General features: G+C 69.5%; 68 non-coding genes and 1 pseudogene across 68 annotated transcripts; all 69 read right to left on the bottom strand.

The window, feature by feature from the left end:
- Positions 1 to 1,361: 1,361 nt before the first annotated feature.
- Positions 1,362 to 1,480, bottom strand: LOC132595104 (5S ribosomal RNA). Its single transcript, XR_009561261.1, has one exon. It is a non-coding gene; the product is annotated as a 5S ribosomal RNA (ribosomal RNA).
- Positions 1,481 to 4,177: 2,697 nt separating this feature from the next.
- LOC132595103 (5S ribosomal RNA) lies at positions 4,178 to 4,296 on the bottom strand. The gene has a single exon (XR_009561260.1). It is a non-coding gene; the product is annotated as a 5S ribosomal RNA (ribosomal RNA).
- A 932-nt stretch (positions 4,297 to 5,228) lies between these two features.
- On the bottom strand, positions 5,229 to 5,347 carry LOC132595102 (5S ribosomal RNA). Its single transcript, XR_009561259.1, has one exon. It is a non-coding gene; the product is annotated as a 5S ribosomal RNA (ribosomal RNA).
- Positions 5,348 to 8,044: 2,697 nt separating this feature from the next.
- Positions 8,045 to 8,163, bottom strand: LOC132595101 (5S ribosomal RNA). Its single transcript, XR_009561258.1, has one exon. It is a non-coding gene; the product is annotated as a 5S ribosomal RNA (ribosomal RNA).
- A 932-nt stretch (positions 8,164 to 9,095) lies between these two features.
- Positions 9,096 to 9,214, bottom strand: LOC132595180 (5S ribosomal RNA). Its single transcript, XR_009561337.1, has one exon. It is a non-coding gene; the product is annotated as a 5S ribosomal RNA (ribosomal RNA).
- Positions 9,215 to 11,911: 2,697 nt separating this feature from the next.
- Positions 11,912 to 12,030, bottom strand: LOC132595100 (5S ribosomal RNA). The gene has a single exon (XR_009561257.1). It is a non-coding gene; the product is annotated as a 5S ribosomal RNA (ribosomal RNA).
- A 931-nt stretch (positions 12,031 to 12,961) lies between these two features.
- LOC132595099 (5S ribosomal RNA) lies at positions 12,962 to 13,080 on the bottom strand. The gene has a single exon (XR_009561256.1). It is a non-coding gene; the product is annotated as a 5S ribosomal RNA (ribosomal RNA).
- A 932-nt stretch (positions 13,081 to 14,012) lies between these two features.
- Positions 14,013 to 14,131, bottom strand: LOC132595097 (5S ribosomal RNA). The gene has a single exon (XR_009561254.1). It is a non-coding gene; the product is annotated as a 5S ribosomal RNA (ribosomal RNA).
- Positions 14,132 to 16,827: 2,696 nt separating this feature from the next.
- Positions 16,828 to 16,946, bottom strand: LOC132595096 (5S ribosomal RNA). Its single transcript, XR_009561253.1, has one exon. It is a non-coding gene; the product is annotated as a 5S ribosomal RNA (ribosomal RNA).
- Positions 16,947 to 17,877: 931 nt separating this feature from the next.
- On the bottom strand, positions 17,878 to 17,996 carry LOC132595095 (5S ribosomal RNA). The gene has a single exon (XR_009561252.1). It is a non-coding gene; the product is annotated as a 5S ribosomal RNA (ribosomal RNA).
- Positions 17,997 to 20,692: 2,696 nt separating this feature from the next.
- On the bottom strand, positions 20,693 to 20,811 carry LOC132595094 (5S ribosomal RNA). Its single transcript, XR_009561251.1, has one exon. It is a non-coding gene; the product is annotated as a 5S ribosomal RNA (ribosomal RNA).
- A 931-nt stretch (positions 20,812 to 21,742) lies between these two features.
- On the bottom strand, positions 21,743 to 21,861 carry LOC132595093 (5S ribosomal RNA). Its single transcript, XR_009561250.1, has one exon. It is a non-coding gene; the product is annotated as a 5S ribosomal RNA (ribosomal RNA).
- A 2,696-nt stretch (positions 21,862 to 24,557) lies between these two features.
- Positions 24,558 to 24,676, bottom strand: LOC132595223 (5S ribosomal RNA). Its single transcript, XR_009561378.1, has one exon. It is a non-coding gene; the product is annotated as a 5S ribosomal RNA (ribosomal RNA).
- A 931-nt stretch (positions 24,677 to 25,607) lies between these two features.
- LOC132595222 (5S ribosomal RNA) lies at positions 25,608 to 25,726 on the bottom strand. The gene has a single exon (XR_009561377.1). It is a non-coding gene; the product is annotated as a 5S ribosomal RNA (ribosomal RNA).
- A 2,696-nt stretch (positions 25,727 to 28,422) lies between these two features.
- LOC132595221 (5S ribosomal RNA) lies at positions 28,423 to 28,541 on the bottom strand. The gene has a single exon (XR_009561376.1). It is a non-coding gene; the product is annotated as a 5S ribosomal RNA (ribosomal RNA).
- Positions 28,542 to 29,472: 931 nt separating this feature from the next.
- On the bottom strand, positions 29,473 to 29,591 carry LOC132595220 (5S ribosomal RNA). The gene has a single exon (XR_009561375.1). It is a non-coding gene; the product is annotated as a 5S ribosomal RNA (ribosomal RNA).
- Positions 29,592 to 32,287: 2,696 nt separating this feature from the next.
- Positions 32,288 to 32,406, bottom strand: LOC132595219 (5S ribosomal RNA). Its single transcript, XR_009561374.1, has one exon. It is a non-coding gene; the product is annotated as a 5S ribosomal RNA (ribosomal RNA).
- A 932-nt stretch (positions 32,407 to 33,338) lies between these two features.
- Positions 33,339 to 33,457, bottom strand: LOC132595168 (5S ribosomal RNA). The gene has a single exon (XR_009561325.1). It is a non-coding gene; the product is annotated as a 5S ribosomal RNA (ribosomal RNA).
- Positions 33,458 to 36,156: 2,699 nt separating this feature from the next.
- LOC132595217 (5S ribosomal RNA) lies at positions 36,157 to 36,275 on the bottom strand. Its single transcript, XR_009561372.1, has one exon. It is a non-coding gene; the product is annotated as a 5S ribosomal RNA (ribosomal RNA).
- A 932-nt stretch (positions 36,276 to 37,207) lies between these two features.
- Positions 37,208 to 37,326, bottom strand: LOC132595167 (5S ribosomal RNA). Its single transcript, XR_009561324.1, has one exon. It is a non-coding gene; the product is annotated as a 5S ribosomal RNA (ribosomal RNA).
- A 2,697-nt stretch (positions 37,327 to 40,023) lies between these two features.
- LOC132595216 (5S ribosomal RNA) lies at positions 40,024 to 40,142 on the bottom strand. The gene has a single exon (XR_009561371.1). It is a non-coding gene; the product is annotated as a 5S ribosomal RNA (ribosomal RNA).
- Positions 40,143 to 41,075: 933 nt separating this feature from the next.
- On the bottom strand, positions 41,076 to 41,194 carry LOC132595215 (5S ribosomal RNA). The gene has a single exon (XR_009561370.1). It is a non-coding gene; the product is annotated as a 5S ribosomal RNA (ribosomal RNA).
- A 2,696-nt stretch (positions 41,195 to 43,890) lies between these two features.
- LOC132595214 (5S ribosomal RNA) lies at positions 43,891 to 44,009 on the bottom strand. The gene has a single exon (XR_009561369.1). It is a non-coding gene; the product is annotated as a 5S ribosomal RNA (ribosomal RNA).
- A 931-nt stretch (positions 44,010 to 44,940) lies between these two features.
- LOC132595166 (5S ribosomal RNA) lies at positions 44,941 to 45,059 on the bottom strand. Its single transcript, XR_009561323.1, has one exon. It is a non-coding gene; the product is annotated as a 5S ribosomal RNA (ribosomal RNA).
- Positions 45,060 to 47,757: 2,698 nt separating this feature from the next.
- Positions 47,758 to 47,876, bottom strand: LOC132595213 (5S ribosomal RNA). Its single transcript, XR_009561368.1, has one exon. It is a non-coding gene; the product is annotated as a 5S ribosomal RNA (ribosomal RNA).
- Positions 47,877 to 48,808: 932 nt separating this feature from the next.
- LOC132595165 (5S ribosomal RNA) lies at positions 48,809 to 48,927 on the bottom strand. The gene has a single exon (XR_009561322.1). It is a non-coding gene; the product is annotated as a 5S ribosomal RNA (ribosomal RNA).
- Positions 48,928 to 51,625: 2,698 nt separating this feature from the next.
- On the bottom strand, positions 51,626 to 51,744 carry LOC132595212 (5S ribosomal RNA). The gene has a single exon (XR_009561367.1). It is a non-coding gene; the product is annotated as a 5S ribosomal RNA (ribosomal RNA).
- A 931-nt stretch (positions 51,745 to 52,675) lies between these two features.
- Positions 52,676 to 52,794, bottom strand: LOC132595211 (5S ribosomal RNA). Its single transcript, XR_009561366.1, has one exon. It is a non-coding gene; the product is annotated as a 5S ribosomal RNA (ribosomal RNA).
- A 2,697-nt stretch (positions 52,795 to 55,491) lies between these two features.
- On the bottom strand, positions 55,492 to 55,610 carry LOC132595210 (5S ribosomal RNA). The gene has a single exon (XR_009561365.1). It is a non-coding gene; the product is annotated as a 5S ribosomal RNA (ribosomal RNA).
- Positions 55,611 to 56,541: 931 nt separating this feature from the next.
- On the bottom strand, positions 56,542 to 56,660 carry LOC132595209 (5S ribosomal RNA). Its single transcript, XR_009561364.1, has one exon. It is a non-coding gene; the product is annotated as a 5S ribosomal RNA (ribosomal RNA).
- Positions 56,661 to 59,357: 2,697 nt separating this feature from the next.
- LOC132595208 (5S ribosomal RNA) lies at positions 59,358 to 59,476 on the bottom strand. Its single transcript, XR_009561363.1, has one exon. It is a non-coding gene; the product is annotated as a 5S ribosomal RNA (ribosomal RNA).
- A 933-nt stretch (positions 59,477 to 60,409) lies between these two features.
- Positions 60,410 to 60,528, bottom strand: LOC132595206 (5S ribosomal RNA). The gene has a single exon (XR_009561361.1). It is a non-coding gene; the product is annotated as a 5S ribosomal RNA (ribosomal RNA).
- A 2,697-nt stretch (positions 60,529 to 63,225) lies between these two features.
- On the bottom strand, positions 63,226 to 63,344 carry LOC132595205 (5S ribosomal RNA). The gene has a single exon (XR_009561360.1). It is a non-coding gene; the product is annotated as a 5S ribosomal RNA (ribosomal RNA).
- A 933-nt stretch (positions 63,345 to 64,277) lies between these two features.
- On the bottom strand, positions 64,278 to 64,396 carry LOC132595204 (5S ribosomal RNA). Its single transcript, XR_009561359.1, has one exon. It is a non-coding gene; the product is annotated as a 5S ribosomal RNA (ribosomal RNA).
- A 2,697-nt stretch (positions 64,397 to 67,093) lies between these two features.
- LOC132595203 (5S ribosomal RNA) lies at positions 67,094 to 67,212 on the bottom strand. Its single transcript, XR_009561358.1, has one exon. It is a non-coding gene; the product is annotated as a 5S ribosomal RNA (ribosomal RNA).
- A 933-nt stretch (positions 67,213 to 68,145) lies between these two features.
- Positions 68,146 to 68,264, bottom strand: LOC132595202 (5S ribosomal RNA). Its single transcript, XR_009561357.1, has one exon. It is a non-coding gene; the product is annotated as a 5S ribosomal RNA (ribosomal RNA).
- A 931-nt stretch (positions 68,265 to 69,195) lies between these two features.
- Positions 69,196 to 69,314, bottom strand: LOC132595201 (5S ribosomal RNA). The gene has a single exon (XR_009561356.1). It is a non-coding gene; the product is annotated as a 5S ribosomal RNA (ribosomal RNA).
- Positions 69,315 to 70,245: 931 nt separating this feature from the next.
- Positions 70,246 to 70,364, bottom strand: LOC132595200 (5S ribosomal RNA). Its single transcript, XR_009561355.1, has one exon. It is a non-coding gene; the product is annotated as a 5S ribosomal RNA (ribosomal RNA).
- Positions 70,365 to 73,061: 2,697 nt separating this feature from the next.
- On the bottom strand, positions 73,062 to 73,180 carry LOC132595199 (5S ribosomal RNA). Its single transcript, XR_009561354.1, has one exon. It is a non-coding gene; the product is annotated as a 5S ribosomal RNA (ribosomal RNA).
- A 931-nt stretch (positions 73,181 to 74,111) lies between these two features.
- On the bottom strand, positions 74,112 to 74,230 carry LOC132595198 (5S ribosomal RNA). Its single transcript, XR_009561353.1, has one exon. It is a non-coding gene; the product is annotated as a 5S ribosomal RNA (ribosomal RNA).
- A 2,697-nt stretch (positions 74,231 to 76,927) lies between these two features.
- Positions 76,928 to 77,046, bottom strand: LOC132595197 (5S ribosomal RNA). Its single transcript, XR_009561352.1, has one exon. It is a non-coding gene; the product is annotated as a 5S ribosomal RNA (ribosomal RNA).
- Positions 77,047 to 77,977: 931 nt separating this feature from the next.
- LOC132595195 (5S ribosomal RNA) lies at positions 77,978 to 78,096 on the bottom strand. The gene has a single exon (XR_009561350.1). It is a non-coding gene; the product is annotated as a 5S ribosomal RNA (ribosomal RNA).
- A 2,697-nt stretch (positions 78,097 to 80,793) lies between these two features.
- Positions 80,794 to 80,912, bottom strand: LOC132595194 (5S ribosomal RNA). The gene has a single exon (XR_009561349.1). It is a non-coding gene; the product is annotated as a 5S ribosomal RNA (ribosomal RNA).
- A 933-nt stretch (positions 80,913 to 81,845) lies between these two features.
- LOC132595193 (5S ribosomal RNA) lies at positions 81,846 to 81,964 on the bottom strand. Its single transcript, XR_009561348.1, has one exon. It is a non-coding gene; the product is annotated as a 5S ribosomal RNA (ribosomal RNA).
- A 931-nt stretch (positions 81,965 to 82,895) lies between these two features.
- Positions 82,896 to 83,014, bottom strand: LOC132595192 (5S ribosomal RNA). The gene has a single exon (XR_009561347.1). It is a non-coding gene; the product is annotated as a 5S ribosomal RNA (ribosomal RNA).
- A 931-nt stretch (positions 83,015 to 83,945) lies between these two features.
- Positions 83,946 to 84,064, bottom strand: LOC132595191 (5S ribosomal RNA). Its single transcript, XR_009561346.1, has one exon. It is a non-coding gene; the product is annotated as a 5S ribosomal RNA (ribosomal RNA).
- Positions 84,065 to 84,995: 931 nt separating this feature from the next.
- Positions 84,996 to 85,114, bottom strand: LOC132595170 (5S ribosomal RNA). Its single transcript, XR_009561327.1, has one exon. It is a non-coding gene; the product is annotated as a 5S ribosomal RNA (ribosomal RNA).
- A 931-nt stretch (positions 85,115 to 86,045) lies between these two features.
- Positions 86,046 to 86,164, bottom strand: LOC132595190 (5S ribosomal RNA). Its single transcript, XR_009561345.1, has one exon. It is a non-coding gene; the product is annotated as a 5S ribosomal RNA (ribosomal RNA).
- Positions 86,165 to 88,861: 2,697 nt separating this feature from the next.
- On the bottom strand, positions 88,862 to 88,980 carry LOC132595189 (5S ribosomal RNA). The gene has a single exon (XR_009561344.1). It is a non-coding gene; the product is annotated as a 5S ribosomal RNA (ribosomal RNA).
- Positions 88,981 to 89,911: 931 nt separating this feature from the next.
- Positions 89,912 to 90,030, bottom strand: LOC132595188 (5S ribosomal RNA). The gene has a single exon (XR_009561343.1). It is a non-coding gene; the product is annotated as a 5S ribosomal RNA (ribosomal RNA).
- Positions 90,031 to 92,727: 2,697 nt separating this feature from the next.
- On the bottom strand, positions 92,728 to 92,846 carry LOC132595186 (5S ribosomal RNA). Its single transcript, XR_009561342.1, has one exon. It is a non-coding gene; the product is annotated as a 5S ribosomal RNA (ribosomal RNA).
- A 931-nt stretch (positions 92,847 to 93,777) lies between these two features.
- On the bottom strand, positions 93,778 to 93,896 carry LOC132595185 (5S ribosomal RNA). Its single transcript, XR_009561341.1, has one exon. It is a non-coding gene; the product is annotated as a 5S ribosomal RNA (ribosomal RNA).
- A 2,697-nt stretch (positions 93,897 to 96,593) lies between these two features.
- Positions 96,594 to 96,712, bottom strand: LOC132595183 (5S ribosomal RNA). Its single transcript, XR_009561339.1, has one exon. It is a non-coding gene; the product is annotated as a 5S ribosomal RNA (ribosomal RNA).
- Positions 96,713 to 97,645: 933 nt separating this feature from the next.
- On the bottom strand, positions 97,646 to 97,764 carry LOC132595182 (5S ribosomal RNA). The gene has a single exon (XR_009561338.1). It is a non-coding gene; the product is annotated as a 5S ribosomal RNA (ribosomal RNA).
- A 2,697-nt stretch (positions 97,765 to 100,461) lies between these two features.
- Positions 100,462 to 100,580, bottom strand: LOC132595175 (5S ribosomal RNA). The gene has a single exon (XR_009561332.1). It is a non-coding gene; the product is annotated as a 5S ribosomal RNA (ribosomal RNA).
- Positions 100,581 to 101,513: 933 nt separating this feature from the next.
- On the bottom strand, positions 101,514 to 101,632 carry LOC132595164 (5S ribosomal RNA). Its single transcript, XR_009561321.1, has one exon. It is a non-coding gene; the product is annotated as a 5S ribosomal RNA (ribosomal RNA).
- A 2,696-nt stretch (positions 101,633 to 104,328) lies between these two features.
- Positions 104,329 to 104,447, bottom strand: LOC132595153 (5S ribosomal RNA). The gene has a single exon (XR_009561310.1). It is a non-coding gene; the product is annotated as a 5S ribosomal RNA (ribosomal RNA).
- A 2,696-nt stretch (positions 104,448 to 107,143) lies between these two features.
- LOC132595142 (5S ribosomal RNA) lies at positions 107,144 to 107,262 on the bottom strand. The gene has a single exon (XR_009561299.1). It is a non-coding gene; the product is annotated as a 5S ribosomal RNA (ribosomal RNA).
- Positions 107,263 to 108,193: 931 nt separating this feature from the next.
- Positions 108,194 to 108,312, bottom strand: LOC132595131 (5S ribosomal RNA). The gene has a single exon (XR_009561288.1). It is a non-coding gene; the product is annotated as a 5S ribosomal RNA (ribosomal RNA).
- Positions 108,313 to 111,009: 2,697 nt separating this feature from the next.
- LOC132595120 (5S ribosomal RNA) lies at positions 111,010 to 111,128 on the bottom strand. The gene has a single exon (XR_009561277.1). It is a non-coding gene; the product is annotated as a 5S ribosomal RNA (ribosomal RNA).
- Positions 111,129 to 112,059: 931 nt separating this feature from the next.
- Positions 112,060 to 112,178, bottom strand: LOC132595109 (5S ribosomal RNA). Its single transcript, XR_009561266.1, has one exon. It is a non-coding gene; the product is annotated as a 5S ribosomal RNA (ribosomal RNA).
- A 933-nt stretch (positions 112,179 to 113,111) lies between these two features.
- LOC132595169 (5S ribosomal RNA) lies at positions 113,112 to 113,230 on the bottom strand. The gene has a single exon (XR_009561326.1). It is a non-coding gene; the product is annotated as a 5S ribosomal RNA (ribosomal RNA).
- A 931-nt stretch (positions 113,231 to 114,161) lies between these two features.
- On the bottom strand, positions 114,162 to 114,280 carry LOC132595098 (5S ribosomal RNA). Its single transcript, XR_009561255.1, has one exon. It is a non-coding gene; the product is annotated as a 5S ribosomal RNA (ribosomal RNA).
- Positions 114,281 to 116,976: 2,696 nt separating this feature from the next.
- On the bottom strand, positions 116,977 to 117,095 carry LOC132595218 (5S ribosomal RNA). Its single transcript, XR_009561373.1, has one exon. It is a non-coding gene; the product is annotated as a 5S ribosomal RNA (ribosomal RNA).
- A 931-nt stretch (positions 117,096 to 118,026) lies between these two features.
- Positions 118,027 to 118,145, bottom strand: LOC132595207 (5S ribosomal RNA). The gene has a single exon (XR_009561362.1). It is a non-coding gene; the product is annotated as a 5S ribosomal RNA (ribosomal RNA).
- Positions 118,146 to 120,840: 2,695 nt separating this feature from the next.
- Positions 120,841 to 120,959, bottom strand: LOC132595196 (5S ribosomal RNA). The gene has a single exon (XR_009561351.1). It is a non-coding gene; the product is annotated as a 5S ribosomal RNA (ribosomal RNA).
- A 931-nt stretch (positions 120,960 to 121,890) lies between these two features.
- On the bottom strand, positions 121,891 to 122,009 carry LOC132595184 (5S ribosomal RNA). Its single transcript, XR_009561340.1, has one exon. It is a non-coding gene; the product is annotated as a 5S ribosomal RNA (ribosomal RNA).
- A 2,694-nt stretch (positions 122,010 to 124,703) lies between these two features.
- Positions 124,704 to 124,822, bottom strand: LOC132595092 (5S ribosomal RNA). Its single transcript, XR_009561249.1, has one exon. It is a non-coding gene; the product is annotated as a 5S ribosomal RNA (ribosomal RNA).
- A 931-nt stretch (positions 124,823 to 125,753) lies between these two features.
- Positions 125,754 to 125,845, bottom strand: LOC132595181 (5S ribosomal RNA; annotated as a pseudogene; the record flags this gene model as incomplete).

The following is a 125,845-nucleotide window of genomic DNA, read 5'->3' as shown; positions in this document are numbered from 1 at the left end:
GGTCTGTGGCTTGGAAGCGCCACTCCTTCTGCCAGCCTGGGTCCCTGCGCTTGGCTTCCTGCAATAAGAAGCCAGTGTCCCCTTCTTGGCCTGAGGGTCCCTTTGGTTTAGTGGCCACAGTTCTGCCAGCAGGCCCCTCCTGGTCCTATACCATGCACTAAGTACATCTGCAGCTGCAGACTCCAAACCCCTGGTCTCTGGGCACCTCCTCTGTGTCTCAGCTGTCCCTGTCCACAGAGAGCCTCATACAAGAAGTTGCTTCCAAACTGGGAGGTTCCACATCTGGGCAGGTCCAGCTCCAGGCCCAGTGAAGGGCATGAAGAAGGCTGAGGCTCTGGACTCCAGCCAGGCCTTCAGCAGGCCTCTGAGGCCAAGGTCTTCCTAGTCTCAAGAGGGGCCAAGAGACGCAATGTGTCATTTGAACAAGTGAGTCAGCGGGCGGTGAGCGAATGAATGACCGCTCGAGGGGATGTATGCCAGCCACCGGGCCCTGTTTGACTGTCCAGGCTCAGCTTACCTGACCCTGGTTACCAGGGAATGCCACTCTGGGCCCTCCTTTTCATCCCCCTCCCTCACTGTGACCTCACCACCTGCCCCATTATGACCCAGTCTGGCTCCCAGTTAAAACTGGAGGGCAGAGGGCCCAGGCAGTCCTGGGACCAACGGCCATGGGTGAGCGAAACTACTACCGAGCCGAGCCGTTCACTGGCCCCATCCCCAGGAAATGCCAGGAGCAAGGATACTCAATTCTTCTGATCCCGGTCAGCTTCATCTTGCTCAACGTGGGGATCAACATGGTGACTACGGTCAGGGCAGGATCTGTGCAGCGCGGTTGGGGGAGCCCTGGGGTCTTGAAGGGGCTGAGGTGGGAGGGCTGCTGGGGTGTGACCGGGACAAGGGTTGGATTTCAGGGCTCACCCTGCTCCCGGCCTCCCCCCTCCCCTTCTTCCCTCAACTCTGGAGGCATCTGAAGAGATTCTTGCGGGCACTTTTCAATCGTATTTTCCACAAAGGTGAGTGGGCGCCGGCGTGGGTTCAGGGGATGTGGGCCTGTCCCCTTTCTTCTATCCCTGCCTTGATTCTCAGCCCCTCAGGAACCCAGGCCCTGACCCATCTCGCCTTTCCCCACAGACAAGCAAGCCAGCTGTGTAGGCACCCATCGCATGTGCATGCGCTGCTCCGTGGATCCCAAGAACCTGTGCTCAAGAGTTTCTTCCCACTTCTGCCATCGCCCAAGCTTCCTGCTCGGGCAGGTAAACCCACCTTGACTACTGCCTGCAGCGGGGCTCGGCGGGGGCGGAGCCGGCGGCCCCCCCGCCGCGGGCGAGTAAAGGAGAAGGCGGGCGGAGCGGGAGGCAAAAAGCCTACAGCACCCGGTATTCCCAGGCGGTCTCCCATCCAAGTACTAACCAGGCCCGACCCTGCTTAGCTTCCGAGATCAGACGAGATCGGGCGCGTTCAGGGTGGTATGGCCGTAGACGGGGGCGGGGGGCCGCGGGCGGCCTCTTGAGGCCCAGTTTCGCTGGCGCTGGCGCCTTAACGCCAGCCTGGTGGCCGGCCCGCCCCGGCAGGGCCCCCTCGCCCGCCCAGGCAGGGGCAACGGAGGTCTCGGGTATCGGGCGGCGGCGGAGGGTTTGGCGACCACCTCCCAGCCCAGGGCGGCCGTGACCCAGCAAACCCTTCGGCGCTTGGCGCCCCGCCCAAGATCCCGCACGTCGCTCACAGGGACGTGGCCCCGGAGGCTTCAGGGCCCGGGGCCCGCGGTCCCTTGGGCATCGGCCCTGCCCGCCCACGCGGCCCTAGGCGCAGCCCGGCCGCAGCCCGGGCCGGCCCTCCTGCCCGACAGCAGCTGGCCCGAAGCCACCGGGAGCCACCATTGAGTCGCCACGGCCCCTCAGCCCCGGCAAGGCCACCCTTGCCCCCACACCCCCCGCCGAGCTCAGGACCCCGCCCCTGGTGGCCGGCAGGCCCGGGGAAGCGGCCCCTGCCCTCGATCCCGCTCCCGCACCCGGCCGCGCTGACACGCCAGAGGGGCGGGGTGGGGGTGGGGCTTTTGTCGGAGGGAGCTGTGGAGGGACACACCGGCACACAGGTGGCGGCGCCGGGGCTGGGCGCCGGTGGGGGCGGCCAGGTGCAGGTCGAGGGGCTCGCGGGCCGAAAGGACGGCAACTGGGCCCATGGCGGAGTCTGGGTCTGGAGGGCTCTGAGCCTCCATCCGCTCTGGTGCCTCGGGTCTACCGGCCCGACGCCTGGTAGCGCGACACCCCACCGGCCCACAGACGTAGCCTCCCCAGCTGTGCTCACAGCGAGTCCAACCGCAGCCTGCATCCCTCCACGGGACACTTGGATTACTCCCGCGATCCCCACGAGGTGCGGCACCCGGCGGCCGAATGGGCTGAGATCCTGCCCTTGCGGCGCCCTGTGGCCACCTCCGCCTCCCTCACGGTACTGGCCGAGGCCTCGGACCAGCGGGCCCCGGCTCCCAGCTCAGCGCTGCTCCTCCGCCCCTCTCACCTCCTGCCCGACGTCCAGGCTACCGAGCACCCTCCACCCCCGCCCACCTTCATGCCACTCAGCCGGAACCCGGGAGGCAATGCCAACTACCAGGTGTATGACAGTCTGGTGCTGAAGCGGCAACCGCAGGAGGGCCAAGCGCGGGCCAACTCGCTGCTACCTTCCACCTCGGCCTCCAGGCCCTCTCTGCACGGGAGCCAGACTGGGAAAATGAACTTACCAGCAGCAAATGGGGGCAGGGGCAGGGGGCGGCAGGGCATGGAGAGAGGAATAAAGAGCGCCAGAGTCCAGGAAACATTGGTGGTCTGTGGCTTGGAAGCGCCACTCCTTCTGCCAGCCTGGGTCCCTGCGCTTGGCTTCCTGCAATAAGAAGCCAGTGTCCCCTTCTTGGCCTGAGGGTCCCTTTGGTTTAGTGGCCACAGTTCTGCCAGCAGGCCCCTCCTGGTCCTATACCATGCACTAAGTACATCTGCAGCTGCAGACTCCAAACCCCTGGTCTCTGGGCACCTCCTCTGTGTCTCAGCTGTCCCTGTCCACAGAGAGCCTCATACAAGAAGTTGCTTCCAAACTGGGAGGTTCCACATCTGGGCAGGTCCAGCTCCAGGCCCAGTGAAGGGCATGAAGAAGGCTGAGGCTCTGGACTCCAGCCAGGCCTTCAGCAGGCCTCTGAGGCCAAGGTCTTCCTAGTCTCAAGAGGGGCCAAGAGACGCAATGTGTCATTTGAACAAGTGAGTCAGCGGGCGGTGAGCGAATGAATGACCGCTCGAGGGGATGTATGCCGGCCACCGGGCCCTGTTTGACTGTCCAGGCTCAGCTTACCTGACCCTGGTTACCAGGGAATGCCACTCTGGGCCCTCCTTTTCATCCCCCTCCCTCACTGTGACCTCACCACCTGCCCCATTATGACCCAGTCTGGCTCCCAGTTAAAACTGGAGGGCAGAGGGCCCAGGCAGTCCTGGGACCAACGGCCATGGGTGAGCGAAACTACTACCGAGCCGAGCCGTTCACTGGCCCCATCCCCAGGAAATGCCAGGAGCAAGGATACTCAATTCTTCTGATCCCGGTCAGCTTCATCTTGCTCAACGTGGGGATCAACATGGTGACTATGGTCAGGGCAGGATCTGTGCAGCGCGGTTGGGGGAGCCCTGGGGTCTTGAAGGGGCTGAGGTGGGAGGGCTGCTGGGGTGTGACCGGGACAAGGGTTGGATTTCAGGGCTCACCCTGCTCCCGGCCTCCCCCCTCCCCTTCTTGCCTCAACTCTGGAGGCATCTGAAGAGATTCTTGCGGGCACTTTTCAATCGTATTTTCCACAAAGGTGAGTGGGCGCCGGCGTGGGTTCAGGGGATGTGGGCCTGTCCCCTTTCTTCTATCCCTGCCTTGATTCTCAGCCCCTCAGGAACCCAGGCCCTGACCCATCTCGCCTTTCCCCACAGACAAGCAAGCCAGCTGTGTAGGCACCCATCGCATGTGCATGCGCTGCTCCGTGGATCCCAAGAACCTGTGCTCAAGAGTTTCTTCCCACTTCTGCCATCGCCCAAGCTTCCTGCTCGGGCAGGTAAACCCACCTTGACTACTGCCTGCAGCGGGGCTCGGCGGGGGCGGAGCCGGCGGCCCCCCCGCCGCGGGCGAGTAAAGGAGAAGGCGGGCGGAGCGGGAGGCAAAAAGCCTACAGCACCCGGTATTCCCAGGCGGTCTCCCATCCAAGTACTAACCAGGCCCGACCCTGCTTAGCTTCCGAGATCAGACGAGATCGGGCGCGTTCAGGGTGGTATGGCCGTAGACGGGGGCGGGGGGCCGCGGGCGGCCTCTTGAGGCCCAGTTTCGCTGGCGCTGGCGCCTTAACGCCAGCCTGGCGGCCGGCCCGCCCCGGCAGGGCCCCCTCGCCCGCCCAGGCAGGGGCAACGGAGGTCTCGGGTATCGGGCGGCGGCGGAGGGTTTGGCGACCACCTCCCAGCCCAGGGCGGCCGTGACCCAGCAAACCCTTCGGCGCTTGGCGCCCCGCCCAAGATCCCGCACGTCGCTCACAGGGACGTGGCCCCGGAGGCTTCAGGGCCCGGGGCCCGCGGTCCCTTGGGCATCGGCCCTGCCCGCCCACGCGGCCCTAGGCGCAGCCCGGCCGCAGCCCGGGCCGGCCCTCCTGCCCGACAGCAGCTGGCCCGAAGCCACCGGGAGCCACCATTGAGTCGCCACGGCCCCTCAGCCCCGGCAAGGCCACCCTTGCCCCCACACCCCCCGCCGAGCTCAGGACCCCGCCCCTGGTGGCCGGCAGGCCCGGGGAAGCGGCCCCTGCCCTCGATCCCGCTCCCGCACCCGGCCGCGGTGACACGCCAGAGGGGCGGGGTGGGGGGGGGCTTTTGTCGGAGGGAGCTGTGGAGGGACACACCGGCACACAGGTGGCGGCGCCGGGGCTGGGCGCCGGTGGGGGCGGCCAGGTGCAGGTCGAGGGGCTCGCGGGCCGAAAGGACGGCAACTGGGCCCGCGGCGGAGTCTGGGTCCGGGCCAGCCACCCCGGGAGCGTCTGGGGTGCGCCTGCCTTCCAGGGCCGCCTTCTGGCCGCCTGGCCGGCCGGGCCGGCGGGGAGCGACCCCGCCGGCGCGCGCCGTGGTGGGAGGGGCCTGAGGAGGTGGGGCCTGCAGCGGGGCCCGGCGGGGGCGGAGCCGGCGGCCCCCGCCGCGGGCGAGTAAAGGAGAAGGCGGGCGGAGCGGGAGGCAAAAAGCCTACAGCACCCGGTATTCCCAGGCGGTCTCCCATCCAAGTACTAACCAGGCCCGACCCTGCTTAGCTTCCGAGATCAGACGAGATCGGGCGCGTTCAGGGTGGTATGGCCGTAGACGGGGGCGGGGGGCCGCGGGCGGCCTCTTGAGGCCCAGTTTCGCTGGCGCTGGCGCCTTAACGCCAGCCTGGCGGCCGGCCCGCCCCGGCAGGGCCCCCTCGCCCGCCCAGGCAGGGGCAACGGAGGTCTCGGGTATCGGGCGGCGGCGGAGGGTTTGGCGACCACCTCCCAGCCCAGGGCGGCCGTGACCCAGCAAACCCTTCGGCGCTTGGCGCCCCGCCCAAGATCCCGCACGTCGCTCACAGGGACGTGGCCCCGGAGGCTTCAGGGCCCGGGGCCCGCGGTCCCTTGGGCATCGGCCCTGCCCGCCCACGCGGCCCTAGGCGCAGCCCGGCCGCAGCCCGGGCCGGCCCTCCTGCCCGACAGCAGCTGGCCCGAAGCCACCGGGAGCCACCATTGAGTCGCCACGGCCCCTCAGCCCCGGCAAGGCCACCCTTGCCCCCACACCCCCCGCCGAGCTCAGGACCCCGCCCCTGGTGGCCGGCAGGCCCGGGGAAGCGGCCCCTGCCCTCGATCCCGCTCCCGCACCCGGCCGCGCTGACACGCCAGAGGGGCGGGGTGGGGGTGGAGCTTTTGTCGGAGGGAGCTGTGGAGGGACACACCGGCACACAGGTGGCGGCGCCGGGGCTGGGCGCCGGTGGGGGCGGCCAGGTGCAGGTCGAGGGGCTCGCGGGCCGAAAGGACGGCAACTGGGCCCATAGCGGAGTCTGGGTCTGGAGGGCTCTGAGCCTCCATCCGCTCTGGTGCCTCGGGTCTACCGGCCCGACGCCTGGTAGCGCGACACCCCACCGGCCCACAGACGTAGCCTCCCCAGCTGTGCTCACAGCGAGTCCACCCGCAGCCTGCATCCCTCCACGGGACACTTGGATTACTCCCGCGATCCCCACGAGGTGCGGCACCCGGCGGCCGAATGGGCTGAGATCCTGCCCTTGCGGCGCCCTGTGGCCACCTCCGCCTCCCTCACGGTACTGGCCGAGGCCTCGGACCAGCGGGCCCCGGCTCCCAGCTCAGCGCTGCTCCTCCGCCCCTCTCACCTCCTGCCCGACGTCCAGGCTACCGAGCACCCTCCACCCCCGCCCACCTTCATGCCACTCAGCCGGAACCCGGGAGGCAATGCCAACTACCAGGTGTATGACAGTCTGGTGCTGAAGCGGCAACCGCAGGAGGGCCAAGCGCGGGCCAACTCGCTGCTACCTTCCACCTCGGCCTCCAGGCCCTCTCTGCACGGGAGCCAGACTGGGAAAATGAACTTACCAGCAGCAAGTGGGGGCAGGGACAGGGGGCGGCAGGGCATGGAGAGAGGAATAAAGAGCGCCAGAGTCCAGGAAACATTGGTGGTCTGTGGCTTGGAAGCGCCACTCCTTCTGCCAGCCTGGGTCCCTGCGCTTGGCTTCCTGCAATAAGAAGCCAGTGTCCCCTTCTTGGCCTGAGGGTCCCTTTGGTTTAGTGGCCACAGTTCTGCCAGCAGGCCCCTCCTGGTCCTATACCATGCACTGAGTACATCTGCAGCTGCAGACTCCAAACCCCTGGTCTCTGGGCACCTCCTCTGTGTCTCAGCTGTCCCTGTCCACAGAGAGCCTCATACAAGAAGTTGCTTCCAAACTGGGAGGTTCCACATCTGGGCAGGTCCAGCTCCAGGCCCAGTGAAGGGCATGAAGAAGGCTGAGGCTCTGGACTCCAGCCAGGCCTTCAGCAGGCCTCTGAGGCCAAGGTCTTCCTAGTCTCAAGAGGGACCAAGAGACGCAATGTGTCATTTGAACAAGTGAGTCAGCGGGCGGTGAGCGAATGAATGACCGCTCGAGGGGATGTATGCCGGCCACCGGGCCCTGTTTGACTGTCCAGGCTCAGCTTACCTGACCCTGGTTACCAGGGAATGCCACTCTGGGCCCTCCTTTTCATCCCCCTCCCTCACTGTGACCTCACCACCTGCCCCATTATGACCCAGTCTGGCTCCCAGTTAAAACTGGAGGGCAGAGGGCCCAGGCAGTCCTGGGACCAACGGCCATGGGTGAGCGAAACTACTACCGAGCCGAGCCGTTCACTGGCCCCATCCCCAGGAAATGCCAGGAGCAAGGATACTCAATTCTTCTGATCCCGGTCAGCTTCATCTTGCTCAACGTGGGGATCAACATGGTGACTATGGTCAGGGCAGGATCTGTGCAGCGCGGTTGGGGGAGCCCTGGGGTCTTGAAGGGGCTGAGGTGGGAGGGCTGCTGGGGTGTGACCGGGACAAGGGTTGGATTTCAGGGCTCACCCTGCTCCCGGCCTCCCCCCTCCCCTTCTTGCCTCAACTCTGGAGGCATCTGAAGAGATTCTTGCGGGCACTTTTCAATCGTATTTTCCACAAAGGTGAGTGGGCGCCGGCGTGGGTTCAGGGGATGTGGGCCTGTCCCCTTTCTTCTATCCCTGCCTTGATTCTCAGCCCCTCAGGAACCCAGGCCCTGACCCATCTCGCCTTTCCCCACAGACAAGCAAGCCAGCTGTGTAGGCACCCATCGCATGTGCATGCGCTGCTCCGTGGATCCCAAGAACCTGTGCTCAAGAGTTTCTTCCCACTTCTGCCATCGCCCAAGCTTCCTGCTCGGGCAGGTAAACCCACCTTGACTACTGCCTGCAGCGGGGCTCGGCGGGGGCGGAGCCGGCGGCCCCCCCGCCGCGGGCGAGTAAAGGAGAAGGCGGGCGGAGCGGGAGGCAAAAAGCCTACAGCACCCGGTATTCCCAGGCGGTCTCCCATCCAAGTACTAACCAGGCCCGACCCTGCTTAGCTTCCGAGATCAGACGAGATCGGGCGCGTTCAGGGTGGTATGGCCGTAGACGGGGGCGGGGGGCCGCGGGCGGCCTCTTGAGGCCCAGTTTCGCTGGCGCTGGCGCCTTAACGCCAGCCTGGCGGCCGGCCCGCCCCGGCAGGGCCCCCTCGCCCGCCCAGGCAGGGGCAACGGAGGTCTCGGGTATCGGGCGGCGGCGGAGGGTTTGGCGACCACCTCCCAGCCCAGGGCGGCCGTGACCCAGCAAACCCTTCGGCGCTTGGCGCCCCGCCCAAGATCCCGCACGTCGCTCACAGGGACGTGGCCCCGGAGGCTTCAGGGCCCGGGGCCCGCGGTCCCTTGGGCATCGGCCCTGCCCGCCCACGCGGCCCTAGGCGCAGCCCGGCCGCAGCCCGGGCCGGCCCTCCTGCCCGACAGCAGCTGGCCCGAAGCCACCGGGAGCCACCATTGAGTCGCCACGGCCCCTCAGCCCCGGCAAGGCCACCCTTGCCCCCACACCCCCCGCCGAGCTCAGGACCCCGCCCCTGGTGGCCGGCAGGCCCGGGGAAGCGGCCCCTGCCCTCGATCCCGCTCCCGCACCCGGCCGCGGTGACACGCCAGAGGGGCGGGGTGGGGGGGGGCTTTTGTCGGAGGGAGCTGTGGAGGGACACACCGGCACACAGGTGGCGGCGCCGGGGCTGGGCGCCGGTGGGGGCGGCCAGGTGCAGGTCGAGGGGCTCGCGGGCCGAAAGGACGGCAACTGGGCCCGCGGCGGAGTCTGGGTCCGGGCCAGCCACCCCGGGAGCGTCTGGGGTGCGCCTGCCTTCCAGGGCCGCCTTCTGGCCGCCTGGCCGGCCGGGCCGGCGGGGAGCGACCCCGCCGGCGCGCGCCGTGGTGGGAGGGGCCTGAGGAGGTGGGGCCTGCAGCGGGGCCCGGCGGGGGCGGAGCCGGCGGCCCCCGCCGCGGGCGAGTAAAGGAGAAGGCGGGCGGAGCGGGAGGCAAAAAGCCTACAGCACCCGGTATTCCCAGGCGGTCTCCCATCCAAGTACTAACCAGGCCCGACCCTGCTTAGCTTCCGAGATCAGACGAGATTGGGCGCGTTCAGGGTGGTATGGCCGTAGACGGGGGCGGGGGGCCGCGGGCGGCCTCTTGAGGCCCAGTTTCGCTGGCGCTGGCGCCTTAACGCCAGCCTGGCGGCCGGCCCGCCCCGGCAGGGCCCCCTCGCCCGCCCAGGCAGGGGCAACGGAGGTCTCGGGTATCGGGCGGCGGCGGAGGGTTTGGCGACCACCTCCCAGCCCAGGGCGGCCGTGACCCAGCAAACCCTTCGGCGCTTGGCGCCCCGCCCAAGATCCCGCACGTCGCTCACAGGGACGTGGCCCCGGAGGCTTCAGGGCCCGGGGCCCGCGGTCCCTTGGGCATCGGCCCTGCCCGCCCACGCGGCCCTAGGCGCAGCCCGGCCGCAGCCCGGGCCGGCCCTCCTGCCCGACAGCAGCTGGCCCGAAGCCACCGGGAGCCACCATTGAGTCGCCACGGCCCCTCAGCCCCGGCAAGGCCACCCTTGCCCCCACACCCCCCGCCGAGCTCAGGACCCCGCCCCTGGTGGCCGGCAGGCCCGGGGAAGCGGCCCCTGCCCTCGATCCCGCTCCCGCACCCGGCCGCGCTGACACGCCAGAGGGGCGGGGTGGGGGTGGAGCTTTTGTCGGAGGGAGCTGTGGAGGGACACACCGGCACACAGGTGGCGGCGCCGGGGCTGGGCGCCGGTGGGGGCGGCCAGGTGCAGGTCGAGGGGCTCGCGGGCCGAAAGGACGGCAACTGGGCCCATAGCGGAGTCTGGGTCTGGAGGGCTCTGAGCCTCCATCCGCTCTGGTGCCTCGGGTCTACCGGCCCGACGCCTGGTAGCGCGACACCCCACCGGCCCACAGACGTAGCCTCCCCAGCTGTGCTCACAGCGAGTCCACCCGCAGCCTGCATCCCTCCACGGGACACTTGGATTACTCCCGCGATCCCCACGAGGTGCGGCACCCGGCGGCCGAATGGGCTGAGATCCTGCCCTTGCGGCGCCCTGTGGCCACCTCCGCCTCCCTCACGGTACTGGCCGAGGCCTCGGACCAGCGGGCCCCGGCTCCCAGCTCAGCGCTGCTCCTCCGCCCCTCTCACCTCCTGCCCGACGTCCAGGCTACCGAGCACCCTCCACCCCCGCCCACCTTCATGCCACTCAGCCGGAACCCGGGAGGCAATGCCAACTACCAGGTGTATGACAGTCTGGTGCTGAAGCGGCAACCGCAGGAGGGCCAAGCGCGGGCCAACTCGCTGCTACCTTCCACCTCGGCCTCCAGGCCCTCTCTGCACGGGAGCCAGACTGGGAAAATGAACTTACCAGCAGCAAGTGGGGGCAGGGACAGGGGGCGGCAGGGCATGGAGAGAGGAATAAAGAGCGCCAGAGTCCAGGAAACATTGGTGGTCTGTGGCTTGGAAGCGCCACTCCTTCTGCCAGCCTGGGTCCCTGCGCTTGGCTTCCTGCAATAAGAAGCCAGTGTCCCCTTCTTGGCCTGAGGGTCCCTTTGGTTTAGTGGCCACAGTTCTGCCAGCAGGCCCCTCCTGGTCCTATACCATGCACTGAGTACATCTGCAGCTGCAGACTCCAAACCCCTGGTCTCTGGGCACCTCCTCTGTGTCTCAGCTGTCCCTGTCCACAGAGAGCCTCATACAAGAAGTTGCTTCCAAACTGGGAGGTTCCACATCTGGGCAGGTCCAGCTCCAGGCCCAGTGAAGGGCATGAAGAAGGCTGAGGCTCTGGACTCCAGCCAGGCCTTCAGCAGGCCTCTGAGGCCAAGGTCTTCCTAGTCTCAAGAGGGACCAAGAGACGCAATGTGTCATTTGAACAAGTGAGTCAGCGGGCGGTGAGCGAATGAATGACCGCTCGAGGGGATGTATGCCGGCCACCGGGCCCTGTTTGACTGTCCAGGCTCAGCTTACCTGACCCTGGTTACCAGGGAATGCCACTCTGGGCCCTCCTTTTCATCCCCCTCCCTCACTGTGACCTCACCACCTGCCCCATTATGACCCAGTCTGGCTCCCAGTTAAAACTGGAGGGCAGAGGGCCCAGGCAGTCCTGGGACCAACGGCCATGGGTGAGCGAAACTACTACCGAGCCGAGCCGTTCACTGGCCCCATCCCCAGGAAATGCCAGGAGCAAGGATACTCAATTCTTCTGATCCCGGTCAGCTTCATCTTGCTCAACGTGGGGATCAACATGGTGACTATGGTCAGGGCAGGATCTGTGCAGCGCGGTTGGGGGAGCCCTGGGGTCTTGAAGGGGCTGAGGTGGGAGGGCTGCTGGGGTGTGACCGGGACAAGGGTTGGATTTCAGGGCTCACCCTGCTCCCGGCCTCCCCCCTCCCCTTCTTGCCTCAACTCTGGAGGCATCTGAAGAGATTCTTGCGGGCACTTTTCAATCGTATTTTCCACAAAGGTGAGTGGGCGCCGGCGTGGGTTCAGGGGATGTGGGCCTGTCCCCTTTCTTCTATCCCTGCCTTGATTCTCAGCCCCTCAGGAACCCAGGCCCTGACCCATCTCGCCTTTCCCCACAGACAAGCAAGCCAGCTGTGTAGGCACCCATCGCATGTGCATGCGCTGCTCCGTGGATCCCAAGAACCTGTGCTCAAGAGTTTCTTCCCACTTCTGCCATCGCCCAAGCTTCCTGCTCGGGCAGGTAAACCCACCTTGACTACTGCCTGCAGCGGGGCTCGGCGGGGGCGGAGCCGGCGGCCCCCCCGCCGCGGGCGAGTAAAGGAGAAGGCGGGCGGAGCGGGAGGCAAAAAGCCTACAGCACCCGGTATTCCCAGGCGGTCTCCCATCCAAGTACTAACCAGGCCCGACCCTGCTTAGCTTCCGAGATCAGACGAGATCGGGCGCGTTCAGGGTGGTATGGCCGTAGACGGGGGCGGGGGGCCGCGGGCGGCCTCTTGAGGCCCAGTTTCGCTGGCGCTGGCGCCTTAACGCCAGCCTGGCGGCCGGCCCGCCCCGGCAGGGCCCCCTCGCCCGCCCAGGCAGGGGCAACGGAGGTCTCGGGTATCGGGCGGCGGCGGAGGGTTTGGCGACCACCTCCCAGCCCAGGGCGGCCGTGACCCAGCAAACCCTTCGGCGCTTGGCGCCCCGCCCAAGATCCCGCACGTCGCTCACAGGGACGTGGCCCCGGAGGCTTCAGGGCCCGGGGCCCGCGGTCCCTTGGGCATCGGCCCTGCCCGCCCACGCGGCCCTAGGCGCAGCCCGGCCGCAGCCCGGGCCGGCCCTCCTGCCCGACAGCAGCTGGCCCGAAGCCACCGGGAGCCACCATTGAGTCGCCACGGCCCCTCAGCCCCGGCAAGGCCACCCTTGCCCCCACACCCCCCGCCGAGCTCAGGACCCCGCCCCTGGTGGCCGGCAGGCCCGGGGAAGCGGCCCCTGCCCTCGATCCCGCTCCCGCACCCGGCCGCGGTGACACGCCAGAGGGGCGGGGTGGGGGGGGCTTTTGTCGGAGGGAGCTGTGGAGGGACACACCGGCACACAGGTGGCGGCGCCGGGGCTGGGCGCCGGTGGGGGCGGCCAGGTGCAGGTCGAGGGGCTCGCGGGCCGAAAGGACGGCAACTGGGCCCGCGGCGGAGTCTGGGTCCGGGCCAGCCACCCCGGGAGCGTCTGGGGTGCGCCTGCCTTCCAGGGCCGCCTTCTGGCCGCCTGGCCGGCCGGGCCGGCGGGGAGCGACCCCGCCGGCGCGCGCCGTGGTGGGAGGGGCCTGAGGAGGTGGGGCCTGCAGCGGGGCCCGGCGGGGGCGGAGCCGGCGGCCCCCGCCGCGGGCGAGTAAAGGAGAAGGCGGGCGGAGCGGGAGGCAAAAAGCCTACAGCACCCGGTATTCCCAGGCGGTCTCCCATCCAAGTACTAACCAGGCCCGACCCTGCTTAGCTTCCGAGATCAGACGAGATCGGGCGCGTTCAGGGTGGTATGGCCGTAGACGGGGGCGGGGGGCCGCGGGCGGCCTCTTGAGGCCCAGTTTCGCTGGCGCTGGCGCCTTAACGCCAGCCTGGCGGCCGGCCCGCCCCGGCAGGGCCCCCTCGCCCGCCCAGGCAGGGGCAACGGAGGTCTCGGGTATCGGGCGGCGGCGGAGGGTTTGGCGACCACCTCCCAGCCCAGGGCGGCCGTGACCCAGCAAACCCTTCGGCGCTTGGCGCCCCGCCCAAGATCCCGCACGTCGCTCACAGGGACGTGGCCCCGGAGGCTTCAGGGCCCGGGGCCCGCGGTCCCTTGGGCATCGGCCCTGCCCGCCCACGCGGCCCTAGGCGCAGCCCGGCCGCAGCCCGGGCCGGCCCTCCTGCCCGACAGCAGCTGGCCCGAAGCCACTGGGAGCCACCATTGAGTCGCCACGGCCCCTCAGCCCCGGCAAGGCCACCCTTGCCCCCACACCCCCCGCCGAGCTCAGGACCCCGCCCCTGGTGGCCGGCAGGCCCGGGGAAGCGGCCCCTGCCCTCGATCCCGCTCCCGCACCCGGCCGCGGTGACACGCCAGAGGGGCGGGGTGGGGGGGGGCTTTTGTCAGAGGGAGCTGTGGAGGGACACACCGGCACACAGGTGGCGGCGCCGGGGCTGGGCGCCGGTGGGGGCGGCCAGGTGCAGGTCGAGGGGCTCGCGGGCCGAAAGGACGGCAACTGGGCCCGCGGCGGAGTCTGGGTCCGGGCCAGCCACCCCGGGAGCGTCTGGGGTGCGGCTGCCTTCCAGGGCCGCCTTCTGGCCGCCTGGCCGGCCGGGCCGGCGGGGAGCGACCCCGCCGGCGCGCGCCGTGGTGGGAGGGGCCTGAGGAGGTGGGGCCTGCAGCGGGGCCCGGCGGGGGCGGAGCCGGCGGCCCCCGCCGCGGGCGAGTAAAGGAGAAGGCGGGCGGAGCGGGAGGCAAAAAGCCTACAGCACCCGGTATTCCCAGGCGGTCTCCCATCCAAGTACTAACCAGGCCCGACCCTGCTTAGCTTCCGAGATCAGACGAGATCGGGCGCGTTCAGGGTGGTATGGCCGTAGACGGGGGCGGGGGGCCGCGGGCGGCCTCTTGAGGCCCAGTTTCGCTGGCGCTGGCGCCTTAACGCCAGCCTGGCGGCCGGCCCGCCCCGGCAGGGCCCCCTCGCCCGCCCAGGCAGGGGCAACGGAGGTCTCGGGTATCGGGCGGCGGCGGAGGGTTTGGCGACCACCTCCCAGCCCAGGGCGGCCGTGACCCAGCAAACCCTTCGGCGCTTGGCGCCCCGCCCAAGATCCCGCACGTCGCTCACAGGGACGTGGCCCCGGAGGCTTCAGGGCCCGGGGCCCGCGGTCCCTTGGGCATCGGCCCTGCCCGCCCACGCGGCCCTAGGCGCAGCCCGGCCGCAGCCCGGGCCGGCCCTCCTGCCCGACAGCAGCTGGCCCGAAGCCACTGGGAGCCACCATTGAGTCGCCACGGCCCCTCAGCCCCGGCAAGGCCACCCTTGCCCCCACACCCCCCGCCGAGCTCAGGACCCCGCCCCTGGTGGCCGGCAGGCCCGGGGAAGCGGCCCCTGCCCTCGATCCCGCTCCCGCACCCGGCCGCGGTGACACGCCAGAGGGGCGGGGTGGGGGGGGGCTTTTGTCGGAGGGAGCTGTGGAGGGACACACCGGCACACAGGTGGCGGCGCCGGGGCTGGGCGCCGGTGGGGGCGGCCAGGTGCAGGTCGAGGGGCTCGCGGGCCGAAAGGACGGCAACTGGGCCCATGGCGGAGTCTGGGTCTGGAGGGCTCTGAGCCTCCATCCGCTCTGGTGCCTCGGGTCTACCGGCCCGACGCCTGGTAGCGCGACACCCCACCGGCCCACAGACGTAGCCTCCCCAGCTGTGCTCACAGCGAGTCCAACCGCAGCCTGCATCCCTCCACGGGACACTTGGATTACTCCCGCGATCCCCACGAGGTGCGGCACCCGGCGGCCGAATGGGCTGAGATCCTGCCCTTGCGGCGCCCTGTGGCCACCTCCGCCTCCCTCACGGTACTGGCCGAGGCCTCGGACCAGCGGGCCCCGGCTCCCAGCTCAGCCCTGCTCCTCTGCCCCTCTCACCTCCTGCCCGACGTCCAGGCTACCGAGCACCCTCCACCCCCGCCCACCTTCATGCCACTCAGCCGGAACCCGGGAGGCAATGCCAACTACCAGGTGTATGACAGTCTGGTGCTGAAGCGGCAACCGCAGGAGGGCCAAGCGCGGGCCAACTCGCTGCTACCTTCCACCTCGGCCTCCAGGCCCTCTCTGCACGGGAGCCAGACTGGGAAAATGAACTTACCAGCAGCAAGTGGGGGCAGGGACAGGGGGCGGCAGGGCATGGAGAGAGGAATAAAGAGCGCCAGAGTCCAGGAAACATTGGTGGTCTGTGGCTTGGAAGCGCCACTCCTTCTGCCAGCCTGGGTCCCTGCGCTTGGCTTCCTGCAATAAGAAGCCAGTGTCCCCTTCTTGGCCTGAGGGTCCCTTTGGTTTAGTGGCCACAGTTCTGCCAGCAGGCCCCTCCTGGTCCTATACCATGCACTAAGTACATCTGCAGCTGCAGACTCCAAACCCCTGGTCTCTGGGCACCTCCTCTGTGTCTCAGCTGTCCCTGTCCACAGAGAGCCTCATACAAGAAGTTGCTTCCAAACTGGGAGGTTCCACATCTGGGCAGGTCCAGCTCCAGGCCCAGTGAAGGGCATGAAGAAGGCTGAGGCTCTGGACTCCAGCCAGGCCTTCAGCAGGCCTCTGAGGCCAAGGTCTTCCTAGTCTCAAGAGGGACCAAGAGACGCAATGTGTCATTTGAACAAGTGAGTCAGCGGGCGGTGAGCGAATGAATGACCGCTCGAGGGGATGTATGCCGGCCACCGGGCCCTGTTTGACTATCCAGGCTCAGCTTACCTGACCCTGGTTACCAGGGAATGCCACTCTGGGCCCTCCTTTTCATCCCCCTCCCTCACTGTGACCTCACCACCTGCCCCATTATGACCCAGTCTGGCTCCCAGTTAAAACTGGAGGGCAGAGGGCCCAGGCAGTCCTGGGACCAACGGCCATGGGTGAGCGAAACTACTACCGAGCCGAGCCGTTCACTGGCCCCATCCCCAGGAAATGCCAGGAGCAAGGATACTCAATTCTTCTGATTCCGGTCAGCTTCATCTTGCTCAACGTGGGGATCAACATGGTGACTATGGTCAGGGCAGGATCTGTGCAGCGCGGTTGGGGGAGCCCTGGGGTCTTGAAGGGGCTGAGGTGGGAGGGCTGCTGGGGTGTGACCGGGACAAGGGTTGGATTTCAGGGCTCACCCTGCTCCCGGCCTCCCCCCTCCCCTTCTTGCCTCAACTCTGGAGGCATCTGAAGAGATTCTTGCGGGCACTTTTCAATCGTATTTTCCACAAAGGTGAGTGGGCGCCGGCGTGGGTTCAGGGGATGTGGGCCTGTCCCCTTTCTTCTATCCCTGCCTTGATTCTCAGCCCCTCAGGAACCCAGGCCCTGACCCATCTCGCCTTTCCCCACAGACAAGCAAGCCAGCTGTGTAGGCACCCATCGCATGTGCATGCGCTGCTCCGTGGATCCCAAGAACCTGTGCTCAAGAGTTTCTTCCCACTTCTGCCATCGCCCAAGCTTCCTGCTCGGGCAGGTAAACCCACCTTGACTACTGCCTGCAGCGGGGCTCGGCGGGGGCGGAGCCGGCGGCCCCCCCGCCGCGGGCGAGTAAAGGAGAAGGCGGGCGGAGCGGGAGGCAAAAAGCCTACAGCACCCGGTATTCCCAGGCGGTCTCCCATCCAAGTACTAACCAGGCCCGACCCTGCTTAGCTTCCGAGATCAGACGAGATCGGGCGCGTTCAGGGTGGTATGGCCGTAGACGGGGGCGGGGGGCCGCGGGCGGCCTCTTGAGGCCCAGTTTCGCTGGCGCTGGCGCCTTAACGCCAGCCTGGAGGCCGGCCCGCCCCGGCAGGGCCCCCTCGCCCGCCCAGGCAGGGGCAACGGAGGTCTCGGGTATCGGGCGGCGGCGGAGGGTTTGGCGACCACCTCCCAGCCCAGGGCGGCCGTGACCCAGCAAACCCTTCGGCGCTTGGCGCCCCGCCCAAGATCCCGCACGTCGCTCACAGGGACGTGGCCCCGGAGGCTTCAGGGCCCGGGGCCCGCGGTCCCTTGGGCATCGGCCCTGCCCGCCCACGCGGCCCTAGGCGCAGCCCGGCCGCAGCCCGGGCCGGCCCTCCTGCCCGACAGCAGCTGGCCCGAAGCCACTGGGAGCCACCATTGAGTCGCCACGGCCCCTCAGCCCCGGCAAGGCCACCCTTGCCCCCACACCCCCCGCCGAGCTCAGGACCCCGCCCCTGGTGGCCGGCAGGCCCGGGGAAGCGGCCCCTGCCCTCGATCCCGCTCCCGCACCCGGCCGCGGTGACACGCCAGAGGGGCGGGGTGGGGGGGGCTTTTGTCGGAGGGAGCTGTGGAGGGACACACCGGCACACAGGTGGCGGCGCCGGGGCTGGGCGCCGGTGGGGGCGGCCAGGTGCAGGTCGAGGGGCTCGCGGGCCGAAAGGACGGCAACTGGGCCCGCGGCGGAGTCTGGGTCCGGGCCAGCCACCCCGGGAGCGTCTGGGGTGCGCCTGCCTTCCAGGGCCGCCTTCTGGCCGCCTGGCCGGCCGGGCCGGCGGGGAGCGACCCCGCCGGCGCCCGCCGTGGTGGGAGGGGCCTGAGGAGGTGGGGCCTGCAGCGGGGCCCGGCGGGGGCGGAGCCGGCGGCCCCCGCCGCGGGCGAGTAAAGGAGAAGGCGGGCGGAGCGGGAGGCAAAAAGCCTACAGCACCCGGTATTCCCAGGCGGTCTCCCATCCAAGTACTAACCAGGCCCGACCCTGCTTAGCTTCCGAGATCAGACGAGATCGGGCGCGTTCAGGGTGGTATGGCCGTAGACGGGGGCGGGGGGCCGCGGGCGGCCTCTTGAGGCCCAGTTTCGCTGGCGCTGGCGCCTTAACGCCAGCCTGGCGGCCGGCCCGCCCCGGCAGGGCCCCCTCGCCCGCCCAGGCAGGGGCAACGGAGGTCTCGGGTATCGGGCGGCGGCGGAGGGTTTGGCGACCACCTCCCAGCCCAGGGCGGCCGTGACCCAGCAAACCCTTCGGCGCTTGGCGCCCCGCCCAAGATCCCGCACGTCGCTCACAGGGACGTGGCCCCGGAGGCTTCAGGGCCCGGGGCCCGCGGTCCCTTGGGCATCGGCCCTGCCCGCCCACGCGGCCCTAGGCGCAGCCCGGCCGCAGCCCGGGCCGGCCCTCCTGCCCGACAGCAGCTGGCCCGAAGCCACCGGGAGCCACCATTGAGTCGCCACGGCCCCTCAGCCCCGGCAAGGCCACCCTTGCCCCCACACCCCCCGCCGAGCTCAGGACCCCGCCCCTGGTGGCCGGCAGGCCCGGTGAAGCGGCCCCTGCCCTCGATCCCGCTCCCGCACCCGGCCGCGGTGACACGCCAGAGGGGCGGGGTGGGGGGGGGCTTTTGTCGGAGGGAGCTGTGGAGGGACACACCGGCACACAGGTGGCGGCGCCGGGGCTGGGCGCCGGTGGGGGCGGCCAGGTGCAGGTCGAGGGGCTCGCGGGCCGAAAGGACGGCAACTGGGCCCATGGCGGAGTCTGGGTCTGGAGGGCTCTGAGCCTCCATCCGCTCTGGTGCCTCGGGTCTACCGGCCCGACGCCTGGTAGCGCGACACCCCACCGGCCCACAGACGTAGCCTCCCCAGCTGTGCTCACAGCGAGTCCAACCGCAGCCTGCATCCCTCCACGGGACACTTGGATTACTCCCGCGATCCCCACGAGGTGCGGCACCCGGCGGCCGAATGGGCTGAGATCCTGCCCTTGCGGCGCCCTGTGGCCACCTCCGCCTCCCTCACGGTACTGGCCGAGGCCTCGGACCAGCGGGCCCCGGCTCCCAGCTCAGCCCTGCTCCTCTGCCCCTCTCACCTCCTGCCCGACGTCCAGGCTACCGAGCACCCTCCACCCCCGCCCACCTTCATGCCACTCAGCCGGAACCCGGGAGGCAATGCCAACTACCAGGTGTATGACAGTCTGGTGCTGAAGCGGCAACCGCAGGAGGGCCAAGCGCGGGCCAACTCGCTGCTACCTTCCACCTCGGCCTCCAGGCCCTCTCTGCACGGGAGCCAGACTGGGAAAATGAACTTACCAGCAGCAAGTGGGGGCAGGGACAGGGGGCGGCAGGGCATGGAGAGAGGAATAAAGAGCGCCAGAGTCCAGGAAACATTGGTGGTCTGTGGCTTGGAAACGCCACTCCTTCTGCCAGCCTGGGTCCCTGCGCTTGGCTTCCTGCAATAAGAAGCCAGTGTCCCCTTCTTGGCCTGAGGGTCCCTTTGGTTTAGTGGCCACAGTTCTGCCAGCAGGCCCCTCCTGGTCCTATACCATGCACTGAGTACATCTGCAGCTGCAGACTCCAAACCCCTGGTCTCTGGGCACCTCCTCTGTGTCTCAGCTGTCCCTGTCCACAGAGAGCCTCATACAAGAAGTTGCTTCCAAACTGGGAGGTTCCACATCTGGGCAGGTCCAGCTCCAGGCCCAGTGAAGGGCATGAAGAAGGCTGAGGCTCTGGACTCCAGCCAGGCCTTCAGCAGGCCTCTGAGGCCAAGGTCTTCCTAGTCTCAAGAGGGACCAAGAGACGCAATGTGTCATTTGAACAAGTGAGTCAGCGGGCGGTGAGCGAATGAATGACCGCTCGAGGGGATGTATGCCGGCCACCGGGCCCTGTTTGACTGTCCAGGCTCAGCTTACCTGACCCTGGTTACCAGGGAATGCCACTCTGGGCCCTCCTTTTCATCCCCCTCCCTCACTGTGACCTCACCACCTGCCCCATTATGACCCAGTCTGGCTCCCAGTTAAAACTGGAGGGCAGAGGGCCCAGGCAGTCCTGGGACCAACGGCCATGGGTGAGCGAAACTACTACCGAGCCGAGCCGTTCACTGGCCCCATCCCCAGGAAATGCCAGGAGCAAGGATACTCAATTCTTCTGATCCCGGTCAGCTTCATCTTGCTCAACGTGGGGATCAACATGGTGACTATGGTCAGGGCAGGATCTGTGCAGCGCGGTTGGGGGAGCCCTGGGGTCTTGAAGGGGCTGAGGTGGGAGGGCTGCTGGGGTGTGACCGGGACAAGGGTTGGATTTCAGGGCTCACCCTGCTCCCGGCCTCCCCCCTCCCCTTCTTGCCTCAACTCTGGAGGCATCTGAAGAGATTCTTGCGGGCACTTTTCAATCGTATTTTCCACAAAGGTGAGTGGGCGCCGGCGTGGGTTCAGGGGATGTGGGCCTGTCCCCTTTCTTCTATCCCTGCCTTGATTCTCAGCCCCTCAGGAACCCAGGCCCTGACCCATCTCGCCTTTCCCCACAGACAAGCAAGCCAGCTGTGTAGGCACCCATCGCATGTGCATGCGCTGCTCCGTGGATCCCAAGAACCTGTGCTCAAGAGTTTCTTCCCACTTCTGCCATCGCCCAAGCTTCCTGCTCGGGCAGGTAAACCCACCTTGACTACTGCCTGCAGCGGGGCTCGGCGGGGGCGGAGCCGGCGGCCCCCCCGCCGCGGGCGAGTAAAGGAGAAGGCGGGCGGAGCGGGAGGCAAAAAGCCTACAGCACCCGGTATTCCCAGGCGGTCTCCCATCCAAGTACTAACCAGGCCCGACCCTGCTTAGCTTCCGAGATCAGACGAGATCGGGCGCGTTCAGGGTGGTATGGCCGTAGACGGGGGCGGGGGGCCGCGGGCGGCCTCTTGAGGCCCAGTTTCGCTGGCGCTGGCGCCTTAACGCCAGCCTGGAGGCCGGCCCGCCCCGGCAGGGCCCCCTCGCCCGCCCAGGCAGGGGCAACGGAGGTCTCGGGTATCGGGCGGCGGCGGAGGGTTTGGCGACCACCTCCCAGCCCAGGGCGGCCGTGACCCAGCAAACCCTTCGGCGCTTGGCGCCCCGCCCAAGATCCCGCACGTCGCTCACAGGGACGTGGCCCCGGAGGCTTCAGGGCCCGGGGCCCGCGGTCCCTTGGGCATCGGCCCTGCCCGCCCACGCGGCCCTAGGCGCAGCCCGGCCGCAGCCCGGGCCGGCCCTCCTGCCCGACAGCAGCTGGCCCGAAGCCACTGGGAGCCACCATTGAGTCGCCACGGCCCCTCAGCCCCGGCAAGGCCACCCTTGCCCCCACACCCCCCGCCGAGCTCAGGACCCCGCCCCTGGTGGCCGGCAGGCCCGGGGAAGCGGCCCCTGCCCTCGATCCCGCTCCCGCACCCGGCCGCGGTGACACGCCAGAGGGGCGGGGTGGGGGGGGCTTTTGTCGGAGGGAGCTGTGGAGGGACACACCGGCACACAGGTGGCGGCGCCGGGGCTGGGCGCCGGTGGGGGCGGCCAGGTGCAGGTCGAGGGGCTCGCGGGCCGAAAGGACGGCAACTGGGCCCGCGGCGGAGTCTGGGTCCGGGCCAGCCACCCCGGGAGCGTCTGGGGTGCGCCTGCCTTCCAGGGCCGCCTTCTGGCCGCCTGGCCGGCCGGGCCGGCGGGGAGCGACCCCGCCGGCGCCCGCCGTGGTGGGAGGGGCCTGAGGAGGTGGGGCCTGCAGCGGGGCCCGGCGGGGGCGGAGCCGGCGGCCCCCGCCGCGGGCGAGTAAAGGAGAAGGCGGGCGGAGCGGGAGGCAAAAAGCCTACAGCACCCGGTATTCCCAGGCGGTCTCCCATCCAAGTACTAACCAGGCCCGACCCTGCTTAGCTTCCGAGATCAGACGAGATCGGGCGCGTTCAGGGTGGTATGGCCGTAGACGGGGGCGGGGGGCCGCGGGCGGCCTCTTGAGGCCCAGTTTCGCTGGCGCTGGCGCCTTAACGCCAGCCTGGCGGCCGGCCCGCCCCGGCAGGGCCCCCTCGCCCGCCCAGGCAGGGGCAACGGAGGTCTCGGGTATCGGGCGGCGGCGGAGGGTTTGGCGACCACCTCCCAGCCCAGGGCGGCCGTGACCCAGCAAACCCTTCGGCGCTTGGCGCCCCGCCCAAGATCCCGCACGTCGCTCACAGGGACGTGGCCCCGGAGGCTTCAGGGCCCGGGGCCCGCGGTCCCTTGGGCATCGGCCCTGCCCGCCCACGCGGCCCTAGGCGCAGCCCGGCCGCAGCCCGGGCCGGCCCTCCTGCCCGACAGCAGCTGGCCCGAAGCCACCGGGAGCCACCATTGAGTCGCCACGGCCCCTCAGCCCCGGCAAGGCCACCCTTGCCCCCACACCCCCCGCCGAGCTCAGGACCCCGCCCCTGGTGGCCGGCAGGCCCGGTGAAGCGGCCCCTGCCCTCGATCCCGCTCCCGCACCCGGCCGCGGTGACACGCCAGAGGGGCGGGGTGGGGGGGGGCTTTTGTCGGAGGGAGCTGTGGAGGGACACACCGGCACACAGGTGGCGGCGCCGGGGCTGGGCGCCGGTGGGGGCGGCCAGGTGCAGGTCGAGGGGCTCGCGGGCCGAAAGGACGGCAACTGGGCCCATGGCGGAGTCTGGGTCTGGAGGGCTCTGAGCCTCCATCCGCTCTGGTGCCTCGGGTCTACCGGCCCGACGCCTGGTAGCGCGACACCCCACCGGCCCACAGACGTAGCCTCCCCAGCTGTGCTCACAGCGAGTCCAACCGCAGCCTGCATCCCTCCACGGGACACTTGGATTACTCCCGCGATCCCCACGAGGTGCGGCACCCGGCGGCCGAATGGGCTGAGATCCTGCCCTTGCGGCGCCCTGTGGCCACCTCCGCCTCCCTCACGGTACTGGCCGAGGCCTCGGACCAGCGGGCCCCGGCTCCCAGCTCAGCCCTGCTCCTCTGCCCCTCTCACCTCCTGCCCGACGTCCAGGCTACCGAGCACCCTCCACCCCCGCCCACCTTCATGCCACTCAGCCGGAACCCGGGAGGCAATGCCAACTACCAGGTGTATGACAGTCTGGTGCTGAAGCGGCAACCGCAGGAGGGCCAAGCGCGGGCCAACTCGCTGCTACCTTCCACCTCGGCCTCCAGGCCCTCTCTGCACGGGAGCCAGACTGGGAAAATGAACTTACCAGCAGCAAGTGGGGGCAGGGACAGGGGGCGGCAGGGCATGGAGAGAGGAATAAAGAGCGCCAGAGTCCAGGAAACATTGGTGGTCTGTGGCTTGGAAGCGCCACTCCTTCTGCCAGCCTGGGTCCCTGCGCTTGGCTTCCTGCAATAAGAAGCCAGTGTCCCCTTCTTGGCCTGAGGGTCCCTTTGGTTTAGTGGCCACAGTTCTGCCAGCAGGCCCCTCCTGGTCCTATACCATGCACTGAGTACATCTGCAGCTGCAGACTCCAAACCCCTGGTCTCTGGGCACCTCCTCTGTGTCTCAGCTGTCCCTGTCCACAGAGAGCCTCATACAAGAAGTTGCTTCCAAACTGGGAGGTTCCACATCTGGGCAGGTCCAGCTCCAGGCCCAGTGAAGGGCATGAAGAAGGCTGAGGCTCTGGACTCCAGCCAGGCCTTCAGCAGGCCTCTGAGGCCAAGGTCTTCCTAGTCTCAAGAGGGACCAAGAGACGCAATGTGTCATTTGAACAAGTGAGTCAGCGGGCGGTGAGCGAATGAATGACCGCTCGAGGGGATGTATGCCGGCCACCGGGCCCTGTTTGACTATCCAGGCTCAGCTTACCTGACCCTGGTTACCAGGGAATGCCACTCTGGGCCCTCCTTTTCATCCCCCTCCCTCACTGTGACCTCACCACCTGCCCCATTATGACCCAGTCTGGCTCCCAGTTAAAACTGGAGGGCAGAGGGCCCAGGCAGTCCTGGGACCAACGGCCATGGGTGAGCGAAACTACTACCGAGCCGAGCCGTTCACTGGCCCCATCCCCAGGAAATGCCAGGAGCAAGGATACTCAATTCTTCTGATTCCGGTCAGCTTCATCTTGCTCAACGTGGGGATCAACATGGTGACTATGGTCAGGGCAGGATCTGTGCAGCGCGGTTGGGGGAGCCCTGGGGTCTTGAAGGGGCTGAGGTGGGAGGGCTGCTGGGGTGTGACCGGGACAAGGGTTGGATTTCAGGGCTCACCCTGCTCCCGGCCTCCCCCCTCCCCTTCTTGCCTCAACTCTGGAGGCATCTGAAGAGATTCTTGCGGGCACTTTTCAATCGTATTTTCCACAAAGGTGAGTGGGCGCCGGCGTGGGTTCAGGGGATGTGGGCCTGTCCCCTTTCTTCTATCCCTGCCTTGATTCTCAGCCCCTCAGGAACCCAGGCCCTGACCCATCTCGCCTTTCCCCACAGACAAGCAAGCCAGCTGTGTAGGCACCCATCGCATGTGCATGCGCTGCTCCGTGGATCCCAAGAACCTGTGCTCAAGAGTTTCTTCCCACTTCTGCCATCGCCCAAGCTTCCTGCTCGGGCAGGTAAACCCACCTTGACTACTGCCTGCAGCGGGGCTCGGCGGGGGCGGAGCCGGCGGCCCCCCCGCCGCGGGCGAGTAAAGGAGAAGGCGGGCGGAGCGGGAGGCAAAAAGCCTACAGCACCCGGTATTCCCAGGCGGTCTCCCATCCAAGTACTAACCAGGCCCGACCCTGCTTAGCTTCCGAGATCAGACGAGATCGGGCGCGTTCAGGGTGGTATGGCCGTAGACGGGGGCGGGGGGCCGCGGGCGGCCTCTTGAGGCCCAGTTTCGCTGGCGCTGGCGCCTTAACGCCAGCCTGGAGGCCGGCCCGCCCCGGCAGGGCCCCCTCGCCCGCCCAGGCAGGGGCAACGGAGGTCTCGGGTATCGGGCGGCGGCGGAGGGTTTGGCGACCACCTCCCAGCCCAGGGCGGCCGTGACCCAGCAAACCCTTCGGCGCTTGGCGCCCCGCCCAAGATCCCGCACGTCGCTCACAGGGACGTGGCCCCGGAGGCTTCAGGGCCCGGGGCCCGCGGTCCCTTGGGCATCGGCCCTGCCCGCCCACGCGGCCCTAGGCGCAGCCCGGCCGCAGCCCGGGCCGGCCCTCCTGCCCGACAGCAGCTGGCCCGAAGCCACTGGGAGCCACCATTGAGTCGCCACGGCCCCTCAGCCCCGGCAAGGCCACCCTTGCCCCCACACCCCCCGCCGAGCTCAGGACCCCGCCCCTGGTGGCCGGCAGGCCCGGGGAAGCGGCCCCTGCCCTCGATCCCGCTCCCGCACCCGGCCGCGGTGACACGCCAGAGGGGCGGGGTGGGGGGGGCTTTTGTCGGAGGGAGCTGTGGAGGGACACACCGGCACACAGGTGGCGGCGCCGGGGCTGGGCGCCGGTGGGGGCGGCCAGGTGCAGGTCGAGGGGCTCGCGGGCCGAAAGGACGGCAACTGGGCCCGCGGCGGAGTCTGGGTCCGGGCCAGCCACCCCGGGAGCGTCTGGGGTGCGCCTGCCTTCCAGGGCCGCCTTCTGGCCGCCTGGCCGGCCGGGCCGGCGGGGAGCGACCCCGCCGGCGCCCGCCGTGGTGGGAGGGGCCTGAGGAGGTGGGGCCTGCAGCGGGGCCCGGCGGGGGCGGAGCCGGCGGCCCCCGCCGCGGGCGAGTAAAGGAGAAGGCGGGCGGAGCGGGAGGCAAAAAGCCTACAGCACCCGGTATTCCCAGGCGGTCTCCCATCCAAGTACTAACCAGGCCCGACCCTGCTTAGCTTCCGAGATCAGACGAGATCGGGCGCGTTCAGGGTGGTATGGCCGTAGACGGGGGCGGGGGGCCGCGGGCGGCCTCTTGAGGCCCAGTTTCGCTGGCGCTGGCGCCTTAACGCCAGCCTGGCGGCCGGCCCGCCCCGGCAGGGCCCCCTCGCCCGCCCAGGCAGGGGCAACGGAGGTCTCGGGTATCGGGCGGCGGCGGAGGGTTTGGCGACCACCTCCCAGCCCAGGGCGGCCGTGACCCAGCAAACCCTTCGGCGCTTGGCGCCCCGCCCAAGATCCCGCACGTCGCTCACAGGGACGTGGCCCCGGAGGCTTCAGGGCCCGGGGCCCGCGGTCCCTTGGGCATCGGCCCTGCCCGCCCACGCGGCCCTAGGCGCAGCCCGGCCGCAGCCCGGGCCGGCCCTCCTGCCCGACAGCAGCTGGCCCGAAGCCACCGGGAGCCACCATTGAGTCGCCACGGCCCCTCAGCCCCGGCAAGGCCACCCTTGCCCCCACACCCCCCGCCGAGCTCAGGACCCCGCCCCTGGTGGCCGGCAGGCCCGGTGAAGCGGCCCCTGCCCTCGATCCCGCTCCCGCACCCGGCCGCGGTGACACGCCAGAGGGGCGGGGTGGGGGGGGGCTTTTGTCGGAGGGAGCTGTGGAGGGACACACCGGCACACAGGTGGCGGCGCCGGGGCTGGGCGCCGGTGGGGGCGGCCAGGTGCAGGTCGAGGGGCTCGCGGGCCGAAAGGACGGCAACTGGGCCCATGGCGGAGTCTGGGTCTGGAGGGCTCTGAGCCTCCATCCGCTCTGGTGCCTCGGGTCTACCGGCCCGACGCCTGGTAGCGCGACACCCCACCGGCCCACAGACGTAGCCTCCCCAGCTGTGCTCACAGCGAGTCCAACCGCAGCCTGCATCCCTCCACGGGACACTTGGATTACTCCCGCGATCCCCACGAGGTGCGGCACCCGGCGGCCGAATGGGCTGAGATCCTGCCCTTGCGGCGCCCTGTGGCCACCTCCGCCTCCCTCACGGTACTGGCCGAGGCCTCGGACCAGCGGGCCCCGGCTCCCAGCTCAGCCCTGCTCCTCTGCCCCTCTCACCTCCTGCCCGACGTCCAGGCTACCGAGCACCCTCCACCCCCGCCCACCTTCATGCCACTCAGCCGGAACCCGGGAGGCAATGCCAACTACCAGGTGTATGACAGTCTGGTGCTGAAGCGGCAACCGCAGGAGGGCCAAGCGCGGGCCAACTCGCTGCTACCTTCCACCTCGGCCTCCAGGCCCTCTCTGCACGGGAGCCAGACTGGGAAAATGAACTTACCAGCAGCAAGTGGGGGCAGGGACAGGGGGCGGCAGGGCATGGAGAGAGGAATAAAGAGCGCCAGAGTCCAGGAAACATTGGTGGTCTGTGGCTTGGAAACGCCACTCCTTCTGCCAGCCTGGGTCCCTGCGCTTGGCTTCCTGCAATAAGAAGCCAGTGTCCCCTTCTTGGCCTGAGGGTCCCTTTGGTTTAGTGGCCACAGTTCTGCCAGCAGGCCCCTCCTGGTCCTATACCATGCACTGAGTACATCTGCAGCTGCAGACTCCAAACCCCTGGTCTCTGGGCACCTCCTCTGTGTCTCAGCTGTCCCTGTCCACAGAGAGCCTCATACAAGAAGTTGCTTCCAAACTGGGAGGTTCCACATCTGGGCAGGTCCAGCTCCAGGCCCAGTGAAGGGCATGAAGAAGGCTGAGGCTCTGGACTCCAGCCAGGCCTTCAGCAGGCCTCTGAGGCCAAGGTCTTCCTAGTCTCAAGAGGGACCAAGAGACGCAATGTGTCATTTGAACAAGTGAGTCAGCGGGCGGTGAGCGAATGAATGACCGCTCGAGGGGATGTATGCCGGCCACCGGGCCCTGTTTGACTGTCCAGGCTCAGCTTACCTGACCCTGGTTACCAGGGAATGCCACTCTGGGCCCTCCTTTTCATCCCCCTCCCTCACTGTGACCTCACCACCTGCCCCATTATGACCCAGTCTGGCTCCCAGTTAAAACTGGAGGGCAGAGGGCCCAGGCAGTCCTGGGACCAACGGCCATGGGTGAGCGAAACTACTACCGAGCCGAGCCGTTCACTGGCCCCATCCCCAGGAAATGCCAGGAGCAAGGATACTCAATTCTTCTGATCCCGGTCAGCTTCATCTTGCTCAACGTGGGGATCAACATGGTGACTATGGTCAGGGCAGGATCTGTGCAGCGCGGTTGGGGGAGCCCTGGGGTCTTGAAGGGGCTGAGGTGGGAGGGCTGCTGGGGTGTGACCGGGACAAGGGTTGGATTTCAGGGCTCACCCTGCTCCCGGCCTCCCCCCTCCCCTTCTTGCCTCAACTCTGGAGGCATCTGAAGAGATTCTTGCGGGCACTTTTCAATCGTATTTTCCACAAAGGTGAGTGGGCGCCGGCGTGGGTTCAGGGGATGTGGGCCTGTCCCCTTTCTTCTATCCCTGCCTTGATTCTCAGCCCCTCAGGAACCCAGGCCCTGACCCATCTCGCCTTTCCCCACAGACAAGCAAGCCAGCTGTGTAGGCACCCATCGCATGTGCATGCGCTGCTCCGTGGATCCCAAGAACCTGTGCTCAAGAGTTTCTTCCCACTTCTGCCATCGCCCAAGCTTCCTGCTCGGGCAGGTAAACCCACCTTGACTACTGCCTGCAGCGGGGCTCGGCGGGGGCGGAGCCGGCGGCCCCCCCGCCGCGGGCGAGTAAAGGAGAAGGCGGGCGGAGCGGGAGGCAAAAAGCCTACAGCACCCGGTATTCCCAGGCGGTCTCCCATCCAAGTACTAACCAGGCCCGACCCTGCTTAGCTTCCGAGATCAGACGAGATCGGGCGCGTTCAGGGTGGTATGGCCGTAGACGGGGGCGGGGGGCCGCGGGCGGCCTCTTGAGGCCCAGTTTCGCTGGCGCTGGCGCCTTAACGCCAGCCTGGAGGCCGGCCCGCCCCGGCAGGGCCCCCTCGCCCGCCCAGGCAGGGGCAACGGAGGTCTCGGGTATCGGGCGGCGGCGGAGGGTTTGGCGACCACCTCCCAGCCCAGGGCGGCCGTGACCCAGCAAACCCTTCGGCGCTTGGCGCCCCGCCCAAGATCCCGCACGTCGCTCACAGGGACGTGGCCCCGGAGGCTTCAGGGCCCGGGGCCCGCGGTCCCTTGGGCATCGGCCCTGCCCGCCCACGCGGCCCTAGGCGCAGCCCGGCCGCAGCCCGGGCCGGCCCTCCTGCCCGACAGCAGCTGGCCCGAAGCCACTGGGAGCCACCATTGAGTCGCCACGGCCCCTCAGCCCCGGCAAGGCCACCCTTGCCCCCACACCCCCCGCCGAGCTCAGGACCCCGCCCCTGGTGGCCGGCAGGCCCGGGGAAGCGGCCCCTGCCCTCGATCCCGCTCCCGCACCCGGCCGCGGTGACACGCCAGAGGGGCGGGGTGGGGGGGGCTTTTGTCGGAGGGAGCTGTGGAGGGACACACCGGCACACAGGTGGCGGCGCCGGGGCTGGGCGCCGGTGGGGGCGGCCAGGTGCAGGTCGAGGGGCTCGCGGGCCGAAAGGACGGCAACTGGGCCCGCGGCGGAGTCTGGGTCCGGGCCAGCCACCCCGGGAGCGTCTGGGGTGCGCCTGCCTTCCAGGGCCGCCTTCTGGCCGCCTGGCCGGCCGGGCCGGCGGGGAGCGACCCCGCCGGCGCCCGCCGTGGTGGGAGGGGCCTGAGGAGGTGGGGCCTGCAGCGGGGCCCGGCGGGGGCGGAGCCGGCGGCCCCCGCCGCGGGCGAGTAAAGGAGAAGGCGGGCGGAGCGGGAGGCAAAAAGCCTACAGCACCCGGTATTCCCAGGCGGTCTCCCATCCAAGTACTAACCAGGCCCGACCCTGCTTAGCTTCCGAGATCAGACGAGATCGGGCGCGTTCAGGGTGGTATGGCCGTAGACGGGGGCGGGGGGCCGCGGGCGGCCTCTTGAGGCCCAGTTTCGCTGGCGCTGGCGCCTTAACGCCAGCCTGGCGGCCGGCCCGCCCCGGCAGGGCCCCCTCGCCCGCCCAGGCAGGGGCAACGGAGGTCTCGGGTATCGGGCGGCGGCGGAGGGTTTGGCGACCACCTCCCAGCCCAGGGCGGCCGTGACCCAGCAAACCCTTCGGCGCTTGGCGCCCCGCCCAAGATCCCGCACGTCGCTCACAGGGACGTGGCCCCGGAGGCTTCAGGGCCCGGGGCCCGCGGTCCCTTGGGCATCGGCCCTGCCCGCCCACGCGGCCCTAGGCGCAGCCCGGCCGCAGCCCGGGCCGGCCCTCCTGCCCGACAGCAGCTGGCCCGAAGCCACCGGGAGCCACCATTGAGTCGCCACGGCCCCTCAGCCCCGGCAAGGCCACCCTTGCCCCCACACCCCCCGCCGAGCTCAGGACCCCGCCCCTGGTGGCCGGCAGGCCCGGTGAAGCGGCCCCTGCCCTCGATCCCGCTCCCGCACCCGGCCGCGGTGACACGCCAGAGGGGCGGGGTGGGGGGGGGCTTTTGTCGGAGGGAGCTGTGGAGGGACACACCGGCACACAGGTGGCGGCGCCGGGGCTGGGCGCCGGTGGGGGCGGCCAGGTGCAGGTCGAGGGGCTCGCGGGCCGAAAGGACGGCAACTGGGCCCATGGCGGAGTCTGGGTCTGGAGGGCTCTGAGCCTCCATCCGCTCTGGTGCCTCGGGTCTACCGGCCCGACGCCTGGTAGCGCGACACCCCACCGGCCCACAGACGTAGCCTCCCCAGCTGTGCTCACAGCGAGTCCAACCGCAGCCTGCATCCCTCCACGGGACACTTGGATTACTCCCGCGATCCCCACGAGGTGCGGCACCCGGCGGCCGAATGGGCTGAGATCCTGCCCTTGCGGCGCCCTGTGGCCACCTCCGCCTCCCTCACGGTACTGGCCGAGGCCTCGGACCAGCGGGCCCCGGCTCCCAGCTCAGCCCTGCTCCTCTGCCCCTCTCACCTCCTGCCCGACGTCCAGGCTACCGAGCACCCTCCACCCCCGCCCACCTTCATGCCACTCAGCCGGAACCCGGGAGGCAATGCCAACTACCAGGTGTATGACAGTCTGGTGCTGAAGCGGCAACCGCAGGAGGGCCAAGCGCGGGCCAACTCGCTGCTACCTTCCACCTCGGCCTCCAGGCCCTCTCTGCACGGGAGCCAGACTGGGAAAATGAACTTACCAGCAGCAAGTGGGGGCAGGGACAGGGGGCGGCAGGGCATGGAGAGAGGAATAAAGAGCGCCAGAGTCCAGGAAACATTGGTGGTCTGTGGCTTGGAAACGCCACTCCTTCTGCCAGCCTGGGTCCCTGCGCTTGGCTTCCTGCAATAAGAAGCCAGTGTCCCCTTCTTGGCCTGAGGGTCCCTTTGGTTTAGTGGCCACAGTTCTGCCAGCAGGCCCCTCCTGGTCCTATACCATGCACTGAGTACATCTGCAGCTGCAGACTCCAAACCCCTGGTCTCTGGGCACCTCCTCTGTGTCTCAGCTGTCCCTGTCCACAGAGAGCCTCATACAAGAAGTTGCTTCCAAACTGGGAGGTTCCACATCTGGGCAGGTCCAGCTCCAGGCCCAGTGAAGGGCATGAAGAAGGCTGAGGCTCTGGACTCCAGCCAGGCCTTCAGCAGGCCTCTGAGGCCAAGGTCTTCCTAGTCTCAAGAGGGACCAAGAGACGCAATGTGTCATTTGAACAAGTGAGTCAGCGGGCGGTGAGCGAATGAATGACCGCTCGAGGGGATGTATGCCGGCCACCGGGCCCTGTTTGACTGTCCAGGCTCAGCTTACCTGACCCTGGTTACCAGGGAATGCCACTCTGGGCCCTCCTTTTCATCCCCCTCCCTCACTGTGACCTCACCACCTGCCCCATTATGACCCAGTCTGGCTCCCAGTTAAAACTGGAGGGCAGAGGGCCCAGGCAGTCCTGGGACCAACGGCCATGGGTGAGCGAAACTACTACCGAGCCGAGCCGTTCACTGGCCCCATCCCCAGGAAATGCCAGGAGCAAGGATACTCAATTCTTCTGATCCCGGTCAGCTTCATCTTGCTCAACGTGGGGATCAACATGCTGACTATGGTCAGGGCAGGATCTGTGCAGCGCGGTTGGGGGAGCCCTGGGGTCTTGAAGGGGCTGAGGTGGGAGGGCTGCTGGGGTGTGACCGGGACAAGGGTTGGATTTCAGGGCTCACCCTGCTCCCGGCCTCCCCCCTCCCCTTCTTCCCTCAACTCTGGAGGCATCTGAAGAGATTCTTGCGGGCACTTTTCAATCGTATTTTCCACAAAGGTGAGTGGGCGCCGGCGTGGGTTCAGGGGATGTGGGCCTGTCCCCTTTCTTCTATCCCTGCCTTGATTCTCAGCCCCTCAGGAACCCAGGCCCTGACCCATCTCGCCTTTCCCCACAGACAAGCAAGCCAGCTGTGTAGGCACCCATCGCATGTGCATGCGCTGCTCCGTGGATCCCAAGAACCTGTGCTCAAGAGTTTCTTCCCACTTCTGCCATCGCCCAAGCTTCCTGCTCGGGCAGGTAAACCCACCTTGACTACTGCCTGCAGCGGGGCTCGGCGGGGGCGGAGCCGGCGGCCCCCCCGCCGCGGGCGAGTAAAGGAGAAGGCGGGCGGAGCGGGAGGCAAAAAGCCTACAGCACCCGGTATTCCCAGGCGGTCTCCCATCCAAGTACTAACCAGGCCCGACCCTGCTTAGCTTCCGAGATCAGACGAGATCGGGCGCGTTCAGGGTGGTATGGCCGTAGACGGGGGCGGGGGGCCGCGGGCGGCCTCTTGAGGCCCAGTTTCGCTGGCGCTGGCGCCTTAACGCCAGCCTGGCGGCCGGCCCGCCCCGGCAGGGCCCCCTCGCCCGCCCAGGCAGGGGCAACGGAGGTCTCGGGTATCGGGCGGCGGCGGAGGGTTTGGCGACCACCTCCCAGCCCAGGGCGGCCGTGACCCAGCAAACCCTTCGGCGCTTGGCGCCCCGCCCAAGATCCCGCACGTCGCTCACAGGGACGTGGCCCCGGAGGCTTCAGGGCCCGGGGCCCGCGGTCCCTTGGGCATCGGCCCTGCCCGCCCACGCGGCCCTAGGCGCAGCCCGGCCGCAGCCCGGGCCGGCCCTCCTGCCCGACAGCAGCTGGCCCGAAGCCACCGGGAGCCACCATTGAGTCGCCACGGCCCCTCAGCCCCGGCAAGGCCACCCTTGCCCCCACACCCCCCGCCGAGCTCAGGACCCCGCCCCTGGTGGCCGGCAGGCCCGGGGAAGCGGCCCCTGCCCTCGATCCCGCTCCCGCACCCGGCCGCGGTGACACGCCAGAGGGGCGGGGTGGGGGGGGGCTTTTGTCGGAGGGAGCTGTGGAGGGACACACCGGCACACAGGTGGCGGCGCCGGGGCTGGGCGCCGGTGGGGGCGGCCAGGTGCAGGTCGAGGGGCTCGCGGGCCGAAAGGACGGCAACTGGGCCCGCGGCGGAGTCTGGGTCCGGGCCAGCCACCCCGGGAGCGTCTGGGGTGCGCCTGCCTTCCAGGGCCGCCTTCTGGCCGCCTGGCCGGCCGGGCCGGCGGGGAGCGACCCCGCCGGCGCGCGCCGTGGTGGGAGGGGCCTGAGGAGGTGGGGCCTGCAGCGGGGCCCGGCGGGGGCGGAGCCGGCGGCCCCCGCCGCGGGCGAGTAAAGGAGAAGGCGGGCGGAGCGGGAGGCAAAAAGCCTACAGCACCCGGTATTCCCAGGCGGTCTCCCATCCAAGTACTAACCAGGCCCGACCCTGCTTAGCTTCCGAGATCAGACGAGATCGGGCGCGTTCAGGGTGGTATGACCGTAGACGGGGGCAGGGGGCCGCGGGCGGCCTCTTGAGGCCCAGTTTCGCTGGCGCTGGCGCCTTAACGCCAGCCTGGCGGCCGGCCCGCCCCGGCAGGGCCCCCTCGCCCGCCCAGGCAGGGGGAACGGAGGTCTCGGGTATCGGGCGGCGGCGGAGGGTTTGGCGACCACCTCCCAGCCCAGGGCGGCCGTGACCCAGCAAACCCTTCGGCGCTTGGCGCCCCGCCCAAGATCCCGCACGTCGCTCACAGGGACGTGGCCCCGGAGGCTTCAGGGCCCGGGGCCCGCGGTCCCTTGGGCATCGGCCCTGCCCGCCCACGCGGCCCTAGGCGCAGCCCGGCCGCAGCCCGGGCCGGCCCTCCTGCCCGACAGCAGCTGGCCCGAAGCCACTGGGAGCCACCATTGAGTCGCCACGGCCCCTCAGCCCCGGCAAGGCCACCCTTGCCCCCACACCCCCCGCCGAGCTCAGGACCCCGCCCCTGGTGGCCGGCAGGCCCGGGGAAGCGGCCCCTGCCCTCGATCCCGCTCCCGCACCCGGCCGCGGTGACACGCCAGAGGGGCGGGGTGGGGGGGGGGCTTTTGTCGGAGGGAGCTGTGGAGGGACACACCGGCACACAGGTGGCGGCGCCGGGGCTGGGCGCCGGTGGGGGCGGCCAGGTGCAGGTCGAGGGGCTCGCGGGCCGAAAGGACGGCAACTGGGCCCATGGCGGAGTCTGGGGTCTGGAGGGCTCTGAGCCTCCATCCGCTCTGGTGCCTCGGGTCTACCGGCCCGACGCCTGGTAGCGCGACACCCCACCGGCCCACAGACGTAGCCTCCCCAGCTGTGCTCACAGCGAGTCCAACCGCAGCCTGCATCCCTCCACGGGACACTTGGATTACTCCCGCGATCCCCACGAGGTGCGGCACCCGGCGGCCGAATGGGCTGAGATCCTGCCCTTGCGGCGCCCTGTGGCCACCTCCGCCTCCCTCACGGTACTGGCCGAGGCCTCGGACCAGCGGGCCCCGGCTCCCAGCTCAGCGCTGCTCCTCCGCCCCTCTCACCTCCTGCCCGACGTCCAGGCTACCGAGCACCCTCCACCCCCGCCCACCTTCATGCCACTCAGCCGGAACCCGGGAGGCAATGCCAACTACCAGGTGTATGACAGTCTGGTGCTGAAGCGGCAACCGCAGGAGGGCCAAGCGCGGGCCAACTCGCTGCTACCTTCCACCTCGGCCTCCAGGCCCTCTCTGCACGGGAGCCAGACTGGGAAAATGAACTTACCAGCAGCAAGTGGGGGCAGGGGCAGGGGGCGGCAGGGCATGGAGAGAGGAATAAAGAGCGCCAGAGTCCAGGAAACATTGGTGGTCTGTGGCTTGGAAGCGCCACTCCTTCTGCCAGCCTGGGTCCCTGCGCTTGGCTTCCTGCAATAAGAAGCCAGTGTCCCCTTCTTGGCCTGAGGGTCCCTTTGGTTTAGTGGCCACAGTTCTGCCAGCAGGCCCCTCCTGGTCCTATACCATGCACTAAGTACATCTGCAGCTGCAGACTCCAAACCCCTGGTCTCTGGGCACCTCCTCTGTGTCTCAGCTGTCCCTGTCCACAGAGAGCCTCATACAAGAAGTTGCTTCCAAACTGGGAGGTTCCACATCTGGGCAGGTCCAGCTCCAGGCCCAGTGAAGGGCATGAAGAAGGCTGAGGCTCTGGACTCCAGCCAGGCCTTCAGCAGGCCTCTGAGGCCAAGGTCTTCCTAGTCTCAAGAGGGGCCAAGAGACGCAATGTGTCATTTGAACAAGTGAGTCAGCGGGCGGTGAGCGAATGAATGACCGCTCGAGGGGATGTATGCCGGCCACCGGGCCCTGTTTGACTGTCCAGGCTCAGCTTACCTGACCCTGGTTACCAGGGAATGCCACTCTGGGCCCTCCTTTTCATCCCCCTCCCTCACTGTGACCTCACCACCTGCCCCATTATGACCCAGTCTGGCTCCCAGTTAAAACTGGAGGGCAGAGGGCCCAGGCAGTCCTGGGACCAACGGCCATGGGTGAGCGAAACTACTACCGAGCCGAGCCGTTCACTGGCCCCATCCCCAGGAAATGCCAGGAGCAAGGATACTCAATTCTTCTGATCCCGGTCAGCTTCATCTTGCTCAACGTGGGGATCAACATGGTGACTATGGTCAGGGCAGGATCTGTGCAGCGCGGTTGGGGGAGCCCTGGGGTCTTGAAGGGGCTGAGGTGGGAGGGCTGCTGGGGTGTGACCGGGACAAGGGTTGGATTTCAGGGCTCACCCTGCTCCCGGCCTCCCCCCTCCCCTTCTTCCCTCAACTCTGGAGGCATCTGAAGAGATTCTTGCGGGCACTTTTCAATCGTATTTTCCACAAAGGTGAGTGGGCGCCGGCGTGGGTTCAGGGGATGTGGGCCTGTCCCCTTTCTTCTATCCCTGCCTTGATTCTCAGCCCCTCAGGAACCCAGGCCCTGACCCATCTCGCCTTTCCCCACAGACAAGCAAGCCAGCTGTGTAGGCACCCATCGCATGTGCATGCGCTGCTCCGTGGATCCCAAGAACCTGTGCTCAAGAGTTTCTTCCCACTTCTGCCATCGCCCAAGCTTCCTGCTCGGGCAGGTAAACCCACCTTGACTACTGCCTGCAGCGGGGCTCGGCGGGGGCGGAGCCGGCGGCCCCCCCCGCCGCGGGCGAGTAAAGGAGAAGGCGGGCGGAGCGGGAGGCAAAAAGCCTACAGCACCCGGTATTCCCAGGCGGTCTCCCATCCAAGTACTAACCAGGCCCGACCCTGCTTAGCTTCCGAGATCAGACGAGATCGGGCGCGTTCAGGGTGGTATGGCCGTAGACGGGGGCGGGGGGCCGCGGGCGGCCTCTTGAGGCCCAGTTTCGCTGGCGCTGGCGCCTTAACGCCAGCCTGGCGGCCGGCCCGCCCCGGCAGGGCCCCCTCGCCCGCCCAGGCAGGGGCAACGGAGGTCTCGGGTATCGGGCGGCGGCGGAGGGTTTGGCGACCACCTCCCAGCCCAGGGCGGCCGTGACCCAGCAAACCCTTCGGCGCTTGGCGCCCCGCCCAAGATCCCGCACGTCGCTCACAGGGACGTGGCCCCGGAGGCTTCAGGGCCCGGGGCCCGCGGTCCCTTGGGCATCGGCCCTGCCCGCCCACGCGGCCCTAGGCGCAGCCCGGCCGCAGCCCGGGCCGGCCCTCCTGCCCGACAGCAGCTGGCCCGAAGCCACTGGGAGCCACCATTGAGTCGCCACGGCCCCTCAGCCCCGGCAAGGCCACCCTTGCCCCCACACCCCCCGCCGAGCTCAGGACCCCGCCCCTGGTGGCCGGCAGGCCCGGGGAAGCGGCCCCTGCCCTCGATCCCGCTCCCGCACCCGGCCGCGGTGACACGCCAGAGGGGCGGGGTGGGGGGGGGCTTTTGTCGGAGGGAGCTGTGGAGGGACACACCGGCACACAGGTGGCGGCGCCGGGGCTGGGCGCCGGTGGGGGCGGCCAGGTGCAGGTCGAGGGGCTCGCGGGCCGAAAGGACGGCAACTGGGCCCGCGGCGGAGTCTGGGTCCGGGCCAGCCACCCCGGGAGCGTCTGGGGTGCGGCTGCCTTCCAGGGCCGCCTTCTGGCCGCCTGGCCGGCCGGGCCGGCGGGGAGCGACCCCGCCGGCGCGCGCCGTGGTGGGAGGGGCCTGAGGAGGTGGGGCCTGCAGCGGGGCCCGGCGGGGGCGGAGCCGGCGGCCCCCGCCGCGGGCGAGTAAAGGAGAAGGCGGGCGGAGCGGGAGGCAAAAAGCCTACAGCACCCGGTATTCCCAGGCGGTCTCCCATCCAAGTACTAACCAGGCCCGACCCTGCTTAGCTTCCGAGATCAGACGAGATCGGGCGCGTTCAGGGTGGTATGACCGTAGACGGGGGCGGGGGGCCGCGGGCGGCCTCTTGAGGCCCAGTTTCGCTGGCGCTGGCGCCTTAACGCCAGCCTGGCGGCCGGCCCGCCCCGGCAGGGCCCCCTCGCCCGCCCAGGCAGGGGGAACGGAGGTCTCGGGTATCGGGCGGCGGCGGAGGGTTTGGCGACCACCTCCCAGCCCAGGGCGGCCGTGACCCAGCAAACCCTTCGGCGCTTGGCGCCCCGCCCAAGATCCCGCACGTCGCTCACAGGGACGTGGCCCCGGAGGCTTCAGGGCCCGGGGCCCGCGGTCCCTTGGGCATCGGCCCTGCCCGCCCACGCGGCCCTAGGCGCAGCCCGGCCGCAGCCCGGGCCGGCCCTCCTGCCCGACAGCAGCTGGCCCGAAGCCACCGGGAGCCACCATTGAGTCGCCACGGCCCCTCAGCCCCGGCAAGGCCACCCTTGCCCCCACACCCCCCGCCGAGCTCAGGACCCCGCCCCTGGTGGCCGGCAGGCCCGGGGAAGCGGCCCCTGCCCTCGATCCCGCTCCCGCACCCGGCCGCGGTGACACGCCAGAGGGGCGGGGTGGGGGGGGGCTTTTGTCGGAGGGAGCTGTGGAGGGACACACCGGCACACAGGTGGCGGCGCCGGGGCTGGGCGCCGGTGGGGGCGGCCAGGTGCAGGTCGAGGGGCTCGCGGGCCGAAAGGACGGCAACTGGGCCCATGGCGGAGTCTGGGGTCTGGAGGGCTCTGAGCCTCCATCCGCTCTGGTGCCTCGGGTCTACCGGCCCGACGCCTGGTAGCGCGACACCCCACCGGCCCACAGACGTAGCCTCCCCAGCTGTGCTCACAGCGAGTCCAACCGCAGCCTGCATCCCTCCACGGGACACTTGGATTACTCCCGCGATCCCCACGAGGTGCGGCACCCGGCGGCCGAATGGGCTGAGATCCTGCCCTTGCGGCGCCCTGTGGCCACCTCCGCCTCCCTCACGGTACTGGCCGAGGCCTCGGACCAGCGGGCCCCGGCTCCCAGCTCAGCGCTGCTCCTCCGCCCCTCTCACCTCCTGCCCGACGTCCAGGCTACCGAGCACCCTCCACCCCCGCCCACCTTCATGCCACTCAGCCGGAACCCGGGAGGCAATGCCAACTACCAGGTGTATGACAGTCTGGTGCTGAAGCGGCAACCGCAGGAGGGCCAAGCGCGGGCCAACTCGCTGCTACCTTCCACCTCGGCCTCCAGGCCCTCTCTGCACGGGAGCCAGACTGGGAAAATGAACTTACCAGCAGCAAGTGGGGGCAGGGGCAGGGGGCGGCAGGGCATGGAGAGAGGAATAAAGAGCGCCAGAGTCCAGGAAACATTGGTGGTCTGTGGCTTGGAAGCGCCACTCCTTCTGCCAGCCTGGGTCCCTGCGCTTGGCTTCCTGCAATAAGAAGCCAGTGTCCCCTTCTTGGCCTGAGGGTCCCTTTGGTTTAGTGGCCACAGTTCTGCCAGCAGGCCCCTCCTGGTCCTATACCATGCACTAAGTACATCTGCAGCTGCAGACTCCAAACCCCTGGTCTCTGGGCACCTCCTCTGTGTCTCAGCTGTCCCTGTCCACAGAGAGCCTCATACAAGAAGTTGCTTCCAAACTGGGAGGTTCCACATCTGGGCAGGTCCAGCTCCAGGCCCAGTGAAGGGCATGAAGAAGGCTGAGGCTCTGGACTCCAGCCAGGCCTTCAGCAGGCCTCTGAGGCCAAGGTCTTCCTAGTCTCAAGAGGGGCCAAGAGACGCAATGTGTCATTTGAACAAGTGAGTCAGCGGGCGGTGAGCGAATGAATGACCGCTCGAGGGGATGTATGCCGGCCACCGGGCCCTGTTTGACTGTCCAGGCTCAGCTTACCTGACCCTGGTTACCAGGGAATGCCACTCTGGGCCCTCCTTTTCATCCCCCTCCCTCACTGTGACCTCACCACCTGCCCCATTATGACCCAGTCTGGCTCCCAGTTAAAACTGGAGGGCAGAGGGCCCAGGCAGTCCTGGGACCAACGGCCATGGGTGAGCGAAACTACTACCGAGCCGAGCCGTTCACTGGCCCCATCCCCAGGAAATGCCAGGAGCAAGGATACTCAATTCTTCTGATCCCGGTCAGCTTCATCTTGCTCAACGTGGGGATCAACATGCTGACTATGGTCAGGGCAGGATCTGTGCAGCGCGGTTGGGGGAGCCCTGGGGTCTTGAAGGGGCTGAGGTGGGAGGGCTGCTGGGGTGTGACCGGGACAAGGGTTGGATTTCAGGGCTCACCCTGCTCCCGGCCTCCCCCCTCCCCTTCTTCCCTCAACTCTGGAGGCATCTGAAGAGATTCTTGCGGGCACTTTTCAATCGTATTTTCCACAAAGGTGAGTGGGCGCCGGCGTGGGTTCAGGGGATGTGGGCCTGTCCCCTTTCTTCTATCCCTGCCTTGATTCTCAGCCCCTCAGGAACCCAGGCCCTGACCCATCTCGCCTTTCCCCACAGACAAGCAAGCCAGCTGTGTAGGCACCCATCGCATGTGCATGCGCTGCTCCGTGGATCCCAAGAACCTGTGCTCAAGAGTTTCTTCCCACTTCTGCCATCGCCCAAGCTTCCTGCTCGGGCAGGTAAACCCACCTTGACTACTGCCTGCAGCGGGGCTCGGCGGGGGCGGAGCCGGCGGCCCCCCCGCCGCGGGCGAGTAAAGGAGAAGGCGGGCGGAGCGGGAGGCAAAAAGCCTACAGCACCCGGTATTCCCAGGCGGTCTCCCATCCAAGTACTAACCAGGCCCGACCCTGCTTAGCTTCCGAGATCAGACGAGATCGGGCGCGTTCAGGGTGGTATGGCCGTAGACGGGGGCGGGGGGCCGCGGGCGGCCTCTTGAGGCCCAGTTTCGCTGGCGCTGGCGCCTTAACGCCAGCCTGGCGGCCGGCCCGCCCCGGCAGGGCCCCCTCGCCCGCCCAGGCAGGGGCAACGGAGGTCTCGGGTATCGGGCGGCGGCGGAGGGTTTGGCGACCACCTCCCAGCCCAGGGCGGCCGTGACCCAGCAAACCCTTCGGCGCTTGGCGCCCCGCCCAAGATCCCGCACGTCGCTCACAGGGACGTGGCCCCGGAGGCTTCAGGGCCCGGGGCCCGCGGTCCCTTGGGCATCGGCCCTGCCCGCCCACGCGGCCCTAGGCGCAGCCCGGCCGCAGCCCGGGCCGGCCCTCCTGCCCGACAGCAGCTGGCCCGAAGCCACCGGGAGCCACCATTGAGTCGCCACGGCCCCTCAGCCCCGGCAAGGCCACCCTTGCCCCCACACCCCCCGCCGAGCTCAGGACCCCGCCCCTGGTGGCCGGCAGGCCCGGGGAAGCGGCCCCTGCCCTCGATCCCGCTCCCGCACCCGGCCGCGGTGACACGCCAGAGGGGCGGGGCGGGGTGGGGGCTTTTGTCGGAGGGAGCTGTGGAGGGACACACCGGCACACAGGTGGCGGCGCCGGGGCTGGGCGCCGGTGGGGGCGGCCAGGTGCAGGTCGAGGGGCTCGCGGGCCGAAAGGACGGCAACTGGGCCCGCGGCGGAGTCTGGGTCCGGGCCAGCCACCCCGGGAGCGTCTGGGGTGCGCCTGCCTTCCAGGGCCGCCTTCTGGCCGCCTGGCCGGCCGGGCCGGCGGGGAGCGACCCCGCCGGCGCGCGCCGTGGTGGGAGGGGCCTGAGGAGGTGGGGCCTGCAGCGGGGCCCGGCGGGGGCGGAGCCGGCGGCCCCCGCCGCGGGCGAGTAAAGGAGAAGGCGGGCGGAGCGGGAGGCAAAAAGCCTACAGCACCCGGTATTCCCAGGCGGTCTCCCATCCAAGTACTAACCAGGCCCGACCCTGCTTAGCTTCCGAGATCAGACGAGATCGGGCGCGTTCAGGGTGGTATGGCCGTAGACGGGGGCGGGGGGCCGCGGGCGGCCTCTTGAGGCCCAGTTTCGCTGGCGCTGGCGCCTTAACGCCAGCCTGGCGGCCGGCCCGCCCCGGCAGGGCCCCCTCGCCCGCCCAGGCAGGGGCAACGGAGGTCTCGGGTATCGGGCGGCGGCGGAGGGTTTGGCGACCACCTCCCAGCCCAGGGCGGCCGTGACCCAGCAAACCCTTCGGCGCTTGGCGCCCCGCCCAAGATCCCGCACGTCGCTCACAGGGACGTGGCCCCGGAGGCTTCAGGGCCCGGGGCCCGCGGTCCCTTGGGCATCGGCCCTGCCCGCCCACGCGGCCCTAGGCGCAGCCCGGCCGCAGCCCGGGCCGGCCCTCCTGCCCGACAGCAGCTGGCCCGAAGCCACTGGGAGCCACCATTGAGTCGCCACGGCCCCTCAGCCCCGGCAAGGCCACCCTTGCCCCCACACCCCCCGCCGAGCTCAGGACCCCGCCCCTGGTGGCCGGCAGGCCCGGGGAAGCGGCCCCTGCCCTCGATCCCGCTCCCGCACCCGGCCGCGGTGACACGCCAGAGGGGCGGGGTGGGGGGGGGCTTTTGTCGGAGGGAGCTGTGGAGGGACACACCGGCACACAGGTGGCGGCGCCGGGGCTGGGCGCCGGTGGGGGCGGCCAGGTGCAGGTCGAGGGGCTCGCGGGCCGAAAGGACGGCAACTGGGCCCATGGCGGAGTCTGGGTCTGGAGGGCTCTGAGCCTCCATCCGCTCTGGTGCCTCGGGTCTACCGGCCCGACGCCTGGTAGCGCGACACCCCACCGGCCCACAGACGTAGCCTCCCCAGCTGTGCTCACAGCGAGTCCAACCGCAGCCTGCATCCCTCCACGGGACACTTGGATTACTCCCGCGATCCCCACGAGGTGCGGCACCCGGCGGCCGAATGGGCTGAGATCCTGCCCTTGCGGCGCCCTGTGGCCACCTCCGCCTCCCTCACGGTACTGGCCGAGGCCTCGGACCAGCGGGCCCCGGCTCCCAGCTCAGCGCTGCTCCTCCGCCCCTCTCACCTCCTGCCCGACGTCCAGGCTACCGAGCACCCTCCACCCCCGCCCACCTTCATGCCACTCAGCCGGAACCCGGGAGGCAATGCCAACTACCAGGTGTATGACAGTCTGGTGCTGAAGCGGCAACCGCAGGAGGGCCAAGCGCGGGCCAACTCGCTGCTACCTTCCACCTCGGCCTCCAGGCCCTCTCTGCACGGGAGCCAGACTGGGAAAATGAACTTACCAGCAGCAAGTGGGGGCAGGGGCAGGGGGCGGCAGGGCATGGAGAGAGGAATAAAGAGCGCCAGAGTCCAGGAAACATTGGTGGTCTGTGGCTTGGAAGCGCCACTCCTTCTGCCAGCCTGGGTCCCTGCGCTTGGCTTCCTGCAATAAGAAGCCAGTGTCCCCTTCTTGGCCTGAGGGTCCCTTTGGTTTAGTGGCCACAGTTCTGCCAGCAGGCCCCTCCTGGTCCTATACCATGCACTAAGTACATCTGCAGCTGCAGACTCCAAACCCCTGGTCTCTGGGCACCTCCTCTGTGTCTCAGCTGTCCCTGTCCACAGAGAGCCTCATACAAGAAGTTGCTTCCAAACTGGGAGGTTCCACATCTGGGCAGGTCCAGCTCCAGGCCCAGTGAAGGGCATGAAGAAGGCTGAGGCTCTGGACTCCAGCCAGGCCTTCAGCAGGCCTCTGAGGCCAAGGTCTTCCTAGTCTCAAGAGGGGCCAAGAGACGCAATGTGTCATTTGAACAAGTGAGTCAGCGGGCGGTGAGCGAATGAATGACCGCTCGAGGGGATGTATGCCGGCCACCGGGCCCTGTTTGACTGTCCAGGCTCAGCTTACCTGACCCTGGTTACCAGGGAATGCCACTCTGGGCCCTCCTTTTCATCCCCCTCCCTCACTGTGACCTCACCACCTGCCCCATTATGACCCAGTCTGGCTCCCAGTTAAAACTGGAGGGCAGAGGGCCCAGGCAGTCCTGGGACCAACGGCCATGGGTGAGCGAAACTACTACCGAGCCGAGCCGTTCACTGGCCCCATCCCCAGGAAATGCCAGGAGCAAGGATACTCAATTCTTCTGATCCCGGTCAGCTTCATCTTGCTCAACGTGGGGATCAACATGGTGACTATGGTCAGGGCAGGATCTGTGCAGCGCGGTTGGGGGAGCCCTGGGGTCTTGAAGGGGCTGAGGTGGGAGGGCTGCTGGGGTGTGACCGGGACAAGGGTTGGATTTCAGGGCTCACCCTGCTCCCGGCCTCCCCCCTCCCCTTCTTCCCTCAACTCTGGAGGCATCTGAAGAGATTCTTGCGGGCACTTTTCAATCGTATTTTCCACAAAGGTGAGTGGGCGCCGGCGTGGGTTCAGGGGATGTGGGCCTGTCCCCTTTCTTCTATCCCTGCCTTGATTCTCAGCCCCTCAGGAACCCAGGCCCTGACCCATCTCGCCTTTCCCCACAGACAAGCAAGCCAGCTGTGTAGGCACCCACCGCATGTGCATGCGCTGCTCCGTGGATCCCAAGAACCTGTGCTCAAGAGTTTCTTCCCACTTCTGCCATCGCCCAAGCTTCCTGCTCGGGCAGGTAAACCCACCTTGACTACTGCCTGCAGCGGGGCTCGGCGGGGGCGGAGCCGGCGGCCCCCCCGCCGCGGGCGAGTAAAGGAGAAGGCGGGCGGAGCGGGAGGCAAAAAGCCTACAGCACCCGGTATTCCCAGGCGGTCTCCCATCCAAGTACTAACCAGGCCCGACCCTGCTTAGCTTCCGAGATCAGACGAGATCGGGCGCGTTCAGGGTGGTATGGCCGTAGACGGGGGCGGGGGGCCGCGGGCGGCCTCTTGAGGCCCAGTTTCGCTGGCGCTGGCGCCTTAACGCCAGCCTGGCGGCCGGCCCGCCCCGGCAGGGCCCCCTCGCCCGCCCAGGCAGGGGCAACGGAGGTCTCGGGTATCGGGCGGCGGCGGAGGGTTTGGCGACCACCTCCCAGCCCAGGGCGGCCGTGACCCAGCAAACCCTTCGGCGCTTGGCGCCCCGCCCAAGATCCCGCACGTCGCTCACAGGGACGTGGCCCCGGAGGCTTCAGGGCCCGGGGCCCGCGGTCCCTTGGGCATCGGCCCTGCCCGCCCACGCGGCCCTAGGCGCAGCCCGGCCGCAGCCCGGGCCGGCCCTCCTGCCCGACAGCAGCTGGCCCGAAGCCACTGGGAGCCACCATTGAGTCGCCACGGCCCCTCAGCCCCGGCAAGGCCACCCTTGCCCCCACACCCCCCGCCGAGCTCAGGACCCCGCCCCTGGTGGCCGGCAGGCCCGGGGAAGCGGCCCCTGCCCTCGATCCCGCTCCCGCACCTGGCCGCGGTGACACGCCAGAGGGGCGGGGTGGGGGGGGCTTTTGTCGGAGGGAGCTGTGGAGGGACACACCGGCACACAGGTGGCGGCGCCGGGGCTGGGCGCCGGTGGGGGCGGCCAGGTGCAGGTCGAGGGGCTCGCGGGCCGAAAGGACGGCAACTGGGCCCGCGGCGGAGTCTGGGTCCGGGCCAGCCACCCCGGGAGCGTCTGGGGTGCGCCTGCCTTCCAGGGCCGCCTTCTGGCCGCCTGGCCGGCCGGGCCGGCGGGGAGCGACCCCGCCGGCGCGCGCCGTGGTGGGAGGGGCCTGAGGAGGTGGGGCCTGCAGCGGGGCCCGGCGGGGGCGGAGCCGGCGGCCCCCGCCGCGGGCGAGTAAAGGAGAAGGCGGGCGGAGCGGGAGGCAAAAAGCCTACAGCACCCGGTATTCCCAGGCGGTCTCCCATCCAAGTACTAACCAGGCCCGACCCTGCTTAGCTTCCGAGATCAGACGAGATCGGGCGCGTTCAGGGTGGTATGACCGTAGACGGGGGCGGGGGGCCGCGGGCGGCCTCTTGAGGCCCAGTTTCGCTGGCGCTGGCGCCTTAACGCCAGCCTGGCGGCCGGCCCGCCCCGGCAGGGCCCCCTCGCCCGCCCAGGCAGGGGCAACGGAGGTCTCGGGTATCGGGCGGCGGCGGAGGGTTTGGCGACCACCTCCCAGCCCAGGGCGGCCGTGACCCAGCAAACCCTTCGGCGCTTGGCGCCCCGCCCAAGATCCCGCACGTCGCTCACAGGGACGTGGCCCCGGAGGCTTCAGGGCCCGGGGCCCGCGGTCCCTTGGGCATCGGCCCTGCCCGCCCACGCGGCCCTAGGCGCAGCCCGGCCGCAGCCCGGGCCGGCCCTCCTGCCCGACAGCAGCTGGCCCGACGCCACTGGGAGCCACCATTGAGTCGCCACGGCCCCTCAGCCCCGGCAAGGCCACCCTTGCCCCCACACCCCCCGCCGAGCTCAGGACCCCGCCCCTGGTGGCCGGCAGGCCCGGGGAAGCGGCCCCTGCCCTCGATCCCGCTCCCGCACCCGGCCGCGGTGACACGCCAGAGGGGCGGGGTGGGGGGGGGGCTTTTGTCGGAGGGAGCTGTGGAGGGACACACCGGCACACAGGTGGCGGCGCCGGGGCTGGGCGCCGGTGGGGGCGGCCAGGTGCAGGTCGAGGGGCTCGCGGGCCGAAAGGACGGCAACTGGGCCCATGGCGGAGTCTGGGGTCTGGAGGGCTCTGAGCCTCCATCCGCTCTGGTGCCTCGGGTCTACCGGCCCGACGCCTGGTAGCGCGACACCCCACCGGCCCACAGACGTAGCCTCCCCAGCTGTGCTCACAGCGAGTCCAACCGCAGCCTGCATCCCTCCACGGGACACTTGGATTACTCCCGCGATCCCCACGAGGTGCGGCACCCGGCGGCCGAATGGGCTGAGATCCTGCCCTTGCGGCGCCCTGTGGCCACCTCCGCCTCCCTCACGGTACTGGCCGAGGCCTCGGACCAGCGGGCCCCGGCTCCCAGCTCAGCGCTGCTCCTCCGCCCCTCTCACCTCCTGCCCGACGTCCAGGCTACCGAGCACCCTCCACCCCCGCCCACCTTCATGCCACTCAGCCGGAACCCGGGAGGCAATGCCAACTACCAGGTGTATGACAGTCTGGTGCTGAAGCGGCAACCGCAGGAGGGCCAAGCGCGGGCCAACTCGCTGCTACCTTCCACCTCGGCCTCCAGGCCCTCTCTGCACGGGAGCCAGACTGGGAAAATGAACTTACCAGCAGCAAGTGGGGGCAGGGGCAGGGGTCGGCAGGGCATGGAGAGAGGAATAAAGAGCGCCAGAGTCCAGGAAACATTGGTGGTCTGTGGCTTGGAAGCGCCACTCCTTCTGCCAGCCTGGGTCCCTGCGCTTGGCTTCCTGCAATAAGAAGCCAGTGTCCCCTTCTTGGTCTGAGGGTCCCTTTGGTTTAGTGGCCACAGTTCTGCCAGCAGGCCCCTCCTGGTCCTATACCATGCACTAAGTACATCTGCAGCTGCAGACTCCAAACCCCTGGTCTCTGGGCACCTCCTCTGTGTCTCAGCTGTCCCTGTCCACAGAGAGCCTCATACAAGAAGTTGCTTCCAAACTGGGAGGTTCCACATCTGGGCAGGTCCAGCTCCAGGCCCAGTGAAGGGCATGAAGAAGGCTGAGGCTCTGGACTCCAGCCAGGCCTTCAGCAGGCCTCTGAGGCCAAGGTCTTCCTAGTCTCAAGAGGGGCCAAGAGACGCAATGTGTCATTTGAACAAGTGAGTCAGCGGGCGGTGAGCGAATGAATGACCGCTCGAGGGGATGTATGCCGGCCACCGGGCCCTGTTTGACTGTCCAGGCTCAGCTTACCTGACCCTGGTTACCAGGGAATGCCACTCTGGGCCCTCCTTTTCATCCCCCTCCCTCACTGTGACCTCACCACCTGCCCCATTATGACCCAGTCTGGCTCCCAGTTAAAACTGGAGGGCAGAGGGCCCAGGCAGTCCTGGGACCAACGGCCATGGGTGAGCGAAACTACTACCGAGCCGAGCCGTTCACTGGCCCCATCCCCAGGAAATGCCAGGAGCAAGGATACTCAATTCTTCTGATCCCGGTCAGCTTCATCTTGCTCAACGTGGGGATCAACATGGTGACTATGGTCAGGGCAGGATCTGTGCAGCGCGGTTGGGGGAGCCCTGGGGTCTTGAAGGGGCTGAGGTGGGAGGGCTGCTGGGGTGTGACCGGGACAAGGGTTGGATTTCAGGGCTCACCCTGCTCCCGGCCTCCCCCCTCCCCTTCTTCCCTCAACTCTGGAGGCATCTGAAGAGATTCTTGCGGGCACTTTTCAATCGTATTTTCCACAAAGGTGAGTGGGCGCCGGCGTGGGTTCAGGGGATGTGGGCCTGTCCCCTTTCTTCTATCCCTGCCTTGATTCTCAGCCCCTCAGGAACCCAGGCCCTGACCCATCTCGCCTTTCCCCACAGACAAGCAAGCCAGCTGTGTAGGCACCCATCGCATGTGCATGCGCTGCTCCGTGGATCCCAAGAACCTGTGCTCAAGAGTTTCTTCCCACTTCTGCCATCGCCCAAGCTTCCTGCTCGGGCAGGTAAACCCACCTTGACTACTGCCTGCAGTGGGGCTCGGCGGGGGCGGAGCCGGCGGCCCCCCCGCCGCGGGCGAGTAAAGGAGAAGGCGGGCGGAGCGGGAGGCAAAAAGCCTACAGCACCCGGTATTCCCAGGCGGTCTCCCATCCAAGTACTAACCAGGCCCGACCCTGCTTAGCTTCCGAGATCAGACGAGATCGGGCGCGTTCAGGGTGGTATGGCCGTAGACGGGGGCGGGGGGCCGCGGGCGGCCTCTTGAGGCCCAGTTTCGCTGGCGCTGGCGCCTTAACGCCAGCCTGGCGGCCGGCCCGCCCCGGCAGGGCCCCCTCGCCCGCCCAGGCAGGGGCAACGGAGGTCTCGGGTATCGGGCGGCGGCGGAGGGTTTGGCGACCACCTCCCAGCCCAGGGCGGCCATGACCCAGCAAACCCTTCGGCGCTTGGCGCCCCGCCCAAGATCCCGCACGTCGCTCACAGGGACGTGGCCCCGGAGGCTTCAGGGCCCGGGGCCCGCGGTCCCTTGGGCATCGGCCCTGCCCGCCCACGCGGCCCTAGGCGCAGCCCGGCCGCAGCCCGGGCCGGCCCTCCTGCCCGACAGCAGCTGGCCCGAAGCCACCGGGAGCCACCATTGAGTCGCCACGGCCCCTCAGCCCCGGCAAGGCCACCCTTGCCCCCACACCCCCCGCCGAGCTCAGGACCCCGCCCCTGGTGGCCGGCAGGCCCGGGGAAGCGGCCCCTGCCCTCGATCCCGCTCCCGCACCCGGCCGCGGTGACACGCCAGAGGGGCGGGGTGGGGGGGGGCTTTTGTCGGAGGGAGCTGTGGAGGGACACACCGGCACACAGGTGGCGGCGCCGGGGCTGGGCGCCGGTGGGGGCGGCCAGGTGCAGGTCGAGGGGCTCGCGGGCCGAAAGGACGGCAACTGGGCCCGCGGCGGAGTCTGGGTCCGGGCCAGCCACCCCGGGAGCGTCTGGGGTGCGCCTGCCTTCCAGGGCCGCCTTCTGGCCGCCTGGCCGGCCGGGCCGGCGGGGAGCGACCCCGCCGGCGCGCGCCGTGGTGGGAGGGGCCTGAGGAGGTGGGGCCTGCAGCGGGGCCCGGCGGGGGCGGAGCCGGCGGCCCCCGCCGCGGGCGAGTAAAGGAGAAGGCGGGCGGAGCGGGAGGCAAAAAGCCTACAGCACCCGGTATTCCCAGGCGGTCTCCCATCCAAGTACTAACCAGGCCCGACCCTGCTTAGCTTCCGAGATCAGACGAGATCGGGCGCGTTCAGGGTGGTATGACCGTAGACGGGGGCGGGGGGCCGCGGGCGGCCTCTTGAGGCCCAGTTTCGCTGGCGCTGGCGCCTTAACGCCAGCCTGGCGGCCGGCCCGCCCCGGCAGGGCCCCCTCGCCCGCCCAGGCAGGGGGAACGGAGGTCTCGGGTATCGGGCGGCGGCGGAGGGTTTGGCGACCACCTCCCAGCCCAGGGCGGCCGTGACCCAGCAAACCCTTCGGCGCTTGGCGCCCCGCCCAAGATCCCGCACGTCGCTCACAGGGACGTGGCCCCGGAGGCTTCAGGGCCCGGGGCCCGCGGTCCCTTGGGCATCGGCCCTGCCCGCCCACGCGGCCCTAGGCGCAGCCCGGCCGCAGCCCGGGCCGGCCCTCCTGCCCGACAGCAGCTGGCCCGAAGCCACTGGGAGCCACCATTGAGTCGCCACGGCCCCTCAGCCCCGGCAAGGCCACCCTTGCCCCCACACCCCCCGCCGAGCTCAGGACCCCGCCCCTGGTGGCCGGCAGGCCCGGGGAAGCGGCCCCTGCCCTCGATCCCGCTCCCGCACCCGGCCGCGGTGACACGCCAGAGGGGCGGGGTGGGGGGGGGGCTTTTGTCGGAGGGAGCTGTGGAGGGACACACCGGCACACAGGTGGCGGCGCCGGGGCTGGGCGCCGGTGGGGGCGGCCAGGTGCAGGTCGAGGGGCTCGCGGGCCGAAAGGACGGCAACTGGGCCCATGGCGGAGTCTGGGGTCTGGAGGGCTCTGAGCCTCCATCCGCTCTGGTGCCTCGGGTCTACCGGCCCGACGCCTGGTAGCGCGACACCCCACCGGCCCACAGACGTAGCCTCCCCAGCTGTGCTCACAGCGAGTCCAACCGCAGCCTGCATCCCTCCACGGGACACTTGGATTACTCCCGCGATCCCCACGAGGTGCGGCACCCGGCGGCCGAATGGGCTGAGATCCTGCCCTTGCGGCGCCCTGTGGCCACCTCCGCCTCCCTCACGGTACTGGCTGAGGCCTCGGACCAGCGGGCCCCGGCTCCCAGCTCAGCGCTGCTCCTCCGCCCCTCTCACCTCCTGCCCGACGTCCAGGCTACCGAGCACCCTCCACCCCCGCCCACCTTCATGCCACTCAGCCGGAACCCGGGAGGCAATGCCAACTACCAGGTGTATGACAGTCTGGTGCTGAAGCGGCAACCGCAGGAGGGCCAAGCGCGGGCCAACTCGCTGCTACCTTCCACCTCGGCCTCCAGGCCCTCTCTGCACGGGAGCCAGACTGGGAAAATGAACTTACCAGCAGCAAGTGGGGGCAGGGGCAGGGGGCGGCAGGGCATGGAGAGAGGAATAAAGAGCGCCAGAGTCCAGGAAACATTGGTGGTCTGTGGCTTGGAAGCGCCACTCCTTCTGCCAGCCTGGGTCCCTGCGCTTGGCTTCCTGCAATAAGAAGCCAGTGTCCCCTTCTTGGCCTGAGGGTCCCTTTGGTTTAGTGGCCACAGTTCTGCCAGCAGGCCCTTCCTGGTCCTATACCATGCACTAAGTACATCTGCAGCTGCAGACTCCAAACCCCTGGTCTCTGGGCACCTCCTCTGTGTCTCAGCTGTCCCTGTCCACAGAGAGCCTCATACAAGAAGTTGCTTCCAAACTGGGAGGTTCCACATCTGGGCAGGTCCAGCTCCAGGCCCAGTGAAGGGCATGAAGAAGGCTGAGGCTCTGGACTCCAGCCAGGCCTTCAGCAGGCCTCTGAGGCCAAGGTCTTCCTAGTCTCAAGAGGGGCCAAGAGACGCAATGTGTCATTTGAACAAGTGAGTCAGCGGGCGGTGAGCGAATGAATGACCGCTCGAGGGGATGTATGCCGGCCACCGGGCCCTGTTTGACTGTCCAGGCTCAGCTTACCTGACCCTGGTTACCAGGGAATGCCACTCTGGGCCCTCCTTTTCATCCCCCTCCCTCACTGTGACCTCACCACCTGCCCCATTATGACCCAGTCTGGCTCCCAGTTAAAACTGGAGGGCAGAGGGCCCAGGCAGTCCTGGGACCAACGGCCATGGGTGAGCGAAACTACTACCGAGCCGAGCCGTTCACTGGCCCCATCCCCAGGAAATGCCAGGAGCAAGGATACTCAATTCTTCTGATCCCAGTCAGCTTCATCTTGCTCAACGTGGGGATCAACATGCTGACTATGGTCAGGGCAGGATCTGTGCAGCGCGGTTGGGGGAGCCCTGGGGTCTTGAAGGGGCTGAGGTGGGAGGGCTGCTGGGGTGTGACCGGGACAAGGGTTGGATTTCAGGGCTCACCCTGCTCCCGGCCTCCCCCCTCCCCTTCTTCCCTCAACTCTGGAGGCATCTGAAGAGATTCTTGCGGGCACTTTTCAATCGTATTTTCCACAAAGGTGAGTGGGCGCCGGCGTGGGTTCAGGGGATGTGGGCCTGTCCCCTTTCTTCTATCCCTGCCTTGATTCTCAGCCCCTCAGGAACCCAGGCCCTGACCCATCTCGCCTTTCCCCACAGACAAGCAAGCCAGCTGTGTAGGCACCCATCGCATGTGCATGCGCTGCTCCGTGGATCCCAAGAACCTGTGCTCAAGAGTTTCTTCCCACTTCTGCCATCGCCCAAGCTTCCTGCTCGGGCAGGTAAACCCACCTTGACTACTGCCTGCAGCGGGGCTCGGCGGGGGCGGAGCCGGCGGCCCCCCCGCCGCGGGCGAGTAAAGGAGAAGGCGGGCGGAGCGGGAGGCAAAAAGCCTACAGCACCCGGTATTCCCAGGCGGTCTCCCATCCAAGTACTAACCAGGCCCGACCCTGCTTAGCTTCCGAGATCAGACGAGATCGGGCGCGTTCAGGGTGGTATGGCCGTAGACGGGGGCGGGGGGCCGCGGGCGGCCTCTTGAGGCCCAGTTTCGCTGGCGCTGGCGCCTTAACGCCAGCCTGGCGGCCGGCCCGCCCCGGCAGGGCCCCCTCGCCCGCCCAGGCAGGGGCAACGGAGGTCTCGGGTATCGGGCGGCGGCGGAGGGTTTGGCGACCACCTCCCAGCCCAGGGCGGCCGTGACCCAGCAAACCCTTCGGCGCTTGGCGCCCCGCCCAAGATCCCGCACGTCGCTCACAGGGACGTGGCCCCGGAGGCTTCAGGGCCCGGGGCCCGCGGTCCCTTGGGCATCGGCCCTGCCCGCCCACGCGGCCCTAGGCGCAGCCCGGCCGCAGCCCGGGCCGGCCCTCCTGCCCGACAGCAGCTGGCCCGAAGCCACCGGGAGCCACCATTGAGTCGCCACGGCCCCTCAGCCCCGGCAAGGCCACCCTTGCCCCCACACCCCCCGCCGAGCTCAGGACCCCGCCCCTGGTGGCCGGCAGGCCCGGGGAAGCGGCCCCTGCCCTCGATCCCGCTCCCGCACCCGGCCGCGGTGACACGCCAGAGGGGCGGGGTGGGGGGGGCTTTTGTCGGAGGGAGCTGTGGAGGGACACACCGGCACACAGGTGGCGGCGCCGGGGCTGGGCGCCGGTGGGGGCGGCCAGGTGCAGGTCGAGGGGCTCGCGGGCCGAAAGGACGGCAACTGGGCCCGCGGCGGAGTCTGGGTCCGGGACAGCCACCCCGGGAGCGTCTGGGGTGCGCCTGCCTTCCAGGGCCGCCTTCTGGCCGCCTGGCCGGCCGGGCCGGCGGGGAGCGACCCCGCCGGCGCGCGCCGTGGTGGGAGGGGCCTGAGGAGGTGGGGCCTGCAGCGGGGCCCGGCGGGGGCGGAGCCGGCGGCCCCCGCCGCGGGCGAGTAAAGGAGAAGGCGGGCGGAGCGGGAGGCAAAAAGCCTACAGCACCCGGTATTCCCAGGCGGTCTCCCATCCAAGTACTAACCAGGCCCGACCCTGCTTAGCTTCCGAGATCAGACGAGATCGGGCGCGTTCAGGGTGGTATGGCCGTAGACGGGGGCGGGGGACCGCGGGCGGCCTCTTGAGGCCCAGTTTCGCTGGCGCTGGCGCCTTAACGCCAGCCTGGCGGCCGGCCCGCCCCGGCAGGGCCCCCTCGCCCGCCCAGGCAGGGGCAACGGAGGTCTCGGGTATCGGGCGGCGGCGGAGGGTTTGGCGACCACCTCCCAGCCCAGGGCGGCCGTGACCCAGCAAACCCTTCGGCGCTTGGCGCCCCGCCCAAGATCCCGCACGTCGCTCACAGGGACGTGGCCCCGGAGGCTTCAGGGCCCGGGGCCCGCGGTCCCTTGGGCATCGGCCCTGCCCGCCCACGCGGCCCTAGGCGCAGCCCGGCCGCAGCCCGGGCCGGCCCTCCTGCCCGACAGCAGCTGGCCCGAAGCCACCGGGAGCCACCATTGAGTCGCCACGGCCCCTCAGCCCCGGCAAGGCCACCCTTGCCCCCACACCCCCCGCCGAGCTCAGGACCCCGCCCCTGGTGGCCGGCAGGCCCGGGGAAGCGGCCCCTGCCCTCGATCCCGCTCCCGCACCCGCCCGCGGTGACACGCCAGAGGGGCGGGGTGGGGGTGGGGCTTTTGTCGGAGGGAGCTGTGGAGGGACACACCGGCACACAGGTGGCGGCGCCGGGGCTGGGCGCCGGTGGGGGCGGCCAGGTGCAGGTCGAGGGGCTCGCGGGCCGAAAGGACGGCAACTGGGCCCATGGCGGAGTCTGGGTCTGGAGGGCTCTGAGCCTCCATCCGCTCTGGTGCCTCGGGTCTACCGGCCCGACGCCTGGTAGCGCGACACCCCACCGGCCCACAGACGTAGCCTCCCCAGCTGTGCTCACAGCGAGTCCAACCGCAGCCTGCATCCCTCCACGGGACACTTGGATTACTCCCGCGATCCCCACGAGGTGCGGCACCCGGCGGCCGAATGGGCTGAGATCCTGCCCTTGCGGCGCCCTGTGGCCACCTCCGCCTCCCTCACGGTACTGGCCGAGGCCTCGGACCAGCGGGCCCCGGCTCCCAGCTCAGCGCTGCTCCTCCGCCCCTCTCACCTCCTGCCCGACGTCCAGGCTACCGAGCACCCTCCACCCCCGCCCACCTTCATGCCACTCAGCCGGAACCCGGGAGGCAATGCCAACTACCAGGTGTATGACAGTCTGGTGCTGAAGCGGCAACCGCAGGAGGGCCAAGCGCGGGCCAACTCGCTGCTACCTTCCACCTCGGCCTCCAGGCCCTCTCTGCACGGGAGCCAGACTGGGAAAATGAACTTACCAGCAGCAAGTGGGGGCAGGGGCAGGGGGCGGCAGGGCATGGAGAGAGGAATAAAGAGCGCCAGAGTCCAGGAAACATTGGTGGTCTGTGGCTTGGAAGCGCCACTCCTTCTGCCAGCCTGGGTCCCTGCGCTTGGCTTCCTGCAATAAGAAGCCAGTGTCCCCTTCTTGGCCTGAGGGTCCCTTTGGTTTAGTGGCCACAGTTCTGCCAGCAGGCCCCTCCTGGTCCTATACCATGCACTAAGTACATCTGCAGCTGCAGACTCCAAACCCCTGGTCTCTGGGCACCTCCTCTGTGTCTCAGCTGTCCCTGTCCACAGAGAGCCTCATACAAGAAGTTGCTTCCAAACTGGGAGGTTCCACATCTGGGCAGGTCCAGCTCCAGGCCCAGTGAAGGGCATGAAGAAGGCTGAGGCTCTGGACTCCAGCCAGGCCTTCAGCAGGCCTCTGAGGCCAAGGTCTTCCTAGTCTCAAGAGGGGCCAAGAGACGCAATGTGTCATTTGAACAAGTGAGTCAGCGGGCGGTGAGCGAATGAATGACCGCTCGAGGGGATGTATGCCGGCCACCGGGCCCTGTTTGACTGTCCAGGCTCAGCTTACCTGACCCTGGTTACCAGGGAATGCCACTCTGGGCCCTCCTTTTCATCCCCCTCCCTCACTGTGACCTCACCACCTGCCCCATTATGACCCAGTCTGGCTCCCAGTTAAAACTGGAGGGCAGAGGGCCCAGGCAGTCCTGGGACCAACGGCCATGGGTGAGCGAAACTACTACCGAGCCGAGCCGTTCACTGGCCCCATCCCCAGGAAATGCCAGGAGCAAGGATACTCAATTCTTCTGATCCCGGTCAGCTTCATCTTGCTCAACGTGGGGATCAACATGCTGACTATGGTCAGGGCAGGATCTGTGCAGCGCGGTTGGGGGAGCCCTGGGGTCTTGAAGGGGCTGAGGTGGGAGGGCTGCTGGGGTGTGACCAGGACAAGGGTTGGATTTCAGGGCTCACCCTGCTCCCGGCCTCCCCCCTCCCCTTCTTCCCTCAACTCTGGAGGCATCTGAAGAGATTCTTGCGGGCACTTTTCAATCGTATTTTCCACAAAGGTGAGTGGGCGCCGGCGTGGGTTCAGGGGATGTGGGCCTGTCCCCTTTCTTCTATCCCTGCCTTGATTCTCAGCCCCTCAGGAACCCAGGCCCTGACCCATCTCGCCTTTCCCCACAGACAAGCAAGCCAGCTGTGTAGGCACCCACCGCATGTGCATGCGCTGCTCCGTGGATCCCAAGAACCTGTGCTCAAGAGTTTCTTCCCACTTCTGCCATCGCCCAAGCTTCCTGCTCGGGCAGGTAAACCCACCTTGACTACTGCCTGCAGCGGGGCTCGGCGGGGGCGGAGCCGGCGGCCCCCCCGCCGCGGGCGAGTAAAGGAGAAGGCGGGCGGAGCGGGAGGCAAAAAGCCTACAGCACCCGGTATTCCCAGGCGGTCTCCCATCCAAGTACTAACCAGGCCCGACCCTGCTTAGCTTCCGAGATCAGACGAGATCGGGCGCGTTCAGGGTGGTATGGCCGTAGACGGGGGCGGGGGGCCGCGGGCGGCCTCTTGAGGCCCAGTTTCGCTGGCGCTGGCGCCTTAACGCCAGCCTGGCGGCCGGCCCGCCCCGGCAGGGCCCCCTCGCCCGCCCAGGCAGGGGCAACGGAGGTCTCGGGTATCGGGCGGCGGCGGAGGGTTTGGCGACCACCTCCCAGCCCAGGGCGGCCGTGACCCAGCAAACCCTTCGGCGCTTGGCGCCCCGCCCAAGATCCCGCACGTCGCTCACAGGGACGTGGCCCCGGAGGCTTCAGGGCCCGGGGCCCGCGGTCCCTTGGGCATCGGCCCTGCCCGCCCACGCGGCCCTAGGCGCAGCCCGGCCGCAGCCCGGGCCGGCCCTCCTGCCCGACAGCAGCTGGCCCGAAGCCACCGGGAGCCACCATTGAGTCGCCACGGCCCCTCAGCCCCGGCAAGGCCACCCTTGCCCCCACACCCCCCGCCGAGCTCAGGACCCCGCCCCTGGTGGCCGGCAGGCCCGGGGAAGCGGCCCCTGCCCTCGATCCCGCTCCCGCACCCGGCCGCGGTGACACGCCAGAGGGGCGGGGTGGGGGGGGCTTTTGTCGGAGGGAGCTGTGGAGGGACACACCGGCACACAGGTGGCGGCGCCGGGGCTGGGCGCCGGTGGGGGCGGCCAGGTGCAGGTCGAGGGGCTCGCGGGCCGAAAGGACGGCAACTGGGCCCGCGGCGGAGTCTGGGTCCGGGACAGCCACCCCGGGAGCGTCTGGGGTGCGCCTGCCTTCCAGGGCCGCCTTCTGGCCGCCTGGCCGGCCGGGCCGGCGGGGAGCGACCCCGCCGGCGCGCGCCGTGGTGGGAGGGGCCTGAGGAGGTGGGGCCTGCAGCGGGGCCCGGCGGGGGCGGAGCCGGCGGCCCCCGCCGCGGGCGAGTAAAGGAGAAGGCGGGCGGAGCGGGAGGCAAAAAGCCTACAGCACCCGGTATTCCCAGGCGGTCTCCCATCCAAGTACTAACCAGGCCCGACCCTGCTTAGCTTCCGAGATCAGACGAGATCGGGCGCGTTCAGGGTGGTATGGCCGTAGACGGGGGCGGGGGACCGCGGGCGGCCTCTTGAGGCCCAGTTTCGCTGGCGCTGGCGCCTTAACGCCAGCCTGGCGGCCGGCCCGCCCCGGCAGGGCCCCCTCGCCCGCCCAGGCAGGGGCAACGGAGGTCTCGGGTATCGGGCGGCGGCGGAGGGTTTGGCGACCACCTCCCAGCCCAGGGCGGCCGTGACCCAGCAAACCCTTCGGCGCTTGGCGCCCCGCCCAAGATCCCGCACGTCGCTCACAGGGACGTGGCCCCGGAGGCTTCAGGGCCCGGGGCCCGCGGTCCCTTGGGCATCGGCCCTGCCCGCCCACGCGGCCCTAGGCGCAGCCCGGCCGCAGCCCGGGCCGGCCCTCCTGCCCGACAGCAGCTGGCCCGAAGCCACCGGGAGCCACCATTGAGTCGCCACGGCCCCTCAGCCCCGGCAAGGCCACCCTTGCCCCCACACCCCCCGCCGAGCTCAGGACCCCGCCCCTGGTGGCCGGCAGGCCCGGGGAAGCGGCCCCTGCCCTCGATCCCGCTCCCGCACCCGCCCGCGGTGACACGCCAGAGGGGCGGGGTGGGGGTGGGGCTTTTGTCGGAGGGAGCTGTGGAGGGACACACCGGCACACAGGTGGCGGCGCCGGGGCTGGGCGCCGGTGGGGGCGGCCAGGTGCAGGTCGAGGGGCTCGCGGGCCGAAAGGACGGCAACTGGGCCCATGGCGGAGTCTGGGTCTGGAGGGCTCTGAGCCTCCATCCGCTCTGGTGCCTCGGGTCTACCGGCCCGACGCCTGGTAGCGCGACACCCCACCGGCCCACAGACGTAGCCTCCCCAGCTGTGCTCACAGCGAGTCCAACCGCAGCCTGCATCCCTCCACGGGACACTTGGATTACTCCCGCGATCCCCACGAGGTGCGGCACCCGGCGGCCGAATGGGCTGAGATCCTGCCCTTGCGGCGCCCTGTGGCCACCTCCGCCTCCCTCACGGTACTGGCCGAGGCCTCGGACCAGCGGGCCCCGGCTCCCAGCTCAGCGCTGCTCCTCCGCCCCTCTCACCTCCTGCCCGACGTCCAGGCTACCGAGCACCCTCCACCCCCGCCCACCTTCATGCCACTCAGCCGGAACCCGGGAGGCAATGCCAACTACCAGGTGTATGACAGTCTGGTGCTGAAGCGGCAACCGCAGGAGGGCCAAGCGCGGGCCAACTCGCTGCTACCTTCCACCTCGGCCTCCAGGCCCTCTCTGCACGGGAGCCAGACTGGGAAAATGAACTTACCAGCAGCAAGTGGGGGCAGGGGCAGGGGGCGGCAGGGCATGGAGAGAGGAATAAAGAGCGCCAGAGTCCAGGAAACATTGGTGGTCTGTGGCTTGGAAGCGCCACTCCTTCTGCCAGCCTGGGTCCCTGCGCTTGGCTTCCTGCAATAAGAAGCCAGTGTCCCCTTCTTGGCCTGAGGGTCCCTTTGGTTTAGTGGCCACAGTTCTGCCAGCAGGCCCCTCCTGGTCCTATACCATGCACTAAGTACATCTGCAGCTGCAGACTCCAAACCCCTGGTCTCTGGGCACCTCCTCTGTGTCTCAGCTGTCCCTGTCCACAGAGAGCCTCATACAAGAAGTTGCTTCCAAACTGGGAGGTTCCACATCTGGGCAGGTCCAGCTCCAGGCCCAGTGAAGGGCATGAAGAAGGCTGAGGCTCTGGACTCCAGCCAGGCCTTCAGCAGGCCTCTGAGGCCAAGGTCTTCCTAGTCTCAAGAGGGGCCAAGAGACGCAATGTGTCATTTGAACAAGTGAGTCAGCGGGCGGTGAGCGAATGAATGACCGCTCGAGGGGATGTATGCCGGCCACCGGGCCCTGTTTGACTGTCCAGGCTCAGCTTACCTGACCCTGGTTACCAGGGAATGCCACTCTGGGCCCTCCTTTTCATCCCCCTCCCTCACTGTGACCTCACCACCTGCCCCATTATGACCCAGTCTGGCTCCCAGTTAAAACTGGAGGGCAGAGGGCCCAGGCAGTCCTGGGACCAACGGCCATGGGTGAGCGAAACTACTACCGAGCCGAGCCGTTCACTGGCCCCATCCCCAGGAAATGCCAGGAGCAAGGATACTCAATTCTTCTGATCCCGGTCAGCTTCATCTTGCTCAACGTGGGGATCAACATGCTGACTATGGTCAGGGCAGGATCTGTGCAGCGCGGTTGGGGGAGCCCTGGGGTCTTGAAGGGGCTGAGGTGGGAGGGCTGCTGGGGTGTGACCAGGACAAGGGTTGGATTTCAGGGCTCACCCTGCTCCCGGCCTCCCCCCTCCCCTTCTTCCCTCAACTCTGGAGGCATCTGAAGAGATTCTTGCGGGCACTTTTCAATCGTATTTTCCACAAAGGTGAGTGGGCGCCGGCGTGGGTTCAGGGGATGTGGGCCTGTCCCCTTTCTTCTATCCCTGCCTTGATTCTCAGCCCCTCAGGAACCCAGGCCCTGACCCATCTCGCCTTTCCCCACAGACAAGCAAGCCAGCTGTGTAGGCACCCACCGCATGTGCATGCGCTGCTCCGTGGATCCCAAGAACCTGTGCTCAAGAGTTTCTTCCCACTTCTGCCATCGCCCAAGCTTCCTGCTCGGGCAGGTAAACCCACCTTGACTACTGCCTGCAGCGGGGCTCGGCGGGGGCGGAGCCGGCGGCCCCCCCGCCGCGGGCGAGTAAAGGAGAAGGCGGGCGGAGCGGGAGGCAAAAAGCCTACAGCACCCGGTATTCCCAGGCGGTCTCCCATCCAAGTACTAACCAGGCCCGACCCTGCTTAGCTTCCGAGATCAGACGAGATCGGGCGCGTTCAGGGTGGTATGGCCGTAGACGGGGGCGGGGGGCCGCGGGCGGCCTCTTGAGGCCCAGTTTCGCTGGCGCTGGCGCCTTAACGCCAGCCTGGCGGCCGGCCCGCCCCGGCAGGGCCCCCTCGCCCGCCCAGGCAGGGGCAACGGAGGTCTCGGGTATCGGGCGGCGGCGGAGGGTTTGGCGACCACCTCCCAGCCCAGGGCGGCCGTGACCCAGCAAACCCTTCGGCGCTTGGCGCCCCGCCCAAGATCCCGCACGTCGCTCACAGGGACGTGGCCCCGGAGGCTTCAGGGCCCGGGGCCCGCGGTCCCTTGGGCATCGGCCCTGCCCGCCCACGCGGCCCTAGGCGCAGCCCGGCCGCAGCCCGGGCCGGCCCTCCTGCCCGACAGCAGCTGGCCCGAAGCCACCGGGAGCCACCATTGAGTCGCCACGGCCCCTCAGCCCCGGCAAGGCCACCCTTGCCCCCACACCCCCCGCCGAGCTCAGGACCCCGCCCCTGGTGGCCGGCAGGCCCGGGGAAGCGGCCCCTGCCCTCGATCCCGCTCCCGCACCCGGCCGCGGTGACACGCCAGAGGGGCGGGGCGGGGGGGGGGCTTTTGTCGGAGGGAGCTGTGGAGGGACACACCGGCACACAGGTGGCGGCGCCGGGGCTGGGCGCCGGTGGGGGCGGCCAGGTGCAGGTCGAGGGGCTCGCGGGCCGAAAGGACGGCAACTGGGCCCGCGGCGGAGTCTGGGTCCGGGCCAGCCACCCCGGGAGCGTCTGGGGTGCGGCTGCCTTCCAGGGCCGCCTTCTGGCCGCCTGGCCGGCCGGGCCGGCGGGGAACGCCCCCGCCGGCGCGCGCCGTGGTGGGAGGGGCCTGAGGAGGTGGGGCCTGCAGCGGGGCCCGGCGGGGGCGGAGCCGGCGGCCCCCGCCGCGGGCGAGTAAAGGAGAAGGCGGGCGGAGCGGGAGGCAAAAAGCCTACAGCACCCGGTATTCCCAGGCGGTCTCCCATCCAAGTACTAACCAGGCCCGACCCTGCTTAGCTTCCGAGATCAGACGAGATCGGGCGCGTTCAGGGTGGTATGGCCGTAGACGGGGGCGGGGGGCCGCGGGCGGCCTCTTGAGGCCCAGTTTCGCTGGCGCTGGCGCCTTAACGCCAGCCTGGCGGCCGGCCCGCCCCGGCAGGGCCCCCTCGCCCGCCCAGGCAGGGGCAACGGAGGTCTCGGGTATCGGGCGGCGGCGGAGGGTTTGGCGACCACCTCCCAGCCCAGGGCGGCCGTGACCCAGCAAACCCTTCGGCGCTTGGCGCCCCGCCCAAGATCCCGCACGTCGCTCACAGGGACGTGGCCCCGGAGGCTTCAGGGCCCGGGGCCCGCGGTCCCTTGGGCATCGGCCCTGCCCGCCCACGCGGCCCTAGGCGCAGCCCGGCCGCAGCCCGGGCCGGCCCTCCTGCCCGACAGCAGCTGGCCCGAAGCCACCGGGAGCCACCATTGAGTCGCCACGGCCCCTCAGCCCCGGCAAGGCCACCCTTGCCCCCACACCCCCCGCCGAGCTCAGGACCCCGCCCCTGGTGGCCGGCAGGCCCGGGGAAGCGGCCCCTGCCCTCGATCCCGCTCCCGCACCCGGCCGCGCTGACACGCCAGAGGGGCGGGGTGGGGGTGGGGCTTTTGTCGGAGGGAGCTGTGGAGGGACACACCGGCACACAGGTGGCGGCGCCGGGGCTGGGCGCCGGTGGGGGCGGCCAGGTGCAGGTCGAGGGGCTCGCGGGCCGAAAGGACGGCAACTGGGCCCATGGCGGAGTCTGGGTCTGGAGGGCTCTGAGCCTCCATCCGCTCTGGTGCCTCGGGTCTACCGGCCCGACGCCTGGTAGCGCGACACCCCACCGGCCCACAGACGTAGCCTCCCCAGCTGTGCTCACAGCGAGTCCAACCGCAGCCTGCATCCCTCCACGGGACACTTGGATTACTCCCGCGATCCCCACGAGGTGCGGCACCCGGCGGCCGAATGGGCTGAGATCCTGCCCTTGCGGCGCCCTGTGGCCACCTCCGCCTCCCTCACGGTACTGGCCGAGGCCTCGGACCAGCGGGCCCCGGCTCCCAGCTCAGCGCTGCTCCTCCGCCCCTCTCACCTCCTGCCCGACGTCCAGGCTACCGAGCACCCTCCACCCCCGCCCACCTTCATGCCACTCAGCCGGAACCCGGGAGGCAATGCCAACTACCAGGTGTATGACAGTCTGGTGCTGAAGCGGCAACCGCAGGAGGGCCAAGCGCGGGCCAACTCGCTGCTACCTTCCACCTCGGCCTCCAGGCCCTCTCTGCACGGGAGCCAGACTGGGAAAATGAACTTACCAGCAGCAAGTGGGGGCAGGGGCAGGGGGCGGCAGGGCATGGAGAGAGGAATAAAGAGCGCCAGAGTCCAGGAAACATTGGTGGTCTGTGGCTTGGAAGCGCCACTCCTTCTGCCAGCCTGGGTCCCTGCGCTTGGCTTCCTGCAATAAGAAGCCAGTGTCCCCTTCTTGGCCTGAGGGTCCCTTTGGTTTAGTGGCCACAGTTCTGCCAGCAGGCCCCTCCTGGTCCTATACCATGCACTAAGTACATCTGCAGCTGCAGACTCCAAACCCCTGGTCTCTGGGCACCTCCTCTGTGTCTCAGCTGTCCCTGTCCACAGAGAGCCTCATACAAGAAGTTGCTTCCAAACTGGGAGGTTCCACATCTGGGCAGGTCCAGCTCCAGGCCCAGTGAAGGGCATGAAGAAGGCTGAGGCTCTGGACTCCAGCCAGGCCTTCAGCAGGCCTCTGAGGCCAAGGTCTTCCTAGTCTCAAGAGGGGCCAAGAGACGCAATGTGTCATTTGAACAAGTGAGTCAGCGGGCGGTGAGCGAATGAATGACCGCTCGAGGGGATGTATGCCGGCCACCGGGCCCTGTTTGACTGTCCAGGCTCAGCTTACCTGACCCTGGTTACCAGGGAATGCCACTCTGGGCCCTCCTTTTCATCCCCCTCCCTCACTGTGACCTCACCACCTGCCCCATTATGACCCAGTCTGGCTCCCAGTTAAAACTGGAGGGCAGAGGGCCCAGGCAGTCCTGGGACCAACGGCCATGGGTGAGCGAAACTACTACCGAGCCGAGCCGTTCACTGGCCCCATCCCCAGGAAATGCCAGGAGCAAGGATACTCAATTCTTCTGATCCCGGTCAGCTTCATCTTGCTCAACGTGGGGATCAACATGCTGACTATGGTCAGGGCAGGATCTGTGCAGCGCGGTTGGGGGAGCCCTGGGGTCTTGAAGGGGCTGAGGTGGGAGGGCTGCTGGGGTGTGACCGGGACAAGGGTTGGATTTCAGGGCTCACCCTGCTCCCGGCCTCCCCCCTCCCCTTCTTCCCTCAACTCTGGAGGCATCTGAAGAGATTCTTGCGGGCACTTTTCAATCGTATTTTCCACAAAGGTGAGTGGGCGCCGGCGTGGGTTCAGGGGATGTGGGCCTGTCCCCTTTCTTCTATCCCTGCCTTGATTCTCAGCCCCTCAGGAACCCAGGCCCTGACCCATCTCGCCTTTCCCCACAGACAAGCAAGCCAGCTGTGTAGGCACCCATCGCATGTGCATGCGCTGCTCCGTGGATCCCAAGAACCTGTGCTCAAGAGTTTCTTCCCACTTCTGCCATCGCCCAAGCTTCCTGCTCGGGCAGGTAAACCCACCTTGACTACTGCCTGCAGCGGGGCTCGGCGGGGGCGGAGCCGGCGGCCCCCCCGCCGCGGGCGAGTAAAGGAGAAGGCGGGCGGAGCGGGAGGCAAAAAGCCTACAGCACCCGGTATTCCCAGGCGGTCTCCCATCCAAGTACTAACCAGGCCCGACCCTGCTTAGCTTCCGAGATCAGACGAGATCGGGCGCGTTCAGGGTGGTATGGCCGTAGACGGGGGCGGGGGGCCGCGGGCGGCCTCTTGAGGCCCAGTTTCGCTGGCGCTGGCGCCTTAACGCCAGCCTGGCGGCCGGCCCGCCCCGGCAGGGCCCCCTCGCCCGCCCAGGCAGGGGCAACGGAGGTCTCGGGTATCGGGCGGCGGCGGAGGGTTTGGCGACCACCTCCCAGCCCAGGGCGGCCGTGACCCAGCAAACCCTTCGGCGCTTGGCGCCCCGCCCAAGATCCCGCACGTCGCTCACAGGGACGTGGCCCCGGAGGCTTCAGGGCCCGGGGCCCGCGGTCCCTTGGGCATCGGCCCTGCCCGCCCACGCGGCCCTAGGCGCAGCCCGGCCGCAGCCCGGGCCGGCCCTCCTGCCCGACAGCAGCTGGCCCGAAGCCACCGGGAGCCACCATTGAGTCGCCACGGCCCCTCAGCCCCGGCAAGGCCACCCTTGCCCCCACACCCCCCGCCGAGCTCAGGACCCCGCCCCTGGTGGCCGGCAGGCCCGGGGAAGCGGCCCCTGCCCTCGATCCCGCTCCCGCACCCGGCCGCGCTGACACGCCAGAGGGGCGGGGTGGGGGTGGGGCTTTTGTCGGAGGGAGCTGTGGAGGGACACACCGGCACACAGGTGGCGGCGCCGGGGCTGGGCGCCGGTGGGGGCGGCCAGGTGCAGGTCGAGGGGCTCGCGGGCCGAAAGGACGGCAACTGGGCCCGCGGCGGAGTCTGGGTCCGGGCCAGCCACCCCGGGAGCGTCTGGGGTGCGCCTGCCTTCCAGGGCCGCCTTCTGGCCGCCTGGCCGGCCGGGCCGGCGGGGAGCGACCCCGCCGGCGCGCGCCGTGGTGGGAGGGGCCTGAGGAGGTGGGGCCTGCAGCGGGGCCCGGCGGGGGCGGAGCCGGCGGCCCCCGCCGCGGGCGAGTAAAGGAGAAGGCGGGCGGAGCGGGAGGCAAAAAGCCTACAGCACCCGGTATTCCCAGGCGGTCTCCCATCCAAGTACTAACCAGGCCCGACCCTGCTTAGCTTCCGAGATCAGACGAGATCGGGCGCGTTCAGGGTGGTATGGCCGTAGACGGGGGCGGGGGGCCGCGGGCGGCCTCTTGAGGCCCAGTTTCGCTGGCGCTGGCGCCTTAACGCCAGCCTGGCGGCCGGCCCGCCCCGGCAGGGCCCCCTCGCCCGCCCAGGCAGGGGCAACGGAGGTCTCGGGTATCGGGCGGCGGCGGAGGGTTTGGCGACCACCTCCCAGCCCAGGGCGGCCGTGACCCAGCAAACCCTTCGGCGCTTGGCGCCCCGCCCAAGATCCCGCACGTCGCTCACAGGGACGTGGCCCCGGAGGCTTCAGGGCCCGGGGCCCGCGGTCCCTTGGGCATCGGCCCTGCCCGCCCACGCGGCCCTAGGCGCAGCCCGGCCGCAGCCCGGGCCGGCCCTCCTGCCCGACAGCAGCTGGCCCGAAGCCACCGGGAGCCACCATTGAGTCGCCACGGCCCCTCAGCCCCGGCAAGGCCACCCTTGCCCCCACACCCCCCGCCGAGCTCAGGACCCCGCCCCTGGTGGCCGGCAGGCCCGGGGAAGCGGCCCCTGCCCTCGATCCCGCTCCCGCACCCGGCCGCGCTGACACGCCAGAGGGGCGGGGTGGGGGTGGGGCTTTTGTCGGAGGGAGCTGTGGAGGGACACACCGGCACACAGGTGGCGGCGCCGGGGCTGGGCGCCGGTGGGGGCGGCCAGGTGCAGGTCGAGGGGCTCGCGGGCCGAAAGGACGGCAACTGGGCCCATGGCGGAGTCTGGGTCTGGAGGGCTCTGAGCCTCCATCCGCTCTGGTGCCTCGGGTCTACCGGCCCGACGCCTGGTAGCGCGACACCCCACCGGCCCACAGACGTAGCCTCCCCAGCTGTGCTCACAGCGAGTCCAACCGCAGCCTGCATCCCTCCACGGGACACTTGGATTACTCCCGCGATCCCCACGAGGTGCGGCACCCGGCGGCCGAATGGGCTGAGATCCTGCCCTTGCGGCGCCCTGTGGCCACCTCCGCCTCCCTCACGGTACTGGCCGAGGCCTCGGACCAGCGGGCCCCGGCTCCCAGCTCAGCGCTGCTCCTCCGCCCCTCTCACCTCCTGCCTGACGTCCAGGCTACCGAGCACCCTCCACCCCCGCCCACCTTCATGCCACTCAGCCGGAACCCGGGAGGCAATGCCAACTACCAGGTGTATGACAGTCTGGTGCTGAAGCGGCAACCGCAGGAGGGCCAAGCGCGGGCCAACTCGCTGCTACCTTCCACCTCGGCCTCCAGGCCCTCTCTGCACGGGAGCCAGACTGGGAAAATGAACTTACCAGCAGCAAGTGGGGGCAGGGGCAGGGGGCGGCAGGGCATGGAGAGAGGAATAAAGAGCGCCAGAGTCCAGGAAACATTGGTGGTCTGTGGCTTGGAAGCGCCACTCCTTCTGCCAGCCTGGGTCCCTGCGCTTGGCTTCCTGCAATAAGAAGCCAGTGTCCCCTTCTTGGCCTGAGGGTCCCTTTGGTTTAGTGGCCACAGTTCTGCCAGCAGGCCCCTCCTGGTCCTATACCATGCACTAAGTACATCTGCAGCTGCAGACTCCAAACCCCTGGTCTCTGGGCACCTCCTCTGTGTCTCAGCTGTCCCTGTCCACAGAGAGCCTCATACAAGAAGTTGCTTCCAAACTGGGAGGTTCCACATCTGGGCAGGTCCAGCTCCAGGCCCAGTGAAGGGCATGAAGAAGGCTGAGGCTCTGGACTCCAGCCAGGCCTTCAGCAGGCCTCTGAGGCCAAGGTCTTCCTAGTCTCAAGAGGGGCCAAGAGACGCAATGTGTCATTTGAACAAGTGAGTCAGCGGGCGGTGAGCGAATGAATGACCGCTCGAGGGGATGTATGCCGGCCACCGGGCCCTGTTTGACTGTCCAGGCTCAGCTTACCTGACCCTGGTTACCAGGGAATGCCACTCTGGGCCCTCCTTTTCATCCCCCTCCCTCACTGTGACCTCACCACCTGCCCCATTATGACCCAGTCTGGCTCCCAGTTAAAACTGGAGGGCAGAGGGCCCAGGCAGTCCTGGGACCAACGGCCATGGGTGAGCGAAACTACTACCGAGCCGAGCCGTTCACTGGCCCCATCCCCAGGAAATGCCAGGAGCAAGGATACTCAATTCTTCTGATCCCGGTCAGCTTCATCTTGCTCAACGTGGGGATCAACATGCTGACTATGGTCAGGGCAGGATCTGTGCAGCGCGGTTGGGGGAGCCCTGGGGTCTTGAAGGGGCTGAGGTGGGAGGGCTGCTGGGGTGTGACCGGGACAAGGGTTGGATTTCAGGGCTCACCCTGCTCCCGGCCTCCCCCCTCCCCTTCTTCCCTCAACTCTGGAGGCATCTGAAGAGATTCTTGCGGGCACTTTTCAATCGTATTTTCCACAAAGGTGAGTGGGCGCCGGCGTGGGTTCAGGGGATGTGGGCCTGTCCCCTTTCTTCTATCCCTGCCTTGATTCTCAGCCCCTCAGGAACCCAGGCCCTGACCCATCTCGCCTTTCCCCACAGACAAGCAAGCCAGCTGTGTAGGCACCCATCGCATGTGCATGCGCTGCTCCGTGGATCCCAAGAACCTGTGCTCAAGAGTTTCTTCCCACTTCTGCCATCGCCCAAGCTTCCTGCTCGGGCAGGTAAACCCACCTTGACTACTGCCTGCAGCGGGGCTCGGCGGGGGCGGAGCCGGCGGCCCCCCCGCCGCGGGCGAGTAAAGGAGAAGGCGGGCGGAGCGGGAGGCAAAAAGCCTACAGCACCCGGTATTCCCAGGCGGTCTCCCATCCAAGTACTAACCAGGCCCGACCCTGCTTAGCTTCCGAGATCAGACGAGATCGGGCGCGTTCAGGGTGGTATGGCCGTAGACGGGGGCGGGGGGCCGCGGGCGGCCTCTTGAGGCCCAGTTTCGCTGGCGCTGGCGCCTTAACGCCAGCCTGGCGGCCGGCCCGCCCCGGCAGGGCCCCCTCGCCCGCCCAGGCAGGGGCAACGGAGGTCTCGGGTATCGGGCGGCGGCGGAGGGTTTGGCGACCACCTCCCAGCCCAGGGCGGCCGTGACCCAGCAAACCCTTCGGCGCTTGGCGCCCCGCCCAAGATCCCGCACGTCGCTCACAGGGACGTGGCCCCGGAGGCTTCAGGGCCCGGGGCCCGCGGTCCCTTGGGCATCGGCCCTGCCCGCCCACGCGGCCCTAGGCGCAGCCCGGCCGCAGCCCGGGCCGGCCCTCCTGCCCGACAGCAGCTGGCCCGAAGCCACCGGGAGCCACCATTGAGTCGCCACGGCCCCTCAGCCCCGGCAAGGCCACCCTTGCCCCCACACCCCCCGCCGAGCTCAGGACCCCGCCCCTGGTGGCCGGCAGGCCCGGGGAAGCGGCCCCTGCCCTCGATCCCGCTCCCGCACCCGGCCGCGCTGACACGCCAGAGGGGCGGGGTGGGGGTGGGGCTTTTGTCGGAGGGAGCTGTGGAGGGACACACCGGCACACAGGTGGCGGCGCCGGGGCTGGGCGCCGGTGGGGGCGGCCAGGTGCAGGTCGAGGGGCTCGCGGGCCGAAAGGACGGCAACTGGGCCCGCGGCGGAGTCTGGGTCCGGGCCAGCCACCCCGGGAGCGTCTGGGGTGCGCCTGCCTTCCAGGGCCGCCTTCTGGCCGCCTGGCCGGCCGGGCCGGCGGGGAGCGACCCCGCCGGCGCGCACCGTGGTGGGAGGGGCCTGAGGAGGTGGGGCCTGCAGCGGGGCCCGGCGGGGGCGGAGCCGGCGGCCCCCGCCGCGGGCGAGTAAAGGAGAAGGCGGGCGGAGCGGGAGGCAAAAAGCCTACAGCACCCGGTATTCCCAGGCGGTCTCCCATCCAAGTACTAACCAGGCCCGACCCTGCTTAGCTTCCGAGATCAGACGAGATCGGGCGCGTTCAGGGTGGTATGGCCGTAGACGGGGGCGGGGGGCCGCGGGCGGCCTCTTGAGGCCCAGTTTCGCTGGCGCTGGCGCCTTAACGCCAGCCTGGCGGCCGGCCCGCCCCGGCAGGGCCCCCTCGCCCGCCCAGGCAGGGGCAACGGAGGTCTCGGGTATCGGGCGGCGGCGGAGGGTTTGGCGACCACCTCCCAGCCCAGGGCGGCCGTGACCCAGCAAACCCTTCGGCGCTTGGCGCCCCGCCCAAGATCCCGCACGTCGCTCACAGGGACGTGGCCCCGGAGGCTTCAGGGCCCGGGGCCCGCGGTCCCTTGGGCATCGGCCCTGCCCGCCCACGCGGCCCTAGGCGCAGCCCGGCCGCAGCCCGGGCCGGCCCTCCTGCCCGACAGCAGCTGGCCCGAAGCCACTGGGAGCCACCATTGAGTCGCCACGGCCCCTCAGCCCCGGCAAGGCCACCCTTGCCCCCACACCCCCCGCCGAGCTCAGGACCCCGCCCCTGGTGGCCGGCAGGCCCGGGGAAGCGGCCCCTGCCCTCGATCCCGCTCCCGCACCCGGCCGCGGTGACACGCCAGAGGGGCGGGGTGGGGGGGGCTTTTGTCGGAGGGAGCTGTGGAGGGACACACCGGCACACAGGTGGCGGCGCCGGGGCTGGGCGCCGGTGGGGGCGGCCAGGTGCAGGTCGAGGGGCTCGCGGGCCGAAAGGACGGCAACTGGGCCCGCGGCGGAGTCTGGGTCCGGGCCAGCCACCCCGGGAGCGTCTGGGGTGCGCCTGCCTTCCAGGGCCGCCTTCTGGCCGCCTGGCCGGCCGGGCCGGCGGGGAGCGACCCCGCCGGCGCGCGCCGTGGTGGGAGGGGCCTGAGGAGGTGGGGCCTGCAGCGGGGCCCGGCGGGGGCGGAGCCGGCGGCCCCCGCCGCGGGCGAGTAAAGGAGAAGGCGGGCGGAGCGGGAGGCAAAAAGCCTACAGCACCCGGTATTCCCAGGCGGTCTCCCATCCAAGTACTAACCAGGCCCGACCCTGCTTAGCTTCCGAGATCAGACGAGATCGGGCGCGTTCAGGGTGGTATGGCCGTAGACGGGGGCGGGGGGCCGCGGGCGGCCTCTTGAGGCCCAGTTTCGCTGGCGCTGGCGCCTTAACGCCAGCCTGGCGGCCGGCCCGCCCCGGCAGGGCCCCCTCGCCCGCCCAGGCAGGGGCAACGGAGGTCTCGGGTATCGGGCGGCGGCGGAGGGTTTGGCGACCACCTCCCAGCCCAGGGCGGCCGTGACCCAGCAAACCCTTCGGCGCTTGGCGCCCCGCCCAAGATCCCGCACGTCGCTCACAGGGACGTGGCCCCGGAGGCTTCAGGGCCCGGGGCCCGCGGTCCCTTGGGCATCGGCCCTGCCCGCCCACGCGGCCCTAGGCGCAGCCCGGCCGCAGCCCGGGCCGGCCCTCCTGCCCGACAGCAGCTGGCCCGAAGCCACCGGGAGCCACCATTGAGTCGCCACGGCCCCTCAGCCCCGGCAAGGCCACCCTTGCCCCCACACCCCCCGCCGAGCTCAGGACCCCGCCCCTGGTGGCCGGCAGGCCCGGGGAAGCGGCCCCTGCCCTCGATCCCGCTCCCGCACCCGGCCGCGGTGACACGCCAGAGGGGCGGGGTGGGGGGGGCTTTTGTCGGAGGGAGCTGTGGAGGGACACACCGGCACACAGGTGGCGGCGCCGGGGCTGGGCGCCGGTGGGGGCGGCCAGGTGCAGGTCGAGGGGCTCGCGGGCCGAAAGGACGGCAACTGGGCCCGCGGCGGAGTCTGGGTCCGGGCCAGCCACCCCGGGAGCGTCTGGGGTGCGCCTGCCTTCCAGGGCCGCCTTCTGGCCGCCTGGCCGGCCGGGCCGGCGGGGAGCGACCCCGCCGGCGCGCGCCGTGGTGGGAGGGGCCTGAGGAGGTGGGGCCTGCAGCGGGGCCCGGCGGGGGCGGAGCCGGCGGCCCCCGCCGCGGGCGAGTAAAGGAGAAGGCGGGCGGAGCGGGAGGCAAAAAGCCTACAGCACCCGGTATTCCCAGGCGGTCTCCCATCCAAGTACTAACCAGGCCCGACCCTGCTTAGCTTCCGAGATCAGACGAGATCGGGCGCGTTCAGGGTGGTATGGCCGTAGACGGGGGCGGGGGGCCGCGGGCGGCCTCTTGAGGCCCAGTTTCGCTGGCGCTGGCGCCTTAACGCCAGCCTGGCGGCCGGCCCGCCCCGGCAGGGCCCCCTCGCCCGCCCAGGCAGGGGCAACGGAGGTCTCGGGTATCGGGCGGCGGCGGAGGGTTTGGCGACCACCTCCCAGCCCAGGGCGGCCGTGACCCAGCAAACCCTTCGGCGCTTGGCGCCCCGCCCAAGATCCCGCACGTCGCTCACAGGGACGTGGCCCCGGAGGCTTCAGGGCCCGGGGCCCGCGGTCCCTTGGGCATCGGCCCTGCCCGCCCACGCGGCCCTAGGCGCAGCCCGGCCGCAGCCCGGGCCGGCCCTCCTGCCCGACAGCAGCTGGCCCGAAGCCACCGGGAGCCACCATTGAGTCGCCACGGCCCCTCAGCCCCGGCAAGGCCACCCTTGCCCCCACACCCCCCGCCGAGCTCAGGACCCCGCCCCTGGTGGCCGGCAGGCCCGGGGAAGCGGCCCCTGCCCTCGATCCCGCTCCCGCACCCGGCCGCGCTGACACGCCAGAGGGGCGGGGTGGGGGTGGGGCTTTTGTCGGAGGGAGCTGTGGAGGGACACACCGGCACACAGGTGGCGGCGCCGGGGCTGGGCGCCGGTGGGGGCGGCCAGGTGCAGGTCGAGGGGCTCGCGGGCCGAAAGGACGGCAACTGGGCCCATGGCGGAGTCTGGGTCTGGAGGGCTCTGAGCCTCCATCCGCTCTGGTGCCTCGGGTCTACCGGCCCGACGCCTGGTAGCGCGACACCCCACCGGCCCACAGACGTAGCCTCCCCAGCTGTGCTCACAGCGAGTCCAACCGCAGCCTGCATCCCTCCACGGGACACTTGGATTACTCCCGCGATCCCCACGAGGTGCGGCACCCGGCGGCCGAATGGGCTGAGATCCTGCCCTTGCGGCGCCCTGTGGCCACCTCCGCCTCCCTCACGGTACTGGCCGAGGCCTCGGACCAGCGGGCCCCGGCTCCCAGCTCAGCGCTGCTCCTCCGCCCCTCTCACCTCCTGCCTGACGTCCAGGCTACCGAGCACCCTCCACCCCCGCCCACCTTCATGCCACTCAGCCGGAACCCGGGAGGCAATGCCAACTACCAGGTGTATGACAGTCTGGTGCTGAAGCGGCAACCGCAGGAGGGCCAAGCGCGGGCCAACTCGCTGCTACCTTCCACCTCGGCCTCCAGGCCCTCTCTGCACGGGAGCCAGACTGGGAAAATGAACTTACCAGCAGCAAGTGGGGGCAGGGGCAGGGGGCGGCAGGGCATGGAGAGAGGAATAAAGAGCGCCAGAGTCCAGGAAACATTGGTGGTCTGTGGCTTGGAAGCGCCACTCCTTCTGCCAGCCTGGGTCCCTGCGCTTGGCTTCCTGCAATAAGAAGCCAGTGTCCCCTTCTTGGCCTGAGGGTCCCTTTGGTTTAGTGGCCACAGTTCTGCCAGCAGGCCCCTCCTGGTCCTATACCATGCACTAAGTACATCTGCAGCTGCAGACTCCAAACCCCTGGTCTCTGGGCACCTCCTCTGTGTCTCAGCTGTCCCTGTCCACAGAGAGCCTCATACAAGAAGTTGCTTCCAAACTGGGAGGTTCCACATCTGGGCAGGTCCAGCTCCAGGCCCAGTGAAGGGCATGAAGAAGGCTGAGGCTCTGGACTCCAGCCAGGCCTTCAGCAGGCCTCTGAGGCCAAGGTCTTCCTAGTCTCAAGAGGGGCCAAGAGACGCAATGTGTCATTTGAACAAGTGAGTCAGCGGGCGGTGAGCGAATGAATGACCGCTCGAGGGGATGTATGCCGGCCACCGGGCCCTGTTTGACTGTCCAGGCTCAGCTTACCTGACCCTGGTTACCAGGGAATGCCACTCTGGGCCCTCCTTTTCATCCCCCTCCCTCACTGTGACCTCACCACCTGCCCCATTATGACCCAGTCTGGCTCCCAGTTAAAACTGGAGGGCAGAGGGCCCAGGCAGTCCTGGGACCAACGGCCATGGGTGAGCGAAACTACTACCGAGCCGAGCCGTTCACTGGCCCCATCCCCAGGAAATGCCAGGAGCAAGGATACTCAATTCTTCTGATCCCGGTCAGCTTCATCTTGCTCAACGTGGGGATCAACATGCTGACTATGGTCAGGGCAGGATCTGTGCAGCGCGGTTGGGGGAGCCCTGGGGTCTTGAAGGGGCTGAGGTGGGAGGGCTGCTGGGGTGTGACCGGGACAAGGGTTGGATTTCAGGGCTCACCCTGCTCCCGGCCTCCCCCCTCCCCTTCTTCCCTCAACTCTGGAGGCATCTGAAGAGATTCTTGCGGGCACTTTTCAATCGTATTTTCCACAAAGGTGAGTGGGCGCCGGCGTGGGTTCAGGGGATGTGGGCCTGTCCCCTTTCTTCTATCCCTGCCTTGATTCTCAGCCCCTCAGGAACCCAGGCCCTGACCCATCTCGCCTTTCCCCACAGACAAGCAAGCCAGCTGTGTAGGCACCCATCGCATGTGCATGCGCTGCTCCGTGGATCCCAAGAACCTGTGCTCAAGAGTTTCTTCCCACTTCTGCCATCGCCCAAGCTTCCTGCTCGGGCAGGTAAACCCACCTTGACTACTGCCTGCAGCGGGGCTCGGCGGGGGCGGAGCCGGCGGCCCCCCCGCCGCGGGCGAGTAAAGGAGAAGGCGGGCGGAGCGGGAGGCAAAAAGCCTACAGCACCCGGTATTCCCAGGCGGTCTCCCATCCAAGTACTAACCAGGCCCGACCCTGCTTAGCTTCCGAGATCAGACGAGATCGGGCGCGTTCAGGGTGGTATGGCCGTAGACGGGGGCGGGGGGCCGCGGGCGGCCTCTTGAGGCCCAGTTTCGCTGGCGCTGGCGCCTTAACGCCAGCCTGGCGGCCGGCCCGCCCCGGCAGGGCCCCCTCGCCCGCCCAGGCAGGGGCAACGGAGGTCTCGGGTATCGGGCGGCGGCGGAGGGTTTGGCGACCACCTCCCAGCCCAGGGCGGCCGTGACCCAGCAAACCCTTCGGCGCTTGGCGCCCCGCCCAAGATCCCGCACGTCGCTCACAGGGACGTGGCCCCGGAGGCTTCAGGGCCCGGGGCCCGCGGTCCCTTGGGCATCGGCCCTGCCCGCCCACGCGGCCCTAGGCGCAGCCCGGCCGCAGCCCGGGCCGGCCCTCCTGCCCGACAGCAGCTGGCCCGAAGCCACCGGGAGCCACCATTGAGTCGCCACGGCCCCTCAGCCCCGGCAAGGCCACCCTTGCCCCCACACCCCCCGCCGAGCTCAGGACCCCGCCCCTGGTGGCCGGCAGGCCCGGGGAAGCGGCCCCTGCCCTCGATCCCGCTCCCGCACCCGGCCGCGGTGACACGCCAGAGGGGCGGGGTGGGGGGGGCTTTTGTCGGAGGGAGCTGTGGAGGGACACACCGGCACACAGGTGGCGGCGCCGGGGCTGGGCGCCGGTGGGGGCGGCCAGGTGCAGGTCGAGGGGCTCGCGGGCCGAAAGGACGGCAACTGGGCCCGCGGCGGAGTCTGGGTCCGGGCCAGCCACCCCGGGAGCGTCTGGGGTGCGCCTGCCTTCCAGGGCCGCCTTCTGGCCGCCTGGCCGGCCGGGCCGGCGGGGAACGCCCCCGCCGGCGCGCGCCGTGGTGGGAGGGGCCTGAGGAGGTGGGGCCTGCAGCGGGGCCCGGCGGGGGCGGAGCCGGCGGCCCCCGCCGCGGGCGAGTAAAGGAGAAGGCGGGCGGAGCGGGAGGCAAAAAGCCTACAGCACCCGGTATTCCCAGGCGGTCTCCCATCCAAGTACTAACCAGGCCCGACCCTGCTTAGCTTCCGAGATCAGACGAGATCGGGCGCGTTCAGGGTGGTATGGCCGTAGACGGGGGCGGGGGGCCGCGGGCGGCCTCTTGAGGCCCAGTTTCGCTGGCGCTGGCGCCTTAACGCCAGCCTGGCGGCCGGCCCGCCCCGGCAGGGCCCCCTCGCCCGCCCAGGCAGGGGCAACGGAGGTCTCGGGTATCGGGCGGCGGCGGAGGGTTTGGCGACCACCTCCCAGCCCAGGGCGGCCGTGACCCAGCAAACCCTTCGGCGCTTGGCGCCCCGCCCAAGATCCCGCACGTCGCTCACAGGGACGTGGCCCCGGAGGCTTCAGGGCCCGGGGCCCGCGGTCCCTTGGGCATCGGCCCTGCCCGCCCACGCGGCCCTAGGCGCAGCCCGGCCGCAGCCCGGGCCGGCCCTCCTGCCCGACAGCAGCTGGCCCGAAGCCACCGGGAGCCACCATTGAGTCGCCACGGCCCCTCAGCCCCGGCAAGGCCACCCTTGCCCCCACACCCCCCGCCGAGCTCAGGACCCCGCCCCTGGTGGCCGGCAGGCCCGGGGAAGCGGCCCCTGCCCTCGATCCCGCTCCCGCACCCGGCCGCGCTGACACGCCAGAGGGGCGGGGTGGGGGTGGGGCTTTTGTCGGAGGGAGCTGTGGAGGGACACACCGGCACACAGGTGGCGGCGCCGGGGCTGGGCGCCGGTGGGGGCGGCCAGGTGCAGGTCGAGGGGCTCGCGGGCCGAAAGGACGGCAACTGGGCCCATGGCGGAGTCTGGGTCTGGAGGGCTCTGAGCCTCCATCCGCTCTGGTGCCTCGGGTCTACCGGCCCGACGCCTGGTAGCGCGACACCCCACCGGCCCACAGACGTAGCCTCCCCAGCTGTGCTCACAGCGAGTCCAACCGCAGCCTGCATCCCTCCACGGGACACTTGGATTACTCCCGCGATCCCCACGAGGTGCGGCACCCGGCGGCCGAATGGGCTGAGATCCTGCCCTTGCGGCGCCCTGTGGCCACCTCCGCCTCCCTCACGGTACTGGCCGAGGCCTCGGACCAGCGGGCCCCGGCTCCCAGCTCAGCGCTGCTCCTCCGCCCCTCTCACCTCCTGCCTGACGTCCAGGCTACCGAGCACCCTCCACCCCCGCCCACCTTCATGCCACTCAGCCGGAACCCGGGAGGCAATGCCAACTACCAGGTGTATGACAGTCTGGTGCTGAAGCGGCAACCGCAGGAGGGCCAAGCGCGGGCCAACTCGCTGCTACCTTCCACCTCGGCCTCCAGGCCCTCTCTGCACGGGAGCCAGACTGGGAAAATGAACTTACCAGCAGCAAGTGGGGGCAGGGGCAGGGGGCGGCAGGGCATGGAGAGAGGAATAAAGAGCGCCAGAGTCCAGGAAACATTGGTGGTCTGTGGCTTGGAAGCGCCACTCCTTCTGCCAGCCTGGGTCCCTGCGCTTGGCTTCCTGCAATAAGAAGCCAGTGTCCCCTTCTTGGCCTGAGGGTCCCTTTGGTTTAGTGGCCACAGTTCTGCCAGCAGGCCCCTCCTGGTCCTATACCATGCACTAAGTACATCTGCAGCTGCAGACTCCAAACCCCTGGTCTCTGGGCACCTCCTCTGTGTCTCAGCTGTCCCTGTCCACAGAGAGCCTCATACAAGAAGTTGCTTCCAAACTGGGAGGTTCCACATCTGGGCAGGTCCAGCTCCAGGCCCAGTGAAGGGCATGAAGAAGGCTGAGGCTCTGGACTCCAGCCAGGCCTTCAGCAGGCCTCTGAGGCCAAGGTCTTCCTAGTCTCAAGAGGGGCCAAGAGACGCAATGTGTCATTTGAACAAGTGAGTCAGCGGGCGGTGAGCGAATGAATGACCGCTCGAGGGGATGTATGCCGGCCACCGGGCCCTGTTTGACTGTCCAGGCTCAGCTTACCTGACCCTGGTTACCAGGGAATGCCACTCTGGGCCCTCCTTTTCATCCCCCTCCCTCACTGTGACCTCACCACCTGCCCCATTATGACCCAGTCTGGCTCCCAGTTAAAACTGGAGGGCAGAGGGCCCAGGCAGTCCTGGGACCAACGGCCATGGGTGAGCGAAACTACTACCGAGCCGAGCCGTTCACTGGCCCCATCCCCAGGAAATGCCAGGAGCAAGGATACTCAATTCTTCTGATCCCGGTCAGCTTCATCTTGCTCAACGTGGGGATCAACATGCTGACTATGGTCAGGGCAGGATCTGTGCAGCGCGGTTGGGGGAGCCCTGGGGTCTTGAAGGGGCTGAGGTGGGAGGGCTGCTGGGGTGTGACCGGGACAAGGGTTGGATTTCAGGGCTCACCCTGCTCCCGGCCTCCCCCCTCCCCTTCTTCCCTCAACTCTGGAGGCATCTGAAGAGATTCTTGCGGGCACTTTTCAATCGTATTTTCCACAAAGGTGAGTGGGCGCCGGCGTGGGTTCAGGGGATGTGGGCCTGTCCCCTTTCTTCTATCCCTGCCTTGATTCTCAGCCCCTCAGGAACCCAGGCCCTGACCCATCTCGCCTTTCCCCACAGACAAGCAAGCCAGCTGTGTAGGCACCCATCGCATGTGCATGCGCTGCTCCGTGGATCCCAAGAACCTGTGCTCAAGAGTTTCTTCCCACTTCTGCCATCGCCCAAGCTTCCTGCTCGGGCAGGTAAACCCACCTTGACTACTGCCTGCAGCGGGGCTCGGCGGGGGCGGAGCCGGCGGCCCCCCCGCCGCGGGCGAGTAAAGGAGAAGGCGGGCGGAGCGGGAGGCAAAAAGCCTACAGCACCCGGTATTCCCAGGCGGTCTCCCATCCAAGTACTAACCAGGCCCGACCCTGCTTAGCTTCCGAGATCAGACGAGATCGGGCGCGTTCAGGGTGGTATGGCCGTAGACGGGGGCGGGGGGCCGCGGGCGGCCTCTTGAGGCCCAGTTTCGCTGGCGCTGGCGCCTTAACGCCAGCCTGGCGGCCGGCCCGCCCCGGCAGGGCCCCCTCGCCCGCCCAGGCAGGGGCAACGGAGGTCTCGGGTATCGGGCGGCGGCGGAGGGTTTGGCGACCACCTCCCAGCCCAGGGCGGCCGTGACCCAGCAAACCCTTCGGCGCTTGGCGCCCCGCCCAAGATCCCGCACGTCGCTCACAGGGACGTGGCCCCGGAGGCTTCAGGGCCCGGGGCCCGCGGTCCCTTGGGCATCGGCCCTGCCCGCCCACGCGGCCCTAGGCGCAGCCCGGCCGCAGCCCGGGCCGGCCCTCCTGCCCGACAGCAGCTGGCCCGAAGCCACCGGGAGCCACCATTGAGTCGCCACGGCCCCTCAGCCCCGGCAAGGCCACCCTTGCCCCCACACCCCCCGCCGAGCTCAGGACCCCGCCCCTGGTGGCCGGCAGGCCCGGGGAAGCGGCCCCTGCCCTCGATCCCGCTCCCGCACCCGGCCGCGGTGACACGCCAGAGGGGCGGGGTGGGGGGGGCTTTTGTCGGAGGGAGCTGTGGAGGGACACACCGGCACACAGGTGGCGGCGCCGGGGCTGGGCGCCGGTGGGGGCGGCCAGGTGCAGGTCGAGGGGCTCGCGGGCCGAAAGGACGGCAACTGGGCCCGCGGCGGAGTCTGGGTCCGGGACAGCCACCCCGGGAGCGTCTGGGGTGCGCCTGCCTTCCAGGGCCGCCTTCTGGCCGCCTGGCCGGCCGGGCCGGCGGGGAGCGACCCCGCCGGCGCGCGCCGTGGTGGGAGGGGCCTGAGGAGGTGGGGCCTGCAGCGGGGCCCGGCGGGGGCGGAGCCGGCGGCCCCCGCCGCGGGCGAGTAAAGGAGAAGGCGGGCGGAGCGGGAGGCAAAAAGCCTACAGCACCCGGTATTCCCAGGCGGTCTCCCATCCAAGTACTAACCAGGCCCGACCCTGCTTAGCTTCCGAGATCAGACGAGATCGGGCGCGTTCAGGGTGGTATGGCCGTAGACGGGGGCGGGGGACCGCGGGCGGCCTCTTGAGGCCCAGTTTCGCTGGCGCTGGCGCCTTAACGCCAGCCTGGCGGCCGGCCCGCCCCGGCAGGGCCCCCTCGCCCGCCCAGGCAGGGGCAACGGAGGTCTCGGGTATCGGGCGGCGGCGGAGGGTTTGGCGACCACCTCCCAGCCCAGGGCGGCCGTGACCCAGCAAACCCTTCGGCGCTTGGCGCCCCGCCCAAGATCCCGCACGTCGCTCACAGGGACGTGGCCCCGGAGGCTTCAGGGCCCGGGGCCCGCGGTCCCTTGGGCATCGGCCCTGCCCGCCCACGCGGCCCTAGGCGCAGCCCGGCCGCAGCCCGGGCCGGCCCTCCTGCCCGACAGCAGCTGGCCCGAAGCCACCGGGAGCCACCATTGAGTCGCCACGGCCCCTCAGCCCCGGCAAGGCCACCCTTGCCCCCACACCCCCCGCCGAGCTCAGGACCCCGCCCCTGGTGGCCGGCAGGCCCGGGGAAGCGGCCCCTGCCCTCGATCCCGCTCCCGCACCCGGCCGCGGTGACACGCCAGAGGGGCGGGGTGGGGGTGGGGCTTTTGTCGGAGGGAGCTGTGGAGGGACACACCGGCACACAGGTGGCGGCGCCGGGGCTGGGCGCCGGTGGGGGCGGCCAGGTGCAGGTCGAGGGGCTCGCGGGCCGAAAGGACGGCAACTGGGCCCATGGCGGAGTCTGGGTCTGGAGGGCTCTGAGCCTCCATCCGCTCTGGTGCCTCGGGTCTACCGGCCCGACGCCTGGTAGCGCGACACCCCACCGGCCCACAGACGTAGCCTCCCCAGCTGTGCTCACAGCGAGTCCAACCGCAGCCTGCATCCCTCCACGGGACACTTGGATTACTCCCGCGATCCCCACGAGGTGCGGCACCCGGCGGCCGAATGGGCTGAGATCCTGCCCTTGCGGCGCCCTGTGGCCACCTCCGCCTCCCTCACGGTACTGGCCGAGGCCTCGGACCAGCGGGCCCCGGCTCCCAGCTCAGCGCTGCTCCTCCGCCCCTCTCACCTCCTGCCCGACGTCCAGGCTACCGAGCACCCTCCACCCCTGCCCACCTTCATGCCACTCAGCCGGAACCCGGGAGGCAATGCCAACTACCAGGTGTATGACAGTCTGGTGCTGAAGCGGCAACCGCAGGAGGGCCAAGCGCGGGCCAACTCGCTGCTACCTTCCACCTCGGCCTCCAGGCCCTCTCTGCACGGGAGCCAGACTGGGAAAATGAACTTACCAGCAGCAAGTGGGGGCAGGGGCAGGGGGCGGCAGGGCATGGAGAGAGGAATAAAGAGCGCCAGAGTCCAGGAAACATTGGTGGTCTGTGGCTTGGAAGCGCCACTCCTTCTGCCAGCCTGGGTCCCTGCGCTTGGCTTCCTGCAATAAGAAGCCAGTGTCCCCTTCTTGGCCTGAGGGTCCCTTTGGTTTAGTGGCCACAGTTCTGCCAGCAGGCCCCTCCTGGTCCTATACCATGCACTAAGTACATCTGCAGCTGCAGACTCCAAACCCCTGGTCTCTGGGCACCTCCTCTGTGTCTCAGCTGTCCCTGTCCACAGAGAGCCTCATACAAGAAGTTGCTTCCAAACTGGGAGGTTCCACATCTGGGCAGGTCCAGCTCCAGGCCCAGTGAAGGGCATGAAGAAGGCTGAGGCTCTGGACTCCAGCCAGGCCTTCAGCAGGCCTCTGAGGCCAAGGTCTTCCTAGTCTCAAGAGGGGCCAAGAGACGCAATGTGTCATTTGAACAAGTGAGTCAGCGGGCGGTGAGCGAATGAATGACCGCTCGAGGGGATGTATGCCGGCCACCGGGCCCTGTTTGACTGTCCAGGCTCAGCTTACCTGACCCTGGTTACCAGGGAATGCCACTCTGGGCCCTCCTTTTCATCCCCCTCCCTCACTGTGACCTCACCACCTGCCCCATTATGACCCAGTCTGGCTCCCAGTTAAAACTGGAGGGCAGAGGGCCCAGGCAGTCCTGGGACCAACGGCCATGGGTGAGCGAAACTACTACCGAGCCGAGCCGTTCACTGGCCCCATCCCCAGGAAATGCCAGGAGCAAGGATACTCAATTCTTCTGATCCCGGTCAGCTTCATCTTGCTCAACGTGGGGATCAACATGCTGACTATGGTCAGGGCAGGATCTGTGCAGCGCGGTTGGGGGAGCCCTGGGGTCTTGAAGGGGCTGAGGTGGGAGGGCTGCTGGGGTGTGACCGGGACAAGGGTTGGATTTCAGGGCTCACCCTGCTCCCGGCCTCCCCCCTCCCCTTCTTCCCTCAACTCTGGAGGCATCTGAAGAGATTCTTGCGGGCACTTTTCAATCGTATTTTCCACAAAGGTGAGTGGGCGCCGGCGTGGGTTCAGGGGATGTGGGCCTGTCCCCTTTCTTCTATCCCTGCCTTGATTCTCAGCCCCTCAGGAACCCAGGCCCTGACCCATCTCGCCTTTCCCCACAGACAAGCAAGCCAGCTGTGTAGGCACCCACCGCATGTGCATGCGCTGCTCCGTGGATCCCAAGAACCTGTGCTCAAGAGTTTCTTCCCACTTCTGCCATCGCCCAAGCTTCCTGCTCGGGCAGGTAAACCCACCTTGACTACTGCCTGCAGCGGGGCTCGGCGGGGGCGGAGCCGGCGGCCCCCCCGCCGCGGGCGAGTAAAGGAGAAGGCGGGCGGAGCGGGAGGCAAAAAGCCTACAGCACCCGGTATTCCCAGGCGGTCTCCCATCCAAGTACTAACCAGGCCCGACCCTGCTTAGCTTCCGAGATCAGACGAGATCGGGCGCGTTCAGGGTGGTATGGCCGTAGACGGGGGCGGGGGGCCGCGGGCGGCCTCTTGAGGCCCAGTTTCGCTGGCGCTGGCGCCTTAACGCCAGCCTGGCGGCCGGCCCGCCCCGGCAGGGCCCCCTCGCCCGCCCAGGCAGGGGCAACGGAGGTCTCGGGTATCGGGCGGCGGCGGAGGGTTTGGCGACCACCTCCCAGCCCAGGGCGGCCGTGACCCAGCAAACCCTTCGGCGCTTGGCGCCCCGCCCAAGATCCCGCACGTCGCTCACAGGGACGTGGCCCCGGAGGCTTCAGGGCCCGGGGCCCGCGGTCCCTTGGGCATCGGCCCTGCCCGCCCACGCGGCCCTAGGCGCAGCCCGGCCGCAGCCCGGGCCGGCCCTCCTGCCCGACAGCAGCTGGCCCGAAGCCACTGGGAGCCACCATTGAGTCGCCACGGCCCCTCAGCCCCGGCAAGGCCACCCTTGCCCCCACACCCCCCGCCGAGCTCAGGACCCCGCCCCTGGTGGCCGGCAGGCCCGGGGAAGCGGCCCCTGCCCTCGATCCCGCTCCCGCACCCGGCCGCGGTGACACGCCAGAGGGGCGGGGCGGGGGGGGGGCTTTTGTCGGAGGGAGCTGTGGAGGGACACACCGGCACACAGGTGGCGGCGCCGGGGCTGGGCGCCGGTGGGGGCGGCCAGGTGCAGGTCGAGGGGCTCGCGGGCCGAAAGGACGGCAACTGGGCCCGCGGCGGAGTCTGGGTCCGGGCCAGCCACCCCGGGAGCGTCTGGGGTGCGCCTGCCTTCCAGGGCCGCCTTCTGGCCGCCTGGCCGGCCGGGCCGGCGGGGAGCGACCCCGCCGGCGCGCGCCGTGGTGGGAGGGGCCTGAGGAGGTGGGGCCTGCAGCGGGGCCCGGCGGGGGCGGAGCCGGCGGCCCCCGCCGCGGGCGAGTAAAGGAGAAGGCGGGCGGAGCGGGAGGCAAAAAGCCTACAGCACCCGGTATTCCCAGGCGGTCTCCCATCCAAGTACTAACCAGGCCCGACCCTGCTTAGCTTCCGAGATCAGACGAGATCGGGCGCGTTCAGGGTGGTATGGCCGTAGACGGGGGCGGGGGGCCGCGGGCGGCCTCTTGAGGCCCAGTTTCGCTGGCGCTGGCGCCTTAACGCCAGCCTGGCGGCCGGCCCGCCCCGGCAGGGCCCCCTCGCCCGCCCAGGCAGGGGCAACGGAGGTCTCGGGTATCGGGCGGCGGCGGAGGGTTTGGCGACCACCTCCCAGCCCAGGGCGGCCGTGACCCAGCAAACCCTTCGGCGCTTGGCGCCCCGCCCAAGATCCCGCACGTCGCTCACAGGGACGTGGCCCCGGAGGCTTCAGGGCCCGGGGCCCGCGGTCCCTTGGGCATCGGCCCTGCCCGCCCACGCGGCCCTAGGCGCAGCCCGGCCGCAGCCCGGGCCGGCCCTCCTGCCCGACAGCAGCTGGCCCGAAGCCACTGGGAGCCACCATTGAGTCGCCACGGCCCCTCAGCCCCGGCAAGGCCACCCTTGCCCCCACACCCCCCGCCGAGCTCAGGACCCCGCCCCTGGTGGCCGGCAGGCCCGGGGAAGCGGCCCCTGCCCTCGATCCCGCTCCCGCACCCGGCCGCGGTGACACGCCAGAGGGGCGGGGTGGGGGGGGCTTTTGTCGGAGGGAGCTGTGGAGGGACACACCGGCACACAGGTGGCGGCGCCGGGGCTGGGCGCCGGTGGGGGCGGCCAGGTGCAGGTCGAGGGGCTCGCGGGCCGAAAGGACGGCAACTGGGCCCGCGGCGGAGTCTGGGTCCGGGACAGCCACCCCGGGAGCGTCTGGGGTGCGCCTGCCTTCCAGGGCCGCCTTCTGGCCGCCTGGCCGGCCGGGCCGGCGGGGAGCGACCCCGCCGGCGCGCGCCGTGGTGGGAGGGGCCTGAGGAGGTGGGGCCTGCAGCGGGGCCCGGCGGGGGCGGAGCCGGCGGCCCCCGCCGCGGGCGAGTAAAGGAGAAGGCGGGCGGAGCGGGAGGCAAAAAGCCTACAGCACCCGGTATTCCCAGGCGGTCTCCCATCCAAGTACTAACCAGGCCCGACCCTGCTTAGCTTCCGAGATCAGACGAGATCGGGCGCGTTCAGGGTGGTATGGCCGTAGACGGGGGCGGGGGGCCGCGGGCGGCCTCTTGAGGCCCAGTTTCGCTGGCGCTGGCGCCTTAACGCCAGCCTGGCGGCCGGCCCGCCCCGGCAGGGCCCCCTCGCCCGCCCAGGCAGGGGCAACGGAGGTCTCGGGTATCGGGCGGCGGCGGAGGGTTTGGCGACCACCTCCCAGCCCAGGGCGGCCGTGACCCAGCAAACCCTTCGGCGCTTGGCGCCCCGCCCAAGATCCCGCACGTCGCTCACAGGGACGTGGCCCCGGAGGCTTCAGGGCCCGGGGCCCGCGGTCCCTTGGGCATCGGCCCTGCCCGCCCACGCGGCCCTAGGCGCAGCCCGGCCGCAGCCCGGGCCGGCCCTCCTGCCCGACAGCAGCTGGCCCGAAGCCACCGGGAGCCACCATTGAGTCGCCACGGCCCCTCAGCCCCGGCAAGGCCACCCTTGCCCCCACACCCCCCGCCGAGCTCAGGACCCCGCCCCTGGTGGCCGGCAGGCCCGGGGAAGCGGCCCCTGCCCTCGATCCCGCTCCCGCACCCGGCCGCGGTGACACGCCAGAGGGGCGGGGTGGGGGGGGCTTTTGTCGGAGGGAGCTGTGGAGGGACACACCGGCACACAGGTGGCGGCGCCGGGGCTGGGCGCCGGTGGGGGCGGCCAGGTGCAGGTCGAGGGGCTCGCGGGCCGAAAGGACGGCAACTGGGCCCGCGGCGGAGTCTGGGTCCGGGCCAGCCACCCCGGGAGCGTCTGGGGTGCGCCTGCCTTCCAGGGCCGCCTTCTGGCCGCCTGGCCGGCCGGGCCGGCGGGGAGCGACCCCGCCGGCGCGCGCCGTGGTGGGAGGGGCCTGAGGAGGTGGGGCCTGCAGCGGGGCCCGGCGGGGGCGGAGCCGGCGGCCCCCGCCGCGGGCGAGTAAAGGAGAAGGCGGGCGGAGCGGGAGGCAAAAAGCCTACAGCACCCGGTATTCCCAGGCGGTCTCCCATCCAAGTACTAACCAGGCCCGACCCTGCTTAGCTTCCGAGATCAGACGAGATCGGGCGCGTTCAGGGTGGTATGGCCGTAGACGGGGGCGGGGGGCCGCGGGCGGCCTCTTGAGGCCCAGTTTCGCTGGCGCTGGCGCCTTAACGCCAGCCTGGCGGCCGGCCCGCCCCGGCAGGGCCCCCTCGCCCGCCCAGGCAGGGGCAACGGAGGTCTCGGGTATCGGGCGGCGGCGGAGGGTTTGGCGACCACCTCCCAGCCCAGGGCGGCCGTGACCCAGCAAACCCTTCGGCGCTTGGCGCCCCGCCCAAGATCCCGCACGTCGCTCACAGGGACGTGGCCCCGGAGGCTTCAGGGCCCGGGGCCCGCGGTCCCTTGGGCATCGGCCCTGCCCGCCCACGTGGCCCTAGGCGCAGCCCGGCCGCAGCCCGGGCCGGCCCTCCTGCCCGACAGCAGCTGGCCCGAAGCCACCGGGAGCCACCATTGAGTCGCCACGGCCCCTCAGCCCCGGCAAGGCCACCCTTGCCCCCACACCCCCCGCCGAGCTCAGGACCCCGCCCCTGGTGGCCGGCAGGCCCGGGGAAGCGGCCCCTGCCCTCGATCCCGCTCCCGCACCCGGCCGCGGTGACACGCCAGAGGGGCGGGGTGGGGGGGGCTTTTGTCGGAGGGAGCTGTGGAGGGACACACCGGCACACAGGTGGCGGCGCCGGGGCTGGGCGCCGGTGGGGGCGGCCAGGTGCAGGTCGAGGGGCTCGCGGGCCGAAAGGACGGCAACTGGGCCCGCGGCGGAGTCTGGGTCCGGGCCAGCCACCCCGGGAGCGTCTGGGGTGCGCCTGCCTTCCAGGGCCGCCTTCTGGCCGCCTGGCCGGCCGGGCCGGCGGGGAGCGACCCCGCCGGCGCGCGCCGTGGTGGGAGGGGCCTGAGGAGGTGGGGCCTGCAGCGGGGCCCGGCGGGGGCGGAGCCGGCGGCCCCCGCCGCGGGCGAGTAAAGGAGAAGGCGGGCGGAGCGGGAGGCAAAAAGCCTACAGCACCCGGTATTCCCAGGCGGTCTCCCATCCAAGTACTAACCAGGCCCGACCCTGCTTAGCTTCCGAGATCAGACGAGATCGGGCGCGTTCAGGGTGGTATGGCCGTAGATGGGGGCGGGGGGCCGCGGGCGGCCTCTTGAGGCCCAGTTTCGCTGGCGCTGGCGCCTTAACGCCAGCCTGGCGGCCGGCCCGCCCCGGCAGGGCCCCCTCGCCCGCCCAGGCAGGGGCAACGGAGGTCTCGGGTATCGGGCGGCGGCGGAGGGTTTGGCGACCACCTCCCAGCCCAGGGCGGCCGTGACCCAGCAAACCCTTCGGCGCTTGGCGCCCCGCCCAAGATCCCGCACGTCGCTCACAGGGACGTGGCCCCGGAGGCTTCAGGGCCCGGGGCCCGCGGTCCCTTGGGCATCGGCCCTGCCCGCCCACGCGGCCCTAGGCGCAGCCCGGCCGCAGCCCGGGCCGGCCCTCCTGCCCGACAGCAGCTGGCCCGAAGCCACCGGGAGCCACCATTGAGTCGCCACGGCCCCTCAGCCCCGGCAAGGCCACCCTTGCCCCCACACCCCCCGCCGAGCTCAGGACCCCGCCCCTGGTGGCCGGCAGGCCCGGGGAAGCGGCCCCTGCCCTCGATCCCGCTCCCGCACCCGGCCGCGGTGACACGCCAGAGGGGCGGGGTGGGGGGGGCTTTTGTCGGAGGGAGCTGTGGAGGGACACACCGGCACACAGGTGGCGGCGCCGGGGCTGGGCGCCGGTGGGGGCGGCCAGGTGCAGGTCGAGGGGCTCGCGGGCCGAAAGGACGGCAACTGGGCCCGCGGCGGAGTCTGGGTCCGGGCCAGCCACCCCGGGAGCGTCTGGGGTGCGCCTGCCTTCCAGGGCCGCCTTCTGGCCGCCTGGCCGGCCGGGCCGGCGGGGAGCGACCCCGCCGGCGCGCGCCGTGGTGGGAGGGGCCTGAGGAGGTGGGGCCTGCAGCGGGGCCCGGCGGGGGCGGAGCCGGCGGCCCCCGCCGCGGGCGAGTAAAGGAGAAGGCGGGCGGAGCGGGAGGCAAAAAGCCTACAGCACCCGGTATTCCCAGGCGGTCTCCCATCCAAGTACTAACCAGGCCCGACCCTGCTTAGCTTCCGAGATCAGACGAGATCGGGCGCGTTCAGGGTGGTATGGCCGTAGACGGGGGCGGGGGGCCGCGGGCGGCCTCTTGAGGCCCAGTTTCGCTGGCGCTGGCGCCTTAACGCCAGCCTGGCGGCCGGCCCGCCCCGGCAGGGCCCCCTCGCCCGCCCAGGCAGGGGCAACGGAGGTCTCGGGTATCGGGCGGCGGCGGAGGGTTTGGCGACCACCTCCCAGCCCAGGGCGGCCGTGACCCAGCAAACCCTTCGGCGCTTGGCGCCCCGCCCAAGATCCCGCACGTCGCTCACAGGGACGTGGCCCCGGAGGCTTCAGGGCCCGGGGCCCGCGGTCCCTTGGGCATCGGCCCTGCCCGCCCACGCGGCCCTAGGCGCAGCCCGGCCGCAGCCCGGGCCGGCCCTCCTGCCCGACAGCAGCTGGCCCGAAGCCACCGGGAGCCACCATTGAGTCGCCACGGCCCCTCAGCCCCGGCAAGGCCACCCTTGCCCCCACACCCCCCGCCGAGCTCAGGACCCCGCCCCTGGTGGCCGGCAGGCCCGGGGAAGCGGCCCCTGCCCTCGATCCCGCTCCCGCACCCGGCCGCGCTGACACGCCAGAGGGGCGGGGTGGGGGTGGGGCTTTTGTCGGAGGGAGCTGTGGAGGGACACACCGGCACACAGGTGGCGGCGCCGGGGCTGGGCGCCGGTGGGGGCGGCCAGGTGCAGGTCGAGGGGCTCGCGGGCCGAAAGGACGGCAACTGGGCCCATGGCGGAGTCTGGGTCTGGAGGGCTCTGAGCCTCCATCCGCTCTGGTGCCTCGGGTCTACCGGCCCGACGCCTGGTAGCGCGACACCCCACCGGCCCACAGACGTAGCCTCCCCAGCTGTGCTCACAGCGAGTCCAACCGCAGCCTGCATCCCTCCACGGGACACTTGGATTACTCCCGCGATCCCCACGAGGTGCGGCACCCGGCGGCCGAATGGGCTGAGATCCTGCCCTTGCGGCGCCCTGTGGCCACCTCCGCCTCCCTCACGGTACTGGCCGAGGCCTCGGACCAGCGGGCCCCGGCTCCCAGCTCAGCGCTGCTCCTCCGCCCCTCTCACCTCCTGCCTGACGTCCAGGCTACCGAGCACCCTCCACCCCCGCCCACCTTCATGCCACTCAGCCGGAACCCGGGAGGCAATGCCAACTACCAGGTGTATGACAGTCTGGTGCTGAAGCGGCAACCGCAGGAGGGCCAAGCGCGGGCCAACTCGCTGCTACCTTCCACCTCGGCCTCCAGGCCCTCTCTGCACGGGAGCCAGACTGGGAAAATGAACTTACCAGCAGCAAGTGGGGGCAGGGGCAGGGGGCGGCAGGGCATGGAGAGAGGAATAAAGAGCGCCAGAGTCCAGGAAACATTGGTGGTCTGTGGCTTGGAAGCGCCACTCCTTCTGCCAGCCTGGGTCCCTGCGCTTGGCTTCCTGCAATAAGAAGCCAGTGTCCCCTTCTTGGCCTGAGGGTCCCTTTGGTTTAGTGGCCACAGTTCTGCCAGCAGGCCCCTCCTGGTCCTATACCATGCACTAAGTACATCTGCAGCTGCAGACTCCAAACCCCTGGTCTCTGGGCACCTCCTCTGTGTCTCAGCTGTCCCTGTCCACAGAGAGCCTCATACAAGAAGTTGCTTCCAAACTGGGAGGTTCCACATCTGGGCAGGTCCAGCTCCAGGCCCAGTGAAGGGCATGAAGAAGGCTGAGGCTCTGGACTCCAGCCAGGCCTTCAGCAGGCCTCTGAGGCCAAGGTCTTCCTAGTCTCAAGAGGGGCCAAGAGACGCAATGTGTCATTTGAACAAGTGAGTCAGCGGGCGGTGAGCGAATGAATGACCGCTCGAGGGGATGTATGCCGGCCACCGGGCCCTGTTTGACTGTCCAGGCTCAGCTTACCTGACCCTGGTTACCAGGGAATGCCACTCTGGGCCCTCCTTTTCATCCCCCTCCCTCACTGTGACCTCACCACCTGCCCCATTATGACCCAGTCTGGCTCCCAGTTAAAACTGGAGGGCAGAGGGCCCAGGCAGTCCTGGGACCAACGGCCATGGGTGAGCGAAACTACTACCGAGCCGAGCCGTTCACTGGCCCCATCCCCAGGAAATGCCAGGAGCAAGGATACTCAATTCTTCTGATCCCGGTCAGCTTCATCTTGCTCAACGTGGGGATCAACATGCTGACTATGGTCAGGGCAGGATCTGTGCAGCGCGGTTGGGGGAGCCCTGGGGTCTTGAAGGGGCTGAGGTGGGAGGGCTGCTGGGGTGTGACCGGGACAAGGGTTGGATTTCAGGGCTCACCCTGCTCCCGGCCTCCCCCCTCCCCTTCTTGCCTCAACTCTGGAGGCATCTGAAGAGATTCTTGCGGGCACTTTTCAATCGTATTTTCCACAAAGGTGAGTGGGCGCCGGCGTGGGTTCAGGGGATGTGGGCCTGTCCCCTTTCTTCTATCCCTGCCTTGATTCTCAGCCCCTCAGGAACCCAGGCCCTGACCCATCTCGCCTTTCCCCACAGACAAGCAAGCCAGCTGTGTAGGCACCCATCGCATGTGCATGCGCTGCTCCGTGGATCCCAAGAACCTGTGCTCAAGAGTTTCTTCCCACTTCTGCCATCGCCCAAGCTTCCTGCTCGGGCAGGTAAACCCACCTTGACTACTGCCTGCAGCGGGGCTCGGCGGGGGCGGAGCCGGCGGCCCCCCCGCCGCGGGCGAGTAAAGGAGAAGGCGGGCGGAGCGGGAGGCAAAAAGCCTACAGCACCCGGTATTCCCAGGCGGTCTCCCATCCAAGTACTAACCAGGCCCGACCCTGCTTAGCTTCCGAGATCAGACGAGATCGGGCGCGTTCAGGGTGGTATGGCCGTAGACGGGGGCGGGGGGCCGCGGGCGGCCTCTTGAGGCCCAGTTTCGCTGGCGCTGGCGCCTTAACGCCAGCCTGGCGGCCGGCCCGCCCCGGCAGGGCCCCCTCGCCCGCCCAGGCAGGGGCAACGGAGGTCTCGGGTATCGGGCGGCGGCGGAGGGTTTGGCGACCACCTCCCAGCCCAGGGCGGCCGTGACCCAGCAAACCCTTCGGCGCTTGGCGCCCCGCCCAAGATCCCGCACGTCGCTCACAGGGACGTGGCCCCGGAGGCTTCAGGGCCCGGGGCCCGCGGTCCCTTGGGCATCGGCCCTGCCCGCCCACGCGGCCCTAGGCGCAGCCCGGCCGCAGCCCGGGCCGGCCCTCCTGCCCGACAGCAGCTGGCCCGAAGCCACCGGGAGCCACCATTGAGTCGCCACGGCCCCTCAGCCCCGGCAAGGCCACCCTTGCCCCCACACCCCCCGCCGAGCTCAGGACCCCGCCCCTGGTGGCCGGCAGGCCCGGGGAAGCGGCCCCTGCCCTCGATCCCGCTCCCGCACCCGGCCGCGGTGACACGCCAGAGGGGCGGGGTGGGGGGGGCTTTTGTCGGAGGGAGCTGTGGAGGGACACACCGGCACACAGGTGGCGGCGCCGGGGCTGGGCGCCGGTGGGGGCGGCCAGGTGCAGGTCGAGGGGCTCGCGGGCCGAAAGGACGGCAACTGGGCCCGCGGCGGAGTCTGGGTCCGGGCCAGCCACCCCGGGAGCGTCTGGGGTGCGCCTGCCTTCCAGGGCCGCCTTCTGGCCGCCTGGCCGGCCGGGCCGGCGGGGAGCGACCCCGCCGGCGCGCGCCGTGGTGGGAGGGGCCTGAGGAGGTGGGGCCTGCAGCGGGGCCCGGCGGGGGCGGAGCCGGCGGCCCCCGCCGCGGGCGAGTAAAGGAGAAGGCGGGCGGAGCGGGAGGCAAAAAGCCTACAGCACCCGGTATTCCCAGGCGGTCTCCCATCCAAGTACTAACCAGGCCCGACCCTGCTTAGCTTCCGAGATCAGACGAGATCGGGCGCGTTCAGGGTGGTATGGCCGTAGACGGGGGCGGGGGGCCGCGGGCGGCCTCTTGAGGCCCAGTTTCGCTGGCGCTGGCGCCTTAACGCCAGCCTGGCGGCCGGCCCGCCCCGGCAGGGCCCCCTCGCCCGCCCAGGCAGGGGCAACGGAGGTCTCGGGTATCGGGCGGCGGCGGAGGGTTTGGCGACCACCTCCCAGCCCAGGGCGGCCGTGACCCAGCAAACCCTTCGGCGCTTGGCGCCCCGCCCAAGATCCCGCACGTCGCTCACAGGGACGTGGCCCCGGAGGCTTCAGGGCCCGGGGCCCGCGGTCCCTTGGGCATCGGCCCTGCCCGCCCACGCGGCCCTAGGCGCAGCCCGGCCGCAGCCCGGGCCGGCCCTCCTGCCCGACAGCAGCTGGCCCGAAGCCACCGGGAGCCACCATTGAGTCGCCACGGCCCCTCAGCCCCGGCAAGGCCACCCTTGCCCCCACACCCCCCGCCGAGCTCAGGACCCCGCCCCTGGTGGCCGGCAGGCCCGGGGAAGCGGCCCCTGCCCTCGATCCCGCTCCCGCACCCGGCCGCGCTGACACGCCAGAGGGGCGGGGTGGGGGTGGGGCTTTTGTCGGAGGGAGCTGTGGAGGGACACACCGGCACACAGGTGGCGGCGCCGGGGCTGGGCGCCGGTGGGGGCGGCCAGGTGCAGGTCGAGGGGCTCGCGGGCCGAAAGGACGGCAACTGGGCCCATGGCGGAGTCTGGGTCTGGAGGGCTCTGAGCCTCCATCCGCTCTGGTGCCTCGGGTCTACCGGCCCGACGCCTGGTAGCGCGACACCCCACCGGCCCACAGACGTAGCCTCCCCAGCTGTGCTCACAGCGAGTCCAACCGCAGCCTGCATCCCTCCACGGGACACTTGGATTACTCCCGCGATCCCCACGAGGTGCGGCACCCGGCGGCCGAATGGGCTGAGATCCTGCCCTTGCGGCGCCCTGTGGCCACCTCCGCCTCCCTCACGGTACTGGCCGAGGCCTCGGACCAGCGGGCCCCGGCTCCCAGCTCAGCGCTGCTCCTCCGCCCCTCTCACCTCCTGCCTGACGTCCAGGCTACCGAGCACCCTCCACCCCCGCCCACCTTCATGCCACTCAGCCGGAACCCGGGAGGCAATGCCAACTACCAGGTGTATGACAGTCTGGTGCTGAAGCGGCAACCGCAGGAGGGCCAAGCGCGGGCCAACTCGCTGCTACCTTCCACCTCGGCCTCCAGGCCCTCTCTGCACGGGAGCCAGACTGGGAAAATGAACTTACCAGCAGCAAGTGGGGGCAGGGGCAGGGGGCGGCAGGGCATGGAGAGAGGAATAAAGAGCGCCAGAGTCCAGGAAACATTGGTGGTCTGTGGCTTGGAAGCGCCACTCCTTCTGCCAGCCTGGGTCCCTGCGCTTGGCTTCCTGCAATAAGAAGCCAGTGTCCCCTTCTTGGCCTGAGGGTCCCTTTGGTTTAGTGGCCACAGTTCTGCCAGCAGGCCCCTCCTGGTCCTATACCATGCACTAAGTACATCTGCAGCTGCAGACTCCAAACCCCTGGTCTCTGGGCACCTCCTCTGTGTCTCAGCTGTCCCTGTCCACAGAGAGCCTCATACAAGAAGTTGCTTCCAAACTGGGAGGTTCCACATCTGGGCAGGTCCAGCTCCAGGCCCAGTGAAGGGCATGAAGAAGGCTGAGGCTCTGGACTCCAGCCAGGCCTTCAGCAGGCCTCTGAGGCCAAGGTCTTCCTAGTCTCAAGAGGGGCCAAGAGACGCAATGTGTCATTTGAACAAGTGAGTCAGCGGGCGGTGAGCGAATGAATGACCGCTCGAGGGGATGTATGCCGGCCACCGGGCCCTGTTTGACTGTCCAGGCTCAGCTTACCTGACCCTGGTTACCAGGGAATGCCACTCTGGGCCCTCCTTTTCATCCCCCTCCCTCACTGTGACCTCACCACCTGCCCCATTATGACCCAGTCTGGCTCCCAGTTAAAACTGGAGGGCAGAGGGCCCAGGCAGTCCTGGGACCAACGGCCATGGGTGAGCGAAACTACTACCGAGCCGAGCCGTTCACTGGCCCCATCCCCAGGAAATGCCAGGAGCAAGGATACTCAATTCTTCTGATCCCGGTCAGCTTCATCTTGCTCAACGTGGGGATCAACATGCTGACTATGGTCAGGGCAGGATCTGTGCAGCGCGGTTGGGGGAGCCCTGGGGTCTTGAAGGGGCTGAGGTGGGAGGGCTGCTGGGGTGTGACCGGGACAAGGGTTGGATTTCAGGGCTCACCCTGCTCCCGGCCTCCCCCCTCCCCTTCTTCCCTCAACTCTGGAGGCATCTGAAGAGATTCTTGCGGGCACTTTTCAATCGTATTTTCCACAAAGGTGAGTGGGCGCCGGCGTGGGTTCAGGGGATGTGGGCCTGTCCCCTTTCTTCTATCCCTGCCTTGATTCTCAGCCCCTCAGGAACCCAGGCCCTGACCCATCTCGCCTTTCCCCACAGACAAGCAAGCCAGCTGTGTAGGCACCCATCGCATGTGCATGCGCTGCTCCGTGGATCCCAAGAACCTGTGCTCAAGAGTTTCTTCCCACTTCTGCCATCGCCCAAGCTTCCTGCTCGGGCAGGTAAACCCACCTTGACTACTGCCTGCAGCGGGGCTCGGCGGGGGCGGAGCCGGCGGCCCCCCCGCCGCGGGCGAGTAAAGGAGAAGGCGGGCGGAGCGGGAGGCAAAAAGCCTACAGCACCCGGTATTCCCAGGCGGTCTCCCATCCAAGTACTAACCAGGCCCGACCCTGCTTAGCTTCCGAGATCAGACGAGATCGGGCGCGTTCAGGGTGGTATGGCCGTAGACGGGGGCGGGGGGCCGCGGGCGGCCTCTTGAGGCCCAGTTTCGCTGGCGCTGGCGCCTTAACGCCAGCCTGGCGGCCGGCCCGCCCCGGCAGGGCCCCCTCGCCCGCCCAGGCAGGGGCAACGGAGGTCTCGGGTATCGGGCGGCGGCGGAGGGTTTGGCGACCACCTCCCAGCCCAGGGCGGCCGTGACCCAGCAAACCCTTCGGCGCTTGGCGCCCCGCCCAAGATCCCGCACGTCGCTCACAGGGACGTGGCCCCGGAGGCTTCAGGGCCCGGGGCCCGCGGTCCCTTGGGCATCGGCCCTGCCCGCCCACGCGGCCCTAGGCGCAGCCCGGCCGCAGCCCGGGCCGGCCCTCCTGCCCGACAGCAGCTGGCCCGAAGCCACCGGGAGCCACCATTGAGTCGCCACGGCCCCTCAGCCCCGGCAAGGCCACCCTTGCCCCCACACCCCCCGCCGAGCTCAGGACCCCGCCCCTGGTGGCCGGCAGGCCCGGGGAAGCGGCCCCTGCCCTCGATCCCGCTCCCGCACCCGGCCGCGGTGACACGCCAGAGGGGCGGGGTGGGGGGGGCTTTTGTCGGAGGGAGCTGTGGAGGGACACACCGGCACACAGGTGGCGGCGCCGGGGCTGGGCGCCGGTGGGGGCGGCCAGGTGCAGGTCGAGGGGCTCGCGGGCCGAAAGGACGGCAACTGGGCCCGCGGCGGAGTCTGGGTCCGGGACAGCCACCCCGGGAGCGTCTGGGGTGCGCCTGCCTTCCAGGGCCGCCTTCTGGCCGCCTGGCCGGCCGGGCCGGCGGGGAGCGACCCCGCCGGCGCGCGCCGTGGTGGGAGGGGCCTGAGGAGGTGGGGCCTGCAGCGGGGCCCGGCGGGGGCGGAGCCGGCGGCCCCCGCCGCGGGCGAGTAAAGGAGAAGGCGGGCGGAGCGGGAGGCAAAAAGCCTACAGCACCCGGTATTCCCAGGCGGTCTCCCATCCAAGTACTAACCAGGCCCGACCCTGCTTAGCTTCCGAGATCAGACGAGATCGGGCGCGTTCAGGGTGGTATGGCCGTAGACGGGGGCGGGGGACCGCGGGCGGCCTCTTGAGGCCCAGTTTCGCTGGCGCTGGCGCCTTAACGCCAGCCTGGCGGCCGGCCCGCCCCGGCAGGGCCCCCTCGCCCGCCCAGGCAGGGGCAACGGAGGTCTCGGGTATCGGGCGGCGGCGGAGGGTTTGGCGACCACCTCCCAGCCCAGGGCGGCCGTGACCCAGCAAACCCTTCGGCGCTTGGCGCCCCGCCCAAGATCCCGCACGTCGCTCACAGGGACGTGGCCCCGGAGGCTTCAGGGCCCGGGGCCCGCGGTCCCTTGGGCATCGGCCCTGCCCGCCCACGCGGCCCTAGGCGCAGCCCGGCCGCAGCCCGGGCCGGCCCTCCTGCCCGACAGCAGCTGGCCCGAAGCCACCGGGAGCCACCATTGAGTCGCCACGGCCCCTCAGCCCCGGCAAGGCCACCCTTGCCCCCACACCCCCCGCCGAGCTCAGGACCCCGCCCCTGGTGGCCGGCAGGCCCGGGGAAGCGGCCCCTGCCCTCGATCCCGCTCCCGCACCCGGCCGCGGTGACACGCCAGAGGGGCGGGGTGGGGGTGGGGCTTTTGTCGGAGGGAGCTGTGGAGGGACACACCGGCACACAGGTGGCGGCGCCGGGGCTGGGCGCCGGTGGGGGCGGCCAGGTGCAGGTCGAGGGGCTCGCGGGCCGAAAGGACGGCAACTGGGCCCATGGCGGAGTCTGGGTCTGGAGGGCTCTGAGCCTCCATCCGCTCTGGTGCCTCGGGTCTACCGGCCCGACGCCTGGTAGCGCGACACCCCACCGGCCCACAGACGTAGCCTCCCCAGCTGTGCTCACAGCGAGTCCAACCGCAGCCTGCATCCCTCCACGGGACACTTGGATTACTCCCGCGATCCCCACGAGGTGCGGCACCCGGCGGCCGAATGGGCTGAGATCCTGCCCTTGCGGCGCCCTGTGGCCACCTCCGCCTCCCTCACGGTACTGGCCGAGGCCTCGGACCAGCGGGCCCCGGCTCCCAGCTCAGCGCTGCTCCTCCGCCCCTCTCACCTCCTGCCCGACGTCCAGGCTACCGAGCACCCTCCACCCCCGCCCACCTTCATGCCACTCAGCCGGAACCCGGGAGGCAATGCCAACTACCAGGTGTATGACAGTCTGGTGCTGAAGCGGCAACCGCAGGAGGGCCAAGCGCGGGCCAACTCGCTGCTACCTTCCACCTCGGCCTCCAGGCCCTCTCTGCACGGGAGCCAGACTGGGAAAATGAACTTACCAGCAGCAAGTGGGGGCAGGGGCAGGGGGCGGCAGGGCATGGAGAGAGGAATAAAGAGCGCCAGAGTCCAGGAAACATTGGTGGTCTGTGGCTTGGAAGCGCCACTCCTTCTGCCAGCCTGGGTCCCTGCGCTTGGCTTCCTGCAATAAGAAGCCAGTGTCCCCTTCTTGGCCTGAGGGTCCCTTTGGTTTAGTGGCCACAGTTCTGCCAGCAGGCCCCTCCTGGTCCTATACCATGCACTAAGTACATCTGCAGCTGCAGACTCCAAACCCCTGGTCTCTGGGCACCTCCTCTGTGTCTCAGCTGTCCCTGTCCACAGAGAGCCTCATACAAGAAGTTGCTTCCAAACTGGGAGGTTCCACATCTGGGCAGGTCCAGCTCCAGGCCCAGTGAAGGGCATGAAGAAGGCTGAGGCTCTGGACTCCAGCCAGGCCTTCAGCAGGCCTCTGAGGCCAAGGTCTTCCTAGTCTCAAGAGGGGCCAAGAGACGCAATGTGTCATTTGAACAAGTGAGTCAGCGGGCGGTGAGCGAATGAATGACCGCTCGAGGGGATGTATGCCGGCCACCGGGCCCTGTTTGACTGTCCAGGCTCAGCTTACCTGACCCTGGTTACCAGGGAATGCCACTCTGGGCCCTCCTTTTCATCCCCCTCCCTCACTGTGACCTCACCACCTGCCCCATTATGACCCAGTCTGGCTCCCAGTTAAAACTGGAGGGCAGAGGGCCCAGGCAGTCCTGGGACCAACGGCCATGGGTGAGCGAAACTACTACCGAGCCGAGCCGTTCACTGGCCCCATCCCCAGGAAATGCCAGGAGCAAGGATACTCAATTCTTCTGATCCCGGTCAGCTTCATCTTGCTCAACGTGGGGATCAACATGCTGACTATGGTCAGGGCAGGATCTGTGCAGCGCGGTTGGGGGAGCCCTGGGGTCTTGAAGGGGCTGAGGTGGGAGGGCTGCTGGGGTGTGACCGGGACAAGGGTTGGATTTCAGGGCTCACCCTGCTCCCGGCCTCCCCCCTCCCCTTCTTCCCTCAACTCTGGAGGCATCTGAAGAGATTCTTGCGGGCACTTTTCAATCGTATTTTCCACAAAGGTGAGTGGGCGCCGGCGTGGGTTCAGGGGATGTGGGCCTGTCCCCTTTCTTCTATCCCTGCCTTGATTCTCAGCCCCTCAGGAACCCAGGCCCTGACCCATCTCGCCTTTCCCCACAGACAAGCAAGCCAGCTGTGTAGGCACCCACCGCATGTGCATGCGCTGCTCCGTGGATCCCAAGAACCTGTGCTCAAGAGTTTCTTCCCACTTCTGCCATCGCCCAAGCTTCCTGCTCGGGCAGGTAAACCCACCTTGACTACTGCCTGCAGCGGGGCTCGGCGGGGGCGGAGCCGGCGGCCCCCCCGCCGCGGGCGAGTAAAGGAGAAGGCGGGCGGAGCGGGAGGCAAAAAGCCTACAGCACCCGGTATTCCCAGGCGGTCTCCCATCCAAGTACTAACCAGGCCCGACCCTGCTTAGCTTCCGAGATCAGACGAGATCGGGCGCGTTCAGGGTGGTATGGCCGTAGACGGGGGCGGGGGGCCGCGGGCGGCCTCTTGAGGCCCAGTTTCGCTGGCGCTGGCGCCTTAACGCCAGCCTGGCGGCCGGCCCGCCCCGGCAGGGCCCCCTCGCCCGCCCAGGCAGGGGCAACGGAGGTCTCGGGTATCGGGCGGCGGCGGAGGGTTTGGCGACCACCTCCCAGCCCAGGGCGGCCGTGACCCAGCAAACCCTTCGGCGCTTGGCGCCCCGCCCAAGATCCCGCACGTCGCTCACAGGGACGTGGCCCCGGAGGCTTCAGGGCCCGGGGCCCGCGGTCCCTTGGGCATCGGCCCTGCCCGCCCACGCGGCCCTAGGCGCAGCCCGGCCGCAGCCCGGGCCGGCCCTCCTGCCCGACAGCAGCTGGCCCGAAGCCACTGGGAGCCACCATTGAGTCGCCACGGCCCCTCAGCCCCGGCAAGGCCACCCTTGCCCCCACACCCCCCGCCGAGCTCAGGACCCCGCCCCTGGTGGCCGGCAGGCCCGGGGAAGCGGCCCCTGCCCTCGATCCCGCTCCCGCACCCGGCCGCGGTGACACGCCAGAGGGGCGGGGCGGGGGGGGGGCTTTTGTCGGAGGGAGCTGTGGAGGGACACACCGGCACACAGGTGGCGGCGCCGGGGCTGGGCGCCGGTGGGGGCGGCCAGGTGCAGGTCGAGGGGCTCGCGGGCCGAAAGGACGGCAACTGGGCCCGCGGCGGAGTCTGGGTCCGGGCCAGCCACCCCGGGAGCGTCTGGGGTGCGGCTGCCTTCCAGGGCCGCCTTCTGGCCGCCTGGCCGGCCGGGCCGGCGGGGAACGCCCCCGCCGGCGCGCGCCGTGGTGGGAGGGGCCTGAGGAGGTGGGGCCTGCAGCGGGGCCCGGCGGGGGCGGAGCCGGCGGCCCCCGCCGCGGGCGAGTAAAGGAGAAGGCGGGCGGAGCGGGAGGCAAAAAGCCTACAGCACCCGGTATTCCCAGGCGGTCTCCCATCCAAGTACTAACCAGGCCCGACCCTGCTTAGCTTCCGAGATCAGACGAGATCGGGCGCGTTCAGGGTGGTATGGCCGTAGACGGGGGCGGGGGGCCGCGGGCGGCCTCTTGAGGCCCAGTTTCGCTGGCGCTGGCGCCTTAACGCCAGCCTGGCGGCCAGCCCCCCCCGGCAGGGCCCCCTCGCCCGCCCAGGCAGGGGCAACGGAGGTCTCGGGTATCGGGCGGCGGCGGAGGGTTTGGCGACCACCTCCCAGCCCAGGGCGGCCGTGACCCAGCAAACCCTTCGGCGCTTGGCGCCCCGCCCAAGATCCCGCACGTCGCTCACAGGGACGTGGCCCCGGAGGCTTCAGGGCCCGGGGCCCGCGGTCCCTTGGGCATCGGCCCTGCCCGCCCACGCGGCCCTAGGCGCAGCCCGGCCGCAGCCCGGGCCGGCCCTCCTGCCCGACAGCAGCTGGCCCGAAGCCACCGGGAGCCACCATTGAGTCGCCACGGCCCCTCAGCCCCGGCAAGGCCACCCTTGCCCCCACACCCCCCGCCGAGCTCAGGACCCCGCCCCTGGTGGCCGGCAGGCCCGGGGAAGCGGCCCCTGCCCTCGATCCCGCTCCCGCACCCGGCCGCGGTGACACGCCAGAGGGGCGGGGTGGGGGTGGGGCTTTTGTCGGAGGGAGCTGTGGAGGGACACACCGGCACACAGGTGGCGGCGCCGGGGCTGGGCGCCGGTGGGGGCGGCCAGGTGCAGGTCGAGGGGCTCGCGGGCCGAAAGGACGGCAACTGGGCCCATGGCGGAGTCTGGGTCTGGAGGGCTCTGAGCCTCCATCCGCTCTGGTGCCTCGGGTCTACCGGCCCGACGCCTGGTAGCGCGACACCCCACCGGCCCACAGACGTAGCCTCCCCAGCTGTGCTCACAGCGAGTCCAACCGCAGCCTGCATCCCTCCACGGGACACTTGGATTACTCCCGCGATCCCCACGAGGTGCGGCACCCGGCGGCCGAATGGGCTGAGATCCTGCCCTTGCGGCGCCCTGTGGCCACCTCCGCCTCCCTCACGGTACTGGCCGAGGCCTCGGACCAGCGGGCCCCGGCTCCCAGCTCAGCGCTGCTCCTCCGCCCCTCTCACCTCCTGCCCGACGTCCAGGCTACCGAGCACCCTCCACCCCCGCCCACCTTCATGCCACTCAGCCGGAACCCGGGAGGCAATGCCAACTACCAGGTGTATGACAGTCTGGTGCTGAAGCGGCAACCGCAGGAGGGCCAAGCGCGGGCCAACTCGCTGCTACCTTCCACCTCGGCCTCCAGGCCCTCTCTGCACGGGAGCCAGACTGGGAAAATGAACTTACCAGCAGCAAGTGGGGGCAGGGGCAGGGGGCGGCAGGGCATGGAGAGAGGAATAAAGAGCGCCAGAGTCCAGGAAACATTGGTGGTCTGTGGCTTGGAAGCGCCACTCCTTCTGCCAGCCTGGGTCCCTGCGCTTGGCTTCCTGCAATAAGAAGCCAGTGTCCCCTTCTTGGCCTGAGGGTCCCTTTGGTTTAGTGGCCACAGTTCTGCCAGCAGGCCCCTCCTGGTCCTATACCATGCACTAAGTACATCTGCAGCTGCAGACTCCAAACCCCTGGTCTCTGGGCACCTCCTCTGTGTCTCAGCTGTCCCTGTCCACAGAGAGCCTCATACAAGAAGTTGCTTCCAAACTGGGAGGTTCCACATCTGGGCAGGTCCAGCTCCAGGCCCAGTGAAGGGCATGAAGAAGGCTGAGGCTCTGGACTCCAGCCAGGCCTTCAGCAGGCCTCTGAGGCCAAGGTCTTCCTAGTCTCAAGAGGGGCCAAGAGACGCAATGTGTCATTTGAACAAGTGAGTCAGCGGGCGGTGAGCGAATGAATGACCGCTCGAGGGGATGTATGCCGGCCACCGGGCCCTGTTTGACTGTCCAGGCTCAGCTTACCTGACCCTGGTTACCAGGGAATGCCACTCTGGGCCCTCCTTTTCATCCCCCTCCCTCACTGTGACCTCACCACCTGCCCCATTATGACCCAGTCTGGCTCCCAGTTAAAACTGGAGGGCAGAGGGCCCAGGCAGTCCTGGGACCAACGGCCATGGGTGAGCGAAACTACTACCGAGCCGAGCCGTTCACTGGCCCCATCCCCAGGAAATGCCAGGAGCAAGGATACTCAATTCTTCTGATCCCGGTCAGCTTCATCTTGCTCAACGTGGGGATCAACATGCTGACTATGGTCAGGGCAGGATCTGTGCAGCGCGGTTGGGGGAGCCCTGGGGTCTTGAAGGGGCTGAGGTGGGAGGGCTGCTGGGGTGTGACCGGGACAAGGGTTGGATTTCAGGGCTCACCCTGCTCCCGGCCTCCCCCCTCCCCTTCTTCCCTCAACTCTGGAGGCATCTGAAGAGATTCTTGCGGGCACTTTTCAATCGTATTTTCCACAAAGGTGAGTGGGCGCCGGCGTGGGTTCAGGGGATGTGGGCCTGTCCCCTTTCTTCTATCCCTGCCTTGATTCTCAGCCCCTCAGGAACCCAGGCCCTGACCCATCTCGCCTTTCCCCACAGACAAGCAAGCCAGCTGTGTAGGCACCCACCGCATGTGCATGCGCTGCTCCGTGGATCCCAAGAACCTGTGCTCAAGAGTTTCTTCCCACTTCTGCCATCGCCCAAGCTTCCTGCTCGGGCAGGTAAACCCACCTTGACTACTGCCTGCAGCGGGGCTCGGCGGGGGCGGAGCCGGCGGCCCCCCCGCCGCGGGCGAGTAAAGGAGAAGGCGGGCGGAGCGGGAGGCAAAAAGCCTACAGCACCCGGTATTCCCAGGCGGTCTCCCATCCAAGTACTAACCAGGCCCGACCCTGCTTAGCTTCCGAGATCAGACGAGATCGGGCGCGTTCAGGGTGGTATGGCCGTAGACGGGGGCGGGGGGCCGCGGGCGGCCTCTTGAGGCCCAGTTTCGCTGGCGCTGGCGCCTTAACGCCAGCCTGGCGGCCGGCCCGCCCCGGCAGGGCCCCCTCGCCCGCCCAGGCAGGGGCAACGGAGGTCTCGGGTATCGGGCGGCGGCGGAGGGTTTGGCGACCACCTCCCAGCCCAGGGCGGCCGTGACCCAGCAAACCCTTCGGCGCTTGGCGCCCCGCCCAAGATCCCGCACGTCGCTCACAGGGACGTGGCCCCGGAGGCTTCAGGGCCCGGGGCCCGCGGTCCCTTGGGCATCGGCCCTGCCCGCCCACGCGGCCCTAGGCGCAGCCCGGCCGCAGCCCGGGCCGGCCCTCCTGCCCGACAGCAGCTGGCCCGAAGCCACTGGGAGCCACCATTGAGTCGCCACGGCCCCTCAGCCCCGGCAAGGCCACCCTTGCCCCCACACCCCCCGCCGAGCTCAGGACCCCGCCCCTGGTGGCCGGCAGGCCCGGGGAAGCGGCCCCTGCCCTCGATCCCGCTCCCGCACGCGGCCGCGGTGACACGCCAGAGGGGCGGGGCGGGGGGGGGGCTTTTGTCGGAGGGAGCTGTGGAGGGACACACCGGCACACAGGTGGCGGCGCCGGGGCTGGGCGCCGGTGGGGGCGGCCAGGTGCAGGTCGAGGGGCTCGCGGGCCGAAAGGACGGCAACTGGGCCCGCGGCGGAGTCTGGGTCCGGGCCAGCCACCCCGGGAGCGTCTGGGGTGCGGCTGCCTTCCAGGGCCGCCTTCTGGCCGCCTGGCCGGCCGGGCCGGCGGGGAACGCCCCCGCCGGCGCGCGCCGTGGTGGGAGGGGCCTGAGGAGGTGGGGCCTGCAGCGGGGCCCGGCGGGGGCGGAGCCGGCGGCCCCCGCCGCGGGCGAGTAAAGGAGAAGGCGGGCGGAGCGGGAGGCAAAAAGCCTACAGCACCCGGTATTCCCAGGCGGTCTCCCATCCAAGTACTAACCAGGCCCGACCCTGCTTAGCTTCCGAGATCAGACGAGATCGGGCGCGTTCAGGGTGGTATGGCCGTAGACGGGGGCGGGGGGCCGCGGGCGGCCTCTTGAGGCCCAGTTTCGCTGGCGCTGGCGCCTTAACGCCAGCCTGGCGGCCAGCCCCCCCCGGCAGGGCCCCCTCGCCCGCCCAGGCAGGGGCAACGGAGGTCTCGGGTATCGGGCGGCGGCGGAGGGTTTGGCGACCACCTCCCAGCCCAGGGCGGCCGTGACCCAGCAAACCCTTCGGCGCTTGGCGCCCCGCCCAAGATCCCGCACGTCGCTCACAGGGACGTGGCCCCGGAGGCTTCAGGGCCCGGGGCCCGCGGTCCCTTGGGCATCGGCCCTGCCCGCCCACGCGGCCCTAGGCGCAGCCCGGCCGCAGCCCGGGCCGGCCCTCCTGCCCGACAGCAGCTGGCCCGAAGCCACCGGGAGCCACCATTGAGTCGCCACGGCCCCTCAGCCCCGGCAAGGCCACCCTTGCCCCCACACCCCCCGCCGAGCTCAGGACCCCGCCCCTGGTGGCCGGCAGGCCCGGGGAAGCGGCCCCTGCCCTCGATCCCGCTCCCGCACCCGGCCGCGGTGACACGCCAGAGGGGCGGGGTGTGGGGGGGCTTTTGTCGGAGGGAGCTGTGGAGGGACACACCGGCACACAGGTGGCGGCGCCGGGGCTGGGCGCCGGTGGGGGCGGCCAGGTGCAGGTCGAGGGGCTCGCGGGCCGAAAGGACGGCAACTGGGCCCATGGCGGAGTCTGGGTCTGGAGGGCTCTGAGCCTCCATCCGCTCTGGTGCCTCGGGTCTACCGGCCCGACGCCTGGTATCGCGACACCCCACCGGCCCACAGACATAGCCTCCCCAGCTGTGCTCACAGCGAGTCCAACCGCAGCCTGCATCCCTCCACGGGACACTTGGATTACTCCCGCGATCCCCACGAGGTGCGGCACCCGGCGGCCGAATGGGCTGAGATCCTGCCCTTGCGGCGCCCTGTGGCCACCTCCGCCTCCCTCACGGTACTGGCCGAGGCCTCGGACCAGCGGGCCCCGGCTCCCAGCTCAGCGCTGCTCCTCCGCCCCTCTCACCTCCTGCCCGACGTCCAGGCTACCGAGCACCCTCCACCCCCGCCCACCTTCATGCCACTCAGCCGGAACCCGGGAGGCAATGCCAACTACCAGGTGTATGACAGTCTGGTGCTGAAGCGGCAACCGCAGGAGGGCCAAGCGCGGGCCAACTCGCTGCTACCTTCCACCTCGGCCTCCAGGCCCTCTCTGCACGGGAGCCAGACTGGGAAAATGAACTTACCAGCAGCAAGTGGGGGCAGGGGCAGGGGGCGGCAGGGCATGGAGAGAGGAATAAAGAGCGCCAGAGTCCAGGAAACATTGGTGGTCTGTGGCTTGGAAGCGCCACTCCTTCTGCCAGCCTGGGTCCCTGCGCTTGGCTTCCTGCAATAAGAAGCCAGTGTCCCCTTCTTGGCCTGAGGGTCCCTTTGGTTTAGTGGCCACAGTTCTGCCAGCAGGCCCCTCCTGGTCCTATACCATGCACTAAGTACATCTGCAGCTGCAGACTCCAAACCCCTGGTCTCTGGGCACCTCCTCTGTGTCTCAGCTGTCCCTGTCCACAGAGAGCCTCATACAAGAAGTTGCTTCCAAACTGGGAGGTTCCACATCTGGGCAGGTCCAGCTCCAGGCCCAGTGAAGGGCATGAAGAAGGCTGAGGCTCTGGACTCCAGCCAGGCCTTCAGCAGGCCTCTGAGGCCAAGGTCTTCCTAGTCTCAAGAGGGGCCAAGAGACGCAATGTGTCATTTGAACAAGTGAGTCAGCGGGCGGTGAGCGAATGAATGACCGCTCGAGGGGATGTATGCCGGCCACCGGGCCCTGTTTGACTGTCCAGGCTCAGCTTACCTGACCCTGGTTACCAGGGAATGCCACTCTGGGCCCTCCTTTTCATCCCCCTCCCTCACTGTGACCTCACCACCTGCCCCATTATGACCCAGTCTGGCTCCCAGTTAAAACTGGAGGGCAGAGGGCCCAGGCAGTCCTGGGACCAACGGCCATGGGTGAGCGAAACTACTACCGAGCCGAGCCGTTCACTGGCCCCATCCCCAGGAAATGCCAGGAGCAAGGATACTCAATTCTTCTGATCCCGGTCAGCTTCATCTTGCTCAACGTGGGGATCAACATGGTGACTATGGTCAGGGCAGGATCTGTGCAGCGCGGTTGGGGGAGCCCTGGGGTCTTGAAGGGGCTGAGGTGGGAGGGCTGCTGGGGTGTGACCGGGACAAGGGTTGGATTTCAGGGCTCACCCTGCTCCCGGCCTCCCCCCTCCCCTTCTTCCCTCAACTCTGGAGGCATCTGAAGAGATTCTTGCGGGCACTTTTCAATCGTATTTTCCACAAAGGTGAGTGGGCGCCGGCGTGGGTTCAGGGGATGTGGGCCTGTCCCCTTTCTTCTATCCCTGCCTTGATTCTCAGCCCCTCAGGAACCCAGGCCCTGACCCATCTCGCCTTTCCCCACAGACAAGCAAGCCAGCTGTGTAGGCACCCACCGCATGTGCATGCGCTGCTCCGTGGATCCCAAGAACCTGTGCTCAAGAGTTTCTTCCCACTTCTGCCATCGCCCAAGCTTCCTGCTCGGGCAGGTAAACCCACCTTGACTACTGCCTGCAGCGGGGCTCGGCGGGGGCGGAGCCGGCGGCCCCCCCGCCGCGGGCGAGTAAAGGAGAAGGCGGGCGGAGCGGGAGGCAAAAAGCCTACAGCACCCGGTATTCCCAGGCGGTCTCCCATCCAAGTACTAACCAGGCCCGACCCTGCTTAGCTTCCGAGATCAGACGAGATCGGGCGCGTTCAGGGTGGTATGGCCGTAGACGGGGGCGGGGGGCCGCGGGCGGCCTCTTGAGGCCCAGTTTCGCTGGCGCTGGCGCCTTAACGCCAGCCTGGCGGCCGGCCCGCCCCGGCAGGGCCCCCTCGCCCGCCCAGGCAGGGGCAACGGAGGTCTCGGGTATCGGGCGGCGGCGGAGGGTTTGGCGACCACCTCCCAGCCCAGGGCGGCCGTGACCCAGCAAACCCTTCGGCGCTTGGCGCCCCGCCCAAGATCCCGCACGTCGCTCACAGGGACGTGGCCCCGGAGGCTTCAGGGCCCGGGGCCCGCGGTCCCTTGGGCATCGGCCCTGCCCGCCCACGCGGCCCTAGGCGCAGCCCGGCCGCAGCCCGGGCCGGCCCTCCTGCCCGACAGCAGCTGGCCCGAAGCCACCGGGAGCCACCATTGAGTCGCCACGGCCCCTCAGCCCCGGCAAGGCCACCCTTGCCCCCACACCCCCCGCCGAGCTCAGGACCCCGCCCCTGGTGGCCGGCAGGCCCGGGGAAGCGGCCCCTGCCCTCGATCCCGCTCCCGCACCCGGCCGCGGTGACACGCCAGAGGGGCGGGGTGGGGGGGGGCTTTTGTCGGAGGGAGCTGTGGAGGGACACACCGGCACACAGGTGGCGGCGCCGGGGCTGGGCGCCGGTGGGGGCGGCCAGGTGCAGGTCGAGGGGCTCGCGGGCCGAAAGGACGGCAACTGGGCCCATGGCGGAGTCTGGGTCTGGAGGGCTCTGAGCCTCCATCCGCTCTGGTGCCTCGGGTCTACCGGCCCGACGCCTGGTAGCGCGACACCCCACCGGCCCACAGACGTAGCCTCCCCAGCTGTGCTCACAGCGAGTCCAACCGCAGCCTGCATCCCTCCACGGGACACTTGGATTACTCCCGCGATCCCCACGAGGTGCGGCACCCGGCGGCCGAATGGGCTGAGATCCTGCCCTTGCGGCGCCCTGTGGCCACCTCCGCCTCCCTCACGGTACTGGCCGAGGCCTCGGACCAGCGGGCCCCGGCTCCCAGCTCAGCGCTGCTCCTCCGCCCCTCTCACCTCCTGCCCGACGTCCAGGCTACCGAGCACCCTCCACCCCCGCCCACCTTCATGCCACTCAGCCGGAACCCGGGAGGCAATGCCAACTACCAGGTGTATGACAGTCTGGTGCTGAAGCGGCAACCGCAGGAGGGCCAAGCGCGGGCCAACTCGCTGCTACCTTCCACCTCGGCCTCCAGGCCCTCTCTGCACGGGAGCCAGACTGGGAAAATGAACTTACCAGCAGCAAGTGGGGGCAGGGGCAGGGGGCGGCAGGGCATGGAGAGAGGAATAAAGAGCGCCAGAGTCCAGGAAACATTGGTGGTCTGTGGCTTGGAAGCGCCACTCCTTCTGCCAGCCTGGGTCCCTGCGCTTGGCTTCCTGCAATAAGAAGCCAGTGTCCCCTTCTTGGCCTGAGGGTCCCTTTGGTTTAGTGGCCACAGTTCTGCCAGCAGGCCCCTCCTGGTCCTATACCATGCACTAAGTACATCTGCAGCTGCAGACTCCAAACCCCTGGTCTCTGGGCACCTCCTCTGTGTCTCAGCTGTCCCTGTCCACAGAGAGCCTCATACAAGAAGTTGCTTCCAAACTGGGAGGTTCCACATCTGGGCAGGTCCAGCTCCAGGCCCAGTGAAGGGCATGAAGAAGGCTGAGGCTCTGGACTCCAGCCAGGCCTTCAGCAGGCCTCTGAGGCCAAGGTCTTCCTAGTCTCAAGAGGGGCCAAGAGACGCAATGTGTCATTTGAACAAGTGAGTCAGCGGGCGGTGAGCGAATGAATGACCGCTCGAGGGGATGTATGCCGGCCACCGGGCCCTGTTTGACTGTCCAGGCTCAGCTTACCTGACCCTGGTTACCAGGGAATGCCACTCTGGGCCCTCCTTTTCATCCCCCTCCCTCACTGTGACCTCACCACCTGCCCCATTATGACCCAGTCTGGCTCCCAGTTAAAACTGGAGGGCAGAGGGCCCAGGCAGTCCTGGGACCAACGGCCATGGGTGAGCGAAACTACTACCGAGCCGAGCCGTTCACTGGCCCCATCCCCAGGAAATGCCAGGAGCAAGGATACTCAATTCTTCTGATCCCGGTCAGCTTCATCTTGCTCAACGTGGGGATCAACATGGTGACTATGGTCAGGGCAGGATCTGTGCAGCGCGGTTGGGGGAGCCCTGGGGTCTTGAAGGGGCTGAGGTGGGAGGGCTGCTGGGGTGTGACCGGGACAAGGGTTGGATTTCAGGGCTCACCCTGCTCCCGGCCTCCCCCCTCCCCTTCTTCCCTCAACTCTGGAGGCATCTGAAGAGATTCTTGCGGGCACTTTTCAATCGTATTTTCCACAAAGGTGAGTGGGCGCCGGCGTGGGTTCAGGGGATGTGGGCCTGTCCCCTTTCTTCTATCCCTGCCTTGATTCTCAGCCCCTCAGGAACCCAGGCCCTGACCCATCTCGCCTTTCCCCACAGACAAGCAAGCCAGCTGTGTAGGCACCCATCGCATGTGCATGCGCTGCTCCGTGGATCCCAAGAACCTGTGCTCAAGAGTTTCTTCCCACTTCTGCCATCGCCCAAGCTTCCTGCTCGGGCAGGTAAACCCACCTTGACTACTGCCTGCAGCGGGGCTCGGCGGGGGCGGAGCCGGCGGCCCCCCCGCCGCGGGCGAGTAAAGGAGAAGGCGGGCGGAGCGGGAGGCAAAAAGCCTACAGCACCCGGTATTCCCAGGCGGTCTCCCATCCAAGTACTAACCAGGCCCGACCCTGCTTAGCTTCCGAGATCAGACGAGATCGGGCGCGTTCAGGGTGGTATGGCCGTAGACGGGGGCGGGGGGCCGCGGGCGGCCTCTTGAGGCCCAGTTTCGCTGGCGCTGGCGCCTTAACGCCAGCCTGGCGGCCGGCCCGCCCCGGCAGGGCCCCCTCGCCCGCCCAGGCAGGGGCAACGGAGGTCTCGGGTATCGGGCGGCGGCGGAGGGTTTGGCGACCACCTCCCAGCCCAGGGCGGCCGTGACCCAGCAAACCCTTCGGCGCTTGGCGCCCCGCCCAAGATCCCGCACGTCGCTCACAGGGACGTGGCCCCGGAGGCTTCAGGGCCCGGGGCCCGCGGTCCCTTGGGCATCGGCCCTGCCCGCCCACGCGGCCCTAGGCGCAGCCCGGCCGCAGCCCGGGCCGGCCCTCCTGCCCGACAGCAGCTGGCCCGAAGCCACCGGGAGCCACCATTGAGTCGCCACGGCCCCTCAGCCCCGGCAAGGCCACCCTTGCCCCCACACCCCCCGCCGAGCTCAGGACCCCGCCCCTGGTGGCCGGCAGGCCCGGGGAAGCGGCCCCTGCCCTCGATCCCGCTCCCGCACCCGGCCGCGGTGACACGCCAGAGGGGCGGGGTGGGGGGGGCTTTTGTCGGAGGGAGCTGTGGAGGGACACACCGGCACACAGGTGGCGGCGCCGGGGCTGGGCGCCGGTGGGGGCGGCCAGGTGCAGGTCGAGGGGCTCGCGGGCCGAAAGGACGGCAACTGGGCCCGCGGCGGAGTCTGGGTCCGGGCCAGCCACCCCGGGAGCGTCTGGGGTGCGCCTGCCTTCCAGGGCCGCCTTCTGGCCGCCTGGCCGGCCGGGCCGGCGGGGAGCGACCCCGCCGGCGCGCGCCGTGGTGGGAGGGGCCTGAGGAGGTGGGGCCTGCAGCGGGGCCCGGCGGGGGCGGAGCCGGCGGCCCCCGCCGCGGGCGAGTAAAGGAGAAGGCGGGCGGAGCGGGAGGCAAAAAGCCTACAGCACCCGGTATTCCCAGGCGGTCTCCCATCCAAGTACTAACCAGGCCCGACCCTGCTTAGCTTCCGAGATCAGACGAGATCGGGCGCGTTCAGGGTGGTATGGCCGTAGACGGGGGCGGGGGGCCGCGGGCGGCCTCTTGAGGCCCAGTTTCGCTGGCGCTGGCGCCTTAACGCCAGCCTGGCGGCCGGCCCGCCCCGGCAGGGCCCCCTCGCCCGCCCAGGCAGGGGCAACGGAGGTCTCGGGTATCGGGCGGCGGCGGAGGGTTTGGCGACCACCTCCCAGCCCAGGGCGGCCGTGACCCAGCAAACCCTTCGGCGCTTGGCGCCCCGCCCAAGATCCCGCACGTCGCTCACAGGGACGTGGCCCCGGAGGCTTCAGGGCCCGGGGCCCGCGGTCCCTTGGGCATCGGCCCTGCCCGCCCACGCGGCCCTAGGCGCAGCCCGGCCGCAGCCCGGGCCGGCCCTCCTGCCCGACAGCAGCTGGCCCGAAGCCACCGGGAGCCACCATTGAGTCGCCACGGCCCCTCAGCCCCGGCAAGGCCACCCTTGCCCCCACACCCCCCGCCGAGCTCAGGACCCCGCCCCTGGTGGCCGGCAGGCCCGGGGAAGCGGCCCCTGCCCTCGATCCCGCTCCCGCACCCGGCCGCGCTGACACGCCAGAGGGGCGGGGTGGGGGTGGGGCTTTTGTCGGAGGGAGCTGTGGAGGGACACACCGGCACACAGGTGGCGGCGCCGGGGCTGGGCGCCGGTGGGGGCGGCCAGGTGCAGGTCGAGGGGCTCGCGGGCCGAAAGGACGGCAACTGGGCCCATGGCGGAGTCTGGGTCTGGAGGGCTCTGAGCCTCCATCCGCTCTGGTGCCTCGGGTCTACCGGCCCGACGCCTGGTAGCGCGACACCCCACCGGCCCACAGACGTAGCCTCCCCAGCTGTGCTCACAGCGAGTCCAACCGCAGCCTGCATCCCTCCACGGGACACTTGGATTACTCCCGCGATCCCCACGAGGTGCGGCACCCGGCGGCCGAATGGGCTGAGATCCTGCCCTTGCGGCGCCCTGTGGCCACCTCCGCCTCCCTCACGGTACTGGCCGAGGCCTCGGACCAGCGGGCCCCGGCTCCCAGCTCAGCGCTGCTCCTCCGCCCCTCTCACCTCCTGCCTGACGTCCAGGCTACCGAGCACCCTCCACCCCCGCCCACCTTCATGCCACTCAGCCGGAACCCGGGAGGCAATGCCAACTACCAGGTGTATGACAGTCTGGTGCTGAAGCGGCAACCGCAGGAGGGCCAAGCGCGGGCCAACTCGCTGCTACCTTCCACCTCGGCCTCCAGGCCCTCTCTGCACGGGAGCCAGACTGGGAAAATGAACTTACCAGCAGCAAGTGGGGGCAGGGGCAGGGGGCGGCAGGGCATGGAGAGAGGAATAAAGAGCGCCAGAGTCCAGGAAACATTGGTGGTCTGTGGCTTGGAAGCGCCACTCCTTCTGCCAGCCTGGGTCCCTGCGCTTGGCTTCCTGCAATAAGAAGCCAGTGTCCCCTTCTTGGCCTGAGGGTCCCTTTGGTTTAGTGGCCACAGTTCTGCCAGCAGGCCCCTCCTGGTCCTATACCATGCACTAAGTACATCTGCAGCTGCAGACTCCAAACCCCTGGTCTCTGGGCACCTCCTCTGTGTCTCAGCTGTCCCTGTCCACAGAGAGCCTCATACAAGAAGTTGCTTCCAAACTGGGAGGTTCCACATCTGGGCAGGTCCAGCTCCAGGCCCAGTGAAGGGCATGAAGAAGGCTGAGGCTCTGGACTCCAGCCAGGCCTTCAGCAGGCCTCTGAGGCCAAGGTCTTCCTAGTCTCAAGAGGGGCCAAGAGACGCAATGTGTCATTTGAACAAGTGAGTCAGCGGGCGGTGAGCGAATGAATGACCGCTCGAGGGGATGTATGCCGGCCACCGGGCCCTGTTTGACTGTCCAGGCTCAGCTTACCTGACCCTGGTTACCAGGGAATGCCACTCTGGGCCCTCCTTTTCATCCCCCTCCCTCACTGTGACCTCACCACCTGCCCCATTATGACCCAGTCTGGCTCCCAGTTAAAACTGGAGGGCAGAGGGCCCAGGCAGTCCTGGGACCAACGGCCATGGGTGAGCGAAACTACTACCGAGCCGAGCCGTTCACTGGCCCCATCCCCAGGAAATGCCAGGAGCAAGGATACTCAATTCTTCTGATCCCGGTCAGCTTCATCTTGCTCAACGTGGGGATCAACATGCTGACTATGGTCAGGGCAGGATCTGTGCAGCGCGGTTGGGGGAGCCCTGGGGTCTTGAAGGGGCTGAGGTGGGAGGGCTGCTGGGGTGTGACCGGGACAAGGGTTGGATTTCAGGGCTCACCCTGCTCCCGGCCTCCCCCCTCCCCTTCTTCCCTCAACTCTGGAGGCATCTGAAGAGATTCTTGCGGGCACTTTTCAATCGTATTTTCCACAAAGGTGAGTGGGCGCCGGCGTGGGTTCAGGGGATGTGGGCCTGTCCCCTTTCTTCTATCCCTGCCTTGATTCTCAGCCCCTCAGGAACCCAGGCCCTGACCCATCTCGCCTTTCCCCACAGACAAGCAAGCCAGCTGTGTAGGCACCCATCGCATGTGCATGCGCTGCTCCGTGGATCCCAAGAACCTGTGCTCAAGAGTTTCTTCCCACTTCTGCCATCGCCCAAGCTTCCTGCTCGGGCAGGTAAACCCACCTTGACTACTGCCTGCAGCGGGGCTCGGCGGGGGCGGAGCCGGCGGCCCCCCCGCCGCGGGCGAGTAAAGGAGAAGGCGGGCGGAGCGGGAGGCAAAAAGCCTACAGCACCCGGTATTCCCAGGCGGTCTCCCATCCAAGTACTAACCAGGCCCGACCCTGCTTAGCTTCCGAGATCAGACGAGATCGGGCGCGTTCAGGGTGGTATGGCCGTAGACGGGGGCGGGGGGCCGCGGGCGGCCTCTTGAGGCCCAGTTTCGCTGGCGCTGGCGCCTTAACGCCAGCCTGGCGGCCGGCCCGCCCCGGCAGGGCCCCCTCGCCCGCCCAGGCAGGGGCAACGGAGGTCTCGGGTATCGGGCGGCGGCGGAGGGTTTGGCGACCACCTCCCAGCCCAGGGCGGCCGTGACCCAGCAAACCCTTCGGCGCTTGGCGCCCCGCCCAAGATCCCGCACGTCGCTCACAGGGACGTGGCCCCGGAGGCTTCAGGGCCCGGGGCCCGCGGTCCCTTGGGCATCGGCCCTGCCCGCCCACGCGGCCCTAGGCGCAGCCCGGCCGCAGCCCGGGCCGGCCCTCCTGCCCGACAGCAGCTGGCCCGAAGCCACCGGGAGCCACCATTGAGTCGCCACGGCCCCTCAGCCCCGGCAAGGCCACCCTTGCCCCCACACCCCCCGCCGAGCTCAGGACCCCGCCCCTGGTGGCCGGCAGGCCCGGGGAAGCGGCCCCTGCCCTCGATCCCGCTCCCGCACCCGGCCGCGGTGACACGCCAGAGGGGCGGGGTGGGGGGGGCTTTTGTCGGAGGGAGCTGTGGAGGGACACACCGGCACACAGGTGGCGGCGCCGGGGCTGGGCGCCGGTGGGGGCGGCCAGGTGCAGGTCGAGGGGCTCGCGGGCCGAAAGGACGGCAACTGGGCCCGCGGCGGAGTCTGGGTCCGGGACAGCCACCCCGGGAGCGTCTGGGGTGCGCCTGCCTTCCAGGGCCGCCTTCTGGCCGCCTGGCCGGCCGGGCCGGCGGGGAGCGACCCCGCCGGCGCGCGCCGTGGTGGGAGGGGCCTGAGGAGGTGGGGCCTGCAGCGGGGCCCGGCGGGGGCGGAGCCGGCGGCCCCCGCCGCGGGCGAGTAAAGGAGAAGGCGGGCGGAGCGGGAGGCAAAAAGCCTACAGCACCCGGTATTCCCAGGCGGTCTCCCATCCAAGTACTAACCAGGCCCGACCCTGCTTAGCTTCCGAGATCAGACGAGATCGGGCGCGTTCAGGGTGGTATGGCCGTAGACGGGGGCGGGGGACCGCGGGCGGCCTCTTGAGGCCCAGTTTCGCTGGCGCTGGCGCCTTAACGCCAGCCTGGCGGCCGGCCCGCCCCGGCAGGGCCCCCTCGCCCGCCCAGGCAGGGGCAACGGAGGTCTCGGGTATCGGGCGGCGGCGGAGGGTTTGGCGACCACCTCCCAGCCCAGGGCGGCCGTGACCCAGCAAACCCTTCGGCGCTTGGCGCCCCGCCCAAGATCCCGCACGTCGCTCACAGGGACGTGGCCCCGGAGGCTTCAGGGCCCGGGGCCCGCGGTCCCTTGGGCATCGGCCCTGCCCGCCCACGCGGCCCTAGGCGCAGCCCGGCCGCAGCCCGGGCCGGCCCTCCTGCCCGACAGCAGCTGGCCCGAAGCCACCGGGAGCCACCATTGAGTCGCCACGGCCCCTCAGCCCCGGCAAGGCCACCCTTGCCCCCACACCCCCCGCCGAGCTCAGGACCCCGCCCCTGGTGGCCGGCAGGCCCGGGGAAGCGGCCCCTGCCCTCGATCCCGCTCCCGCACCCGGCCGCGGTGACACGCCAGAGGGGCGGGGTGGGGGTGGGGCTTTTGTCGGAGGGAGCTGTGGAGGGACACACCGGCACACAGGTGGCGGCGCCGGGGCTGGGCGCCGGTGGGGGCGGCCAGGTGCAGGTCGAGGGGCTCGCGGGCCGAAAGGACGGCAACTGGGCCCGCGGCGGAGTCTGGGTCCGGGCCAGCCACCCCGGGAGCGTCTGGGGTGCGCCTGCCTTCCAGGGCCGCCTTCTGGCCGCCTGGCCGGCCGGGCCGGCGGGGAGCGACCCCGCCGGCGCGCGCCGTGGTGGGAGGGGCCTGAGGAGGTGGGGCCTGCAGCGGGGCCCGGCGGGGGCGGAGCCGGCGGCCCCCGCCGCGGGCGAGTAAAGGAGAAGGCGGGCGGAGCGGGAGGCAAAAAGCCTACAGCACCCGGTATTCCCAGGCGGTCTCCCATCCAAGTACTAACCAGGCCCGACCCTGCTTAGCTTCCGAGATCAGACGAGATCGGGCGCGTTCAGGGTGGTATGGCCGTAGATGGGGGCGGGGGGCCGCGGGCGGCCTCTTGAGGCCCAGTTTCGCTGGCGCTGGCGCCTTAACGCCAGCCTGGCGGCCGGCCCGCCCCGGCAGGGCCCCCTCGCCCGCCCAGGCAGGGGCAACGGAGGTCTCGGGTATCGGGCGGCGGCGGAGGGTTTGGCGACCACCTCCCAGCCCAGGGCGGCCGTGACCCAGCAAACCCTTCGGCGCTTGGCGCCCCGCCCAAGATCCCGCACGTCGCTCACAGGGACGTGGCCCCGGAGGCTTCAGGGCCCGGGGCCCGCGGTCCCTTGGGCATCGGCCCTGCCCGCCCACGCGGCCCTAGGCGCAGCCCGGCCGCAGCCCGGGCCGGCCCTCCTGCCCGACAGCAGCTGGCCCGAAGCCACCGGGAGCCACCATTGAGTCGCCACGGCCCCTCAGCCCCGGCAAGGCCACCCTTGCCCCCACACCCCCCGCCGAGCTCAGGACCCCGCCCCTGGTGGCCGGCAGGCCCGGGGAAGCGGCCCCTGCCCTCGATCCCGCTCCCGCACCCGGCCGCGGTGACACGCCAGAGGGGCGGGGTGGGGGGGGCTTTTGTCGGAGGGAGCTGTGGAGGGACACACCGGCACACAGGTGGCGGCGCCGGGGCTGGGCGCCGGTGGGGGCGGCCAGGTGCAGGTCGAGGGGCTCGCGGGCCGAAAGGACGGCAACTGGGCCCGCGGCGGAGTCTGGGTCCGGGCCAGCCACCCCGGGAGCGTCTGGGGTGCGCCTGCCTTCCAGGGCCGCCTTCTGGCCGCCTGGCCGGCCGGGCCGGCGGGGAGCGACCCCGCCGGCGCGCGCCGTGGTGGGAGGGGCCTGAGGAGGTGGGGCCTGCAGCGGGGCCCGGCGGGGGCGGAGCCGGCGGCCCCCGCCGCGGGCGAGTAAAGGAGAAGGCGGGCGGAGCGGGAGGCAAAAAGCCTACAGCACCCGGTATTCCCAGGCGGTCTCCCATCCAAGTACTAACCAGGCCCGACCCTGCTTAGCTTCCGAGATCAGACGAGATCGGGCGCGTTCAGGGTGGTATGGCCGTAGACGGGGGCGGGGGGCCGCGGGCGGCCTCTTGAGGCCCAGTTTCGCTGGCGCTGGCGCCTTAACGCCAGCCTGGCGGCCGGCCCGCCCCGGCAGGGCCCCCTCGCCCGCCCAGGCAGGGGCAACGGAGGTCTCGGGTATCGGGCGGCGGCGGAGGGTTTGGCGACCACCTCCCAGCCCAGGGCGGCCGTGACCCAGCAAACCCTTCGGCGCTTGGCGCCCCGCCCAAGATCCCGCACGTCGCTCACAGGGACGTGGCCCCGGAGGCTTCAGGGCCCGGGGCCCGCGGTCCCTTGGGCATCGGCCCTGCCCGCCCACGCGGCCCTAGGCGCAGCCCGGCCGCAGCCCGGGCCGGCCCTCCTGCCCGACAGCAGCTGGCCCGAAGCCACCGGGAGCCACCATTGAGTCGCCACGGCCCCTCAGCCCCGGCAAGGCCACCCTTGCCCCCACACCCCCCGCCGAGCTCAGGACCCCGCCCCTGGTGGCCGGCAGGCCCGGGGAAGCGGCCCCTGCCCTCGATCCCGCTCCCGCACCCGGCCGCGCTGACACGCCAGAGGGGCGGGGTGGGGGTGGGGCTTTTGTCGGAGGGAGCTGTGGAGGGACACACCGGCACACAGGTGGCGGCGCCGGGGCTGGGCGCCGGTGGGGGCGGCCAGGTGCAGGTCGAGGGGCTCGCGGGCCGAAAGGACGGCAACTGGGCCCATGGCGGAGTCTGGGTCTGGAGGGCTCTGAGCCTCCATCCGCTCTGGTGCCTCGGGTCTACCGGCCCGACGCCTGGTAGCGCGACACCCCACCGGCCCACAGACGTAGCCTCCCCAGCTGTGCTCACAGCGAGTCCAACCGCAGCCTGCATCCCTCCACGGGACACTTGGATTACTCCCGCGATCCCCACGAGGTGCGGCACCCGGCGGCCGAATGGGCTGAGATCCTGCCCTTGCGGCGCCCTGTGGCCACCTCCGCCTCCCTCACGGTACTGGCCGAGGCCTCGGACCAGCGGGCCCCGGCTCCCAGCTCAGCGCTGCTCCTCCGCCCCTCTCACCTCCTGCCTGACGTCCAGGCTACCGAGCACCCTCCACCCCCGCCCACCTTCATGCCACTCAGCCGGAACCCGGGAGGCAATGCCAACTACCAGGTGTATGACAGTCTGGTGCTGAAGCGGCAACCGCAGGAGGGCCAAGCGCGGGCCAACTCGCTGCTACCTTCCACCTCGGCCTCCAGGCCCTCTCTGCACGGGAGCCAGACTGGGAAAATGAACTTACCAGCAGCAAGTGGGGGCAGGGGCAGGGGGCGGCAGGGCATGGAGAGAGGAATAAAGAGCGCCAGAGTCCAGGAAACATTGGTGGTCTGTGGCTTGGAAGCGCCACTCCTTCTGCCAGCCTGGGTCCCTGCGCTTGGCTTCCTGCAATAAGAAGCCAGTGTCCCCTTCTTGGCCTGAGGGTCCCTTTGGTTTAGTGGCCACAGTTCTGCCAGCAGGCCCCTCCTGGTCCTATACCATGCACTAAGTACATCTGCAGCTGCAGACTCCAAACCCCTGGTCTCTGGGCACCTCCTCTGTGTCTCAGCTGTCCCTGTCCACAGAGAGCCTCATACAAGAAGTTGCTTCCAAACTGGGAGGTTCCACATCTGGGCAGTTCCAGCTCCAGGCCCAGTGAAGGGCATGAAGAAGGCTGAGGCTCTGGACTCCAGCCAGGCCTTCAGCAGGCCTCTGAGGCCAAGGTCTTCCTAGTCTCAAGAGGGGCCAAGAGACGCAATGTGTCATTTGAACAAGTGAGTCAGCGGGCGGTGAGCGAATGAATGACCGCTCGAGGGGATGTATGCCGGCCACCGGGCCCTGTTTGACTGTCCAGGCTCAGCTTACCTGACCCTGGTTACCAGGGAATGCCACTCTGGGCCCTCCTTTTCATCCCCCTCCCTCACTGTGACCTCACCACCTGCCCCATTATGACCCAGTCTGGCTCCCAGTTAAAACTGGAGGGCAGAGGGCCCAGGCAGTCCTGGGACCAACGGCCATGGGTGAGCGAAACTACTACCGAGCCGAGCCGTTCACTGGCCCCATCCCCAGGAAATGCCAGGAGCAAGGATACTCAATTCTTCTGATCCCGGTCAGCTTCATCTTGCTCAACGTGGGGATCAACATGCTGACTATGGTCAGGGCAGGATCTGTGCAGCGCGGTTGGGGGAGCCCTGGGGTCTTGAAGGGGCTGAGGTGGGAGGGCTGCTGGGGTGTGACCGGGACAAGGGTTGGATTTCAGGGCTCACCCTGCTCCCGGCCTCCCCCCTCCCCTTCTTCCCTCAACTCTGGAGGCATCTGAAGAGATTCTTGCGGGCACTTTTCAATCGTATTTTCCACAAAGGTGAGTGGGCGCCGGCGTGGGTTCAGGGGATGTGGGCCTGTCCCCTTTCTTCTATCCCTGCCTTGATTCTCAGCCCCTCAGGAACCCAGGCCCTGACCCATCTCGCCTTTCCCCACAGACAAGCAAGCCAGCTGTGTAGGCACCCATCGCATGTGCATGCGCTGCTCCGTGGATCCCAAGAACCTGTGCTCAAGAGTTTCTTCCCACTTCTGCCATCGCCCAAGCTTCCTGCTCGGGCAGGTAAACCACCTTGACTACTGCCTGCAGCGGGGCTCGGCGGGGGCGGAGCCGGCGGCCCCCCCGCCGCGGGCGAGTAAAGGAGAAGGCGGGCGGAGCGGGAGGCAAAAAGCCTACAGCACCCGGTATTCCCAGGCGGTCTCCCATCCAAGTACTAACCAGGCCCGACCCTGCTTAGCTTCCGAGATCAGACGAGATCGGGCGCGTTCAGGGTGGTATGGCCGTAGACGGGGGCGGGGGGCCGCGGGCGGCCTCTTGAGGCCCAGTTTCGCTGGCGCTGGCGCCTTAACGCCAGCCTGGCGGCCGGCCCGCCCCGGCAGGGCCCCCTCGCCCGCCCAGGCAGGGGCAACGGAGGTCTCGGGTATCGGGCGGCGGCGGAGGGTTTGGCGACCACCTCCCAGCCCAGGGCGGCCGTGACCCAGCAAACCCTTCGGCGCTTGGCGCCCCGCCCAAGATCCCGCACGTCGCTCACAGGGACGTGGCCCCGGAGGCTTCAGGGCCCGGGGCCCGCGGTCCCTTGGGCATCGGCCCTGCCCGCCCACGCGGCCCTAGGCGCAGCCCGGCCGCAGCCCGGGCCGGCCCTCCTGCCCGACAGCAGCTGGCCCGAAGCCACTGGGAGCCACCATTGAGTCGCCACGGCCCCTCAGCCCCGGCAAGGCCACCCTTGCCCCCACACCCCCCGCCGAGCTCAGGACCCCGCCCCTGGTGGCCGGCAGGCCCGGGGAAGCGGCCCCTGCCCTCGATCCCGCTCCCGCACCCGGCCGCGGTGACACGCCAGAGGGGCGGGGTGGGGGGGGCTTTTGTCGGAGGGAGCTGTGGAGGGACACACCGGCACACAGGTGGCGGCGCCGGGGCTGGGCGCCGGTGGGGGCGGCCAGGTGCAGGTCGAGGGGCTCGCGGGCCGAAAGGACGGCAACTGGGCCCGCGGCGGAGTCTGGGTCCGGGCCAGCCACCCCGGGAGCGTCTGGGGTGCGCCTGCCTTCCAGGGCCGCCTTCTGGCCGCCTGGCCGGCCGGGCCGGCGGGGAGCGACCCCGCCGGCGCGCGCCGTGGTGGGAGGGGCCTGAGGAGGTGGGGCCTGCAGCGGGGCCCGGCGGGGGCGGAGCCGGCGGCCCCCGCCGCGGGCGAGTAAAGGAGAAGGCGGGCGGAGCGGGAGGCAAAAAGCCTACAGCACCCGGTATTCCCAGGCGGTCTCCCATCCAAGTACTAACCAGGCCCGACCCTGCTTAGCTTCCGAGATCAGACGAGATCGGGCGCGTTCAGGGTGGTATGGCCGTAGACGGGGGCGGGGGACCGCGGGCGGCCTCTTGAGGCCCAGTTTCGCTGGCGCTGGCGCCTTAACGCCAGCCTGGCGGCCGGCCCGCCCCGGCAGGGCCCCCTCGCCCGCCCAGGCAGGGGCAACGGAGGTCTCGGGTATCGGGCGGCGGCGGAGGGTTTGGCGACCACCTCCCAGCCCAGGGCGGCCGTGACCCAGCAAACCCTTCGGCGCTTGGCGCCCCGCCCAAGATCCCGCACGTCGCTCACAGGGACGTGGCCCCGGAGGCTTCAGGGCCCGGGGCCCGCGGTCCCTTGGGCATCGGCCCTGCCCGCCCACGCGGCCCTAGGCGCAGCCCGGCCGCAGCCCGGGCCGGCCCTCCTGCCCGACAGCAGCTGGCCCGAAGCCACTGGGAGCCACCATTGAGTCGCCACGGCCCCTCAGCCCCGGCAAGGCCACCCTTGCCCCCACACCCCCCGCCGAGCTCAGGACCCCGCCCCTGGTGGCCGGCAGGCCCGGGGAAGTGGCCCCTGCCCTCGATCCCGCTCCCGCACCCGGCCGCGGTGACACGCCAGAGGGGCGGGGTGGGGCGGGGCTTTTGTCGGAGGGAGCTGTGGAGGGACACACCGGCACACAGGTGGCGGCGCCGGGGCTGGGCGCCGGTGGGGGCGGCCAGGTGCAGGTCGAGGGGCTCGCGGGCCGAAAGGACGGCAACTGGGCCCGCGGCAGAGTCTGGGTCTGGAGGGCTCTGAGCCTCCATCCGCTCTGGTGCCTCGGGTCTACCGGCCCGACGCCTGGTAGCGCGACACCCCACCGGCCCACAGACGTAGCCTCCCCAGCTGTGCTCACAGCGAGTCCAACCGCAGCCTGCATCCCTCCACGGGACACTTGGATTACTCCCGCGATCCCCACGAGGTGCGGCACCCGGCGGCCGAATGGGCTGAGATCCTGCCCTTGCGGCGCCCTGTGGCCACCTCCGCCTCCCTCACGGTACTCGCCGAGGCCTCGGACCAGCGGGCCCCGGCTCCCAGCTCAGCGCTGCTCCTCCGCCCCTCTCACCTCCTGCCCGACGTCCAGGCTACCGAGCACCCTCCACCCCCGCCCACCTTCATGCCACTCAGCCGGAACCCGGGAGGCAATGCCAACTACCAGGTGTATGACAGTCTGGTGCTGAAGCGGCAACCGCAGGAGGGCCAAGCGCGGGCCAACTCGCTGCTACCTTCCACCTCGGCCTCCAGGCCCTCTCTGCACGGGAGCCAGACTGGGAAAATGAACTTACCAGCAGCAAGTGGGGGCAGGGGCAGGGGGCGGCAGGGCATGGAGAGAGGAATAAAGAGCGCCAGAGTCCAGGAAACATTGGTGGTCTGTGGCTTGGAAGCGCCACTCCTTCTGCCAGCCTGGGTCCCTGCGCTTGGCTTCCTGCAATAAGAAGCCAGTGTCCCCTTCTTGGCCTGAGGGTCCCTTTGGTTTAGTGGCCACAGTTCTGCCAGCAGGCCCCTCCTGGTCCTATACCATGCACTAAGTACATCTGCAGCTGCAGACTCCAAACCCCTGGTCTCTGGGCACCTCCTCTGTGTCTCAGCTGTCCCTGTCCACAGAGAGCCTCATACAAGAAGTTGCTTCCAAACTGGGAGGTTCCACATCTGGGCAGGTCCAGCTCCAGGCCCAGTGAAGGGCATGAAGAAGGCTGAGGCTCTGGACTCCAGCCAGGCCTTCAGCAGGCCTCTGAGGCCAAGGTCTTCCTAGTCTCAAGAGGGGCCAAGAGACGCAATGTGTCATTTGAACAAGTGAGTCAGCGGGCGGTGAGCGAATGAATGACCGCTCGAGGGGATGTATGCCGGCCACCGGGCCCTGTTTGACTGTCCAGGCTCAGCTTACCTGACCCTGGTTACCAGGGAATGCCACTCTGGGCCCTCCTTTTCATCCCCCTCCCTCACTGTGACCTCACCACCTGCCCCATTATGACCCAGTCTGGCTCCCAGTTAAAACTGGAGGGCAGAGGGCCCAGGCAGTCCTGGGACCAACGGCCATGGGTGAGCGAAACTACTACCGAGCCGAGCCGTTCACTGGCCCCATCCCCAGGAAATGCCAGGAGCAAGGATACTCAATTCTTCTGATCCCGGTCAGCTTCATCTTGCTCAACGTGGGGATCAACATGGTGACTATGGTCAGGGCAGGATCTGTGCAGCGCGGTTGGGGGAGCCCTGGGGTCTTGAAGGGGCTGAGGTGGGAGGGCTGCTGGGGTGTGACCGGGACAAGGGTTGGATTTCAGGGCTCACCCTGCTCCCGGCCTCCCCCCTCCCCTTCTTCCCTCAACTCTGGAGGCATCTGAAGAGATTCTTGCGGGCACTTTTCAATCGTATTTTCCACAAAGGTGAGTGGGCGCCGGCGTGGGTTCAGGGGATGTGGGCCTGTCCCCTTTCTTCTATCCCTGCCTTGATTCTCAGCCCCTCAGGAACCCAGGCCCTGACCCATCTCGCCTTTCCCCACAGACAAGCAAGCCAGCTGTGTAGGCACCCATCGCATGTGCATGCGCTGCTCCGTGGATCCCAAGAACCTGTGCTCAAGAGTTTCTTCCCACTTCTGCCATCGCCCAAGCTTCCTGCTCGGGCAGGTAAACCACCTTGACTACTGCCTGCAGCGGGGCTCGGCGGGGGCGGAGCCGGCGGCCCCCCCGCCGCGGGCGAGTAAAGGAGAAGGCGGGCGGAGCGGGAGGCAAAAAGCCTACAGCACCCGGTATTCCCAGGCGGTCTCCCATCCAAGTACTAACCAGGCCCGACCCTGCTTAGCTTCCGAGATCAGACGAGATCGGGCGCGTTCAGGGTGGTATGGCCGTAGACGGGGGCGGGGGGCCGCGGGCGGCCTCTTGAGGCCCAGTTTCGCTGGCGCTGGCGCCTTAACGCCAGCCTGGCGGCCGGCCCGCCCCGGCAGGGCCCCCTCGCCCGCCCAGGCAGGGGCAACGGAGGTCTCGGGTATCGGGCGGCGGCGGAGGGTTTGGCGACCACCTCCCAGCCCAGGGCGGCCGTGACCCAGCAAACCCTTCGGCGCTTGGCGCCCCGCCCAAGATCCCGCACGTCGCTCACAGGGACGTGGCCCCGGAGGCTTCAGGGCCCGGGGCCCGCGGTCCCTTGGGCATCGGCCCTGCCCGCCCACGCGGCCCTAGGCGCAGCCCGGCCGCAGCCCGGGCCGGCCCTCCTGCCCGACAGCAGCTGGCCCGAAGCCACTGGGAGCCACCATTGAGTCGCCACGGCCCCTCAGCCCCGGCAAGGCCACCCTTGCCCCCACACCCCCCGCCGAGCTCAGGACCCCGCCCCTGGTGGCCGGCAGGCCCGGGGAAGCGGCCCCTGCCCTCGATCCCGCTCCCGCACCCGGCCGCGGTGACACGCCAGAGGGGCGGGGTGGGGGGGGCTTTTGTCGGAGGGAGCTGTGGAGGGACACACCGGCACACAGGTGGCGGCGCCGGGGCTGGGCGCCGGTGGGGGCGGCCAGGTGCAGGTCGAGGGGCTCGCGGGCCGAAAGGACGGCAACTGGGCCCGCGGCGGAGTCTGGGTCCGGGCCAGCCACCCCGGGAGCGTCTGGGGTGCGCCTGCCTTCCAGGGCCGCCTTCTGGCCGCCTGGCCGGCCGGGCCGGCGGGGAGCGACCCCGCCGGCGCGCGCCGTGGTGGGAGGGGCCTGAGGAGGTGGGGCCTGCAGCGGGGCCCGGCGGGGGCGGAGCCGGCGGCCCCCGCCGCGGGCGAGTAAAGGAGAAGGCGGGCGGAGCGGGAGGCAAAAAGCCTACAGCACCCGGTATTCCCAGGCGGTCTCCCATCCAAGTACTAACCAGGCCCGACCCTGCTTAGCTTCCGAGATCAGACGAGATCGGGCGCGTTCAGGGTGGTATGGCCGTAGACGGGGGCGGGGGGCCGCGGGCGGCCTCTTGAGGCCCAGTTTCGCTGGCGCTGGCGCCTTAACGCCAGCCTGGCGGCCGGCCCGCCCCGGCAGGGCCCCCTCGCCCGCCCAGGCAGGGGCAACGGAGGTCTCGGGTATCGGGCGGCGGCGGAGGGTTTGGCGACCACCTCCCAGCCCAGGGCGGCCGTGACCCAGCAAACCCTTCGGCGCTTGGCGCCCCGCCCAAGATCCCGCACGTCGCTCACAGGGACGTGGCCCCGGAGGCTTCAGGGCCCGGGGCCCGCGGTCCCTTGGGCATCGGCCCTGCCCGCCCACGCGGCCCTAGGCGCAGCCCGGCCGCAGCCCGGGCCGGCCCTCCTGCCCGACAGCAGCTGGCCCGAAGCCACTGGGAGCCACCATTGAGTCGCCACGGCCCCTCAGCCCCGGCAAGGCCACCCTTGCCCCCACACCCCCCGCCGAGCTCAGGACCCCGCCCCTGGTGGCCGGCAGGCCCGGGGAAGCGGCCCCTGCCCTCGATCCCGCTCCCGCACCCGGCCGCGGTGACACGCCAGAGGGGCGGGGTGGGGGGGGCTTTTGTCGGAGGGAGCTGTGGAGGGACACACCGGCACACAGGTGGCGGCGCCGGGGCTGGGCGCCGGTGGGGGCGGCCAGGTGCAGGTCGAGGGGCTCGCGGGCCGAAAGGACGGCAACTGGGCCCGCGGCAGAGTCTGGGTCTGGAGGGCTCTGAGCCTCCATCCGCTCTGGTGCCTCGGGTCTACCGGCCCGACGCCTGGTAGCGCGACACCCCACCGGCCCACAGACGTAGCCTCCCCAGCTGTGCTCACAGCGAGTCCAACCGCAGCCTGCATCCCTCCACGGGACACTTGGATTACTCCCGCGATCCCCACGAGGTGCGGCACCCGGCGGCCGAATGGGCTGAGATCCTGCCCTTGCGGCGCCCTGTGGCCACCTCCGCCTCCCTCACGGTACTGGCCGAGGCCTCGGACCAGCGGGCCCCGGCTCCCAGCTCAGCGCTGCTCCTCCGCCCCTCTCACCTCCTGCCCGACGTCCAGGCTACCGAGCACCCTCCACCCCCGCCCACCTTCATGCCACTCAGCCGGAACCCGGGAGGCAATGCCAACTACCAGGTGTATGACAGTCTGGTGCTGAAGCGGCAACCGCAGGAGGGCCAAGCGCGGGCCAACTCGCTGCTACCTTCCACCTCGGCCTCCAGGCCCTCTCTGCACGGGAGCCAGACTGGGAAAATGAACTTACCAGCAGCAAGTGGGGGCAGGGGCAGGGGGCGGCAGGGCATGGAGAGAGGAATAAAGAGCGCCAGAGTCCAGGAAACATTGGTGGTCTGTGGCTTGGAAGCGCCACTCCTTCTGCCAGCCTGGGTCCCTGCGCTTGGCTTCCTGCAATAAGAAGCCAGTGTCCCCTTCTTGGCCTGAGGGTCCCTTTGGTTTAGTGGCCACAGTTCTGCCAGCAGGCCCCTCCTGGTCCTATACCATGCACTAAGTACATCTGCAGCTGCAGACTCCAAACCCCTGGTCTCTGGGCACCTCCTCTGTGTCTCAGCTGTCCCTGTCCACAGAGAGCCTCATACAAGAAGTTGCTTCCAAACTGGGAGGTTCCACATCTGGGCAGGTCCAGCTCCAGGCCCAGTGAAGGGCATGAAGAAGGCTGAGGCTCTGGACTCCAGCCAGGCCTTCAGCAGGCCTCTGAGGCCAAGGTCTTCCTAGTCTCAAGAGGGGCCAAGAGACGCAATGTGTCATTTGAACAAGTGAGTCAGCGGGCGGTGAGCGAATGAATGACCGCTCGAGGGGATGTATGCCGGCCACCGGGCCCTGTTTGACTGTCCAGGCTCAGCTTACCTGACCCTGGTTACCAGGGAATGCCACTCTGGGCCCTCCTTTTCATCCCCCTCCCTCACTGTGACCTCACCACCTGCCCCATTATGACCCAGTCTGGCTCCCAGTTAAAACTGGAGGGCAGAGGGCCCAGGCAGTCCTGGGACCAACGGCCATGGGTGAGCGAAACTACTACCGAGCCGAGCCGTTCACTGGCCCCATCCCCAGGAAATGCCAGGAGCAAGGATACTCAATTCTTCTGATCCCGGTCAGCTTCATCTTGCTCAACGTGGGGATCAACATGGTGACTACGGTCAGGGCAGGATCTGTGCAGCGCGGTTGGGGGAGCCCTGGGGTCTTGAAGGGGCTGAGGTGGGAGGGCTGCTGGGGTGTGACCGGGACAAGGGTTGGATTTCAGGGCTCACCCTGCTCCCGGCCTCCCCCCTCCCCTTCTTCCCTCAACTCTGGAGGCATCTGAAGAGATTCTTGCGGGCACTTTTCAATCGTATTTTCCACAAAGGTGAGTGGGCGCCGGCGTGGGTTCAGGGGATGTGGGCCTGTCCCCTTTCTTCTATCCCTGCCTTGATTCTCAGCCCCTCAGGAACCCAGGCCCTGACCCATCTCGCCTTTCCCCACAGACAAGCAAGCCAGCTGTGTAGGCACCCATCGCATGTGCATGCGCTGCTCCGTGGATCCCAAGAACCTGTGCTCAAGAGTTTCTTCCCACTTCTGCCATCGCCCAAGCTTCCTGCTCGGGCAGGTAAACCACCTTGACTACTGCCTGCAGCGGGGCTCGGCGGGGGCGGAGCCGGCGGCCCCCCCGCCGCGGGCGAGTAAAGGAGAAGGCGGGCGGAGCGGGAGGCAAAAAGCCTACAGCACCCGGTATTCCCAGGCGGTCTCCCATCCAAGTACTAACCAGGCCCGACCCTGCTTAGCTTCCGAGATCAGACGAGATCGGGCGCGTTCAGGGTGGTATGGCCGTAGACGGGGGCGGGGGGCCGCGGGCGGCCTCTTGAGGCCCAGTTTCGCTGGCGCTGGCGCCTTAACGCCAGCCTGGCGGCCGGCCCGCCCCGGCAGGGCCCCCTCGCCCGCCCAGGCAGGGGCAACGGAGGTCTCGGGTATCGGGCGGCGGCGGAGGGTTTGGCGACCACCTCCCAGCCCAGGGCGGCCGTGACCCAGCAAACCCTTCGGCGCTTGGCGCCCCGCCCAAGATCCCGCACGTCGCTCACAGGGACGTGGCCCCGGAGGCTTCAGGGCCCGGGGCCCGCGGTCCCTTGGGCATCGGCCCTGCCCGCCCACGCGGCCCTAGGCGCAGCCCGGCCGCAGCCCGGGCCGGCCCTCCTGCCCGACAGCAGCTGGCCCGAAGCCACTGGGAGCCACCATTGAGTCGCCACGGCCCCTCAGCCCCGGCAAGGCCACCCTTGCCCCCACACCCCCCGCCGAGCTCAGGACCCCGCCCCTGGTGGCCGGCAGGCCCGGGGAAGCGGCCCCTGCCCTCGATCCCGCTCCCGCACCCGGCCGCGGTGACACGCCAGAGGGGCGGGGTGGGGGGGGCTTTTGTCGGAGGGAGCTGTGGAGGGACACACCGGCACACAGGTGGCGGCGCCGGGGCTGGGCGCCGGTGGGGGCGGCCAGGTGCAGGTCGAGGGGCTCGCGGGCCGAAAGGACGGCAACTGGGCCCGCGGCGGAGTCTGGGTCCGGGCCAGCCACCCCGGGAGCGTCTGGGGTGCGCCTGCCTTCCAGGGCCGCCTTCTGGCCGCCTGGCCGGCCGGGCCGGCGGGGAGCGACCCCGCCGGCGCGCGCCGTGGTGGGAGGGGCCTGAGGAGGTGGGGCCTGCAGCGGGGCCCGGCGGGGGCGGAGCCGGCGGCCCCCGCCGCGGGCGAGTAAAGGAGAAGGCGGGCGGAGCGGGAGGCAAAAAGCCTACAGCACCCGGTATTCCCAGGCGGTCTCCCATCCAAGTACTAACCAGGCCCGACCCTGCTTAGCTTCCGAGATCAGACGAGATCGGG

The sequence above is a fragment of the Globicephala melas genome, unplaced genomic scaffold, assembly GCF_963455315.2.
Source record: "Globicephala melas unplaced genomic scaffold, mGloMel1.2 SCAFFOLD_392, whole genome shotgun sequence".
NCBI classification, from domain to species: Eukaryota; Metazoa; Chordata; class Mammalia; order Artiodactyla; family Delphinidae; genus Globicephala; species Globicephala melas.
This window is presented reverse-complemented; position numbering and strand designations above follow the sequence as displayed.